Raw genomic sequence first — 142097 nt, forward strand, 5'->3', positions numbered from 1 at the left:
GATTTCTTAACCAATTCACTTTTTCCACTGTCTGCTTCTGCTGTTAAAGCAACAAATGAGAAATGGACCACTATGCTAGATACTGACATCCCATTGTGCTTGTGTGGAACAACTGGAAGATGAGTAGTGTAGTTAATGTCATCACTAATGCTGGCAGATCTGTGTGGCGTCATCGGCTGCCAGATTTCTAAAGCAGTTGTGAAATTTCTGAGGAAAACAAAGCTTCAGCAGATCAGCCTAATTATGTGGATCACCATGCAAGGGAAATAAAAAGCATTCAATGTTTCTGTGTACAAAGTACTGTATATCGATTTGAACTGGTAAAACATGGGGTTCTGTCACAGACATGTTACCAAACTGCCAATGTCTCTATGGGCATTGTTGTAATCAAGGTGGTAGACTGGTGTTATCTGTAATTTCAGTGAAGAGCTATGAGCCAGACAATAGCAGATAAAATCAGTCACAAACTTGGTGAGCCAAGACTTTAATAAAACCTTTTATTGTGTTTCTTAAAGTCTGGTTGCCAGACAAAACTTACAAAAGTTATCATTCAGTTCTACCACACATTTATAGATTTCTGTGTAATTCTGAGTTTACACAGATAATCCTGTCACCTCTTCTCAAGTAAAGCAAACGACATCTGGGTCAGAGTAACAGGAGTCAACATAAATATCTGACTTGGTAAAGAGGCAAAGAAATTCAATTATATACAGCAGCTTAAGTCACAAAAATTACAATACATACATTGACCAGACAAAACCAACTGTTTGCCACTTCAGTTTTCCAAGTCAGTCAGAAGTCCAGTTGTGATGTAGAGATATTTACAGATACTGTATGTGTTCAACGCACAATATTTGAGTTCCTAACACAAAAAAGAGTAAAGGAAGTCATGAAGCTTCAAATGCAAAAAATTGTTTCCATTCCTTAACTGTTCAACTTGAGCTGGAACTGATGACATTTGTGCACTGAGGTTCACAGAAGGAGCCAAAGCGCCCGTAGATGTCTTTGGCTCGAACAGCAAAATGATAAGTGGAGCCAGACTGGAACTGGGTCAGCGTACAGGCCATAGGCAGAGGAAGGGCCTTCACCTCCCCAATCTTCTTCCAGTGCTGCTGCGCTGCATTGCTGTTCGAGTTGTCTTGATGGAAGGCATAGAGGTGATAACTGTCTACAGCTGCACAGGTCCGATCAGTTTCTGCCACACACCAGGACAGCACTATACCAGTCTGACTTGGCACCAGCTTCAGCTGAGGTTGCTGAGGAGGTGTGGTCCGCTCAGCCTCTGGGGGTAAACGTGGCGGTGCGGGTGCTGCAGGGAGAGGGGGCAGTGCCATGCTGGAGCCCCGAGCTGGTGTAGTAGTGGTTACAGTGCGCGATTTCATCGGGGAGTCCTATAAAAGAGAAAACTGTTGTCATAAGTTGGTCCCCTTGCAAAAGGGGATAAATGTGATTATGACCACTATTTCTTGAATAATTCAAAAAACAGCCACTTATCATTCAGAGAGAAAGTGGGTCTGGAAAGGTTATGGTGAAAGTTTTTCATAAACAGAGATAAATGCTCAACTAGTTTGAGCTTTTGGAGTCAAAAATCTGTATGGTGGGCAAAGACAACTATACTACTGGTAGCCTTTCAGCATGAGATCCAAATATTTCAAATTTGACATCATATGCAAAAAATGATTAACCAAGACTTAACAGAGAAGATACAGAATTCGAAAACCACATTTGGCTTTTGCAAAATATGAAAAATGTATTTCTAATTCATTACCAGTGGGGGGCGGTGGTGGACTGTCAACTGAGGATTGCTGGAAGAGTTCTGATTGCTTAGTGGGGACGACCTTGCTCCTGCATCTGAGGACAGAGCAGACATGAGAATTAGATGTGCAATTTACATGCAAAACACAGAAACTAACTATGTTTTTTTAATTTTGCATTTTTTATCATAACAGTACCCAATAGCCGAGAAATGTAAACATTTCAAAATGTAAATGTAATGCGAAACGTAAAGCACTTGTTTATGTGTTTGTCACAATATGACATGCATGCACAAAATCAACCTTGAATGGACTCAATATAATATGGTGAACTTACTGTTGGGAATGCTGACGACTGGGTGAGGACGCTGGGTCGGTGAGGGAGCTGCAATGGTGGCATTTTTCACTCCTGTCACTGGAGAGTATACAGTGCAACAAATTTAGACTAAAGGCTCCTTTCAATACAGTATGTTTTCGGGTAAAGAAAACAAATGTTGAGTTAAAAATCTGCTTTACTGTATGAGAAAAACAGGTACGCTTCAGCCTTACCTTGCACATCATCATCGTCCTCAGTGAGATCGATGACGGAGCCTTTCGGTCGTGCCGCGGTTAACTTGGATGGAGCGGCTCCTGTTGCTTGGTTGTCTGAGATAAGAGGAAAAAAAAGTTGATTGAGAGAAATTCAAGAAAGGAAAAATGCAGCAATAAAACAACAAACACACTGATGGGGCAGAAAGGCACTGGCGTTTAAACAATAATAATACTTATTTTAAGTGAAAGCCAAAGGTTGTCGTGTCTTTATTTCCCCTTCTGACATTTGTGGGACTGGCCAAATGACGGACAACTGAATTTTTACAAGCTGCTGATTGCAACAGATATGAAATTTTAAACACCCCTAAACACAACAGCCTTTTTAATCAAAGCAAACCCCCACCTGTCTTTGATGTCAGAGAGGTCCCTTGTGGGGGTCCTGGAGCAGTGGAACCTGTTGCTGCTGGCCCAGACGTTGCAGGTGAGGAGGCTGACGACATAGCTCCGGCTACAGAGACAGACTGAGCTGGCGTCCTGGCCGTGGTCACGGATACCCCGGCATTGGGCGTAGTTATCCCCCCAGCACCCCCCTGGTACACGGCTCGGGCAAGAGAGATCTGGGCAGAAGACATCTGGCCAGTGGTGGCCTGGAGCGCTGGCACCGTGGCAGCAGTTGGTGCAGAAGCTGGTGCTGTGGTAGTGGCAGGAGCAGGCTTGAGTATAAAAGTGGCGGTGGAAGCAGTGGTTTTGGCCTTGTTGAGTGAGTTGGCTGCAGACAAAGAGGAGACAGGGATGTTGACCAGCGTTCCTGCCTGGCCATTAGTCACTGATAAAGGCAGCTGGATGAGGAGCGGCTGGCCTGTAGCCACCATGCTGCTCCCAGGGGCCGTCTTCAGCAGTAGGGTGCCTGTGGGACTCTGAGTGGTAATGCCAGTGGCCAAGGTGGAGGCAGCATTAGAGCTGGAGGTGATCAACTGGAGGATGGGGGCCTGTGGAACCATGGCTGTGGAGGTGGATGTCGGGGCTGGAGCTGGGACAGGGGCTGGCAGAGCTGATTGGGCTGGATTTGCTGAGGAAAATAGGAAAAATGGCTTTTTTCAGAATGTGACAAGAAGTGTCACTGCTAAATGGTGCAAATCCATTGTTTTTTGCGAGAAATGGTCATGGCAGTTAAAAACTATCCCAACATGCAATGGGCAAAAGATAGGTAAACACCTATTGCAGCTCACATGCAGACAAATTCAATCATACGCTCACACATGCCTACAGGAAACTTAAGGAATACTGCTGGCAATACTTCCATTATTGTCAAAGAATCCCAGACCAAAATCTTTCAATTTACTGATTTCCTCAGCCTGTCCGTGGCACTCAGCCCCAAGCCCATTTGTCCCTACCGAAAATGTAATTTTCTAAAAAAATGTCACAAATATACACTTTTATTTTTAAAAAATGGGTTAACAATTTCCTTTGACAGCTGGGCACTGTAGTCTTTAATAAATGTAACTCACACCGGCGTAAACAGTAATGGGGACTATTTTCAGCCACAGATTCGGTATGCGCATGAGTATTTCTGCCAGCAGGAAAGCGTACGTTGGATTTGCTCAAAATAAACTACAGTGCCCATGTTAATGGGTAATAAAAGCACACGTCCCTCCATGTTTGGCTACACAGGCAACACTTTAGTTGGTTCAAATCACAGTTCGTTTTGGTATTTTAAAACATTTTGTTTTTGCTGTGGTAAGAAACTACAGCATCCAGACAAAATCACACGAACACATGGAGAACACATGCAAATCCAAATACATATCCATTTGGAACAATCCAAATGGTAATAAACAGGCCTTAAAATCAAAACCCACAACTTTGTTGTTGGGGGCTTGACACTACTAAATAGTGTGCCACTGGTTATTCTTTCAAAAAGAAAGACCGACAACATACAGCATAAAAGGAAATCCTTCTACTCACTAGCTGTGTTGGAGGAAGAAATTGTTGTTGGAGTCTGCTTTACCTCCAAGGAAGTCCGGACCGGCCTGTTTAGAAAGATTGCTTATGCTTAGAGTTGTTCACGCTTTGAGCTGCTTATGTCCATGACAGGAAGACGACCGAATGTGTTAAGATTCTGACATTTCAATTTATTCCATTTCATACAGTCATCTTTGAACAAATTGTGGCAAGACTCCACCTCATAATTTAAGTACATGTCTGAGTTTTCATCAAAGCATTTATCAATATGCAAGTATATTTCCAACGTTTTCAAGTGTGGTGCCAATTCCACAACTTTCTGTGTACAAGTCATTAGGGACTCACTTCCCTTTCAATATGAAATTAATTTTTTATTAACGCTGACAAGAATCTAGGTGCATTGAGTGATATTTAGACAAAATGTTTTGATAATTTCAATGACACATAATGACAATTGTCCCAGTATGCTTCTGTTCCTGTAACATAAGACTCTCAAAATGACACAGCAGTTCTTTCATCATATTCTCGAAAAAATTCTGGTCTTCTCTTCACTCGTAGTATTTCATTGATAACATCACGAATTTCTCTCCAGCTGTCACAGGATAGTAGAGGGAATCGACGCTCAATGTACATCCTCATTGTCCTCCTTAAGTTCGTGGGCAGCGCCTCCTTGCCCAATAATCCAACATAGTTGACCTTTGCAACCCAGTCACAGTAGACGTCATATGGGACTAAGTAGCGGAATATGTATGATGCGTAGCGGTCAGGCCTGGGATTCCCTGAGCTTCTTTTGCAGTTGTGGTACAGCACTTTCTCCAAGTGGGAAGTGATTGAGCGGAGTTTAATGTCTGCTCTGCACTTTCCCTCACTGTATTCTGCCAGCTTTTTTGCCATGGCAATGTGACGTGACATATCTTTGTCCTCTTCCTCCTCCATTTCCTCTTCTTCCTTCTTCTTGACAGACTGTGCTGGAGTCTTACCAACAGAGGTCGCCACTCCCTCACTGGGCACCTCAGGCTGTGGCTCTACTGTCTGCCGACGGAGCACGCTGTTGGGAGGAGAGGTGCAGTTTTAACTACACTCTGCACTGCCTGAAGAAACGCTCAGGCTTCACATTGTAGAACGTCACAAGACTCAGGACCTGGACCCACGCGGGGTTACTTTGCAGGTGCAAAACACAGACTGTGTGTTTGTTTATTCCAAACCAGTCTTAAGAAATATTTGGAGTGAAGTTAAAAGTTTAAAAAAGCTGATCCTGAAAAACCGAACAAGGGACATGGAATCTTGGTTTCCAAAAAGGTATGGATTTGGAGGATGTAAGGATTCTTTATTCTATCCTTTAGTTTTAAATTCAGCCTCTAGTGATTACAGATAGCAACCTGGGACAATGTCAACTATTCACGCTGCGAACGGCTCAGTGTGTAGTACTGGCTTCAGTCCGGTATTGTCACGTTCATACAAAGGCCAAATTATATTCACACAATACCAAAGAGCACACACTGGTGAATTCAAAGATAACATGTTTAAATACATTTATGCTGTAAATTTTGAAAAACTTTGAAAAACTCTGAAAATATTTTTGTCACATGATGAAATCTGGCAAATATGTGAACTTGCAGTGAAGTGATCAAAATCACTTCCAACAACCCTGAAAACCTCATTGCTAAATTTATAAATTAAAACATTTAGTATGGTTGACAGGGATCTAGATGAGAAACTGTTCTAGGCATGGGCACACTTACCGTTGAGCTTGAGGGTTGTTTGCAACAGTTGCCGTCTTGGCGGCAGAAGCGGCAGTAGCAGCAGCAAGTGCCTGCGGAAATCAGACAGTATGCTGTCAGAGTATTTTCAGAAAATATAACTTGCATACCAGGCAGAAAGATTTTTAGCAAGAAACAAACAAAAAAAAGCCTTACCTCCTGTTTCCTTTTGTTCTCTGATGCCTGATTGGCCTCTCCAAACTTTTTTGCTAATCGGGCTATTTTGGCCTAAAAAATAGTAGAGGGAAGTGGACTTTAGATATGATCCTTGCTAACTGTAAGGAGTGAATTTTAGCAGCTCCTTAACTACATATTACTTATCAGTAAAAGAGCATCTTAAAATGGTGAATGTGTTCCCATTATAGAAAAATGTACTTAAGATTACAATGATACTATCTACTTACTTGGAGTGTGTTAATAGCAGTTTTGTGTTTGGTGGCACAGTCGATCTTGTCTACTCTGTCCTTGAGTTCTTGGAAATGTTTGTCAAAAATTGTCAGCTCCAAAACCCTCAACCGTTCATCCACTAGCTGTTGCACAATCTGAGAAAGAATATCAGGTAAAGGAGGGGAAAAAAAAGCAAAATTATGTTATAACTTTTTCAATATCCATTGTCACCAAAACAAAATTCAGTTAGTTTAGACTTTGGGAAAAACTTGTGAAGTACAGCGGGATAGTTGCATACAAACCTTTTCAAGTTTATGGTGACTGCCAGCTTTTGCAGTAATTTTAAGTTCTAGTTGTGCCTCCAACTCCTCACGCTCCACCTTAGGCCTCTTCCCCTCTCTTTTCATGTTTTGCCCATCCTTTTCAGAACCCTCTGATAAAGTACGTTTCAGTCCCGAGGTCGAGCCCTTCTCATCTTGCACTACTTGGGAAACAAAGACAGAGACCTGCTTACTACCCATTCGTTGCCCTACAAGCTGAACTCAAAACTCAGACACTACTAACAGCTTGGATGGACTTCTTTCTTGACTACAAGTTTTCAGTCAGTGTATCACTATATTTCTGCACATTTCACCTTTTGACCTTTACCTTTATCACAGAAATCCAGTTAGCATAACAACATGTCATGTCCATTAATGCGAGGCTAATTTATGTTTTGAACTGGACAGGTAAACATGATTATTATTATAATTATGGCAGCAATGGTGCAATGGAAAATTGTGAAGTAGTAAGGGGTGGTCCATCCAAAATCATTGTGAGTAGTCTCCGAATGTAAACTCAAATGCATCAATTCACAGTAAAAATAATACACTTTGTTTTAAATCTGAATATTTGTTGATGATTTTCTGGAGATCAGGGTCCATTTTCTGGCTTCCATCTGCAAGCAAGTTGAATTAAATGGAATTTACCTTACTTTCTTGCACTTTGTAATACATTGCCGTTTAATATAACATGAAAGTGTTCTTATTATCCTTACCATATGATTTATTAAACTTACACACTTGCAAACTATGAGCTTCCTTTGTAGCATCTTGAAGTGGAACTTGATTTTACACGTCAAAGTCTATTTACAAGTCACAAGGAGTAAGACACAACCTGAAAACAGCTGCACCCTGAAGGAGTTTTGTCAAATCTGCCAAAAATTGGAGTGTTCCTGGAGCTTGACCCATATTAGGGTCAAAAGGATATCTCGATCCACCCATTAAATGCATATCTCGTAATCGCCCAACTTGTAATACTAAATTGTCTGAGTACTATTCTGAGTTGTATCTTATTAACATGTAATACAGCCTATAACTGCCAAGCAGTCTTTCTGTAATAACCCTGGACCCTACACTTTCCATAGCCTTCTTTTTCAGGTCCACATTAGCTAACTAAAGAACAAAAACATCCAGTTCTGTGTGTATCAAATACTGAATGACATATCTAATATTACTGCTTTTGGTTAATTTTTCTTTTGGATTTCTGCTGATCTTTACCAACACAGAACAGTTATCTTGAAGCTATGTGACACAATGTACACTCTCTCATACCTGTATTCGATGGTGGAGTGGATGATGGCCGAGATGGTTTTGTGGTTTTTCCAACATCAGTTTTTTCCTTTTTGGTTGCTACTTTCACCGAGTCCACCTCCATCTTTTCCTCACTGATGGTTCCTTTCTTCAGATCTTCTTTGTCATCTTTCTCTTCTTTTATGTCCTCCTCTTTGATATCCTCTTCTTGTTTTAGATCCGCACCAGAGGAAGAAGCTGGGTGAGACGAGGAAGGACAAGAAGGAGAGGAATCGGAAGTTATAGATTTAGGTGAAGAAGGCTTTTCATCTTTTATTTTGGCTGTGGAAGCCTCAGGGTCCTTGGCCTTTGTAGTGTCACTATCTGTATCCATTGGTTCTGTGCAGTCAGATACTGGAGGTGCCACAGGCGAACATGGAACCAAACCTTTAACAGGCTCCTTCGCTGAATCCACAGCTGGGTCCTCTGTTGTAGTCTGTTCCTCCTGAGGAAGAGCATTAATGGACAATTATTTGAAACTTTTTTTGACTATCACAGTCAGGATAACTCCCTTATAAACCCAGGTCACTGATATTACTTTGTAGAATAAATAAGTATTTAAAGAAAAACTCTGGACAGTTTCCTAAAAAGTTTGAAGCATTTACCTCTTTCTTTTCCAGCTCTGGAATCACTTCAGTGTCTTTTTCCTGGTTTTCCTTAGATTCTGTTGATGCTGGTGTAACAGACTCATTTGATAAGGACGACGAAGAACCTTTCCTCTCCTCCTCCTCCTCCTCCATCTTTTTCAGTTCAAAGTTTAGAGAGTGAAATGGTGATGTGGGAGAAGTAGGAGTTTCTTCCTTTGGTTTTGGACTTTGTGAAGAGGCAGGGGAAGGTGACAGATTTAGTGACAAGAAAGGAGCAGGAGAGGCAGGTGATGTAGCGTGGGGGGAGTTTGAGTCCGAGATGTTGTTTTGCTCTTTGTCCGCCACTTTTTGTCCATCCTCTTTGTGTGTGCCATTCATTAGAGGTGGTGGAGATGGATTGGATAAACTTGGAGCTGCTGTCAACAAAGTGCTGTGAAGACTCTCCAGTTGCTGTCGATCACTGATCTTCATGGTTTTCCTGGCTCGGAAAATCTTCTTCTTCTCCTCTGTCACAACAACTTCCATTGCTGCCTGTGGAATGACAAGGAGAGATTAGATGCTATCAAAGGGCATGATGAGTCTGGGAAAGATCTAAAACACCACGGTGAGAGCTGCAAGAGTAAACAGCACAGTCTCTTCCGCTTATGAACCTTTCCTGGACTTTACGCACTGCATATTAAAGAAATGGCTGCAGAGTTTCAGAAGAAACACAAGAGGTCACTGTAGAGCCCTGTGGATTTCTTGTTTCTTCTTTTCTAGAAGGTTCTTCTTTCTCAGAGGTCTGCATACCAAACTGGTCGGTTCCCCGACAGTCCCTTTCTTTGCCACAAATCTGACTCAGTATCCAAGCCAAATCAGACAGATCCTTACTGCCGAACTACATACTGCTGTATCTGTCCTAAAGTGACAACAGTCAAGGTGCAGCTCAGTGTGCCAGAAACCCTTTTTCATGTCAGTCAGAAAAATGCTCTGACAAATTCCCCTTGCCTTTAATTTTTTGACTAACTTATGGATTTCATGTTTACCTAAGCCCCCGATCCAGAGAACAGAAATGACACTGAAGTTAACAACAGCAGCAACCTAACCTTCCTCCCATCCCCCCACCTTCCTATTGGTTCAATCCTCAGCAAATCAGACTGGACGAATTGAGGCTGTGTTGGCAGCAGTAAAGAGGTTATGCAAAACATGAAGGATTTTTCCGTACATAGTTCTGATTGTTGCACAAATTGTAGTGTTGAGGCTAGTTGTCATATTTTATATGTATTCAATTCATGTATATTTCTTTTATTCATGTATATTAATGCATCAGTGGATGTGATAGTTTAAACTTTTTTTAAGTGAGTCAAACAAAATTACAAGCTGTGTGCTGCAGGGGACTGTGTTTGGCTGCAGTAAAACTCTCATTTCACATTCAGTAGCAAACAGGAAATGTGCTATGATATTAAGTAATATATGGTGCATATACTAATTAAAACATCTATGAATAACTCACCTTCAAGCTGAAAGGTCCTTGGTCATGGACTTACTACAGAATTCTTCGACAACCTAAGGGAAAATGAGATGTATTTTTTTTAGTAAATTGTATATTACTGCTTCAAACTAGGACAGCAGGATCAACTATATATAAATTCCACAGACAATGCAAAACAACGTGTTACCCTAAATTTAGCTCTTCTGAATTAAGCAATCCATCTCTATCCCTTGTGCTGTATCTGAGCCCTTAGTTTCGAAGGGGTCACTTCAAATTTCATCAAACTGAAACTACAATTATGTCGATGACATTTAAGTATATCCATACCTATTACGTATGTATATTCTTTATTAAGAAATGATATTACTACATCAAAATACACATTATTCACCCTTCTGGACACAAAAGGCTAAACCATACTGGAGTAGAGCCCTTAGACATTTTTAAAAAGTGTCAGATCTGAATTTTCAAATGTGACACTTTTCTTTGCCAACAATGCTTTACACAAAGACTTTTTTTCTCCTTTCATTTAATATTTCTTCAATGTAAAATGATGGGAGGTTTTTGGTACAGTTTTAGCAGTACTAATTAACATTCTGTTCATTTTCGTAAAGATCCTGATAATGCTTTTAATCAAGATATTTGAACGTAATATTTCAGACATAATAATTTGATGCCGTTGATGGCCATTCTTATTCAGCATTAGTATTGAGATGAAGCCTTGTTTAAAACTAAAATCAATTATTAAATTATGACAAAAAATTATCGCGTAACTAATCAGCTATTTGCTGGCTAGACGGCTGTCTAAGAGAACCCAACTAGACGTGACATGTTAAACAAAGCACACACAAAAGTGAAGAAGAAAGAACCACCTAAAATTCAGAACAGGGAAATGGCTTGCCAGAACAATGGACAGAGAGAGGCGTCAAACTGCAAGAAAGAGGCTTTCATACCCTTACCCATATTTCAGTCAATGTAAGCTCAACAAGGTGCAGCCACAGGGGATTGTTTTTTAGCTGTTAACATGTTGACTGTATTTCTTAATCAGTCTGTCTGTTAATAATGCTACAACAAAAAGCAGACACATTCAAATGGTAGATACTGTTTGTAGTTACCACTGTCTGTTGTTTCAGCACAGAAACAGAAAACATAAAGCCAGCTATAATTCAGGTAATCTTTCAAATCTTATCTGGTAAAAGCAATAAACTGCTTCAGATTAACACGGGAAAGTTGGTTAGCTTTACGGTTACTGCATTGCTGACCTGTAAGACTGCAGCTGATAGTCATCTAAAAAGGCATCGATCTCCAACAATGTTTAATTTGGCCATGTGTATTTTGCAACTAAGCAGGCTGTCACATGTGCGTGGAAAAAATGCAACATTCAGTTAGAAGACCTGGACTGAGTGTGTACTTTACACTGTAAAGCTGAGCAGCACACTGAGATGCTGGCGCATACGCACAACACTCTAAGCCATTCCTACTCTGCTTTCATATCAGCAAGCATGCTCCTTGCAATGACCATCAAGTCCTTATTGTAAAAATAAGTGAGATGGTATTTTAGCATAATTGCATAAAAATGTAACCTGAAAAAAGCATCATGCAAAAAGTCAACATAAACAAATAGAGCGGTGTAAATAGCAAGCACAATCGATGGTACACTTCACATTCCAATGTTATTGCACACTGCGCAGAGCACAATATCCCCCCTCCCCCATCCTACGGCCTCATTTACTGCGCCTGGATTCAGTGGAGAAACTCAAAATGGCCGTCAGCTCTGCTGTTTGCTGCCAGCCTGAGCTCTCTGTAGCTAGCTGAGCAGGATTCTCTATCAGATTTATCAGGTTGCAGCATCACCCTGTTATAAGAGTTTTCTGTTGACCCTAAGGCTTCACCAAGCTGTTAAAGTAAACAAAATGTAGGATATATAAACTTCATTATGTGAAACTAAAGTTTTAAATAGGCCAAGTTAAACATTCTTCTAATAACATAATCAAAATTTTTCTTTTCCATCTGTCTAACCCATCAACTTCTATAATACAAGCTACAGCTAATCCACAACCATTTTTATTGTGCTGGTTGACGGTTTTAAAATATAGACAGTTATGTTTTAACTGTTTCACGTTTTATATATTATATGTACATTAATTATGAAACCACTATAGTAAGAATAAGAAGTCACTCGGAATATTCTTTTTCTTCTGGCTTATATCAAGTTAACTCAGTTAATCAGTCCATATTTAGAAATAGGGCTTTCTGCAGCTAAGTCGGTGAGCCCTCTGCTAAACCTGACTTGGAGAAATGCAGAAATCAATCATTAGATGTGTTAGACGAACATGCACAGGCTGGTTGTGGCATTTAATACACACCTCAAGATAGGTCATCAAAAGCTGCATAGTTTGTTTTTTTTAAAGAGAAAAAAATGACTTAATTCACTACAACAGCAAAGATACTACATGTGCTTAAAGTCTCACAAAAGCCTCATAAACACATAGGAATATTAATTTCCAAATTGTATTCCTCACACAGCGAAATTATGTCTCTTAGATGAAAATACAGGGGTCTAAATTTACACCCCATTATGTTGTTTCATTGCACGTACTGCTGACTCAAAACACTGAGTAGACATTCCATTATATGTCTTTCTCTATTCACCTTCTGTCAAATTAAGCCTTTGCAGGATTTAACTGGAGTAAACAATCCAACATGCTCCGACTTCAATGCACAGAATAGAGGACTTACATAACTTCCAGCATGTTTTCATAATTTATCGTAAAATTTGCTTAACTAGATTCTGTTCAATGATTTCTCAGTCAAGCTTTGATAGCTAGCCTACCATACGTAAGAAGGAATTCTTTCACATGTGCCTTTATGCTAAGATGAAGGCATCAAAAACAGGAGGCAAGGAGCGATGTCAATCTTCTCTCTCTGGGTTTTTGACAACTTCTTTTCTCTCATGTTGCAAAATAGCTGCTTGTTGTTGTTTTAGTACTTTGCCTCTGTAACCCAGTTTCAACACCAAGTGACTAGCCATTGACTTGCTAGTCAGAAGTGGCACATAGTGGCAGTAACTCTGCCAAACTAGACATACAAGTCCCTCTAACTTGAAATAGCTAGAGCAAGGTGACTATGGAGTCAGTCCTGCAGCAGGAGGCCTCAAGTTTAAGCCTCTGCGATTCCAAGTGATTAACAAAAACTTGGCCATCCAATCTCACAGTTAAGAGGAACATCAAAACTTTCTTTTTCAGATAAAAATATCACTTTATTGGTTCAGATGTGGGAGATGAAACCATATTTCAGCAGTATGACATCTTGCTCATCAAATCTTGCTCGGTTCGATTCAAGTCTGTTTTGGAGATAGCGGGAAAGCTGATCACTATCCCAAATCACAAGCCATTTTTGGACGGGATACAGTACATAGACACCCATGTAAAATTTTTGCCAAAAGCTGTTGGCCTCCCAAGAACAGCATCCAAACTGTGATACGTTTTTGATGAAGTACCAGTTATTGCAGAGTATGTCCCTGGCTGACAAGTTAGACTGGTACTGCTACAAATGAAACCATTTTTCATGGAATGGGTCTCTGACATTTGGATACCAATTCATTTCCTAACCTTTGTTTATTATGACCCACTGTGCCCTGATGACACCATCATTGCTCCATTCAAACACTGCAACCTTTTCCTTGACAGACAGAACTGTGGATGTGAGTGTACCACAGTGTGGCACAAACGAATAAACAGCAGCCAGCTAGATAAATGAACGTATTCGCACTGACCATGTGCGTCAGCAACCGGCACAAGTAGGGCCATTTTTGGCTAAAATAAAATCAAGCAAAATTTATGGGTCCATAATAACATGTTGTTGTTGTTTGAAAACTGCAAATATTTTTTTAATTTGTCCCTGTTGGGAATGATGAGAGGCTGCCCACATTCCACTCAAAGCTTTCCGCCAGAACAACACACTCTCTGGATATTATATACACACAACACCTTATGACGCGACATACGACCCCATTAAAAAAAATTGTGGTAGCAAGTGAGACTCTATCCGAATGAGTGCGATCTTGTGGGTTTGATATGCAGCCAGACCTTTCTGCATAAAGACAGAAAGACACAAATAAAAAAATAATGGCATCCTTCATGACTGCTAGCCAGAGAGATGCTTTACACCTGTGGGGTAATGTGAGATTCACATAAAGAGCAAATATTGCACAACTACAAATAGGTTGACACTGCTGTTAATACATACATGTACAGTCCCCGGTGTGTATGAAGACAAACCATGCACGACTCAAGTTAATAAACTTAAATTACAGGGCCCAATGTGAGCGTCACCAGGAACAAACAATGTTAAAAAAGCATGTATACTCCTGGCATCGCGCATTGTTGCAGGTGACAGAATGTCTCTGCTGACATTTTTGATCAGCTAGTTATTGAGAATTTCTATCAAACTCCCCAACATTTATAGAATATCTGAAACAAATGTTATCTATTAAAAAGAACAAATACAGATAAATCAAAAAATAAGCCAAAATTCTGCCCTCTTCAACTTGCATAGCGCCCTCTACAAGTATCAAAAGCTAACCTTGAGGAGAGTGTGGAGCTGCATTTAGAAAAACTGAGATAGATTTAAGTGACAGAGATAATGTTAAACATGCCCAAAAAAAAGAAATGTTGACCTTTAGCAGGATGTGTGGGATTGAGGCCTTCCATGTATTTGTTGATTGTGGGAGCAGGGACCTGCTGAAAGGCCAGCAGGAGAACATAAAAGAAAGGAGGAGGGGCTCAGTTAGGATTAGTCCATCTTGTTCTTTGCAGAGGTATGTTTTATAAAGGGTGCCTGGCCTACCTGAACCTATTATGGGTGAAAATTAAACCATTTAAAAGAAAAGGTCAGTTCCTGACACAGCAGTTTGCTGTAATGCATAATGTGAAAAACAAAAAATGAATTTTTTTTTTTAATTTGTGATTCTATCTATCAAGTACATAACATATTTGCAGGTACGACAAATACATAGAAATCAATGCTTGTGTCTACAACATTTTCAAGTACAGCGTGGTGATTATCAATACCAACCCTAGCTAGCAGCGCACAGACAGAGGGGAAATACACTGCACAGGCTGTTGCCTGGCAACCCCCATCCCCCAACTCTAGCACAAACTAGTCCACAGTATGGAAATCTACAGCCAACACGGACTAAACCATTCTGAGAAAGGGCATAGGGGGCTGTCCTTTCTATATAACACCATTGGCAAAGAAAGTTCTGATTAAAAAAGGGTCAAGGACAAGACTGTAAGACACAGAAATAGTATAGGAGTGCAGTACTTGACCTTTATTGTGGCTCTGTATGTGGTGAGATGTTCACCACCCACTCAGTTAAAACTGTTGAGCTGTGCTTCACTTATTATTTAACTTATTATTCCCATGTAATTGTTTTAAGATGGCTTCTGGTGCTGCAATTGGTTGTTTTCAGCATAGTCAAAAAAAGATATAAGTAGAAAGCCAGAAATAGCTCTAAATAAACCTTTTCAGTGGAAATTATATTGCCTCCTCTGGCCTCCCTACTGAATCTTTGACACACTTGATCTGAACTGCATACATATGACATGGTCACCCAAGGTACTATGTGCAATAAACTGAGCTCAATGGCGCTGACCTGAGTACCTAGTTAGCCTGATTCTACTATTATCTGTCTAATGACTTGACCAGTGTGGACTGCAGAGGACCATATGCAGGCTGTAATATGATCTCTCATATTTAGACCATGCTACAGGCCAACTGAACAGGGTGTTCGGTAAACTACAGAATTAAAAAAAAACTAATAAATAGGCTAAATAACCTTAGTTAATTCTTTGACTAACGGAAACTCTGTTATTAGACCTGGATGAAATACATCTGACAGTTAGTAACATTTATAAACTTAAGGGGTATATCTCTATATGACACATAGAAAAAACAGCCATCTACTCAAAAAAGATGAGAGCGTGTTCCTTACAAACATGAAATCCTTAAAACGCTGAAGCAGAAATTCATGCTGTTTGGCTATAAACCGTTAAGTCCCCATATATTTTAAGCACTGTGGAAATGCTAATAAGCATCCCACTCTGGCCATGGTGGCAGTTAATTATCAATGGTAGGGTAAGCCACTGTATCTTAGCAGTTTTTCGTCAAGAACTGAGGAAATGTACCACAGCACAAAAAAACCTCCTTTATCCAAGGACAGTCATCCCGCCACGCAACCTAGCTTCTCCATGAATGTCTCCAGTGTGTTACCACTTTCAAACAGAACAGATTAACACAATATTTGTAGAACTTCTATTTTTGATTTTCTACTGCAGTGCAAGAATTAAATTGTGTCTGAAAATCAAATCAACTGGGCCAAACAAAGAGTTTGTCATATTGTTTCAAGCAACTCCATTTCCGACTCCTGCAGAGCTGGTTTGGAATGGAAGAAAACTGGATGACAGAAAAAGAAACTCAACGTTGAACAAAATAATGATGGAAAACAACTTTTTAACTGATGAAAAGTTCACCTTTGACATGAGGACCTGAGAAAGTTAGGCCAGTAGATTTTAGATAAATAATTTGTTGAGCTTATCAATGGACCTCATGGCTAGAAAGCCAGAGAAGGTCAAAGGTAAAGGGGAGTGAGCCTGGTTCAGACTGTCCCATCCAACTAAAACGCAGGATTTTTTTTTAAAGCGACTATGCCTTCGTAAAGGTCTATCTGTGGTAACTATGACAAACCAAATAATAGAAAACTCTGAATATATGTTTTATCAATCACTAACCAATAAAACACATGCAAAACAAATGAAGCCAGTTTAAAAAGACAAAGAAAGACAACATGCAATTTAGTTAGGGCCTAGCTAGCAGCGCACAGCCAGCGCTAAATTGCACATCCACAATACACTGAACCTAGAAGCAGCTGCACCCACCCTCCCCTGTCTCCCTCTCTCTTTCTCTCTCTCTCACACACACACACACACACACACACACACACACACACACACACACACACACACACACACACACAGAAACACATACGCTGTCTCTCTCTTTCACTCTCTGGAACAGCCTCTCCTACTCAAACATGGACTGAACCATTCTGGTGAGGGGAGGGTGTGGGGGTGGGGCGTTTAAAACAAAAGAGATCAAGGACAAAGTATTGAAGTAATACAACAGTCAAATACAATTACAGATTTCCTAAAAGAGTACAAGGAGTTTTATTTTCTTGAGTTTTCACACAAAAAGTGAAATGCTACCGCTAAGGTTTTTTTTTAGCTGAGACGATTTGATGTTATTCCTTCAAGTAATTCGCAATAAGCCAAATAAGCACTTTTCTCAGAAACTTGAAAATAAGTACTTTTCATGAGTAACTACAATAATTACATTGGAGAATGAAAAAATTATCTCAACAAAAACTGTATCAAGTATTTTTGTCAAGTACTGTTTGCATTTACAAGCAAGAAATAACGCTTTGTAGCCACACACTCCCAATGCTAGCTGCGCACAGCAAGAAATTAGACCGCAGCCTGACACATTAAGCAGCCTCTATCCGCCCAGCTTCTCCCACAGCAGGGAGGGCTGCTGTTAAACAGACTGAACCATTCCAACACTGGGGTTGTTCTTTACTCAAGAGGAACAAAGAACACCCACTTACAAACTGAAAAATATAATTATTCAATATTACTTTCTTTACTTAATTTTGCACATATGGATTTTCCACAAAATAGTTATATAAATAATTTCCTGATTGACTAATTGAGACTCAAAACAGACAGAGAAATAGTACAAGTGGTAGTATTAGAAGAAATAGTAGACAGGGAATGTAATTTGTGATGACATGTAACTTTCATTTACAAATTTAACCTTTCTTCATCAAAAGCCATGTTGTGAGAGTAAATAAACCTTGCAGTGCGTACTCTGCCCATCCCCCCTTTCTGCTACTGCAGAAACACAAAATGGCCACCAGCGCTGCGAGCAGCATGCTGAGCACAGGCATGAGCAGATCCTATAACAAACTCCGCCCACTTAAAAAAAAAAAAAAAAAGTACAGTGTATCTGCAGAAATCTCCATACTTGTACAAGGATCTGAGGGAAAACTGAACAAAAACTTCCTTCTACACCAGCACATTTGATTTAATGATTTCAAATAATGTTACCTCTGTATGTCATAGTGATCACCTATAAATCCTGGTTTAGAGTCTCACTGTTGTTGCAGGAGCCCACATATCTTGTGTTCACTGTTCAGCAACACTCTGAACTATGACTGAAGAGTTAAAAAAAAAAAAAATTACTTCTTTTTTTTTTCATCTCACAGGAGTTCAGTGCTATACTGCTAAATTTTCAATGAACCTAAGTCTAAATAACTGGGTAAAAAAAATAATGCCTACAGGCTACCTTAACTTCTTCAACCAATATGCCCAACAGTAAACCTGACACTTCGCTGTCAGACAGAGAGGAGGCTGTTGGTCTTTATTGCTTATTAACCAACCCTAAAAAGAAATGAACAGTTATCTAATGTTAGACATTTCTACGGAGGCTAAATACTGAGTAGAAAAAAGGTGTCAGCCAGTGAGAGCAGAGCCTGCATTCCAACATTACTGCGCACAGTGCGCAGTCTTTCCACCCCCACCCTCACTGCCTGCATCTGGATTCACTGAAACTCAAAATGGCCACCTGGTCTGCTGTGCGCAGCCACACTGAGCCTTTAGAGCCTGCTATATCTAGTACATCTTATCATGTTACAGCAGCACCACAACATTGGAAATAACTCCTATGTGCATAAAACTCACAAAGAGATTTTAATTCTGTCAATGGATACACCAGAATATTTAGCTGAATGAAACAAAAGCAAACTTCGCACGATTCTCCTAAAGCAGGTAGCTTACTTCTGTAGCTGTTACACAAATCAGAGCCTCACTCTATTTTAATTGTTTGCAAAGGGCTGAAGCATTCGTCATCACGTTAACTTTGCTCTGTCCGCTGCTAAAGGCTGTTTGTATTTCCTATTTTGAACATAGAATCCCTAATAGTGATACTGACTTATTTGACTTAATTGTACAGGCTGTTTTTGAGAAACATATTACGGTCAGTCTAGTCTCAGTCTAGTCTCTTATTTCAAGCAGTGAGTTTGTGATCAAAGTGATCAGGATAGGTCTCTATGCTGGGCAATGTAAAGCCCCTTTATGTAAGCACCCTCCTAGATTTAATGACATTGGGCCTTTCTTCCATCCTTTTTTTCTTTGCATTTCTCCCTGGGGACTCCACTTTCTAATCAGTGTCACTTTCTAATCACTGTCCAAGGACATCCATGTCTGATGGACTGGAAACTCTCAGTTTCTCATGACCCTGAACAGGGTAAGAGGTATAGAAAGTATTTTAATGGATGCACTCAAATGTGAAATCCCACAAGCAGCGAGACTCCTTGAAAACTGTTAAATAAATATATAAAGAGACAGACAGATAGCGTGAGGTTATTGTATCTTAATGATATCACGACTCTCAGGACTGTGGATATAAGGGACTAAAAATTGTTAAAAGGAGAAATTTGTTCAAGTAGATGTAATCTTTCAATATTTCCAAGAGAAAAATGGTCTTATAGAAGATTTTAACAGTGATACCTTCTATTAGCAAGTGTCATCATTTGTGCGACAATGCAAGCTGATTTGCCTGTACAGTAGCTCAATCATTCAACATCAAACAATTAATAGACACACGCAAATAAACTGAACTGCCTGGCAAGGTAAATATGAATCATACAATTGAATATCATGGTGAAGTGGAATTGATCTTATGTTCACATTGGACCTCATATAATGGCCTCCAGAAAAATTAACACTTCGACAACACACCATACATCTACCACCTACTGCAGTCTTTTTTCATGCTTTCCCATATAATCAGACAGTTTTATGCTTGCAGCTATTTCTCAAGTAAGAAACTAGATGGAGCCAAGACTGAGTAAGAATAAGTACTTAACAATAAGTAAGACTGACTAAGCAGCAGCTGATTATTGATCTTTCCTGTGACATTCCTTCATGTATGTCTATTTGTGTCCCATTTTCCATCCACTCAGGTGCGTGTTTTCCCTTTACATGTTAGACTAGCTAAATTTTAAACTGTTCAGCAATGGTATAAAAGCATTGCTTCTTAGCCTACCAATGCCCACGCGCTGTACGCGTGATTTGTTTTTTTTTCCTTTTCTTTAAACTATGTGGAGACTAGCAAAGGCTGGGTAGAAGGAAAAAGGGGAAGAAAAATAGGGAGGGGGTGGGGGCAGGCAAAACCAGGAGTTTCCATGTGAATCAAGCACATGGTGATTATTCTTTAGTCATGCGCTGCTGAGGGAGGCTCATGTCATGGCTTTTCGAAAAAAAACCCCAAAAAAACAAAAAAAAAAGCAAGTTAATATTGACCAGCACACTACAGACAAAACAAAAAACACCATGTGAAAAATGAAGTTTACCCAGGTTCCCTGAAAACATACCAATTAAACACCTTTGGTTAATTTCAGAACTGAAATATCTGCATGCATTTGCTGTTTTGTTAGATAAACCTCTGACAACCTAAAGAACATCTCTGGAGTAACTACAGTCATATCGAATGTGCTATAGCTAGCACCACACAGTCAGATCTAAGTCCACAGCCTGACACAGAGCGCCAACACCCCTCCCCCATACCAGCAGTCTGCTCCAGTCTGGAGTTTGACAGCCAAGCACGGATTAAACCATTGCAACAGAAGGGTGTTCTCACCAACAAGGGAGGGAGCTAGAGAGGTGAATGACAAATTCAAAGCTCTGGAAACAATTCGAGCTCTGTAGCTAGAGGTTCAAAACTAAATTAGCCTGTGATGAACAGAAAAACATTTTCAGTGGATTCTAGTTCTCCTAAATTGGCATATATTCTACCCCTGGCCCTGAAAGAGCAGCTCATTGTCCCTGAGCTATTCAATCAAATTTTATTTGGTTCTGTAGCAATAACTCATCTATTATTTTGTCTAAATGTGGCACATTTCTCAGAAGTTTGTTACATGAAATTCAAGGCAAAGAATTATGATATTTTTATGAAAGGGTAAATCCAATGCTATAAGCTGCTTTTTCCCCCCTCTCTGCCTAAAACAAACATTTGAACATGAGTAGAAAATACCCATGAGCAAAATAGATTGTTTTCTGTGACAAACAGTCATAACAAACAACTAACATATCCTGAATTTAATGATTTAGTCAACAAGCTAGCCTACCCTACACTTTCCCCACCCCCACTCCTTTCCCTTTGATGGATTGTTTGCAGTGAAGGCTACAGCACAAAATGGCTGCTGCTGCTATTCGCAGTTAGTGCAGAAAGAATCCCTTTTAACATGAACACGGCTGCCTTTGCCTGCTTATGACTGTCTCTTGTTACTCTATTTTGTTAAAAATATGTGACATCTGTTGCTTTTCTACCTGCTGTTTTGTTCTCTTGTCTTTGATTTCTTTTAATCTGCAAGGGATAACGCATTTTTGTAATTCAGGAATATTTATTTGCAACACTTGGTGAATGTTAATTTAGATCAATGTCTCGTGAGTATTACCGAGCTACCATTTTCTACATGACAATAATAATAATAATAACAAACCTCATCACCATCTTAGACACCAGAGACATACAAACATTTGGAATTGGTATAACCATATTTCTCAGAGTTTAAAATTTATCTTTAAGAGAGTTTCTCAGAGCAGAGACTTGTGTTGGCCATTAGTTTTATGAGATAAAAAAAAAAAAATTCATGTTGGTTTAAATGATGTCCTATATAGTCGCCCTGATGTGCATATGCATGTCAACAATGTGTGTCGCTCAATCACATTTAAGGCGTCAGTATGCTTTAAACTAAGAGTTTTTCAGATTTGCCTCTGAAACTCCCTTTCCCGGAACTCCCTTTCCCCAAACCTTTTTAACGTCAGAATTCGAGGGTAGGCAATTTTTCTAACTTTCCAAAACCGAGAATTTGAAAAACGTGCCCACTTCACGCAGCAATTGGCAAGGTGTGTGTAGGAGAGAAAACATGGAGAATTTGAACTTCTCTCTCAAGCACTCCACTGGACCACCAGGGATGCCACTTTTTATTTGAAATTTGAACTTTCAAACATAGGAAATAATTAAATATTTGAACTTTAATGACCTGTTCAAACTCAAGGTTTACAGTATATAAATGCAACAAACTGTTTGTATTAGTTTGCATTGTGGTTCAAGCAGATGGCACACTTACAGTTTGAACTTGTTACTGCCCTATGGACGAGCACTTGTGCTGTTACTGGTGCTCTTGCAGGTAACCGTAGCATAACAAGTAAGCTAACTTGCTTGCTAACATTAGTTGCATGGATAAAGGAAAATCGATGATCTTAGCTAGAGTATGTTCCTGTGCAAGATGGTTTTATCATGTGGTTAAAGAGCTGCAAAGTGAAAGTGGTCCACTTGTTCTAAGAGTCATTTTCTATCAGTGTAAATTCACATTTGAGCTTCTCCTACCACTGCTATGCTGACGACCCCCCGATATTCTTCTCATTACATCCATCAAATATCACAGCAGTAGCCCACTCCCATAGACAACATCAGACTTCGCTCTTCTTTAATAGTGGTGTTGCCAGGTGCAGATGCAGGTGCTTGTCAGCTCATGCCTAGACTCCCTCCTTATGGAAGTCCCTGCATCTGACACCTGGCCTACCAAGTGGAGCTTGTCCAGAATGCTGCCGCCCATCTCATTTTCATCTTCCCCAAGTTTCCCCACAACACTTTCCTTTTCTGTTTACTATGATGGATCCCTGTTTCTAGCGCGCATCCAGATCAACACTCTTGGGCTAGCCCTCAGGGCAGCGAAGGGCACTACTCCTTACTACCGGCATGTGATGGTCAAACTTCCACTCCAGCACAACCATGACATGCCTCAGCCTTCCTACCGGCATGTGATGGTCAAACTTCCACTCCAGCACAACCATGACATGCCTCAGCCTTTTGGTGACTAGCCACACTGTCACTCTGAGGACAGGTTGGCCTTGCTCTTTTTCCTATCGAGTTTGAATGCACTTTTTGTAAGTCAGTTTGACCAAAAGCATCTGCCAGACACCATCATTGTATGATATTTGTATCAAAATCCGCACCCACGGTTTTTTTATTGAACTCAGCACACATGCACATCAACTTGTCAACTCTCCTTCAGCTTTATATGCAGAACAAGATTTGTATCAACACAGTTGCTCATCTTTTGTACTTATTCATCTGGGAATCTCAAGCCAAATCAAGCCTCATAAGTACCGCATACATGAGACATCATGCACGCCAGTCTAGACAGCTGCTTTGATGGACAACCGACGGACACCTTTAAGTCACAAAGTACACACAAAACACTGCTAACAATTTTGTATTATTATTTCTATTATTATAATTATTATTATTATTCCATCATTGATGACCGTCATTTTCATAGGATACTGTCCTCATTAGCAGTCTTATTTTTTGCTTTGCGTGTGTCTTTCTACTGGTCAAAAAAAGGTAGAGTGACCAAAACCTGGCCAGCGAACTAGTGTCTTTGTCTCTGTAGTTCTACCTACTGTAGCCATATGTTGCAATGCTAACATAAGTTAGTGGCCCTACTGAGGTGAGACCAGTTTGTTGGTGCTGAGTTGTAACTAAGCAAGAGACAGCAAGCATATTACATGACTAACAACAGGAAATCCTTCTGTTTCTCTACGCTTCAGCTTTGTCGATGGCTTCAATTCAGGCGTAACTCAGGTTTTAATCCAGCTTTGTGGGAGTACGCTGTTCCCAATACACCACCAGCAAAGAAAAATGAGACTGACAATGCGTTTGTTCAACTAATTGCTGCATCTCTAGTCGTAACCATCATCCAACATTGCAACTTGCTTACACACAGGTATAGATTACATGAAGGAACAGTTGCTGGGGAACTACCATGCCCAGTTGCCTAGCATTTGACTCTTTGGCAGAACAACGAGCCAAAAAGTTGGGTGCTGGCTCCAGGCTCCAGGAATCAACAACAGTGCCAACCACCCAAAGAGAGACATGTTTCAGACAGCTCAACCTTGCAGAAAACTCCAAATAAGACAACCTTATAAGAGACATGTCCAAGCTTGACCAAATTGCTGCCAGCTCTGACTTTAGGTGTGCTAGCAACTCTGTTTTAATGTTTAATGTTAAATACAGCGGAGACAAATTTTTGCAACAATCCCTTCTATCTAATCATGGTCTTACAATACTTGGTATTGTCAACAGTGCTGTTATAGCATGTTACTCCAGATCGCACATTTCTGATGTTGTAACTGTTTGGGGTTTTTTTCCAATTTTTGTAACTTTCTGAAGCTGACATTCACACCCACTTCATGCCGCGATTTGCCATTGTGAGGAGAATTCACAGGATGCTCAAGCTCTCTCCCTTTTATGAGTAAAACTAGGTGCAACACCATGAATGCCTTTGAAGAGAAACTGTCTGGAAGTAAATGCACTTATCCACATCTGAACAATACATCGTCAAGACTACAAAGACCTCCAAAAGCCATGGTGGAAAGAGATCAGGACAGCAGTGTGATGCAGCTGGAAGAGCCTCTAATTTTTTTTTTTGCCTTGCCTTCAAGGGTGGCCATTTGGAACAAGTATAAACACTTTTCTCTTCATGTGTGGTTTGTTTCAAGCATGCCTAACCCTTAAGACCATCGTCACAAACATGGATTGACATAACCATAGAGATATACACACTAAAAGGTGTGTTCAGACAGAAAGCAAAGCAAATTTTAGATAAGGCACAATGGCATACAAAAAAAATGGAAAGATGCCAGCGGGCATGAAAAGATGTCGCACAAGGTGCTGCCAGCTGAAGTGAAGATGGCACAGGCATACAGAATAGAGCTTTCACTTTTTCGAAAAATCACATTTGAGCGAATTCTAACTGTCACATAATTAGTTTCGAACTAATTCAAACACAATCCATTTGTTTTTCCAGTGTGGATTCATACAACTGTGGCACATATCCTTGCGTATAAATCTTGCTAACTTATCAGTGCTTACTGTCTTACCAGTGATGGCCTTTTTATGGGATCTAGCAAGAGTCCTTAGGGTGAGTGTTGCGAAAAGTAGGCAGTCAGAAGAGGTTGTACAGTTGGCATTGCGCCACTTGTTTCTGGTGCTTCCACTACCCCACTTGTGTTGCATCAGTAAGTGAATCCTCAGATGTGTTATAATTGTAGAGTAAGGCAGTGCTTTTCACAAAGTCAGCAAACAGCTTTATCTTTGTTTTGTCACTTACGTTGAAAAACCCAACATACTTCCACACCCTGCTTTTCAGATGCTTCAGTGTTGTGATTATCCAGTTGGCACTGCTTTGCTCCCTAATATCCTCTTCCGTTTTTATTTATTAGCTTAATTTACTGATAAATCAACAGGACACGCAATCAGTCACGCTCAAGTTCATTTTAAGAGCACCCTCTGCTGGACAACAAGGTAAACTAATTCAAACGGTGTGATGCACTTGTAGACTATAAATTTTGAATCCGAACTGGTCATTAGAGTTTCTGGTGAGTTCTGAGATCAGTCAGAGGATGAGCTGCAACAGAAACGCACACAAACGCTCACTCTTGTGTGTGTATACGTTGCAAACTAACTTACAGCTAACATCTGTACAGCCGGTATGTGGTTGGGACAAATAAACACAGACTGTACAAACATTCCAGTTGTCAAATTCACGCAAATAATGCAAGGCAAAAATTTGTTTTTTGTGTTCTATCATACTTTTACACTACTACAGGCTATTCAGGTAAGGTTGTGTTTTACTGAGGCCGTGGCACTTGATTCGTAGCAGCATCCTATTAATAGTGGGAACAGTTTAGCCTTGCTGAAATTGCTATGTATCAACATTAGCTAGGTATGTCCTGATTAAGTTATTTTAGGCACGATCCCGACAATCCTTTGATATTGGGTATCTGCTTTTCAATCCGATACTTAATTGCACAAAGACTCCTCCAAAAGTCTGAGACCACTTTCCCTCAAACTTTTGGACCTTTTTGGACCTCTGACTAAGTACAGACACTGGCTGCTCGTCATCAAGTTATTTACAGAATTAAGTTAATTAGCGATAGCTGATATGACCGGTCGGCAGCTGCATTTTTGTACACTGCACTTTGCTAAGAAGAAAGAGAGAAGAGAGATAACTGTTTTGTTAGCATTGTATTATTTGCAAATCTGTGTATTTTGCCAGCCTTGGATTCTAAACTCAGAGTCGCTCCCATTAGTGTACTTATATAATTTATCACATTCACACACTTTAATTTCCACTCACATGTGTAGACTATCAAAGTGATTGCTTTTTGTGATTCAAACATTGGTGTCTGTTACATACATTTTCATCACGGCTTTATAAAGACATGACACAATATTTCCTGACAAAGCCACCACCTGCATCTGGTGTACAACACTGAGTTGAAAATAAATTATATGAAGGAAATGAAGGAAGAAAGGTGTAGTTAATGAGTGTGAGCCCTTCTCTTCTCACTTTGAATCTATTAATAAATTGTATCATTAATTTTCATCATCTATTACATAGAGAAATCTCCTGCGTATTATGTAAAGACCAACAGCATACATAGCACACACGCATGGAATGACAAAATGCTAAGTTAGGACTCTTGTTAAATTCCTGCTAGCTTAAATGCTGTATGCATTTTGCTGCATATTCATTAATTCGTCCATGTAGTTTGCATCAGTAAAAACTGAAAATAGAGGGGACAAAGATGGTCTGATTATTGCTGTGGTTTTACAAGGATGTCTTTTTTCTTGTACCTTTTCTTCTTTTTCCTTACACTGCAAGAGAAAAAAAGTCCTTTTTAAAGACTGATCCGACATGAGAAGAATCCCAACAACAACTTAAAATTGGCTCATTCGCTGAGATTTGTGGTTCATGAAACAGATTTTATTTCCTTTGTGCAAAAAGTAGATGATAACTTAGTTATAATTAATAGTGTTTTTAGTAAGGCGAACAAAAAGACACTGAATTTCTCTCTGTGCATGTTTTACCTGCTGCGGCCTTTCCATTAATCAAACGGCAATTTAGGCTTGTCATGTTTAGAAGTGTTTCAGAAATGTTACTAGATTCAACTTAGAAAGATTGCTACCATGAGTTGAGCACTTATTCTGACATGCAGGCGACATGTTAAATTGCAATCGCATTTTCAACATAAGAAGGTGCATGTTGGAGAGAGGCTAACTAGTGATAAATAGCGCAACATTGTGCAGAGGAGACTGCTTAAGCACTAAAAATTCAGGCAGTGGGCTCTCATGACTAAATGAATGGAGCTAATACACTGAAACATACTGCGCAAAGCCTTGGGAGTGGTAGGAGACATACTGTATGTGTATGTATACACAAGCCTGAACGTATTTGTAAGATTTCTGCTCTCGTCCTAACCTCTCTAAAACCATAAACAATGAAAAATCACTGAAATTGTCTTTTAAAGTGACTTATGAGTATAACATTTTTTGAGAAATTTTGAACAGGTTTAAAAGACAATTTTACACTTTATTTCGAACATAACTGAATTGTCAATGCGTTGCATGTATACTTGTTATAAGCATTAGTGTAGTCCATAAAAATCTCAAATTAGTATAAAATGAGAGTAATAGGGCCCTCTCAAAATAGACACACAAATATGTAGGCTTTACTAATTTATTATGGCCTATGTGTGAAATAAAAAACACTCATTTAAAATAAGTCAGTCTTTCTCATTGTCAAGATATGGGAAGATATAAATGATGAATAACAAACACTGGGCATTTTGAGAGTGAAGCGAGATCATATTTCTTATCACTCTCAATTTCAGCTTGAAGCAAAGAAACCGGCTGGAACTGGCTGGAACCGGTTTTTATGGACTTGGAATGGCTAGAAAAACTTAGAAACAAAAGAGAAATTTTAGGAATTGATTTTGTTATAATCAAAATAAAAAATAGAGGATCGGAACCAACTATCACTCCAAAACCGATTTACATCTTGAATGTTTGTAAAAATGGCATTAAAACATGGCCGAACGTTTAAATTAGGATCAGAAATACACAAACTGCAGATTGTTTTTTTTTTTACATCACAGAAAAACTAATCAATACTGCAAGTAAATTTAGTTCTAATCTATATAGTAAAAAAAACAAGGATTGTGTTAACATTTTAATCAATAGTTACATGCTGATGGAGGCATGTTTTTATGTTGCATATTAGACACACTTTGGAATTCACAAATAAATAATATTACAGAATGAGCCTTAATCCCAACAGTATTCGAAAAGTACATATGCAGTTTGTTACATGTGTTGGAAACAGTGAAAAGCTGTATAAGCCTACAACATGACATTTTCACAGATTCCACTATGCGGTATATACTCTAGCTCTCTAATGAAATGGATGGTTTCTCATCCATCAAGTGTAATCATAAAAGTTAGAATTACAGAACATCTGGCAAGAAAACCATCTGCTCCCTAACATCTACCAATGAGCTAATGTGACAAAGACGCAACTCAGATGAAATGAAAGGTATTATACTTCCCTTTTTACTAACGCTTAATGTACATTTCAGAGTCACATGAATCTCATTTATGTGGTTGAATTAAACCAAGGATATGTATAACTGATCATACACACACAAAATACTTGGGGTTTCCATGGTCCTATGGTGGGTCAAGGGCCAACAGCTGCACAGCACTGACTTACATTTGGCAACAAACATGTATAAACCAGGTTTGAGAAAGGTGCTGCTGCCAAGCACAAAGACTCCTCTTTTTCTCCACATGTAAGACATGTAGAGGTCTCACATTTAAACTATAGCCAGACAGAACCTAATTTTTTCCTACATTCTCATTTAGTATCTATTTGAGGGCAGCTAGCTCTGCAAATTGTTGCAGCAGCTGTACGATCAATAGGAAATTCTCATCAATTGTACTGGATAAGAGGTTAAACAAATTTAAGAAAAATAACTACTCCTAACATCTACACGAAAGCTTTTGAAAAATGTAGGTGGAGCCTTTCAGGGCTGCTTCCTCTTCAGCAGAAAAAACAGACTGTGTAATGAATTACAAGTGCACCATGTGAGCACTGCCACTGGGTGAAGTGGGGGAGGTGAAACTAGAAACAGGTCTGTACCATGTTCCAAAAGGTAAAAGCAAACCTGAAACACCTCACTTTGTATGGACTAAATCAAGTACAATTTTTTTTAAACATCATGAATATGATGAAACAGTTCAGTTACTGCTGACTGCCAAATTCCCCAAACTGTGGCTGACTTATTCCTCTCAGGGTCAAACAGCAAATACTAACTTGGTCACTTATCTGTACATCACTTTACCTAAATCAAAAAAGTCCACTTTTTTTTCCCTCTTTTAGAGACCCACAAGACAGGGTCAAGAGAAAAACTACTCAACTCTTGTATTACCATTGACATTAAGCCACACCCACATTCTAGGACAGTGTGGTGCATGGAAAATTACTGGGCTGTACCATATTAGACCAAAAGGGGGGTTTAACTGCACAATGTAGTGAATGCAGCAGTTTCCTCTTCATTACAGACCATTTTTGTATTCTTTGCTATTTAGGCTTCAATTTAGTTTTGATTTTCATTCTGGGGATACTTACTAATGATCTGCATTAAATCATAGAAGTATGTAAAAGAAGCCAAAAAGTCTTTATTAAATCTCTACAGAGGGCGATAATTAAAGTGATAAGGATAATTTATTATTTTTATTATCTCAGGGTGGACTAGTACTTCATCAAAATCTGTCTTTCCTTTTGCCCCTCCCCCAAACTGTCACCTCTGCAGTATGCTGTATGTGCCTGCTGCTTGTTTTAGCACGACATGGTCGCTTCATCGACTTGGTAGGGTTGGACCTCTGAGACTTTAGTGAGGTTCAATCCAAGACAAAGATGTATATTTCCAGTTGCTACATGGGGAAGTCACTGAAACACATTACAAAGTATCTGACTACTTGTATCAGACTACAGCCAACATGACTTGTGTGAGGGTGTCTCATACCTGAATAATCCAAGAACTGGGTCAGTTTTTTCTTTTTGTTGATATGGCTTGTGTATGTATTTTTTGTAAACGCGTTCTTCAACCAAGATAGCACATAACAGTGTCATGTTTTAAGAGCAGCTATTTGTATACGAGAGTACGAGAATTTTTTTTTACATAAAAAAACAAAGGACACATTACCTGTGTAATAAGAAAAAATAACTTAATGTATTATTTAATGTAGTATAAATTTAAAATTCATTCATTCATTCAAACCAGTGATTTTATAAAAGCAATTTTCATGCTTGTGAAACTCGCGAGACTACTTTCACAAAAGACACAATTTCAGGGCGATGTCAGTTGTGATTTTAGCTCTTTGTAAAAATCTTTTTACTGTTAAAGTAAAAAGAAAAAAATTCTATTACTTAAACATTATTAAAATATTATTCATTAAGCTATCATTGCGAGTGCTAGCTAACGTTATTTTCTACGCCCGCTGAAATCTCAACTTGTAAGGCTAAATGTAAAATGTGCCATCCACATACCAAAAAAGGAAAAAAAAAATTGATGTAATTCGTGACAAAATGTTTATATGTATAAGACCAAGCCCTAAGAAGCATATTATCTATTTTAGTTAAATAAAATAGCAAGTGAAAGCTACTTGGCTAGCATGCTAACTGCAATACCTCGAGTCACCGACTCTTCGCGTCGCCAAGCGATGTTCCCGCGATTTTCAGTCTCGGTCTGTCGCCGACTGTCTCCTCCACCTCCTTCCGCTGTCGTGCTCTCCTGTTCAGTACAACCGTTGCAGTCAGGATGTGGTATTAGTGGAGCATCAAGCCCGCCGGTTTAAACATTCATCAGGAAAACTAGTGCGCTGTGCCCCAACAACAACTGTGTAGTTGTGCGTTCGCGGACTCAAGCGACTGCTCTCCCGTTTCGCTCGCAGATAGACTCCTCCTCTTTTCGTGCACAAAAAAAAAATCCACCATAACCGTACGTCAGCCGTCGGTGTCGGCGGGGGTTGGTCGACAGACGGCAATTTGCGCGTTGACCAACCGTCGCGACCTGAACGGTGGTTTCCTTCAGTTTTTTTTTTTTTTTTTTTTTTCAGTCTCTCCACTTGCGGCGGTGCTGAAGTCGGTAGCTAAAGCCGGAGAGGTAGGTATGCACAGCTTCAGAACGTGTTAGATCGGTTTTGTATGGAGGACCTGGCAGGACGAACACAAGTATGTTTTAGAGCAGCAACAGCAACAGCAGCAGCAGCAGCTCTGCCTGGAGCAACCAAACTGCAGTGTGGTTGAAACAACCTCACAGAGCCGACGTTAGGAAGTAGGGACAACAAGGAGCCAGAACATTAGCATGGAGAGGGAGGGGGGGTGTGATCTGTCCACGACAGACAGAAACCCGGTCTGAGGGGGGAGGGATTATACGCTGGAGGAGGAGTCAGTGGTACAACAGTCTGAAAAATGGTCTGCAAACTTAGCTACAGACTCTGGTGTCATTGAAGCTTTGTAGCTTAGGCATCATACTAATGTTGGTGTGTTTGAATTGTCCTGTCTGTGTTCAAGTACCCAACATTTGAGTGACCTTTTGAGTGGTTTGCGATTTGGTTACAGATGATTTTTAAGATGCCACTCTTGGTACAAGAAACGGTCCAACCAAGGATTAAAGGGAGAATACTAACCCATTGTCTTAGCCTGGGATAAAACATAATTAAAATAGTAATAAATAAGTAAGTAATAAGTAAGTAAGTAAGAATTTAAAAAAAAACTTTTATTTAATGCATTCTCAAAAGACAAGATCCTGTTATTGTCACCTTCCTAAAAATCTAATCCATTACATTAATGAACAACATTTCATCTGTAGTTTTTAGCTGTCTTCTGACATTATACAACATTAAACAGGTCAGCCATTTTGTTGACTTGTGTGTATGAAACTTGTAGTTTCCCAGCAGGCCAGTAGAGGGCAGACTACGGTGATTCTCTGATCATAAGCGTTAATATGTTTGTTCCTTTCAACTAGGAATAGCCTAAACCTTTGCACCTACTGTAGTCTGTGTCATCGTGGATAGTCCTTTGCAAGTTATATGTTCATACACCAAAATCCATGTGATCAGGAGTGAGAGTTGGTAGGGTAGCTGCGCTCTCCCTTGCCCTGTGCTTTTCTCTCTTTCTCTCATACACTCTCGCACACATCAGGCAAGGTCTGCAGTGCTAGTCTAACAGAAAAAAGCTTGAGTATCTTTTGTCACATACACGTGCGAACAAATTCAGCTAGGATACTGTACTCTAGTGCCTCTATGGAATCAATAGCATGTATATTTTTCAATATGGCAGGGCTCTTGCAGACCACAGGCAGCACACAAAGCAAGATTAATACATGAAGTAGCCTGAAGATCAATAATACAACCAGAACTGCTTTAAAACCCTGTGTGTGTTTGGTGATTCACTTTTCAGAATCATCTGTAGATGGTGAAAAACAAACAAGTACACACAGTCGTCGCAGCGGTTGAAGAATTCGTACATAGGTTTTTGCACAAAAAAATCCCATACTAATCGGAATACTTTGATATTTATTGCTTAATACTTTCGAAAAATTTTAGCTATATTTTTGCAGGAATTCCGCGGTGTCAGATGAACTATGTAAACGCCTCGTTTTCGTTGGTTCCTTTTTTTTATTGCATTTTTTCTTTTCTTGTATAGTACAAAGAAGAGATGAACAGGAAAAACGGGTTAGACATTCAAAAACTCCATTGCTGCCATATTATTATTACGATCCGATTTTTTGGATTTAATCACATGCTGATTAAAGGCTTTTAGATGGTTAACAAACCTTTTTACATTTAAACTTTAACTTTGTAAGGTTTCACTGGGAAAACAAATGGTCTCTTAAGCCGCTTCTTTTTACAATGCTCACAACTCATCTTACTTTCATAGAGTGCTCAACCTTTGTGTCTCTATCTCTTTTCTTATGACAGGTTTAAATTTTTTACATTGGCTTACAGAAGCTGAAGAAAGAAACAATGGTCATAACATTTTCAGTCAACATGGGATTATCGCACATATGTTGCTGCTCTATAGACAATTGTGTTACAAAAAAGGAGCACCATTTAAAAAAAAAAAAGATCTCCAAATTGAAGGATGTCATGTGGGGACAACCCACAGAACCTGTCACTGTATTTCTGGAGCAAAGACAACACAATCTTGCAAGGTCCTGCATGTTGGAGGCAAATTACGCTTATACACTCCAACACAACTCGTGAAAGAATTTTATTGAGAGGAAATTACCAGTTAGCATTCTGTATTCCATATGCAAACAATATGCTTAAATAATATTCTGATACTATTGCAATTGGAGTTGAGAATATGTCTGACCAAAAAGCTGGTACTGGCGGTGTTTAAAATTTTGCTTGTGGAAGGAGAAAGAAAACGCGGAAGTGATTTATAAGGAGAAATCGCACTAAAAAATCAGGCATGCTGAAGAGCCAGCAGACAGCTGACAGACAGCGTGCCTTTAACCTCAATTCAACATCCTGAATTAGCCTAAAGGCCCATTACAAAGGCGGACTAATAGCAACGGAGGTAGTCACACCACAAAACCACACAACCACAAACACAACCACAGACACTCAACATCAGCCCAGTGGCGCTGGATGTTGCCATGGTGTGTCAGGGCCCGTCAGTAAAAGCAAGAAGACCCCAGTAAACCCCACCAGAAAAAAAAGTAGCAAGTTTATGAGAAAAAAAATCGAAGAGTTCCCTACCAGGGTAGCTGAGGGCGCAACAGTGCAAAATAACAAAATGGACAATAATGTGGACAATGACAATGACAATGATGGAATGATAGTGACAGCCAGGGCCAGCACACAATTCTTTTGCATAGCCATAAAATAGCTGTTGAAAAGTGAGACAGCACAGTTGTATTACAACAAACAAAAATACTAGTGACATTAGCTCTGCCCGTCAACATGCTCACCAACTGTAAGTAGGGTGCTTATGCTGGACAGATATAAGAGACTCCCTGATTGAAGTCAGTTAGTCTTCTTTAAATGTCGCAGTTTCATTTACAGTTTTGTCTTTGAGCAAATTGCCGTCGACTGAGCTTTTAAAAAATAGCATGTCAATAAAGAGCATAAAGTTGTACAATCTGTGAATTTAAGTACAATGTCAATTTTAGAATTTCTTTACATTAAGTTAAAAATGTAGCACTTCTCTACATTAAAGCAAACTAGCGTCAAGACTCAAAAGCAAAGCCTCCAGGTAGACTGCTAAAATGTACAACAATCTTCGCAGTAACTGCAGCTAGAAGATTGTTCCAGGATTTATTTGTCAAACTGTAACATTTTAATATATTACACATATGCTCGTGCCTAATCATGTAGATTGTGTGTCAAACGTTTTTTCAAATTTTGATTTGATGCTCTATGAATGAAGAATAGACTTCAATAAAGAACTTAACAACAGCTGAAATGCTTATAGATAACAATGCCCAGATGTACTTGGTTTAGTCACATCCAGAGGCAATGGTGGGCATTTTATACTGTTTCCTGTATGATTCTGACTTCCTGTGGCACAATCATGACACTGAAAATAACCTACGGAAATTTTTTTTAGAAATGGTTGCTGATTATATGACTGCTTCTTAAAACTGGGCTGTTTTGATGAGATCTGTGTTATTTTTTAGTAAGATGCTATCTAGCACCTTCTTGATAGCAGAACTCATTTGCAGAACTACCTGTGCTTCTGTGAAATAAAGATTCAAACATAATACAACAACATTCAGATGAGTTTTAGATGTAATATCCTTGTAAGTACTGGGACTAAAAATGAAAAGTTTGTCGTGGAGGCCTGGGGTGGACATTACAGGAAAGGCAATGACAATCCCAAGTTTTAAAATAACAAAATGTGTGTCCTCGTGGATCATGAAAATGATCAGTTACTTTTATGGCAGTTTGCATGTTATAGTGTGATATTGTGAGTATAAAGGTGAAATATGAGCCTGAATGTGGCAAAAGTGTTAAAAATGGAAATGATTCATCCTCTGGGGTGCATGAATATTTTCAGTACATTTCGTGTCAGTCTGCTCATTTGCAATTCAAATACCACTGACTCAGTATCATATAATTTCTGTTTTGGTGTGTATAGGAGATGCCAAAACAGCCTGTTCACATTTGACATCTTTCATGCTGACACATAATGTTCCTGTTCTTCCTGATCTTCAAAGCCAACACACACTTTGTCAATCTGATCTTTAGGAGGCTTTGCTATATGATAACAACAAAAATAACAATATCTATATGTGCAAGCAACAGTGTCCCTGTTCGTGCTGCATGAGGATGGAGATAAGTAAACCTAGATTCAAAGGAAATGTCAGGAAGGGACCGTTACCAATACACAGCAAGCTGAATGGTTCAAAGTCATAGATTAGCTTTTTATAAAGTAAATGCATATTTAATTGATGAATTTCCTTTGTGTCATTCTGACCTGTGCTTGATTGGGGGTACTAGAGAAAAAATGTCATGCAGTAATCAAAATAGAATGATTTAATCCTCTGGGGAGCATGAATGTGTTTGAGTTGGTGCATACTGGTAGTGCTACACTTAGGGCCAGGGGTTCATTGAATGCCTGATTCTTGTTCTAGAGGCCAAACATATCTGGAAATAATTTCATGTAATTCTGGCCATTTGTTTTTAGAAATAAAACGTTGGTCCATCGGAAATTTGGATTTGATGGTGATACTAGATGCAAGAGTAACAGGTTGTCAAGAGTCATCATCTGGAACTGTTAACCTGTTAATCTTGCAGTTGCTGAGGTATCTCTGAACCAAACTTATCAGGATCACCATCCTCAGACTACAGTGCCAATGGAAAAAAAAAAGACTTACCTTAAAATTAAAATTAGGGGAATTAAAACTACCTTTTTTTTGTATTGGATTAAACCTGAGCGACAGAATCTAAGAGAAAGAAACATAGATTATAGGTTTTACCTGCCAAAATGTAAAGTTGCCTGTTATAGCGCCACCATCTAACCACTAAGGTTAAGTTTGAACTTTGTCCATCAAATTTATTTGCTGTAGCACTTTCTGGGGAACAGATCGTTATAACCGTGTACACAGTTTTCATTCTCTTTTTATTGTTTGGACTTTTTCAACATATGTGGCAAATTGAGGTTTCCCAGAAGGAGAATGTAGTGAGTAGATGAAGCCTTCCCTAACGCCAAAGAAAGTAAGTATTCTGTTAGCCTCATACATGTAAACAACAGTCAGTTTGATATCTGAAACATGCAGTTGAGGAAAACTTGTCATCGTCCGGGAAGCCCATCATATTCTTGGGAATTTATCAGTATCCTCTCACCCACCAGGGGGCCTCACTCTTGGGGAAACAGCAGGAGACTCTACAAACATAAAATAAGCACTAAACAAAGGCCAGCCTGAACTTATTGATTTTTTATCCACATGTTTAACGTGTCAGCAGTGTCCAAAGATCTTAAAGCTGAATTTAGAGATTTCTGATTTCTGCTGGAGTGCCTTAATATTCTATATAGTTTCGTCTTTTTTTATGGTTAGCATGTTTACTAGCCTCTGCCTTAATTTATAATCTGACATACCCTGCAAAAGGAATTATATGGACATTTAACTGAAGTCATATGTGCCAACATGTGTTGAATACAATATTTACTTGCATTTTACTTCTGGTTTTACCTCCAGAGAAAAATATCAAGGTCCTTTATGCTTTTTTTCTCCAGGTACTTGAAGACGTCTGTTCTCTGTCATTTCATGCTGCACACATAGTTTAATATCAGCTTTTGTGTGCTTACATGCTTGGAGCAACTATTTACAGTTATATCGAGAATCGTTGAGAGTTGAGAAGATGCAATCAGGTGGACCTGCAAACCCAAACAATCATCTTTGGTGTTGATTCTCAGTGGGATCATTGGTATTAGCAAAACCATTTCACGTTTTACTTCACAGTGTGTAGAGAATGTAAAAGATTAGCAGAGTTTAAATTACAAAAGTTTCCATAGGTGCCCAGAGATCTTCGACAGGCCTTTAGTGTTAAATGAGGTTTTAAGTCCAACGGGAGTGAGTGGGCATCAGGCCTCAGAAGTCTGGTGTCAAACCTCAGGTATCAGACCTCGGGTATCAGCCATTAGTCCTCAAGCCAATAGGTGTCAGGAATCAGACAAAATGTTATCAAACAAAATGATAAGAGTCAACAGTCTACATGAGAAAATGGCCTCAGGCATTACAGAATGAACCAACTACAGGTAGCTCCAATCCCTCAAGGGAACTTGTCTTCCATTGAAAAGATAATATTTCCAGTTTGGGCATCGGCCTTTCAAAATAAATATAGAAAATTAACAAACTCCAATAACGTGTCAACTAACAACCAAGACTGTAACGTCTGCAAAGTTTGAGGAGATTCTCTTCATGGTACCGACGATCTGGGCATCTTTCCCTCCAACAATGCCAAAAGGCTCACATTTTAATGTTTTGTAAAACAAGTTAACAGTTACAAGCCAACAATTTTCCAGGTAGTTCTTGTAGGTGTAAACATTTTTCAACATCTTTCAACAGCATAAAGAAAAGGTTAAAAGAATGATGTTTTGTCTGATGTCTGAGAACTGATGTTGAGGTCTGATGTCCAAAAACGTGTGGACTGTATGAAAGACCCAAACTGAAAAGACACTGTCATTACAAGCAGTGAAGGATCTTGTGATAGGCCTACATAATAGTTGATACTGCTAGCATCCGAGCACAGTACAGTACCAGGTGTGCACTGAATATCAATCATATAGTGCAGTGATACTCCTGGTCCTGGTGATCCACTGCTACCTACAGCTCATTAGCTGGATCAGTTAAAAGGAACTGAACAGAACAGTGGATAGAGCAGTGGGAGATGTGAAACTGTGTGGTGCTGTGTTTGCCCAGGACCAAAAGTGAGTAGCGCTGGTATTAAATGTAAACATACTACATAAAGTTGCTTTCAACAGCTGCTCTGGATTTAATATAACTTTGCTTGATTCATCACCTGAAGAGCCAGCTATAAGGAGACCAGGACACTTGCTTATTATAATAAGTGACTATGGGTCACAGAGATTCAGGTTTGTTTTCACCTCTTCATACACTGATGCTTACATAAAAACAGGACAGTGGCATACCCTGTTCTGCGTTGTGCGTCCCCCTGCGCCATGGGTTTCTGTGATGATGCTAGAGTGTCGGTCATGCCATACTGCACAAACAAGCGGTACAAGATAAAGTTATAATGATTTGTATTAAAAGTTTTTGTTTATTTCATCCTTGCTGTAAACTGACAAAGCACAATAACTATTGAGTGTATTTTAGAGAATATGATATACACTAATACAACAGTCCTGCAATAAGTCCTACCTTCATGAAGTTTGTAATGAAGTTTGTCAGTTTTTGTTGTAACTCTTTTAGGTGTTGATTCAACTGTATGATCATTTTGAATGAAGTAATTTATGGTTATGTTGGAATTGTTTTATACTGTCAGGTGTTTCTATTATTTTGTCCACTTCATTTATACCACTGAGGGAGGGCAAAATAACCTCTCTTTATAATGCAGTACTGTTCAACAGTGCCACAAACTATATCCTCCAAAATGATCATACAGTTGAAACTTATTTGGAAACAAATGCATCGGACCCAAAATGGAACCTTGTGGCACACCACAAGACAGAGAAAACGTTGGTGGCACAAAGGTAATAAGAGATACAAGACAAAACTCCTCTCAAACAGATTAAAAACTCAATGGAGGACCTTTCCAAAAATACTCCCTCACGGCCCATCTTTCTTTTTCAGAATGCAGTGGTGAACTGCATTTAAAGTTGTGTTAAGGTCAAGGAATAGTCACCTGCATTGCCTACAAAAACATGCATAATTTATTGCAGACACTACAAAGGGTTGTTTAAGGGGAGTGCACCCCATTAAAACCAGAATGGGACTTAACAGGGATGTTTCTGCATCCAGGGGGCTGAGAGCTGCATACCCACAGGTGGTCAAGAACCAAACTCAAGCAGTTTACGATGGATATCAAAAGTCATTTTCTGTACCATACCTGGCCTTTTCTTGACTGACATTACCACTGATCATTACAAATAGCCTTGCAGGTGGCAAGAAAGGAGTCATATTCCTTTAAACAAATTAGCAACCCCACTGTTTGTTCAGTGTTGTGGTTTTATATATTGATTACTTAGCATGCAATCACAGAGATGAGTGATTTTCCCCTAAAATGTACTCATATTATCATTATTCGTGATATACCTGCAGGAATTAATCTATGCAATAGTTCCAAAACTGAGATAATGCTAGCAAATATATCACAAATATTGATTTGAGCATTTTGCGTGTATGATATAAATATTTATAATATACATCATGTAAATCAATCATTATTGAGACATTCATGAAAAAAGCTCATTCAAAAAACATGAAAATGTGCTTTTATTAAATAAGGAATAAATTACAATAATAAGACAATGTATAAATAACCCAATGTAACACTAGAAATTATTTCAAAATGTGAGACAGTAACTTTGATAGAAGTGGTTATTGAAAAAATTTCCATTGTGAAGTTTTACTGATTCAGAGGGATGAGTGAGATGTGGATAGTGGGCCGTCAGTTTAGTTACAGGAGTTAGGACAGCAGCGCTTTGCCTCATGATATTGGAATTTAATGTACACATCACACACTCAGAAATAGTTGATAAGTTGATGTAAATTTGCAGTGATGTCTGAACAGTTTGGCTGTAAGCAAACAGGCAATATGGATACAAGCATGCACACATAAACACTTTCAAATTTCTGCTTGAAAACCATTGACTGCACTAAAATCACAGACAACTATTATCATTTGTTGCAGAAATCACATTTCATATCAAAATCGCACAATCACTTGTGTGATTGTAAAAAATGACGATTTAACTTAAAACAAAAATACTGATAGATACTGAAAGATTTAATAACTTGTATTTTTGGCATTTTTGTGATCTGCTGCAGTATAAATGTTGAGTTCATGAAGAAAACTTGGTAAACACATTTACAACTAAATAAATTTATTGATAGTGAATAACTACGTCTACGCATTGAGTGCATACCATTGGGTTAAAGTTTAAAGCTTCGTGTAAACCTGATCTGGAGTGATATATTAGTTTTCACTGACAGCAGTGGAGGACCAGAACTCTGTAAACTTCACCAGATGGGACTGGATTTGATAGATATAAAAAAACGTACCTAAAAATCTCAACCGTCGCAATGTCAGCACGGGATACAAAATTGGTCCAAGTGCCTATTTCTAGTTCTTTTGAGTCACTGCTTTTATGTGGCAGAGTGCTACCACCAAGTGGTGAACCAAAGGAATTTCATGTTAAACTTGCTTTAACACAAAACCATGCAAAATACTGTCCTCGTCTCCGAGTCAGAGCTCCGCTATGGCCAAAAATATGTCGCATGGCAAATGACATCAAACTAAAAATAATAATAATTTTCAGTTATCTGTTCAGACTTGTCGTTATCACACTTGCTGCAAAGGCATACTGATTACACCAGTGGATTGGATTTCTTTTGGGTCAGACAATAATCTTTTCATGAATGGCAAGTGGATACAATGAAGAGAAAAATGCATTAAATCAACCAAGCCGACCAGATTTAAAAAAAAAAAAAAAAAAAAAAAAAGGGCAAAGGCTAGTGGTTTTCAATGACAGATTTACACTATATATGACTTACTCCTTTTGAGTGAACTTGTATGTGAAATTAATTTTTTTTTTATGGCATTATTGGCCATGCTACTCTTTTATTTCTATAAAGATACATCAAATACATTTTAAATCAAACACTGCAGGTTTTTAGATTAACATTAAAATGGGTGCTCATTGTCAATTTAAGTGGCAGAATGGGTCACAAAGTACATCTGACTCCAGAAATAAAAAAAAAAATAAGAACATAGTCATCCAATGCAGGTGAGCACAGCACAAATTTGCTGGAAAACTCTCCTTTCCTCTGCACGGTCCCAAACTTTTCAGGTTGTGTTTTGCTCCATTAATGTAAATTATGGAATGAAAAAATCCAGAGTACGCACAGTCAGGCACCCCATGGACTCTGTAAACATGCACAAACTTAAACAGAGCGATGAAACTTTGACGAGAGAGATTTCATTTGTTTTCTTCATGAGGGTGGGTATAGAAGGAGATAGCAGTGCTCGTAGTGTTTGTTAAGCCCTCCTGACAATAAAGCCACGGGGGTTCTTTCTTTAAATGAACAGCTGCTGATGAGAATTTTTAAAAAGCAATCTGTACAGAGTCAACTGCAGAGCTGGCTCATGCATCACTACTACACAGGAATTATAATTTTTATATTAAGAGCAAATCATTTCATTTGTCCGAATTCAGACATCAGTTGCTACACAACACTAAAACTTAAAAATAAGCCTCTTATACACATAATAACACGTTACTTTCTAAGGTCATACTACCCGGACAATGATAAATGACAAGGCATTGGCAGTAGATAAAATTTTAATTTTATAAGGGCACTAAGTCTCCTGTCCTTTCATCCAGATATTCAAAGGGATGACTCTGAAATGGAACTAGAGGGGTTTGATATGTGTATGTGTCAGGATGACGTGGGGAAGGAAGTGGATTAAACGATGGGTGGAGTTTGGAATCAGAAAAAAATGACAATTAAATGACACCAACTTTTACAGATAGAATGTATTCCAGGCATGCAGCGATGCTGTGGTGACTGATTATAATATTCTGTAGATTAATCTATCAGCTTCATTCGACTGTTTTCACTCTCACTCTGTCTAAACTCCTCCCCTGAATGATTGACTACAGGTTACTTTCTTGGGTGTCGTTGGAGGATATGGGGTGCAGACCTCCATTCTCGTTCAGTCTCTTGGCACGGTAAGTTTCATAGTGAATGTTATGAGTGACCTCCTTCAAATCCTGCAGGTGAGACCTGAGAAAGAGGGATACAGACGGAAACATAGAGGGGGCACATTACTGGTTATGTATTCCTCTACTTGAAACAGGGAGGTATTAGTGTTATTGTGTTTTTGAAATACAGTTTAGTGAGTTTTATGTTTTAGTTTAATACAGTGCTAAAATCCTGCCCTCTGCAAAAGAATAACTGGACCCAGGAAGTAATCTGGAGCAACGGGATTTGAAAGAGTAAAACTGGTAAAATATAACTTCATACAAGCAAATAATTATACATCCGTAATTTCAAAATTATGTGTCAATTACAAATAAATATGTTTAAGTGCTGAAATAATGGGATGATTAAATAATCGAATTAAATAAAATCAACTGGCTTCTATTTTGGTTTTAAAAATGTCACTTTGGCCTCTGAGAAATTGTCAAAATAAATCACAAATCGCCCAGAATAAAAGAAACAAACTGACTTGATTATTTGACATTGAAAATACCCCTGATTTACATAATTATTACAATACTATAATGCAGAGAATGTTTCCCCATATGTAAAATCCCATTGTGTCTAACTGCTCCTTAATTCCAGCTTATTGCATTGCTTTGCGATTTCTACACTCTTCAATATACTATTTAAAACACCATTTTACCTGATCAAGAAATCTCTCAGCTGAGCAAACTCACAATGGTTGGGATTTTCCACTGCAACAAAAAAAAAAGAAAAAAAGTATCAGATGGCATATCATTTATTTCAAGTCCTTTACATAAGACTATCAATAACACCTCTGTGGCATAGGGACTTTAAATGTTACTTATAAAGGAACGCCATATCACCCACCTTCTACGATTCCCCATGCTGTCTTCCTTCCCAGAACTCGTTTGCCATTCGCTTGATATTCTTTGTCGCTGCCCACCACAGCAAAGGGCATTGCCTCCTATGGACAGACATTTCAACACGCTTCAGTGTACTGAAGAGGGCCGCGCAACGTTTATGAGAAGGAACAAATACGCAACAGTTCCCAGTGCCCTGACATTCTAGTCAGAGGAAGCAGTGCATGAGGGTGAGAGAGAGCTGGTCAAGCTGTGTGGACAGAAGAGCTGGGAGAGAGTCATTCTCTTGAAGAGGAGGAAAAATCATGGGACAAATGCGTGTTAAAGAAAGAACAGAACCACTAACTCTGATTTTGTCATTGTCGCTCTTGTCCTCCATGTCCTCATCAAACTCTTTCTGTGGGTAAAACTCGATCCCGCTCATCTCCAGCTCCTTTCTTACCTACAGCACAACACAAAGCCAGGAAACAAACAAACAAACAAATAAACAAACAAAAAACTCTTCATGTGACAAATCTTCATCTGGGCCCTGTCCTTAAATCACAGGTATGCTCGACACACTGAAAAGGTTCTGGGATTTATAGCCGAAACTGGATTTTTTAGGCAGACTACCGATACCTGAGAGTTAAATAACCCAACAAACTGATATCTGATATTTTTTTGTTTTTGTTTTTTAAACCTGCATTAATTGATTGTGTTTGGCCACTTAGGGGCAGTGGAAACAAGCTGTAAACACAACACTGACATTATCCCCTTGTTAAGTTGATATGATGAACTTCTTTGCAAACAGTGGCTTATTTACACAGCCAGCACATATAGGGCAACATTAGCATTCTTTTGGATCCATGTTTCAGACCATCTGACAAATAATGTTCGCTCTTGTTTGATATCTGTTTTAGTCTTGACCGGTTCTTTTTTTTTGCTGAACGAATGCTGGATGTAGAAACAATGTTGAAGAAAGCAGTGAGGCTGAACCAAAACTGTTAACTTATGGGATGCAAAACCAAAACAATTAGTTAAAAGATGCTAAAACGCTCTGTAAAGTTCAGGGGAACTCTGGAGATAGGTGATAATTCTCTGCAGCTACTCATTTCACATTACATGTAGTCATTTGATTCACTGTAGATATAAAAATGTTGATTCAAATATTGATTACAGCAGCTTTTAAGATTAAGATATGTACTGAGTTGAAAGTTGAAAAACCTGACAGTGCTCTCTGGTGGACAAACAGTGTAATGGAGACACTTAACAATAACAACAATAACAATAACACTTAACAATTTATCTGCAATAAGCCGATTTATCATCCCCCTTGGTGGGATGATCTGGGCTCTTGGGTGAAACTCACCCGCTGTTTGAATTCTTGTCTCTCCTCAATGGTCATCGTGTCTGCTTTGGCAATGACAGGAATAATGTTGACCGAGTGGCTCAAGCGCTTCATGAACTCGATGTCTAGCTGCCGAAGACTGAGAGCGAAAGAACAGAGAAGACAAAGAAGGAAAGTTAGCTGGTAGGTAGATTTAGGGGCCGGCATTCTCCCAGAAAGCTTGTATGCAGGGTAACAAATAGAAGAGGTAGGCAGAGGGATTTTATTTGTCATGTTTCATACGTCTCATTACCTTTCTCCGGTCTTCGAGCAATTACAAAAGATTTATAGTGTGAATGCTTTTGAAAAGTGGGCTTATCACTGGAAAAAGGTTGTGTCCCAGTTCTAGTTTGCCTGCACACAAAACATCCTGTCGGTCTCAATTACCCCTGGCTAAGAGGGATGAGATACACTGGCTGTAATAGACAAAAGACTGCATCCGTTTATCCATTTCAGGGCGATTTCACAGTTGTCAGCTGGAGCTAATTGTGAGGTGTTCAGAGAAGAGACAGAGGTGTGTGTTGTCTGCAATATTAAGTAACACAATTGATAAGGGCTTTATTAATGTGAAATGAAATGTTTTTGGATAAAGGACACGAACACTCTGTGTGTGTGTGTGTGTGTGTGTGTGTGTGTGTGTGTGTGTGTGTGTGTGTGTGTGTGTGTGTGTGTGTGTGTGTATGAATGCTGTTCTCTCTAAGCTGGGGTGCCTTTGCCAACAGATTACTGAAAACACATCCCTTTTAAGATCAGATACTCTGACTGATTATTCTACTAATCTCTAGTTCTGATAACATTTAACTCACGAGTGCCCAGTTGGGGAGATGAAATAGAGACAGCAGTGCACCCTGGTGTCAGGGATGCGCTTCTTTCTGGTGATGTTGACCTCCTCCTTGAGGAACTTCTCATACTGCTCATTGATGTACTTGGAAATGGGCTCCCAGCTGTAGATACGAGAGAAGATGTCAGCTTTAGAGAAAAAGATCACTTGAGACAGAAAAGAGAGGGAGAAGTAGAATAGCAGTTTTCTCAAGAAGGACCATTTTCAGTGTAGTTTTGGGGAACTAAATGCATTGATGCAGTCCTGAACTAAATATACAGTTTTGTAAGGTGACAAGAGAAAAGTACGTCTTGGTAAAATAAGGCAGTAATGATGACAATTATGAGGATTTAATGATCCAGGAGTTGGAAAACCCACCAGTTGTCGTTGTTGATTTGGTCTCCAAAGCCTGGAGTGTCAACAACTGTCAGCTTCATCTTCACACCACCCTCCTCAATGACTGTAAAAAAGATATGCAACTGATTTGTATTTTATGCATTTTCGATATCTGAATATTCAACATATTGAACAAATGTTTAGGTTTGGAATAATCAGAGAAGTGGCGTTCAAGATATAAACACAGCAAATATAATATAAACGATCTGGCCAGGATTTTTTTGATGCCGCACTTCTGCTGTGTGTCTCTGGCAGCATCTCTAACTGGCAAGGGCACAAGTATGTCAGGTCACTGTCAACTGCAGGCAATGTGTTCAGGATCATGTTGAACTGCGGAAACCAAACACTGAGCCCAGTCCAAGGGTTTGACACATCACCACTGTTGCCCTGGTGCTGATAAATCGGCAAGGTCGTATGTTAATGCCAGTTCAGTCACTTCACAAGTCCCAGATGCCATGATGAGCACAGTGTGTGCTACATACTGAAGAGTCACCAACTGATTTCATCAATGCCGTGCATAGCTGCTTCCCAAAGTGTCTGATTTAATATTAACACGGGGGATGGGACGTCGCAGTCAGAAATTTTAAAATGTGATACACACTGGCTTTAAATTGGAGTACTTTGCTATGAACTCTAGCTAATTTATGACTGTTTTCAAACAGATACCATGGATGACCTATGCTGCTCAGTTCTGTTCTATTCCAGCACAAAGCTTGTGATGAATGAAACAACTTTGATTTCTCGCCCCACAAAACTGTCAACAAACCACAGATTGAGCTACGATTTCCTCTTTGTGTCAGTTGTCAGCAGGGGTCATTGGTTGTAACCATGGAAACAGAGCTCTTAGTTCTGAGATTGTCTGGTGCTATGGTAGCAAACTTTTTAGGCTTCAAATTTCGTAAAAATTCACCATTATGCAATTGTCTAACTAGGCTAGACAAACAAAGAGAGCCTAAATCTATAGACCAGTCTTGTTTGTCATTTCCTGTTTCCTGTGCTTGCTATTTTCTTTTAAATTTCTTACCTCATGCGTCCATTGGTTCTTTTACTTCTTGCCTTTGTGATTTTTTCCTGCCACTTTTTTGTGTCACCTGCTGCCCATTAGTTAATTAGGCCTTGTTCAGCCTGCCAGACCGAACCTGTTTTTTGGCATATCAAGAGTGACGTTACGTAGTTATTGACGCCTACGTCATTACCACAAAACCCATGCAGATAGACTGGTGATGTCTGGACACACAAATCCGATCGGATCACTTGCAAAAAAACAGTGAAGACAGTTTGTCCTAAAAATTTTTGAGAAACATGGCTATAGTTCCCAAAAGGTATTTGAGAAACAAATCTGATTTGCCTGCAGTCTGAACAAGCCTCAGTTCTTGTGTGTATATATATCCTCGTCTTCCCCACTTTCAGTTGCCAGATCATTATGTTTTGTTGCAGCGTGCTTCATTCCTTGGTTCATTGGCTCTGATTGCTTTCCCAGTGTTTTGACCTGTTGCCAGTTATTTGGAAACTTGGATTCCCGCCTGTGTTTCCTGGATTTGTTTGCCTATTTGGACTTGATTCTCTGGTTTTGGCCCTTACCTGCCTCATCACCCCATAAACCGTTGTTTCTCTTTGTTTAAAAAAATCCCTGAGCTACATTAACATTAACTGGTGTCTCCATTTGGGTCTTTTCCCCTGTGTTCCTAGCATCAGCTATGACAAGTCTCTAATTCCTTTGTGAAACTTGTCCCTGATATTAGCAGAAAGGAGATAAGAGACTTGCAAAGACAGACTGGCTGGATTAGTTAAATCTGCAGTCTGAGAAAGTAGAAGAAAATCTGCAAGATGATAGAGGTTGCGTGAGACAGAAGAGACATTTCAAAAGCTCAGTGAAAATGAAAAGAAGTTTTGAGACACCTACAGTATATGTGTGAAGAAATACTGTTTGCGCTGGAGACCAGTAAATCTGAACAAGCCTCGTTTTAGAGAAAAACTCCTTCTTTCCATTATGAAAATCCCCACATTACTCCCGGGAGCATTTCATTTGCGTCAAGTAAAAGCTGTCAATGATCCAGTGCAAATCCGTTGGTCCAAAAACAATCTGTACTGACCGATGACTAAATACCATTTTTGTCATAAAGTAGTCAGAGTTTTAGTCATAAAGGGGTTGCAGAAATAAGGTCATACTATTTATTACAGAATGTCAACGTTCATTATTTAACTCAACAGTGTAGGATACTCTTGAGCAGAACACGAGAGATAAATGTTTGTGAGGTATTATGCATTCCAGGATACCCCAAAAGATGCCCCCCCTTTAGACTCTCCCATAGTTGTAAATTAGATGAGAGTCCATTTGGCCACTCTCAAACCTTACATTCAAAGAAAGCCATGGTTGAAGGCACACAGGCACCGCTAGCAACAGGGGGCAGCCCCCTGCTGTGCCCCTTGGTTGACCTTTACAACCTTCTCTCAGCCTCCACAGAGAAGAATGGATTATCCTTTAAAATAGGCTTTTCAAGAAAAGAGAACCCGACTTCACTTTTGGACCAACAGACCCGAGGATGGTACTACCACACTAGAGTGTGGGTCTGTCACGTAACCACAGCTACTCAACAACACTTCCCACGGACATGTCAAAGACCCCTCTTTCTTATTGTCTCTCCAGTCTGCTCCAAAAATGCTATAATATCGCTACTTTACTACCTTTGTTATAGTTTGAATATGTACATTTGTATTCTTACTTTTATTAGAAATTGACTATCATTTATAGGTAAACTCTGCAAGTTGTATGTCTGTTAAAGTAATGTATTAGTTTTTCCATTACCATTAGAGATAAACATGTGATGTAGTAGTAATGTACTTATTTAGTTACAACATACTGTTATTTAGGAACTTGTCTTGAAAGTAAGACAATTAGGCATGTTACATCTGGCCTCTACTGGACAGTGTCCCCCGGGGGGACGTCGTTTCTATATTAATGTACTCATTCCCTGTAGTGTCAATGTATGGGCAGTTAGTGTTTTGTTTTGTTAGTTTGTGTTGTTCTTTGTTAGTAGTGTGCAGTAATAAATGTCCTACATATAAAGTCATTTGTTTTCTGTAACTTACTTCCAGTCACTTTACATATCCAATTCTTTGTTGCTTCTTCTACCTAAGTTAAAGTTAATTCCTTCACATTTAATTTGTGCATTATAGACACTCTTCTTTGATCACCAAGAGAAACAGTTTATTAGTTACATTACGCTGACTCTGGGATTATATCGCTAGTTGAATAATTAAAGTGTAATAATTGTAATTAATGCCATATTTCCCCAAATTTAGCTAATTTTCCCTACAACAACATGCTAAATGCAGCTACATCACAGCTGATGCAGAAATGTTACTGCAAGAAATCATTAATTATCATTATTAAAGATAAATATGACACATGACCACTGACATGATATATTTAGGCACATGAGGCATTATATATTAGCTGATAAAAATTAAAAATCTTGACATCTCTTGGCAAACCTGCAGCCTCCTTGATGAAGTTTACAATCAGCTTTGGTTATTATCTGTAGCAGGTGTCACGGCAACAGCCAGGCCTTAAAGGACATGTTCCCAATTTTCAATTCTGTCTCAAAACAGTAGTCAGGTGCCCATTTGGTTGTGCTTGCTGTAATCATTCCTCCTGTTCTTACGGGGCATTAAGAGATTCCCTAATGTGATATCAGTTTAAGTGAAGTTTTCACTCTGTGTGAAAAATGTTTCCAAAGTTCATATGAGGCTTCATCAGTCAGAGTTAGTAAAATTAGGTGGACTTTACCTTAACTTCCCCTAATATTTTATATTATTACAACTGAGTTTTACTATATTGTCATTCATTATCTGTTTATACAGCAGCCTCTACTTATGGGCACCCACAGGAGTTTATTGTTTGTTTATATGTTATGTGTTTTTATATGCTGCTTATAAAAGCTAAATCGGGGGACTTAAAGCTACAGTATGTACATTTTTTCTGATTTTTTTTTTTTGTTGAAATATGCTCCAGACCACATCTTAATGCGGAGAGGTGCTGTCAAAGGCTTCTGTGACCCGGGCTCACTGAACAGCCTGGCAGCAGTGTAGAGATAATCCCCTCTAAAGTTTTTGAGCGAGCCTCGCCTCTCTAACCAATCAGAGAAGGCCAAAGTCAAGGCTTGGAGCTCACGGGTGTAAACCAATACATGAACACGCTTCTGGTTCTACTACTCCTCAGGCCCCGAGGCTTCAAGCTAGTATTAGCTGCTGGAAGACGTCCCTATGGCTGACTCGAAGACGAGCAAGCTCCTTTATTTCTGCATTAGTTGACACACAGACATGAGGTAAAGGCCTGGACAGACTGACTATTAACCTGATCATTGTTTTAAGCCAAACTTGAAAAACTGTGAACCTATCCTTTAATATCCTGCATCATTTTTCCTGTTGTCAACATGTCAGTTACTAGTTCTCCCTGTCACTTGAGAACCTGATATTCCCCCCCTTGTGTTGCAGTAGTCTCTAGTGTCTCCCACCACCTAGCACCACCCGACCCCCACATCCACCTGCACAACTGTTACCCAGCTCCTGATCAGCCCCCAGCACATGTATACACATACGTGCCCCTTAGCCTCAGTTCCCTGTCGGATTGTCTATTCTGCATTCTGCCTTAGGGGGGCAGCTATCTTGTTACCTGTTGCTGCCAGCATGTTATGACCTCTTACTGACTGATTTTTTAACATTCTGCCTCTCTGCCTTTTTTATTTGGTTGCCTGTCTGGACAGATCATCTTTTCGCAAATTCTGTTTTGTACCATGGACACAGTGAACTTTGCCTGGAAATAAAGAATGTTTGAACTTACAGTGGAACATTGACACCATGTAACAAAAGAAGTCCCAGACCCAGATCATCACCTTAAATCTGGTTAGCTGATCAGACATTTGCCAGTGATCTGTATACTCAATTCAAACCTAATACATTTATTATTTTTTGGATATTTTGCAAACAGACAGGGTTTGTAACATAGCCTTGTTTCTCAATAAATATAATTATTTCAGAACAAGGCAGTCAGTAGGAGAATGGATTCTCAGTAAAAGTCTTCAGAAAACCCATCTGAGGACACCATAAGGTATGATTAGTAAGACAACACATGAAAACACCCGACCAATAAATAACAAAAATTGGCTTTGACAGTAGGTAAACAGTCTCAGTAAAAAATGATCAGTGCATCTCATACAAAGTACCTGCAGGAGATGCAGGAGTTGGCAATGTGCATTTGTAACTCAGCTGAAAATAAATGGCAAGCTTTCTTGGCAGTTACACGGGTGCACTGATATACTGTAAGTAGGCTATGTGGGACTTTTAAGAACATGGTCAAAGATCGTTAATTTTCTCTGTCAAATTAAATGCTTCTATAAATGTCTGGCTCTAAGGACAGAACAGAACCTCTCTCTCTCTCTATACTCACCATGAGACACTGATTTGATCTCCAAAGTTTTGGGGATCTTCTCATCGCGAGCCCATCCTGCACTCCTCCTGCTCACCTGGGACTTGAATAAGGTGTTCACAAGAGTCGACTTTCCTAAACCGCTGTTACCTGTGACGAGAGGGAGGGGAAACAACTGTGAGTGAAAATGATAGAGACAAAAAGTGTCCAGGTGTGAAGAAAGAACTTAAACTAATTTTTCTTTTCACCAAGAAAAAAAAACCAAGAGACAAATCCCACTGTAGCTTACCGACTACCATGATGTTGAAGTCAAAGCCAGTCTTCATGGTTTTCTTCCTCATCTGCTCAATGATGGTGTCAATACCAATGTACCCCAGCAGAGTAGATCCCCCGCTGGAGCTGTGGGAGCCGGCGTGACCATGTCCTCCACTGTGTGCTGCAGCGTGACCCCCGCCGTGCCCTGCAATGTGTCCTACACCGTGACCAACAACATGACTGGTTCCGTGGCCCGGGCCGTGACTCCCGATTGGGACTGGAATGCTACTCGGAGGAAGAGCAGAGATGCCGCCACCTCCTCCGATGCCCGGCCCCTGGGGCGGGTAGGGGCTGGAAGGGGAAGGGGCCCCCACATTTGCAGGCTTGGCAGGGACAGCTGGTTTGGGTCTCACTTCTGGAGGAACTACGTCTGACATGTCTACAGAGGAGGATAATAAGACATTTTTTCATCAACATATAATACTGCTACATGGTTAAGAGGTAGTAGGCCAGTAGAGCGACTGAGGCCTCTCCTCCCTTTACTTGTTCTACCCTGAGGAATTGGGTTGTTGCAGTAGGCTTAAAAAGCTGGTTCACCCAAATAAAACAGATATTTTCTCATGTGTTTCGCTTGTTTCTAAAAACAGATGTTTCTGTTCCGATGTACTGTATTTAATGTGGATCTGACCTTAATAATCTAATTGGGTATCAGCCAGATCCAAATTAAATACAGTACATCAGTACATCAAGTAAAGTCAAATCATCAAATAAGGTCATTATAAAATTCAGGATTTCAGCTGTCACTTTAATTTACTGATGGTGAGCCACAACATAATGGTGCATAATAGGGATAGTTTTTAGACGATATCTTTATATGTCAGGTATCAGGTTGCTAATCAGAAGTCGGACAGGCCAGGACGACATATCAGCTGAAATTAGCTCATATATTGGTATCGTCATTTAAGAAACACAGTCACCATCACATTGTTTTTCTGACAGAGAGCACTTGCAAGTTTAGTTTTGCCTAGAACATATCTTGGTGACAATTTTATAACTTTTTATAACTGCAACATCGTCTGACAAAATCACCATACACAAAAGTTTTAGACAACGGCTTTGCTATGATTTGGCTATATTTGCGTGTAAAATGAACAATCAGAGAAAGACTTAGAAACTCATTCACGTTTATGTAGCTGCTGTGCAGTAAATTGAATGAGACGCATAGAGAGATGTGTCCGCAGAGGGAAAGCCTGACCTCGCACTTGCGGGGCAATACTGGCAACTCCCTTCTACAGAAAGTAGCTATGGTTTGTCCAAAAAGTTGCTAGAGTTGCTAGACTTTAGTGTAGAAAATTCACTAAAGGGATGTGAAAAATCAGTAAATCTAGCAACAAAGGCTCTAAATTGGCAACAGTGCCTGTAACCTTCCCCTTGATGATGCAATAGAAACTGAACGCGCCAATTCACTTTAAAGGGGCAACGACCAATGATGTAACTTCAGCACTTGATCACACGGCATTTGGCTGACCAATAGTGTAACTTTATCACTCAGTCAGTCAGTCAGTCAGGAACATTCGCATTTGTAGGGCTGGCCCCGCTGTTGCGGTCCAGCCAAAAAAGTCAGATTGGTAGATCCCTAAATGTAACTTTTTAATATTCTGAGTACTAGAGCTTCGACGATTAGTCTATCAACAGAAGATTTACTAGCCGCTATTCTGATAATCAGTTAATCATTTTGAAGAAACTTGGGCAAAAAATCCAACACTATCCGTGTGGCTTTGACACCACTACAGGTAAGCAAGAAAGCCTGTTTTTATGAGCCAGCCTTTCAAGTGAAGCAAACAGTACAATCATGTGGTAACAGTAACAGATACAAGGTTGAGCCAAGATGTTGATAACCTCAGCCATCCGGGGTGTACACACGGAACAGCCTGCTGCCATGCTTTAACTCAGTGAAGCCACAGTCATAGATACAGATCATACAGGTCACTGAGGCAGTGGCTGTCACTTTGATTCACAACACTCAGTAGTCATGCAGCTCTGCTCCCCTCTCTGCCTGCCCTCTCGCTCCACACTGCCCTCACACCAGGGACGGGGCCAGAGGGGTGGCCAGCGGTGGCAATGGCCCCACTCCCGAAACCTGATTGTCTACCCTGGTGCCCCCCTACCAGAGTCAGTAGTTGGCTTGTTAGTATTATGGATGGAGAAGGGATGCCGGGTTAAGACCCAGGACCCCTGGACTAGAGCCCCTGTGTGAACTGACTTAACAATTTTTGTTGGAAAGTGGCCACAGAAAGATGCGAAACAACTAGAGCCTGACCGATATATCGGTCAGCTGATTTTATCATAGATATGTCAGTAGTGGAGTATATATTGCCCGATATGCGCCTATATTACAAATATTTACAAAACCTAATGCAGAAAAAGATGCTTGGGATAATTTGGAAATGGTGAAAATAAATAAACAGATTAATCTCACACAAAGAGAAAAGATGCTTTATACCAAATTTTGCAGTAGCTAATTTCCTTTTGTAGTCCCTGAGCAGGTGAACGGAAACAATAAAATACAGAGCAAAACCTATAATCTCCACTACAAATGGACCAACAACCCACCAACCTATATATATATATCGGGCAGTATTCTTCATATATATATTTATATGAAGAATATTGGCGAATATATCAATATTGGAGATTTTTTAGACAATTTTGTGTAAAAATGATCTGTACATGTCCATTAGAAATTTTGAGTTATAAATCACAATCGCTATTAGCTGATATTATTTCATATTAGAATATCTAGAGTTACTAATTTGGCATTCATTTATTACACTGAATAAGCAATGTAACTATTAATAATGTACAGTTTATTACTGCCAAGAACCATGGCTTTAAATTTGAGGGTTAACACTAGAGCTGCAATGGTTAGTCAATTAGCAACTGTTTTGATAATCAAATAATCGGAAACGTAATTTTTCTAGCCAAAATGTCAAAAATTTGATGTCTCCGATGTGAGAAATTGTTGTGTTTTTCAGTCTCACCAGATATTCAACTGAAAATTTTGGGATTGGACTGTTGGTTGGACAAAACAAGACATTTCATTATGAAACCTTGTGACCTAGGACATTATGATAGGCATTTCCCAACATGTTCTGTTTTATAGACCAAATGATTGATCGATGAATTGAGAAAGTAATCGGCAGGTTAATCTCTCATGAGAACAACCGTTAGTTGCAGCCCTAATTAACACATTTATGCTCCAATGATGCACCTGTCCACTAAATCTGTGCACCAGTCTGGCCCCCCTTATTCAAAAGTTTCTGAACCCGCCCCTGCTTCACACGTACAGTGTATCCACAGATTTGCAGCTTTATTTCAGCAGTCATTTTGAGCTACATACTGCGGTCACATCCCACCTGAGGACCGAAACATACACGAACCGCTGGTGCTCTGGCGACATGCAAGCCGCGACCCGTTTCCCTGCTGATAGACGCTCGTGGGAGTCAAACGCAGCTTCCATCTGTTTTAATACAAAAAACGAGGTTGGCTCCATCACAGCCCGCCGACCCCATTGTCTCCCTCTCTCTCTCTAGCCATGCTGGATAACAGCAGCTAGCGGCAGCCCCCCCCCCCCTCCGTTAGCTGCTAGCCACGGTGGGCTCGGCAGCGCGGACGTAGCGTCACACTTACCGAGTCCGTTTCAACCGACCCGCAGATCTGCTCCTTGTGGTCTGACTGATCTAATCTCGCTCCGGGTCCAGCAACAAACGGTGTGTATCCAGCACAGAGATAGCGAGAGGAGGAGCGGTCATGTGATGAGTCTGGGTACCTCTCCTCTCCTTCCCTCCGGCCGTGAGCGCCCCCTCCTTCTCCGTTACCGTGGCGACAAGAGGAGAGGGAGTGGGGAGATGCAGCGCGCACGCGCAGTATAACATGTCCCTCAAAGGGACATTTTTTGGTACAGTGTCTCCTGCCAGTGATACAGACTACTTACAGGGAATATTCTGGATTTTAACATTATTAGGAAAAAGAAGTCCAGTTCGATCTGGATACAGTGTTCGCTATTCAAAGTTCTCCCGTATGGGTGGAAGCCGTACTGAGATATTTTACCGAAGCAGTGATGGAAGAAGTATCCTGATCCTTGACTTTTTTTTTAATCTTAAGTCAAAGTATCAATACAACACTATAAAAATACTCCATTGCAAATAAAAGTCCCTGCCTTCAAAATCCTACTAGTCAGGATTATCAGCTAAATTGACTTAACGTATCAAAAGAGAAAGAACTCCTTCGCACAAGCCTGGCCCCTCTGAGTTATATGATATTTATGTTATTTTTTACATCGTTTTTTTACACCACCTCTGGTGTAATATTTGAAAATGTATGGTATTTTAGAAGCTTATCTTGTTCTTTTTTCTCAATGTAAAAATCTGAATCTGAAAAGTAACTAGTAACTACAGCTGTCAGACAAATGTAGTCGAGTAAAAGTACAATATTTGTAAAGTAGCATACCATAAGTAAAATTGTAAAGTAGCATAACATGAAAATACTCAAGTAAAGGAAATGTAACTTAGAATTCTACTTAAGAACAGTGCTTGAGTAAATGCACTTAAATACATTTGAGCAGTGGTGAAATGTAATATAATTTAAAATCACCACAACAATGGTTCCCAACCCGGGGTTCAGGACCCGCCTAGAGGATCAACTTAAGGGGTCACAAGGTTATGAACAAAGAATATATATCATATTTCTGCTACACAACATTTGTTTTTTCTGTCTTTTTCTAAATCTTCTTCTTTTAAAAAAAAAAAATATTATTGTGGAAAACCGCTAAGCTCACATATGAACAGATCCATCTCCATGACAGGTGAGCAAACTGAAGAAAACTGTGTGACACAGTTGAAAGCTCCAGACAAAAATGGGCATACAGTGTGCAACCTGTGGCAAAGGGATCACTAGTAAATACTGATTCACTTAAAAGGTTCACAAGCCATAAAGTCTGGGAACCCCTGCATCATGATATCCTAAAGGACCTTATAATACGTCTGTGGGTCTCAGTAGAGAGATGTAGACACCTTACATATACTTACTGTTGTTTTTTTTTTTTTTATCTCTGTCTTGTGATATTACTACAGGATTTAATGGGGTAGCCTAACTTTAAAAAGCAATAATTTACACAGTATTTGCAAGTGTTGCTGTGATATTGTATGAGAGAACTATTCCTGAAAGTGAATCACTCACTCACTCACTTTATCTCTGAGTTGCTCTTCTTTCGCCCCTCGTTTGCTTGCCTTTCTGCATGCTTTTCGCTGTGTTTGCTTGCTCCTGTGGAAAGTTGTTTTGGCATGTCCTCTTCTGCTAGTCACTTTGATAGAGTCTGCTAACCAACGCTGTCACGTTGCTCTTCAGCGCGTCTGTTACTCCGCTGATAAGCAGCGGCGTCTTAAATCCCTCTGCTATCCTCTTTGAGCACCCCCTCATCTGCATTCCTGCCCCTTAGATAGAAAATTATTTAACTCCTACTCTAAACAGATTAAAAAAGAAAACAAGAGATGAAAGAGTCCCTGTCACGTGTGCTCTGATGAATTTGTTGACTTTGCAGAGTCAAAGTCTTCCAAATGGTTTGGATACTCACCCACATACACTGAACCTGGGTAATACATGGTGACGTAATAGGGGTCCTCTGGTTCCTCCAGGATAAATGCTCTGTTTGCCAGAGGGTAATCCACTTGGTTTGGTGGAAGGGAAGCTGTTGTTGATGCCGTTGTCTCTTCTGGTCTCTGGTACGCTCTGTGCTGTGGCTGGGATGGCAGGTCAAAGACCCCCCTTGAACTGATGCCAGAGTCGTTTGTGTTGAATGGACAGCGAGCCAGAGACGGAGGCCGGCTTACAACGCTTTTCTCTGAGGGATATTCTGGTAGCTTTGTGGGCCCACGGTGGTGGTCAGTTGGTGCAAAAATATCAGTTTGATTCAGCCCTGTGTCTCTGAGTTTCACAACTTTGTGGTTTTTATTTAGTGCGGGAGATTGCGGATGATCTAACGGATGTTTCTGTGATGGTATGTCAGGTTTGGAAGAGCGTCCCGTTTGTGATGTGGTGCGCTCTGTAGAGGCCCTTCGGGAGGCCTCCTGTGTCTGAGGCGCCACCAGACATGTTTTAAACTGATTCAATCTGTTTGAATGTTGAGAAGCTTCTGTTTTCTGGCCGATGTCTCTTGACTGGCAGCTGTAATCCTTTGAAAAACAGGCAGACTGACATACTGTGCTCTGTACATCCATCTGGGCAGTTTGGCTCCGAGCTTTAGACCAGAAACTGTGTTTCTGAGGGGACTTGATGTGTCGGGACATTCCAGTTTGTTGAGAGAGTGCAGGCAAAGAGTTTCCTGTATATGTCTGTGCATCGTTTTCTTCCTTAGGTCTCCTGAGTTTAGAGCCTAAGAGAAATGTTGTATCAACTTTTGTTTCATCGCGCAAGTCAAATCTTCTTCTCCCTGTCTCGATATTGGGTGAAACAGTTGACTGACTTAAGAGAGGCTCCGTGGAAAATGACATGTGAGGAGTTATAGGTGAAGCTGTACTTCTTTCAGAACACATTTGTTCATATGATTTCTTAGTGGAGGCTAAATCTGCAGTTTGGGTGTAATATCTGTTCTGAGGGTAGTCTGTACATTTCCTCTGAGTAGCCAGTCCATCCAACCCTGACTGAGATTCTCTGTGAACAACACTAGCAGACTCTATCCCCTCAGACTCTGAAAGAAATGTTTGTGTACCTGTCACTCCGCTTGGCAGACATTTCTGTAGCTGTTTGATGTTTGATTTTGGTTTAGGGATTGCAGAAAAGTCTAAATTCCTCGGCGGAAGCTTTGGTTTATCTTTTGGAAAATTTTCTTTTTTACTTAAACCAACTTTGCCGTGCAATAAGCAGGAATTCTGAGACGTGGCTGCTTCTTTCTGGGACTCAGAGTGAGTCTGATGTCGAGACTCTCTGCTTGTCCTGGGACAAGATCTTCTCGAGTCAGGGTGAGTAAAGTCCAGTAAAGCTTCTTGGTCGAGAATGCCATGCTTTGCCTCATTTGAGAAAACTTTAGCGTTCGAGATGGTAATAGATCTAGCATGTCTTTCTCTAGCAACAGGAGAAGGCTGCTTTCCTCTCTGGCCATCCAAACTCATCCCTCGGCACAGGGACGTGGGAGATGGACTCAGTCTGGTTGTTGGGACAGTCAGAGTTGGCGATACACTTGGCTTCGGCTGAGGCTGGTGCAGTAATGGAGAAAGATCACTCGACTGTGAGGCAGGGAGACGGAGAGAATCACTTGGCTTTGGCTTCAGAGTGGAGGGGGTGTGAGAGGAATTTGGCTTTGGAGCAGGAAAAATTGAGATGCTGCGCTTTGCAGAGAGAGTTGGAGAGCTGTATGTTTTGGGTTTGGTCCTTGGGAGGGTTGAAGCTCTTTCTCCATGGATTCTCTGCGAATGCTGACACGATTTACTCCAAGATGGCTGACTGGATGTCTTGGCGGAACAAATTGGAACAAAAGATCTGGAGCCAAAGGAGGGAAGAACATTTTTTAACTGCAAAATGAATTTGGTACAATATTTACAATATTAAATAGCACACAAAACTGAGCTCAATTTACCTGTCAGTGGCTTTCTGTTTTGTGTTGTGTTTTTCATAGATGAGTCCCTTCTCATCAAATGATGGGATTTGAATTGCCTTCTTTTTGACAACAGGAGAAGAGAGCGAGAGAGGCGGTGACAGAGAGAATGATGGATGTTCGCTCGTCTGTCGGGAGGAGGCAGATACTTGATGCATCAAAGGTGCCAGATGGTCAAAAATGCTCATTCTGCTTTAGATATGCTGTGAAGAAGAAGATGAAAATAAGGACTAATTAAATTGATGCTAGGGGAAAATAAAGGACAATCAGGGTCTTAGATATACAGTATACCAAACTGTTGTCTCTATAACAAGTGTCACAGTCTGACTTTTCCTCCACAGTGGTGGATGACACATTCAGATCCTTTACTTAAGTAAAAATGGCAATAACACACTAAATATACTCCATTACAAGTAATAAAAAAAACCTGTATTCAAAATCTCACTTGAGAGAAGGTACATAATTATCTGCAAAATGTGCCTAAAGTATTAAAAGTACTCATTATGCAGAAAAATGGCCTCTGTGACCATTTTATTTTTATATTATATTTAATTTTTATATTTAATTATTATATATAATAATATTAGATTGTTAATACTGATGAGTTAATGAATAAGTATCATTTTACTGTTGCAGCTGGTCACGGTGAAGTTCATTTAAATCTACATCATGTACTGCCGGGTAGTCTAATTTGTAAAAGTGCATCATATTTTAAAAGTTTTTTTTATGTAAAATGTTCATCTGCAAAATAACTATAGCGGAGAAATAAATTCAGTGGAGTATAAAGTAGTATAAGTATCTCAAAACTGTACTGAAGTACAGCATTTGAGTAAATGTATAGTTTTTTTCGAACAATGGAAACTGAAACAATATGACTGGTATGCACTACAACCATAACTTTCACTCCATTCCACCGAATAACAAACATCGACAAAGAAAAATACAAGTTCTTAAAATGACAAATGAGGAAAAAGACCCAAACCTGCTGCTTGATGCTCTGTCCCTGTTGTTGACACGCTGAGCGAGTGAATAAGTCAAAGAGTGCGAGACGGGGAACAGAGCAGTAGGAAGTAGTGGGCACAGACGAGCCATTCTCTCCATTCCTCGACACTGAGGCTTCACTGTTTCGCTCCCACTCTGGTCCCTTCATTTTGTACGGTTCATCGCACACTGTCTGGGAAGTCTGAATGTGTTCTGCCTGATTGCAGTGCAGATCAGAGGTGGAAAAAGTATTCAGACCATTTACTTACAGTACAACAAATGTAGAAATGAAGAAATAGTCCATTACAAGCTAAGAGTCCTGCATTCAAAAGTATGTGAATGCAGGACTTTTTTGTATTGTATTTTATAAGCTTCTCATGTAAAAAAAAAGTACCTCCAGCTGTCAGATAAATGTAGTAGCAGTAAAAAGTACAATATTTCCCTCTGGAATGCAGAGAAGTAGAAGTAAAAAGCAGTGTAAAATGGAAGTACCTTGAAATTGAACTTAAGCACTTGGTGAAACCTCCACCCATGGTGCAGATAGACTCCACAAATCTTAAACTTCACTTTTCTCAGGTATTATTAACTTCATTAAAACATACATAGTAAACCCAAAGAACTGAGGGTTAAACAGTTTTATTTTTGTATGAACAAAGGAAGCATATGATCATCAACAGAGGGTTGTTACACACCCACAGATTCCTCACCATGCTGTCAAGTACAAACGATGAAAACAAAAAACACACACTTAGAGCATTACCAAACACTGGTGTTCTGTAATCTTGGTCCATCTAAGGGGGATAATCTTGGCACCTTGAATAAATCAGTCGCATTTATTCAGTACATATTATTTTAATAAAGTCACTACTACACCATTTTGGCACAGTGGCACTAACAATCCACATGCTTCTCAGCAGCTGCCATGCCGACATCACCAGCGAGATGATTAAAAACCCTCCCCGCTGGCAACAAATTCATTGCACTTATGTCGTTCACTTCACTAATTAAATGCACAATAAAAGTAAACTCCATGACATATGTAAAGTGATTGTCGAATTACAAAACGTATGTAAAAGTTGGCACAGGTATAAGATGGCATGAGATTTACATCGGGTTTCAAACACATTTGTAAAGGGCAACAGGTCCTCCAATCACCTCACAATCTCTTACTGCGTGTAGTCTTCTCCTCCTTGTGCATTTGGATTCATTTTTAAAAATCTTTAAATCCCCGCTGCTTCAGTTTTCCCTGATGTCTACAGCAAAAATCTACAGAGATCAGAGAAAAGTTGGAATGATACGACAGGGCTCGCACTATCTTTCCTCTCATCCGTTCTCTCTCTCCATCTTTAAGGTGTTGGCTCCCCATCCCTCCGGTGTCCTGGCAGCACCGCTGTCCAGATGGCCTGCTGCCTCGCCCTCTCGATCATATCAGGGCATTGCTATCATCATCTCTGCAGTTTACACTGGCCACCAGCGGGTGATGCCGGACTGTCTTGTTGCTCCACTTGTGGGCATCCTGCAGCCCGGGCTCTAGGAAGTACAAGCAGGCTCCGAAACCTGCCAGCACCAAAACCGACACCAGCAGGTAGAGGGGGACGAACCAGTCCAAGAACAGCCACGACATAACTGCTGTGAGAGCAAAGCAATGGGGAAGGGTGGAGGGGGGGAAAAGGACAGAAAAATGGATGGATGAGGACACGGGGAGGAAAAAGACTTGAAGGAGGAAGGGAAAGAAAGGGGGGCGAGGGGAGAGATTTTGGAGAAGGGTGGATGAACAGAGTTGCACTTATTTAAAAGTAATCCCTGCAAACACTCCCTCTCTGCTGGGTGAGGTATCGTGCATGACAAACTGCAGCATCTCAGTGTCCCATTATTTACAGTCATCCCTGAGAAAGCCTTCCTGCCCCCCCCCCCTTACGAACACAAATGTAGGACAAAGCACACGAGTGAAGACACCGCACAACACACAGTGTCTGTCAGCACTTCTACCAGACTGAGATCCATGATTTTCAACTTGCAAAACAAACACAGATGTTGCCGTCTAAAAACGGCGCACGGTAGTAAAGAAACGCGTCGTGCTTACCTGCAGACGCCTGCTGAATCAGTCGGTCTCTGTGCGTTTGATGGTATGTGATGCACGGCAGCTGCGAGTCAAAACAGCCGTTCGATTATTTCCAGCGCTGCAGCTCCCGCTGTTGCATGTGAGACGGCAAAAAAAATCACAGGTGCTCTCTGAGAGGCACGAGAGACAGAAGCTGCATGCGGCTTCATCCTCCAGCTCCTGGCTCTGACGTTCAAAGGAGGGGTGGGGGTTGCCATGACAACACCCCTGCTGAGGGCTGAGAGGATGGAGGGAGTGGGAGGGAAAACTTATATAACTATAATCATTTTTTGGGTGGAGGGAGAGGTGGGAGTGGGGGGGGGGCAAGCCCTTCAGATGTCTCTGGATGCTTGCCGTCTTCCTGCCCGCTGCGTAAAATCAATTCCACTCCATTTAACACCAAGGCCATCACACAGTTTATGTGACATTGAAAGAGAGAGGGGGCCATTTTTGTGTGAGTGGCTCCTCTCGTGTCTGCTCTTACTGACAACAGCTGCAATGTTTTATGGATTCACTCCCATTAGTTTTTTTTGGGGGGGGGTTGGAGGTCTTGCTGCTTCCAAGACAAAAACTGAATACAGAGACGATGGCCTACATAATGAAAAGTTGTTGTCCTTTTTAATGACTGCTATTTTTATCTAATACTGCACAGGCAGCGGATTCGTGAAAAGCCGCCGAGCTTAACAGATTAGCTTCAAATAAAGAGCTGCGATGTCTCAAAACAGAAATGATGACATGTGACGTCCTGGCTGTGTAAGTTACATAAAGAAATCCCTTTTTCTTTGAGAACAGTGCAGGACTTGATCCAGTTTAGAGCTTTTACAATTGGCCTGTCCTAAAAACTGAAGCTAATTCTCATCAGATCTGGGTTTCTCTGTTGTTTGGTTTGATTTAGATTATGACAACACTGTAAAATATGTATAAAATGGACATATTATCGGACTTTGTCAGGAACGGCACAATAGAGTCTTGTCTTTTTGTTTCTATTATCTTATATTACTGATATTGGTTTTTATTAATTTTATTACAGTATATCAGCTTATTCATTTTTATTAGATTTGATATTTGATTTTATAATTTGTTGATTTTGATTTGCTGCCTAGAATGAAGCACTTTGTCACTTGGACAGATTAACATGATTATTTTTATTATTATTAAAATCCTGGACTTATTCCCACTTTTGCCCCTGGTTTTTCCACAGTCCACCAACCCTTATCGAGATGGAGGCAGGCACTCAAAGTCTGACTAAAACTAGAAAAAAAAAGTATCATATAAACAAAAAGTTCATTATTTTTCTCAGGAAGCAGAAAAAGCAAATGATTGTGAAACGACGACTACTAAACATAATTAAACAATGCAACAAAAAAAACCTGTGCTTTTGTAGCTTGCATCTGTTTGTAGAAACACTGTGAATTTCTGGTGTAAAATTAAATGAGCAGCTTTTTCACTTCAGTGAGAATGTGCTCAGTGGAGGTTTACGCATTAAGCGATGATTATTCCAACTCACTGCAGGAACTTTGTAGCGGTGTTCAAATAGTAACGTGTCTGGAGGGGGGGAAATTGCAGAATATTATGGTAAACGGTGCTCTGAGACGAGGCGAGAACAGTGTCCTGAGACTTAAAGTGTGACATTTCACAACAAAAGTGTGTTGCTGTGAGTGTGCATGTGTTTGCGTGCGCGTGAGTGCGTGCGTGTGTGTGCGTACTGGTTATCGCTTGCTTGTCTGTCCACTTCGCCGGCAGCTGCTGTGACGACACTCTGGTCTGCAGGAAGTCAGAGTCACGGGGAGGGACGACCTCAGGATCGTTCAGATGGACGTGATGATCGCCCGGCACTGTCGCCGCCGTGTGCTGAGCGAGAGAGAAAGAGGAGTGAACGTGGGCATCAACACACAAAAGTTGACTCATTTTATTCTCATATCTCAAGTTTCTCTGTTATGTTCTGCTATTCAGTGTTTTGTTTTTTTTCATTAACAACAAAATAATCTTTGGCAAAAGTTACATTAGTAAAACCTTTTCCCTCGTGGTTTGCCTTTATTACTCTGCTGCTTCATTTCTGGTACCACATTAATTCTGTAATTATTGTACATTTTGCACACCGTGTTTTTTACTTTGTATATATTACAGCGACTTCTTACTATCACCGCCCCGTCTGTTCAGCGTTCATCCTGCACATTTGTTTATTTTTATATATATCTATATAGCACTTTTCATGGATAGATGCCAAACTCTATTTCTTGTTTTAGCCTCAGTACACTGGTGCAGGATGAGTCAGGTTTGTCACATATGTCGACACAATGGATGCAGTGGTGCAGTGCGAATGGTGACCTCATGCCACGTGGATGAGTTCCGTCTGTATGCTTAACCCTCAGCTGGTACTCTACACCATGCTTAAATGATCATGATAAACTTTCCCCCACCATATAGTCAAACTCACATTTCTAGTCATGGCAGCCTTGAAGAAGTGCAGGGATACGTTTCTGATGGTTTGATCCTGAAAATGTTGCACCATAGCCTTTGTCTGTTCTAGAAAAAGAGATTTTTAGTATGGCGTCCTTTGATATTAAAAGGCACATTAAATTATTAGTTATAAGTTATAACTTTACAATGCAAATATCCATTTCAGCAAAGCGATCAGTGTCTTACAGAATAACGAGGACAGAGGCTCGAATCCTCGACTGCATCTCCAGACTCTGCTCCAAACTGATCCGCGCTCTATGTTTTTCTGGAATCATAAAACGAAACACACATGTATCGGTACAAGCTGAGTGCTAAAAGTCTTTTGGAGAAAACAGTGATGTGGTGGAGGGTTCGGGAGGTTAAAAGGGACTTACAAAATGAACTTGCAGGTCTCTGGAGAACACAAATCCTGCTGAAGAGAAACAGGTTCAGCAGATGAGAGGAAGCAAAGTGAGAGGAGAAGGGGAGATAAAGGCGTACCTCCTTCAACTCGAACTAGACCTCGCTCTAACAGGATGTGCACAGACTGTTCAGACAGAGTCGGGTTTGCAGACGACAGCCTGAAAGAAATAAAACAGCTGAGCACACAGACAAAGCTACTGGAAGTCTAACGGTCCTTTTCAAATGACCGACAACTGAAACAGCTTGATACCTCTCAACTGCCTTCTCATAAGTGTAAACTCTTTTCTTTTCTTCTGTGTTTTTTTCAAACTGAAGCAGCTCGTCCATCCCCCGCCTCATCACCTTGGATATTTCTTTCTGCATGAGAAGAGAAAGAAAAGACGAGGTGAGAACATCAAAACCAGTCATTTTTATCCATCATTTTCATGGGCACTGTTCAAATTAGACCATCTCTCCTTTAAAGGCTTGTCATGTCCCCTTAGTGATAATAAAAACTTTTAAAGTACCGAATCCGTTGGTAAGGATCGGTAAGCGTCAGGCAGTACGAGAGCATCCACCGTCTCAGGATACAGTGCACTGGAAAACGCAATATCGACCATATACTGTGACACCATGAAAGAAAATACAGCAAGAATATTTTATATACCATCATCAAATATCATCTTCAAAATGCAAAAAAAACAACATAAACAAAAGCAGCAAATCTGCACATTTCAGAAGCTGGAGCCTGACAATGTTTGCCACTTTTGCTTTATACTGTAAATGACTTGGATGATTAATCAATTTTCAAAAACAACTGCTGATTTATTTTCTGTTGAACAATCGTTTTAATCACTGATTGTTCCAGCACTGTTTGACTCATCAGTCTACAAACAACACAGTATAATTAAATAATTAAACCCCGGTGGCAAATTTAATCAGCTGAACCTGATCAGGTCCCTTAACAAGGTTTTATGGTAGCAGATGTGAAAAGCACAGCGCAGTTTAAGTATGAGTGATGTTTTATTTATATTTGGCTTGGTCTGCAGAGTGTGTGACTCACCCATACTGTGGCCTATGAGCGAGAATTCAGTCCACTGCAGACCTTTGGGAGTTATTTGAAAAAAAAAAAGGCCGCATCCAATTAAATCCAGTTGTCCTTAGTGCTGTGCTGTGCTTTACAATAGCACTGGTTAAACTGCCACAGAGATGCACCACAGCCCTGGAGAAATCCAAACTATCGCTGCAGTGACATGTGAGTGAAACTAACGGCTAAAAATATCCTGCAACGTCTTGCACTCACGCACCATCAACGATTCTGCGTCCATCTGCTACACAGGCAGGAAAGCGAGTAGAAAAACTCCAGGAGGACGATGCGCTGACCGGCCGCGTCCTGCCAGGTCCACCGCTTCCACGTACCTGCACTCTGAGAGGGAGGACAGAGAGAGAGCATAAGAGAAACACACTGGAGAGGGGGTGACCCCAACAGCCTTCAGTCCTGTCCTTCACCTCCTGTCATTATTAATTAGAGTTAGAATTGCCCATTGCCCAAACTTTTGTATACTGAAAGTTTCATTACTGTCCTCTGGCCTGTCATACTTTACCTTTGGGCAGCAGGGGAATGAGGGTGTTGAATGTACCACAGTTGTCTGCCCAGCCGTGCAGGCACAGCACAGGGGGACCATTGTCAGGACCCCAGACTTTACCGCTGATCTCTCCCCATGGGACTGGAACAGAGAGCTCTGAAACTGGACACACAATAAATTTACAACAGGATTTCATAAGGCGCGGACGACATCCTTGACTCCTGAAAGTGGTAAAGTTTTGGGTTATTAAGAAATAGTGCCAGCTTGTTTCACTGTAGATGACATTTCAGTGTCTGATGATCCTCACTTTATGTCCATGCAACAAATGGAACATGCAGAAACCTCTGATCTTTGAAACTTAAAGGCAGCACATAGTGACCAATGATTTTATTGGATGGTCAGTCCAATAAATCCCTCAGTAAGGCCTGTCAGGCAGCCTTCAACCAGGACAACACATCTGGCAGAGAATGAATTTTTCCACAAGGCTTACTGGCAAGAACACGCGCTTTTCAGGTCGAAGTTTAAGACAGTTAAAAGTGAAGAACAATACTTCCATACTCTAGATTTACCTTGGGTTTTCAGTCTTCATGGCCTGATTAAGGAAACATTACTAAATACATTCACAGCAGCTATACTACCATGTCTGCTTGGTCCCCAGTATGTCCGAAAGATGGACACTTGCTATTTGTATCGTTCCCAGTTTTGCTTTTTCCATGTACAAGATATTTTTGCCGTGGTGAAGCTTTGGGTAAACATCTGGAAAGCGTTTCTAGAAGTAAGAGTTTATTTATTTTCAAATATTAACCAACATAAAGACAATGTGCCTTTGCTGTCAGGGCTCTTTTGCTTTAGAAAGACCTCACTGTGAAGGTTATTTATGAAACAAAAACTAACTCTTTTATAAAAGTCCTTTTAACTGATTCTTTTATCATTTCACTGTACGAGCATTGCTTCCTTCATCCGATGAAGCTTTCATGTCGACTCTTTGTGTTGTGATTCTTTTATTTTTCTATTTTCAGTTGTTTCTTTTACCTGATTGTCTTATTGCCTTTTGTTTTGTAAAGCACTGTAACATTGTTCTGAAAATGTAATTATTTATTATTATTATTATTATTATTATTCTAATTATTAGGTCATCCTTATTCATTCTCCCACTGTCATAGCGGAAACGCATGGTCACTGTAGTGCACAGCGGTAAAGCACAGCCAATCCCGTCGTGTTTCTGTGCTGAGCAGGCCCCATTTCCACCCTCCACATCACTTCCTCTTCTGACCTGACTCCAACAGATTTTTGCAGAGCTTCCGAGCTGTTGCCGTAAATTATGACAACATACGATTCTCATTCTGCCGTTCAGTCGAGTGGCGTGAACCACGGCCAGTTTTGCCTCGCAGTGCCTCTGTCACTCAAAGCATCGACAGAGCACATGAATTCACCAAAAAGCTTTTGTCCACCACAAGACATGAAGAAAATAGTTCATAGCCAGGTTGACTGTTGTAATACATTTAAAGCACAGACGTTAATGTGAGCACTACAGTAAAAAAAAAAAAAAACTAAACAAAACAAAAACTGTACAATTGAGAATGTCAATGACAAATTTAGTTAGTGTGTCAGTGAAATTAAAAGCTAAGCTTTGGGGACAATTTTGTCATACTGAGAACCTGGATTTTAACATTAGCTACTTTGACAAACTATCTTATCAAATATTAAGGAGGGATTAGGTGTGTCAAATGCATGTGAGAGATGGATAAAGTTCAATGGCCTGCTGTAATATGTCCACAGAACAGTATATAATCTACAGTCGGTGATGTGATAAACTCCAGGGCCAGACTGAACGGTACTTCAAATAAAAAAATAAAAAAACCTGGACTTTGATTGTACAAGTTGAACATTAATTGATGGTTGCGGGACGTTTCCCAGATAGAAAATCTGAAGAGATGGAGCTGTAGTTGTTCATGTCAATCATTTACACTATCGTGCAACGGAACACACAAAGCTTTTTTCACACCGACAGATTAGAAATTGAATTGATCAGGGCACAGAGTTCAAACTCGACATTTTGGGAAATATGCTTTATTTGCTTTTTTGTCAGGAGTTAGACGAGGAGATTATACGGTAAATATAAAGCTACAGCCGGGGGCGGGTTAGCTTAGCGTAGCATAGAGACCGGAAGCAGGGAGAGACAGCTAGCCCGGCTCTGTCCAAAACTGTGCACGGCCTAGAGATTTTCTGGCATATAACCCCTCTTATAACCACAACTTGTCAGTTTTACACTTAGGTTTTTGTACAGATTAAACTAATAGGATAGGACATGCTAATCGGTGGGCTTTAGAGGTGCTGGTAGGCAGATTGTGTTACTTTTATACAGAGATCTTTTACTGTCTTCGACTGGCATGAGCACGGAAATTAAGGGCAGAATTGCCCTAGTTGACGCTCCTCCTCGGTGAATTCATAAATGAGCCACAGGCTTCATGTATTCTTTATTTGTTGCTTTTTCTATTTAAGCGTGCATGGTTGCCGGCCAGAGAACTCAATTTTACTGAACTGGTAAGAGCGTGTGCTGAGTTCCCCTGTTTTCATGTCCCGTTTTCTAAAGGCTCCCATAAAATGCAAAATTTCCAACAGTGTTTCATAGCTGAGGTGGGCCACCTGAGACAAGACCACCTCCACTAACATCATCAAAAATGAATACTCTTTAATGATTTTTAAAAAAAAATCATCCTTCAGGCAAAATGGGCAGAGGTCCTCCTTCACACAGAAAGCCATATAATTTTAATGAGTGTGAATATTGTTTAGACCATCATCTACTAACTAAACTGATCATGAGACGGGATCCATCAGGATCTGAGTGGCTTACCACCTCTGCCGAACAATTTTCCCTGGGGGATATGATGAAGCTGTCACTTAAACTTCCATGAAAATGGTTAATTCTTAGAAAACAGTGATTCAGCAGTGGTGAGTTAATGATGCACTAGTGGGTGTAACTAAGAAGTGGGATTAACAAATTAAAAAAAGAAAAATTAAATCACACTTTAAAAAAAAAAAAAAAAAAAAACCCAATATTTTTGGCAGTTTTGCCCATTACCCTGATTTGACTTGTCAATAAAGTTGGAAAAAAAACCCAAAGCGAAATCAATACAACTACAACCATAAACAAAACAAACAAACAAAAACCCACAACAAGGCACGTCACTCAACGCGTTATTTTTTTTACCCACCCAAGGTGGATGGAGACTGAAGAGCTGCCCCTGCCCTGCCTCTGATTGGCTAGTACTCGTTGCCTTCATCAGTTAGGTTGGTTAGGTTTAGGCATGAAGAGTGATGATTGGTTAGGGTAGGAAAATCAAGGTAGGCCAATCCGACGCAGGGTAGGGGCAGCTCTTCGGGTACCTCAGGTGGGAAAAAAAATAATGCTCCCTCGCAATCTCATGTCCTGTCCCGCCATCTTCTTCAACAGGAAGTCCGACACATTAAGGAAGCAATGATGGCACTTGGCGGGAGCTCTGATACAGTTGTAAATGTAAAGACTCCCACAGGTTGATCTCAGAGACAAACGTAACACATGACTTAACCGTGACAGTGTGTTAGGAAATGTTTGTAGTTTATAAGTTGTGCTTCAGGCTGGTCGACGATGACAACACGTGAGTTCGCAGGAAATCGGACACAAACGGAGCGACGATCTCGGGATTATTGAGATGGATGCAATGATCGCCCGGTACTGTCACCACCCTGTGCTGAAAGAAAGAGAAACACGGGGACGTAGTCAACAAACCACCTCAAACATACCTTTTTTATTATATTGATAGTTGCGAACTCACATTTCGGTCCCGCAAACATTGGAGAAGTGTTGAAGCAAACACCTTTTGGGCTGGTTCAGAAAATATTTTATTGTAGCCTTCTTCTGCTCTGGAACAGAAAGAGATTTTGAACATTTTTAGTTCGTTACCCTGTCGTGACATGAGCTGCTATATGTCAGCATACAAACGTTACGTTTAATACAGATGTCAGTGTCTTACTGAACAGCTAGAACAGAGGCTTGAATCCTCGACTGCATCTCCAGACTCTGCTCCAAACTGACCCGCACTATGTCTTTCTGAAAATGTAAAATGAAACACACACACACACACACACACACACACACACACACACACACACACACACACACACACACACACACACACACACACACACACACACACACACACACACACACACACACACACACACACACACACACACACACGTTTTCTGATGGGGCCAAATGCTAAACCTCTGATGTAATGAATGAGAGAAGTGGTGGTGAAAGTGGTGGAGGGTTCGGGAGGTTAAAAGGGACTTACAAAATTAACTCGCAGGTCTCTGGAGAACACAAATCCTGCTGAAGAGAAACAGGTTCAGCAGATGAGAGGAAGCAAAGTGAGATTATTCCCCACTGAGAGGAGAAGGGGAGATAAAGGCGTACCTCCTTCAACTCGAACTAGACCTCGCTCTAACAGGATGTGCACAGACTGTTCAGACAGAGTCGGGTTTGCAGCCGACAGCCTGAAAGAAATAAAACAGCTGAGCACACAGACAAAGCTACTGGAAGTCTAATGGTCCTTTTCAAATGACCGACAACTGAAACAGCTTGATACCTCTCAACTGCCTTCTCATAAGTGTAAACTCTTTTCTTTTCTTCTGTGTTTTTTTCAAACTGAAGCAGCTCGTCCATCCCCCGCCTCATCACCTTGGATATTTCTTTCTGCGAGAAAAGGACAAACAATGAGATGAGAAAGTCAAAAATTACCGACACAAGAAGAAAGTGGAGCAGAGCTCTTTTTTAGAAAATGAGATCTCTGAATAAACAAGAGCGGAAAATGAAGACGACTGAGGCATAATACCACATATATGATCTGAAGTTCTTTCCTCGAAAGCCTTGGTCTGTATTTAAAAGTCCTTGCTAATACATTATAATTAGCACAGTAACTAATTTACAATAAACTATATGATTTATGTACATTTAACCGGGGCTGTAGACACTGAGGTCTGTATTATATGTATTCTCTCTGGAAGGACTTTACATCATGCAATCTAAAAATTAAATTAGTGGGCATTATTATCATTTTACATTCAGTATATGTACTTTTACCACTTACAGCAAACAAAATAAATCAACAAATAAAGGATTCATTATTTCCCAACCAGGTATTTTCCTTCCTTAAAACGACACGTACACCTTCCTCTTGGGGACATAAAATCTACGGAGGATGAATAACAGCTGAATAAATAAAATATGACATTTTTGAAGATTGTCCAGTCAGATGAGTCTAATGGATGCAGCGGGGTGCGTTGGGAGTACTCTGACTCGTGACTTCAGTATTTTCTAAAATCCTGGCTACTGTCTGGCATTGAACCACGCAAACCACTGAATCTGTGCAGTGAGTTTCAGAGACTCGGGTGTAAAAACTGCTAAGGTACCGAATCCGTTGGCAAGAATCCGTAGGCGTCCAGCAGTACGAGAGCATCCACCATCTCAGGATACAGTGCACTGACCTGTGGAAAACACATAACCAATCACATGGTGATACCACATGAGAAAACACAGCAGCACAGTCGCTGTACACTGTGTGAAAACAGGAAAGAGGTGAAACACACATCAGCCTGAAGAGACACTGTCACTTACCATCCCAGCAATGTCAGCACCTGTAAATATGAAGAGGCTCCGCGTGATTTACAGTGTAAATTGTTTTGCAACACAGCAAAAAAAAAAAACAACAAAGACTGAGGTGAAACCTTCTCCGATGTTGCACTCACCCATACTGTGGCCTATGATTGAGAACTTCTTCAGTTGCAGAGCTGTGGGAGTTAATTTCACAGATCATCAACCCCGCCGGGTTCATCGTCTCTTCACAGAACACTGGGATCATTTTTAGTTGGGCATAAACAGGAACATGAAGTCCCTGAAGAGGTCTAACCCCATGTTAAAGCCTACACTGACGTTTGGCTAAGAGATATTCTCCAACTTCACGTACTCACACACCGTCAGCGACTCTGTGGACGTCCAACACGTGTGCGGGAAGCGAGTAGAAAACTCCAGGAGGACTGTGCGACGACCGGCCGTGACCTGCCAGGTCCACCGCCACGTACCTGCACTCTGGGAGGAAGGACACGGCACAGATGTGGAAAATGCCCAAGCGACACCTCCAACAGACACCAGGATGCTGTTGCATGTGAACACCTTGTCCTGCTTTCTGAGCAATTCTGTGTTGGTACAGAGCTTAGAGGTTGATGTAGCGAGAAATCACGACACACCTGCAGGCAGGACAATCAGAGACCTGGATACTGAATCAGCTAAACATGGATATGAGTAACCAGGTTTTTCATGTTCCTTGTAAACTCCTTATCGCGAATATGATCAAAAACAGGATAAGACTCAAAACCAGGATACTCATGTTCATGTTAACGTAGTCCCACTAAGCAAATATCGAAATGGATGCTTTATCTGCTCCAGATAAAATATCCATTTTTCTTTAACTGGGCAGCCTCTTGTTACATTTTGGGCTACTTTTTGTGCCATCAGGGCAGTTTCCACCCGGGAAAGGTTTGGTTATCTTCGAGAGGAGCCGCGACTAAGCTAAAAAATTCACAGATCAGCCACAACTTTAAAACCATTTACCTGTTTTAATGTTGTGGCTCCGCCAGGGAGGTAATGTTTTCGCCCGAGCCTGTTTGTTTAATTATTTGTCAGGCAGGATTAAGCAAGTAGTACTGAACCGATTTGCACTGAAGTTGGTGGAGGGAGGGGTCATGGGTCAGGGAAGAACCCATTACGTTTTGATGCATTTTGATCTCCAGGACTTTTTTAAAATTATTTATCTATTTTATTTATTTATTTATTTTTTAAATCACTTCCCTTAACATTGTGAGATGAGGCACTTACTGCACTTTTCGTCAATATTTGACCTTGGCTGAGGTGTGAGCTCTACTGACGGCCATTTTAGTTGGGGAATTCAGTTTTCGATGAGCAGCTCAATGCTAAATAAGATAGCCACTATACAACCTATCTGCTAATGTGTTGTTAATGCGCCAGTCTACTGTTGAATTACTGAGCTAACAGTACACTTTTTACTTTTACTTTGTGGGCCTTGTATGCGTGTTTATTAGATTAAGTAATTTGACAGTTAATCTATACCAGTGTGAATCCACTTCCTCTGTTACGATACTAACTTGTTTGTATGATACCTCTGGTGTAACTCTTGACTATGGAATCTCATTGTTTTCTGATATGATATCACAATCATTTGTTGGCCAGTTTCTGTTTTCACAGTTTCCCAGTTGCTTCAAGTAAAAACGTCAAACTCCTCGCTGCATAGCTGTGCATCTACACGCCAGCAGTTAACTGAAATTAACTTGACAGCTAATGATTATTTATACTACAGCTGATTATTTTCATTATTGCTTGATCTGTCAGTTATTTTTATGATTGATCAATTGATCGTTTGGTCTATAAAACATCTGAAAATAGTGAAAACTACCCGGCAGAATTTCCCAGCGCCTAAACCGATGTCCTCAAGTAACTTTAGACTGCCAGGTCAGCAGTCTAAAACCCAAAGATGTTAAATTTACAATGACATAAAACACCATGTAAGACAGATAAGAGCAAATGTTTCATGTTTTTCACTTTAAAAAAAAAAAAGACTGAAGATTAACTGATCAGTTGCTGAGGCTTACTTCTCTTCCTCTGTCTCATCCTTCCGATTACCTAATCGATTGGGAATCTCATCATTTCAGCCATCGAAATAATCAGCTGGAAGTATAGCAACTGACCATTGTCTACACTTAATTACCACCAAATTACATAGCTCTTTCCAGGAAATGGCCTAGAAAATGATCAGGAATTTATGGATCCATTAAAAAAAAGGCATTACACAAATTTGTTTGGAGTAGGTCAGGTTACCCTCTGGCCTGCCATACTTTACCTTTGGGCAGCAGGGGAATGAGGGTGTTGAATGTGCCACAGTTGTCTGCCCAGCCGTGCAGGCACAGCACAGGGTGACCGTGGTCAGGGCCCCAGACTTTACCTCTGATCTCCCCCCACGGGACCGGCACAGAGAGCTCGGAAGCTGGGGACACAGCACAACACGGGACACCCCAGGAGTCAGCCTGCAGCTCGGACGCCAGGATCGGGACATAAAGTTCACTGTGACATTATTCATAGTCAGTAACAGGCACTCGGAGGCTGGGGTGGCCTCACAGATACTACTCATTACTTGTTTGATAGACAAAAAGCAAACAGCACAACGTAACTACAGCTGCCGAGCTGCATAGCCTGCAGGCTGCCCACCATGAACTTAATGCAGACAAAACCGTACCGACAGGTACAGAGGGGACCCGAGAAAAAAGTCTGCGGCTCAAGGACCGGACAGGCAGGAGAGAACGGACATTAACCGCTGGAAAGGGATGTTTACTGCTGCGTGTCCGGCCCGTATAAGATACCATCTGGGTAAGGACGCTTTATGTCCCATGACCAGAGTTTATCGGGGATCTTAACTCCTTCCACACCGTCTTTTCCACACCTCTCACCGTCTCCAGCCACCGCAGCCGCTGCTGCGTGGAGTCCGACGCTCCGGGAGGTCTGCCTCAGCGCCCGCATCCTCGACACGTCCCGGCCGCTCCCGGGCAGCGGGAACTTTATACAACTGCCGGCTGCGGTCATGGGACACCGCACCGGGCGGACCTTGGCGAGCGCTTCCCTCCCTCGGGGGGGGGGGGTCTTGCGGGCAGCCGCCTCTGCCATGGGGGACAGTGGGCAGAACTCCGTCCCACCTGTGGCCGCTAGACGGACACATTCTACGGGTCTCGCTTGCATTTTGCTACCCTCTGCTCCACAATGCACCTACGGTGTGGTTTAGAAAAATACAAACGTCCCACGGAGAAAGTTCACCTTCCGAAACTACCAGTCAACTCTCAGTGGCGGCGAGTAACTAAGGACTAGGACCTCTTCTTGTACTTTGAGTTTTTCCATTGACTGCTGCTTTGCACTTCTTCTCCACTACATTTGAACATTGCTTTGTTTAACTCTACTGCATTTATCCTTTTGCAAAAATCTCTATCTTACAAAGACTTTTTTTTTTTTCTATTATTGAGAAATAACAAGTCCCTCATTCCTTCTTCTTTTAAGATTCTCACACTCATTTCTAAAAAAGTTGATTTCTGAAGGAAATGAATTGAAATAATCTGACTTATCTGGCAATTTTTTGCCCCACTTATTTTAAGAAAACTGGACTTTTAAGATTCAACAACTACCCAATAATTACTTTGATGTTTTTGCAGTGCAAATATGATGGTCATGTGTAGCAGTTGAAACCAGCTCTAGTCTCCATTAAAATACTGACAACATGTTAATGGATAATAATCCAATAATGACCATGCTTTTGCACTCTTACTCAAGTAAAACTTTTAAGGACTATAATGGGGTATGTTCCTTCTGTGGTACTGGCCCGGTATTTTTACAAAAGTAAAGGGTCTGAATACGTCTCCCGCCACCGCTGCCCTTTTCATCTTCCCATTTTCTTTTAAATCCGGAGCTTTCACTATTCTCCGATGGCTGAGAATAATTCTGAGAGCTGTAATCACAACAAACCATAGTAATTCGAGACGGACGTTTTGAGGTGTTTGGTATTTGAGATCTGTCTCCTGGTAAACATAAAGCAGGAGTCAAGGGAAATGTTGGACTGGTTGAATTTCCTAAATCTTGACCCAAAATTTTGTGAGCGAGCTACATTTTCCATACACAATCTTGAAAAGTTCCCTCTTCTATTCTGCAATCACAGCAATAACTCATCGGTTCTGGAGTCTTAGTGGAGTATGATAATATCTAATACTTTATTTCATAGCAACTTCCCCATGGCTTCTTTAACATATTTACCGCATTCTGCCAAAATGTTCAGACAAATTAGATTCTGCTCAAATCTCTTTCTTTCACATTAGATTAATGATCACACAGAAAAGTGTTGAATTTGTGAAATTGTGAAGCTGGGTGGCATTGCACCCAGTTGTTACGCAATTTCTAATTTAAACCTGCTAAAACTACACATTTCTTCAAACGCCTCTGACCCTTAAGACCAATTTGCTCAGTTAGATCAACATATGGAAGAAAAAAAATAACGTCTCTCAAGATTATGTGATTATAAAAACTGTTGAAACGATCTTCAAACGATCTTTGTCTCTCAAGATGAGAGACAAACGTCTCTGCCGTTGGTTGTGCAAGCTCCTCAGCCGTTGAAGGACAGTGGACCACATAGATTCAACCTTGGTGTGACAGTGGGGTGAAAAAGGTGCTGGAGACTGAGGTTTTAACAAGGTTTTGGCCTGTTTGTAACGGCTTATGGGAGCTGTGGTTATCGTTGTATCTTAGTTAGGAAAAGACTTGTACTCCAACTTTACCTGCAGGCACAGTCGCATGTACCCGAATCCCCCAGCATCGTGTTTGAGCTCCTATAAAGACTGAGGACACAAACTGTCAAAAGGCTTGTGGGACACAGGTTAGTTGAGAAGCAGGGCAGTGGGTTGTAGTACGCACTTCCAAAGATTCAGCTTGTTAAAAATTGTCCATCTGGTGGGTTAAAGTAAACACTAAGTTAGATAAAGAGAAGAATAATGTTGCTGGATGGATACCTGCAGTGAGTATGACCCAGAACACTGAGTACTTTAAGTGACCTATGTAATTATGTTACTGTGACTCTCTCAGTTCTCATCTTATTTACCTAAAAATGCACCTCGATATCTGTGACTGGAAAATATTTGAGCAAAATAGCAAAAATATGGATTTTGTTAGCATTTTGAAATTTTACAGAAAAAAGGAAGATTCGGAAATAGCCATGAATACTGTGGGTAAATATTTACACCTGATAGCCTGTACAAAGACTCTAGTACCGAGTCGAATAATATAGGCCTATTTTGAGTTTTAGTGCTGCATATTTATAACACTCTTAACAGGGTGATTTCAGTGTTTCTCATATTTTGGTATGTTTGAAAAGGGTATCGAAAAACGCAGCTATTCTTTAGAAAATTAGCTTTTCATGTGGCGGAACAGTAAAAATGAAAATGAAAAAAATCTTGTGGCACCCTTTTTGTTATTAAGGCCTCCTGGGTTGATAGGAAACAATAACCCAGGGCAACAACCGCAACAATTGAACCTTGGCCTCAACATGTTGCACAGAAATAGTAAATGTGCAAACAACCAGCGTGAATTTGTCCCTGAGTGACAGTCCAGCATCTGTCTGAAGGTGAGCCATTTTGTAAAATATTCAGAGGAAAAAAAACAGCACTGAGGCTTACTATGAAACCAGCAATGGACCAGGCCAGATCAGAATGGCTTAATGTGTGGTTTGAGATAAAGGAAAATACAAATCACACACTTCTTCTGTCATATACAGCACCAAACCTGAACCCTATCTGCTTCAAATACCACAAAATTCTTACAATGACTGCACAAGGATCACTACGAGCGGTAAAGTTTGAGAGATGAGATGTATTTTATATATCTACGATTCTGCAACGTGACAACATTGTTTTACCTTTCATAAAACTTTTTCTTTGCTCCAATGAATTGTTTTTAAGATATCTTTTTTGAATGTGTGTCCGCTGCCATTCAACGGCTGTCAAACAACTGCATTCATCTGCATCTCTAAATGGTTGTTGGATAGAAATCACAAAATGCAAAGGAATTTTGTATCCATTGTGACATTTACAGAAAAACGAAGATTCAGAAATAGTCATGAAGTTTATGGATAAATAGTTACACCTGACAGCCTGTACAAAGACTTTAAAATGTGAAGACACATGTAAAATTATGACACAGAAAAAGTATTCATATAGCAGATGATGATGATGGCCATTCGTAATGCTCATAGCAAAATGGTCAAAGAATCAAGAATAGAAGCCATCAGTAACCTGCTCGGTTTAAAGGCTGAATTACTGAAAGCACGAGGTAAAACGAGACATTGTGTTCCCAGAACTTGTTGTATCCAGATTCGTCCTCTGCTTTCGCTGGGGCACTCAAGTGCACACACCCTTCCTTCCCGCTGCTCACTAACCTTTGAGATTAAACACGAGGACAAACAATTGAGTGAAAAAAAAAAAAAAAACCATACATCTGCTGAAATATTCACATCAGGCAGCAGACTTCTAGGACATCTGACCTGGACAGTGCATTTCAAACATTTTCTCCGAGACAGCAGGTACAAGGGGATGAGACTGCTGCCTGCTAATGTGCCAGCAGTCTGTTGTTCAGCTGGAAGACAAACAAAGGGTTGGGCCGCCTTTCTTCATTCTAGTCATTTCTTCCATGTGAAGCACTTTGACATTTCTTCAAACATATTTTCTGTCTGATTATTTTGTTTTTGAATCGCATTCAAATAAAACTGCATGCAGGTGACTCCAATACCGCCTCAGTGTGTGAACTGTGTGTAAATAAACTTGCCTTTTCTTACAGTCGATCCTAGTCTTCAGAGGATGAATCCAAGTAGCTTTAGTCACTGCTTATCCAGGACCACTGACAGGTGAGAGTTTCCGCCTGTCCCCCACTTTATTTATGTTTTAATGTTTATGAAACATTATTGCCAGAGCTACGACATCTAACACAACTGAACAATTTCCCTTCATCCTAAACTCTACTCTGAGATTAAAGCTAAATGCTCTTGACCCTGGGAACAGTAACTTGACAAAAAAAAAAGAAAATCTTAAATCTCTGGCACTGGATGCAAATGGCCTTCTACATTTGGCTGTCCATCGACTCCCGGTGGGTGACTTTTGCCCCAGTTAAAGCTGTGACTGTTCACAGACAGCTGATGTTGTCCGTTTATCCAGTGTCTCGACCAGGAGTTACTGATCAAAGATCTCCCCCTCATATATGACCACCTCTTAAAACATGAATGTTCACTCTTTAGTTGTCTTACTTTGTATGATAACCAGCCAGACTCCATCCCCTGATCAACAGAGAGCTGCCACTGAAAGCTCTGAACAAAAACACCGTAACTGGACCTTTAGTTTAGGTTACTGTGTCAAAACATTATATACTGTTGTTAGGATCAAGCTAAAAGCACGGATAAGAACATACTGTACAGCCATGACTGACAACGTAGAGCTGACTAGTCTTCACCTGGACTTTGGATCGAGGGTAAACCCCTCAGGTTTAGGCAGCGACATAGCCTCTCCTCTGGTGCCACCCTCAGGCAACTTTTTACGGTGTTTGCCCCACTAGTGGTACAGACCCAGGGATTAAAGGGTTGTCTACGTTTCCTTTTTTTTTTTTCAACAATTGTGTTTTCTGATTCGTAAGGAACATTGAAGCCTCATGAGACTGCTAGCATGACTTTAGGTTTTTAGTCTGTTTACCTTTAAGCTCGCGTCTCTTAACATGCCATCACCGGCCACACATTTTCACGTGTTACTTTTCTCTTACGTTCAAACTGTAAATGATAATGAGCGGTTCCTGAGCAATGGTGTGTCACAGGAATGTCATTTCACCGTTTAAATACACACAACGTTGCATGAAAGCCTGGTGTTGACCTCTGTCAGTACGAAGGAGAACATCTGACTAACGCAGACTTGATACGAAGAACTGACTGAACCTGGTTATGAATGAAACTACTGACTTGATCAGTAAGCAAAAAATACAAACTTCCCCAAAACACATTCAGGCTGCATTTCGTCTTTCTGTGTTTCTTCATCTCACTCAACACCCCTCCTTCACTATTGTATAGCCCACCCAGAGTTTAAAATAAAAGAAAAAAAAAAGAAAAAAAGAAAAAAAGCACCTTGGTGTTTTTAAATAATGAAGGAGTCCAACAAAGGTAGCATGTGGCAGCTATCTGATGCTAAGACAGTTGGGCGACTGGTTAAAGCACCAAGCTGAGGGTAAAGAGTACAGTATAAATAACACAATTTACAACTCTCCATAATACATTAAGAAAAAGTTGTTAATTCATGTTAAACGGCTGTGACAGAGTGTGCTGGCAAAATTGTTGCTTTTCTGCGTGTGCTAGTACTTAGAGGTCAGCACTTTGGTCTGCAGGAAGTCCGACACGAGTGGGCCGACGACTTCAGGACGGTTCAGATGGATGTGATGATCGCCTGGTACTGTCACCACTGTGTGCTGAAAGAAAGACAGACAGACAGACAATAAGATGAGCGTTAGACATCAAATTAAGGTTCAGCCTTTATACCTGCCTGAAATATCACTCCATTTTCATTTGATATGATGAACTTGTTAATGCATCCAGCAGCTATGGAGCAACGTTATGATTTATTTGGAGTCATGTTTCTGGCCACTTGGGGAAAATAAGTCCTATATTCACTCTGAGTTGACCAAGTATGTAGGTCAGTGTTGACGTTCACAGCTATAAAAATTTCCACTGCCTCTGAGACGTTGAGCTTGTACCAAGTTGCTACTTTTGCATCTCTGCCGCTGTCGGTCCGTCTACTAGACACTATCACACACACAGGTTTAATGGCTAAAAGTAAACACGAAGATGCAAGTACACCTACTTTAATATTAAAAAAAAAAAATACACTCACATTTCTGTCCCTATAGGCCTGGAGAAGTGCTGATGTAAATTTCTTTTGATCTTGTTCAGCAAATATTTTCTCAAAGCCGCCTTCTGCTCTGTAAAGACAAAGATTGTATTTATATTTAGTCAGGCACAATGTTGTATCGTACTCAATTTAGTACATGGAATATGAAAATGTGAGGAGGGGGAATATCTTACAGAACAACTAGGACGGAGGCTTGAATCCTCGACTGCATCTCCAGACTCTGCTCCAAACTGATGCGCACTATGTTTTTCTGAAATCATAAAATAAAAACATCACTGTACCTGCATTTTCTGGGCTTCATATGGCACCTTAGGGAGAGATAAAAAGGTAAAGTGATGAACCGGTGCAGTTCAGGAGTAACCTACCAGATTAATACGAAAGTCTCGAGAGAACACAACTCCTGCAAGAGAAAAACGCATTATATTTCCAACATAAAACTATTCAGAGAACAAACTCTTTTTCTAACAGGAGCACCCATAACATACATCGAAACAGAGGAGGGAGGAAGATAAAGGCGTACCTCCTTCAACTTGAACTAGACCTCGCTCTAACAAGATGCGCACAGACTGTTCAGACAGAGTCGGGTTTCCAGCCGACAGCCTGAAAGAAATAAAACACTTTTTTATACAACAGTTGTAAAAACAAAAACAAAAAGTTCATGGCTGAGTGGATTTTCAGCAGGCTTTTTAAAAACACCATAAATAGGAAGGTGCAACACCTTTCAACTGCCTTCTCATAAGTGTAAACTCTTGTCTTCCTCTCTTCTGTGTTTTTTTCAAGCTGAAGCAGCTCATCCATCCCCCGCCTCATCACCTTGGATATTTCTTTCTGCGGGAAAACAAACATAAGTGATAAGTGGTGAGGGAAGACACTGAAAACTAAAGACAAGAGTGGATTGTACAGCACAACTCTTTGTGAAATATAATGGAGAGGAGTAAACGCAATCATATAATAAGACAACACTGTCAAGTATTTCTTAAATGTCATACCTTTCAAAATGTCAAGTGAAGTTTAAATCCTTTTGGTGTAAATCAGGGTCTCAATTTCAAATTAGCTGGGGGCCACTAGAGAGGTTGTTCTCTTCTAGGGGGCGTTGCTGGAACATTCTGTGTTTTTTTCAGCAGCCAACTTAAACTATGTGCACCCTGAAGCTGAGCAACTCATCTATCCATCTCCTCTACCTTGCACCTACTGCTCCGTGTGGTTAGTCGAGAAGTTCATTTAACATGGTATTCCTGGGGAACAGCAGCTTTGTTGCAGTCACATTAAACTTCATGAAAAAAATGATAGATTAAAAAAAAAAAAAAAAAGTATGTGGCCACCTCTCTTGAAACTGTCGGCCTTCCAGGTGAAACTTTCCTTTAAGTTTGGAAAGAGACATTTTGGTGTCAGGTGCACCAGGGGAAATCAGAGTACTGTTGGTTACAGCTAAAGGATTGTTGACAAGTTGTGCAGGTAGTGAATGTTAAATGAGAAACAAGCTCACTTTTGTGCTCATGATAACGTCAAAGATAGAAAGACTGGGCGAAAATGAAAATGGGGAAAAAAATTGTTCAAATAATCGCGGGCCAGATTTAACAATAAATTACAAACATGTGGGAGACCTTAATGAGATGATCTAGCCGGCTCATAGTCTGAGAACACTGGTGTAAAGTCAAAGCACATTCTTTACCCTTAACTAAAATACAGATTACAGCCCTGTAGTGACTGCTCTGGTGGGTGAAAACCGTTAAAGTACCGGATCTGTAGGTAAAAATCCGTAGGAGTCCAGAAGTACGACAGCATCCACCATCTCTGGATACAGAGCACTGAACTGTGGAAAACAAAAGACGGAGGAAGAGCCGATGCAATAACACAAACAGTTTCTGTATATTATTTGAAAACTGTTTATAAACTGTCACTTACAAGTCCAGCAACGTTACCACCTGTAATAAAAGAAGAAGAAGAAAGTGGATACATAAATATAACATACCTCAAACATATTAATTGCTCTAACTCCACCGTATTGCTGCACTCACCCATACTGTGGCCTATGATGGAGAATTTGCTCCACTGCAGAGCTGTGGGAGTTAATTTCACAGATCATCAACCAGGTTCAGTATCTCATCACAGAACCCTGAGACTGTTTTTAAGTGGAAAGACAACATCACTGCTGTGGTGCAACTGCCATACGGATGCAGAGTAATGTATTTTTTAGGTTGTTTTTTTTCTACATTAATGTATGTCGCAATTGCAAACTGATGCAAAATTTCATAAAATCTTTGATTAGACCAAAAAAAAAAAAAAAAAAAGGCATGCAGTCATCCTCAGATGATGGGAGTTTTGTTTTGTTGTTATGGGCATAGCTTAGTTTCCTTCACCATCTTTGTCATCTGCTAAAAACACAAGATGTTGAAGATGTGGTTGAAAGGTCCAGAAAGAGCTCATAAGTGTTTTGTTGTGTGTTTGTTTTTTTGTCCAGCTACTCCAAGGTCAAAAGTGAACTTTCACTCTTGATTAAATTAATATTCAATAAACTGAGTTCAGTTGTTACACATCAGGCCAAACACATTTGTAAAAGAGAAACTTCAATAACTAAATAACTTTTAGTTTAAAAATACATTTTGCTCATTTTGCATCATTTGGACAAAGAAGGTCTGTAAAATATGTGTACATACAACATTACTGTTTAGGTTTTCATTAAATAAAAAGTATCAGCGCCTTTCCCTTTGAGGAAAGGTTCATTTTTAATGTCTGTTTGATTTGCCAAAACCTTTGCATACAACTGTATCTACATCCCTGGAGGGATGTAACCTGTTGCCTGAACAGTGATGTTTGATTTGAATGAGTGGCTGAACATGCCGCTTCTTAGACTCACACACCGTCAACGACTCTGCGTACATCCATCACATACAAAGGGAAAGAGTAGAAAACTCCAGGAGGTCGATGTGATGATCGACCGTGACCTGCCAGGTCCACCGCCACGTACCTGCACTCTGAGAGGAAGGACAGGGAGAAGGATTGATTGTCACTTTCTTTCTTTAAAGGAAACAATTACCTATATTTTTAACTAAAAAACTCAAAACTTTCTAAAGTAAGTCCTTAGAAACTATCTTTAGCTAAAAGACAGTGTGTCATACCACAGAGCCAAAAAAATGTCTTGTCAATGTCTTGGTTAAGGGCAGTGCTGGTAATATCATCATCAAACTAGAATTACCGCCTCGCGGTCGTATTTGCAGTTTAAGTCCATGTCTGTTTAGATTCGTATAATATAAGTCCTGAAGAATTTGAAAGAATGAAGTGCATTTTGTCATAATTAGCTTATGAATTTTTGAGTTTGGGCCAAAAACGTGTTCGGTGAGGTCACAGTGACCTTGACCTCTGACCACCAAATTTTAAAACAGTTCATCCTTGAGCCCAAGTAAATATTTGTGCAAAATTTGAAGAAATTCCCTCAAGGTGTTTCTGAAGTATCGCATTCACGAAAACGGGACGAACGGACAGCTCGAAAACAAAAAGCTTTGGGCCACGGCTGTCGCCAGCACAGACTTTACTTTCTGAGAGAAAGGAGGCTTGTGGCAAAACTCTGGGTTATACTGTAAGTATGAAGAGTTAAAACTAGGGCGATGAGAGCGGTGTTAATTTTTACATGAAGTTTACTGCAACAACACTACTTACCTTTGGGCAGCAGGGGAATGAGGGTGTTGAATGTGCCACAGTTGTCTGCCCAGCCGTGAACGCACAGCACAGGACGACCATGGTCAGGGCCCCAGACTTTACCTCTGATCTCCCCCCACGGGACCGGAACAGAGAGCTCTGAAACTGGGGACACAGCACACTCTGACTCAGTAATACTCACAAAAGGCTGGAGGCAACATTAGAACGGTGACTGGCATTAGTACTTACTCTCTGCCAGACTTCAAATATTAGTGGGGCTGCAGCCAGCTAATGGCTGTTTTCATAAATGACTGCTCTGTTGATAAATTGATCAAATAACTGATCGTCATGCTCCTAAAATGGCAGAAAATAGTTAAAAATCCCCATCAAAAGTTCCCGGAGTCCTCAAATTGCTTGTTTGGTTCACCCAAAACCCCAAATTGTTCAATTTACATTGATATAAGACAGAGAAATGAAGCTGATCTTCACATTTGAGATGCTGGAACCAAGAGAAACCAAAAATAACAAGATTAATGATTAATTTTCTGCAGAACACAAGAAACACAAATGCAGATTCTTGCCATTTAATCAGCCTGACTATTTTGCAAGTGCCACCTTCATAGAAAAAACACAAGACGTGAAAAAAATCACACGTCAAATCCCCTTTACCTGCGCTAATAATTTATTTAAAGCTATATAACAATCCAGTTTCTCATTATCTTAATAAGAAATATATGGAAAAAACAAACATATACACTGTGTAAACATAAGGACTTTGTCCACGTTTAATTGTCAGTAACTCCCCACCAGACAGGCTGCTGTTCACTTACATTCACTGTGTGTCCTGTTGTTGTTGTTGTGTTCATTAAAGAGACAGGGTACAACATAGCAAGGCCTCAGTCTTATAAAAACCAGGAGCAACATCTGCAATTCTCCAGACTGATAAGTGACAACGATTCATGTCCCTTCTTCCTGCTCTGTGAAACAGCTGTCACACACACACACAAGCTGTCTGTCTCTCTCTCACTCACACACACACACACACACACACAAGCTGTCTCTCACTCACACACACGAGCTGTCTCTCACTCACACACGAGCTGTCTCTCTCTCTCTCATACACACGAGCTGTCTCTCTCTCTCTCTCACAAACACAAACAAACAAACAAACAAACAAACAAACAAACACACACACACACACACACACACACAAGCTGTCTCTCACACACACACACAAGCTGTCTCTCTCTCACTCACACACACAAGCTGTCTCTCTCACACACACACAAGCTGTCTCTCTCACTCACACACACACACACGAGCTGTCTCTCTCTCTCACTCACACAAGCTGTCTCTCTCTCTCACTAACAAACAAACAAACAAACACACACACACACACACACACACACACACGCGCACACGTTCAGACACTTACCTGCCTGTATCATTGTGCTGGTTGTCAGGTGTCTGACGCCTTTCAAAGCCTGCATCATGATGGAGAACACGGCCGGTGTATTTAAAACCTATAAACTATTCTTTTTAAAGTATTTTGGCAGCAAAAAAAAAAAAAAAGAAAATAAACTACGAATTACGACCTTTCCAGCGTTTTGAAAAACTCACTCGTTTTCCGGTTGTTTTAAAACCACGAGATGCGAGCTGAAGATGCTATTGGATAGACGGCCAAGAGGAGCTGCAGTCTGGACCAATCACCGCTCAGAGGAGGGACTAACCTTTCGCCTAATGACGGCAAGCGAAAACCAGCAGAGGGCAGCGTGGTCAGTGAAGTTTTCACAACTGTCACTGACACAGACACTGGAAAATACTGCTCCGCTTCAGTGAAGCAGCGACACTGTACACTACACTGTAAAAATACTCCATTACGAGTAAAAGTCCTGCATTTTAATTCTACTGAAGTAAAACTACAAAATTATTATCCGGAAAATGTACTTGTGGTTGTGCAGTAAAATGTCCCTTGTGATTGTTATATTATTATATATGACATTATTATAACAAAGTGTAAGTTGCATTTAATTGCTGTGGCTGGTCAAGTTGGAGCTACTTTTTTTTTTTTGGATTGGCATCCACAAAACCTCTCGAAACTCACTTATAATCCCTCGCCATCTTAACCTTATGTTTTTTGTTTTGTAAAATCAATTTTGTGTTGTAAACGCTATCATGCTTTGTTCATGCTTTTAATGTGAAGCGCTGTGTAACTTTTGTTTTGAAAAGTGCTGCGTAGATAAAGCTTTACGTACTGACAGACACAAACGAATGCAGATGTACAACATGGGAATGTCCATACACCAGCGGTACAACACATTTAGGTGCTACATAATCCCGTCCCTCCAGCAACGAGCCCACCTCCGGGCTCATCAGCTGTCCCCTACATATGCAAGGGAGTCTATTCATGTCCCTCCATGAAGGACTGAAAGAGTCCGATAAGACACATGATTATTATAGGAAAGATCACAGCTGGTTTATTCGAAACATTTAAGATGGTGGCGTTTTACATAACACTGACTTCCTGTGTGTGTGTGTGTGTGTGTGTGTGTTTGTTTGTGTGTGTGCGCACATGCATTTTTGTGTGATTGCCATCAGAGGACTCAAGGACTCTCTGAAAATATTTTAAAAGCGATTTTATATGAGGGGAGATGCAGCGAAACCTGAAAAGAATGTTCAAGATAATTGTTGATTTTAGAGAGTCCTTGAGTCCATTAAAAAATATACTGGACATCCTATCTTTTTATTTAACTGTGTTTAATGACAATAATGTATTGTGGGATTTGATTGTTGGGCTACAACATCACCAGTACATTGTCGGTTCTGTGCCAATGTACTGCACACCTTGCGTTTTGTCCCCCTCTTTTTTTGTCATCATCACATAACTGTGCAGACTTTTATTATTGTTTGATAAGTTTTAATTGTCTTATTGCTCGTTTTTTTATGTGCACAGCAGGTAATACTGATACTGAGTGGATTATCCTGACGAAATAAAGTAAATTCAGTTTAACCGGGTTGTATTGATACCTGTTCGGTTTCATTAAGTTTGTGAGCTGTAATCCCATGTGTTTTGTTCTCTACGGGCGGTGCTATCCTGCACCTGGCCTACACGTTACTTCATCTACAGACAACCACCTTTTTGTAAGTATAAAAACAACAGAGGTAACCTGGAGGAATTATATAGACTTAATCTTCCCGTTGGCGGCTTCTCTTTCTTCGAAGCACAGTGACTCAGTATCCACCACACAGCAGGCCGGTGAGGGCCGATGCTCATTACGGTGCTGAGTGTGGTCATTCTAGTATGTGTTGCTTTATCTAAGGCAATGATCAGGAACCACACTGAGCAGATAACATCACGCAATAAACAATAAGAATGAACGATATATTTATTAATTCATGTCTTTCTTTTATGGTCCTTTTATTATACCCAGCTAAAAATGACGATTAACTGATTTACTCATGTAAATATGGTACATACTTCATGTTCTTCTTTCACGCACAGTTGTTAGTTTATTAGGTAAAACTAAAAACTAAACCTAATACTAACCTACTCTGACTATATTAGAAACACCTCTCTGTTGCTTTTTAACACAAACCAGTTTAACACCAAAATCAACAGCCTCCAAACTGACCAGAAGGTTGACACCTCCTGTAGCTCTTTGAAACCTTTTCAACAATCTAAGTTTATAACCCCTCCAACCCAAAAAAAAGAAAAAAAAAAAAAGACAAACAAACCCATGGGATCATTTCAGTTTGTCGGTCTGAATATCTTTTTGGTAAATGTGATCTTCTTTATTCAAATGAGCTGGGCATATACAGGACTCAGAGAGGTGAAACACAAAAAAGCTGCCCCGAATGAGACATAGTCACACCAGAGACGATGTCTGCGTGGAATCAAACGTTTCCAGATTAAGGGTTAGAGGTGTTGGGAACATTTTCAGAGACGTGTGGTGAAAGAGGTGGTCAGATGGGAGGGCTGGAATAATTTGGTGATAGGACAGAGGGAGGAAGTATAAAAGGTCAGCTTTCGGCAAGGGGGAAGTCAGGCCAAGAAGAATTGGTATAATCACACAGGATATTTTACTACTTTGCAGGTAGGTACTGTCTGTTTTTTGTTTTTTTTTCAGTTTCATAATATAATATTAGAATATTTCCATTTATTGATAAAATGTGTTGATTTGGGAAATATTGAAAGAGAATAACGTTGATTTTATGTAAAGTAGAATAATGGGTTGCTTAAATAAGAATTTGGTATTGATTTGGTTTTCAGGGGTTCAGAATAAGAAGAAATACTTCAACCTGTTTTGGTTATATACCGTACATTCAGGGCACAGAGAAATGCCCTGGCGAGGAATGGTTAATTTTTTTTCCCAATTTGAAATGAAAAGAAATTAAACAATGTCAAAATATCAGCATCGCTGAATTAAAACAAACTATCCACTGCTACTAAAAAAAAATTATATTCGCAGAAATAAAAATGCAGATAATTGTGCTTGCAGAGAGAAATGTCTATTTTAAAGAAAATATGTTCTTGACATGCTCTTTATTACCTTGTGACATTTTAAGAGCATCAAAGCCAACAATGAGTCTGATTTAACCTCACATAAATTATGCAGGGCCACATTAAAGATTCAGTGAGGGCAGACGAGGTAATGTATCTGCCTCTTGCTGGTAATGAGTTGCCCATAAATGCAGTTGTTTTTGTCTGCTGGCCATCAATCAAACAGGAGAAATGCAATGTCAGAACAATAGGATAACACTGTTTGTGCAAGTCCCATAAACTTCAAGTGATTAGGAGACTTAGTCTCTGATTGTTCCTTATCTCCTTCTGATTTTCTTACAGAATCTGGTTTTTACTCCTCAAATCATTGAACCCTTTTCTTCATCTCCTCAGATCATGGCTGAGTTCGAAGTGGTTTTGAAGCACTGGGGTCCAGTGGAGGCGGACTATGCCAGTCACGGGAACCTGGTTCTGACCCGGTCAGTGGCTCTGATAAAATAAGATTACTCTTTCCTGCTGGTCGGGGGTTCACAGGGTTGTGTAATATCCTCTCATTTTCTTGCCCTCACAGTTTATTCACAGAGCACCCGGACACCCAGAAGCTGTTCCCCAAGTTTGCTGGCATCGCTCAGGGTGACATGGCTGGTAACGCAGCTATTTCTGCCCATGGTGCCACTGTGCTAAAGAAACTTGGTGAGCTGCTGAAGGCCAAGGGCAATCACGCTACCACCCTCAAAGCTCTGGCTACCACCCATGCCACCAAGCATAAGATCCCAATTAAGAACTTCGAGGTGAGGTTGATTTACATGAGGGAATATTTTAACATAGGTGGCCTGCCTTAGTTTGATCTCACCTCATATGTCGCTTTTTTAACCAGAAGTTGCATCTGTTGAATCTTTGCTCTGTGTTTATTTCAAAGCTGATTGCCGAGGTCATCGGTAAAGTCATGGAGGAGAAAGCAGGACTCGATTCAGTCGGGCGGGAGGCCCTCAGGGATGTAATGGCCCGTGTCATTGCTGACATTGATGCCACCTACAAAGAGCTGGGCTTCACTGGCTGAGGATTAATGTCACACAGGTCATGCCGGGGTCACGACAGACAAGAAATTTTCTACATGCAAGTGCTGTTTTGAAAATAAAAAGCTTTAATCCACATGAATACATTAAGAAATCTAATGCGGCATCGCCATAAATTACATCCCCAAATGTTGTGATAGTGTTGAGGATCATAAAGAGCATAAGAAGCTAAACAAATGTATCTTTTATTGCAGGTTTACTGTACTAGATTGTGTTAGATTGCATCTGTAATAAAGATGGTTTTTATTTCGGTTAAAATAGATTTATCTTGGACGTAAATGTACAGTAAACTTACACTTACCACGTATTACCAATAAAACTCTCTGTTGCTCAACTCTGCTCATTAATTTTTTCGTCCCAGGTTTTATTTGAACTCAGTTTCTATTTCTGTTTCATTACTCACCTCCTGTGTCCTCTGTGCTCAGGGGTTGCAGCTAAACTATAATATAATAAAATAAATCAGCTAAACTAATTGCTGGCGCATGCTTTATAAATAATGAAGTATGACAGAGACGACGTCTTTGATAAGATACTGTATGAGGTCTGAAACCCAATCCAGCACGCTGTTAGAGTCAGGCAAGACTAAAATGCTTCACATCCAGTGCATGGACACACACAGACACGCATGCATTTCAAAAAAATCCACTTGAACGCCTCACCCCACAGCAATGTCACCGACGGCCCGCACACACAGTATTATCTTTGAGACTCTCTTATTTTTGGTCACCTGATCCATGTGGATGTGATGGTGTCACAGCAGCCATATTAGGGACTTCCTGTAAACTCTCAACCCTCCACTTTTCAAAAATGAATCCCGCTTCTCTTCCCTCACCCTGAAATTGCTCCAGTGTCAACGTTATGTCTCATCTCTGAGCCTTCAACTTTGCCGCACGGGTCACGCATCATTCCCAAATTAAACCTCAACTCTACTTGTGATATTATAATCCTATATGAAGCCTGTGACCTTTCATCATAGGCTACACGAGTCAAAGAGAGAATTTACCTTTACATATTCCATTTGACTGAATTTTAGAGGCCTGAAGAGGGGAAAAGATCCAATGTCTCACAAGTAAAAACCAGATATTTGATAGCCCCCCTCACCGGGGGCTGCAAACCTCAGGTCGGTAATTCAGAGGCGTAGAATCCGGCTAAGGGGGAGGAGAGTTGAAACATAATCTTGGAAACTTCTGAATATCATTTTCATTGTTGATTAACAAACTGAAACTTATTTTCTTGATTAATCAATTAAACGTTTTGTGGATACAATGTATACCCGCTGCAACTTCCTAAAGCCTGAGGTGACGTCCTCAAATTTTTTTGTCTGACAAACTGTCAGAGAAAATCCATTTAATATATAAAAGAGAAAAAATGTGCAAATACACACACGTGAGAAACTGGAACCAGAATATGTCAGACATTTTTAGCCATGGTAGTGGCAGGGCTCTAAGGATGGAAATGTCTGTTGGTTGGTCCCTGGCTTTGGTCCACACTGAAATATCATTATCACAAACATAAGATGGCTTGCTATGATATTTGGTACAGATATTCATGGCTCCCAGAGGATGAATCCTAATGACTTTGGTGATCCTCTGATTTTTCCTGTAGAGCTATCATCATGTTAAAGTTTCCACTTATTTAGTGAAATATCTCAACATCTACTCACTGGATTGGCGGATTTTTAAACAGGCATTCATGTGGACATCCACAACTCAAATTCCCGCCTAGCACCACAACGAAGCTGCAAAACTAATGGCATTCCTTTGTGTCTGGAGCTAATTAATGAACGTTAGCATGCTGATGTGAGCAAGTGCAGTTTAGTCTGGTTGCTTGATAACTGACTTGTGCCTGTTCATTTTTTGTCAACCAACTGACCAGTTAATTAAATGTCTCAACTCTTGATGCAATTTTTGCAGATGTAACGATATATCAAATAGGGCAGAGGACTATGCATTACGGTTGACACTTGAGCAGGTACTTGATACAGCAGGTGAGGACGAGGATGACGATGATGATGATGATGATGATGATGATGCAGATATCACTGTCGTACTCAGAGCTCTAACCCTCTCTGAGACTCGCCGTAGCCTCCGAGGTGATTATAAAAGGTAGTGGAGCTGCATAAACCACAACACAAAATGTTTCAATGGCACATTAGAGGTCACTCAAAGATGCATTTTTTTTCTCTAAACAATAAAGCACTGATTAGGTTTCAGTAGGTGGAGAGAAGTACTCGTTTGTTTTGGGTGACTGGTCAAGTGCTACAGTGAAAGAGCCAAGAGAGCTAAAGATACTGGTGTTGTCATTGACATTCCCCAGTCCCACTGACTCCTTGTTGTCCTTCCAGGTTCTGCCTTGATGCCAAAACAGTGTTTGGTTAACTTGTGTGATGGATAACTGCCATGATGATAACTTGATAACCTAACTATTAATAGTGTTTGTGTTCGTGTGTGTGTTAGGGTGCGCATGCAGACGTGACAACAGGCACAGTGCCTCTGGTCACACGCCGGGGGGATACAACTCACCCTCCCCCACTCCTCCCTGACCAACTGCAGGCAGAACCGAGGTCAAACTCTCACCAGCTCTCGTTATTTTTTTCTGAAAAACAGGACGTTGTTTTTTCTTTTAAGGGATTGGAAATCAGAAGGGATGTTGCCATCTGTGTCGTTTTTCAAAAATCAAGTGAGAGTTTGATATTTGTCACTTTTCCTATCATAAAACCCCAAATTCTCAACTGGTACTAGTTGAGAGCAATGCCTAGCAATGTGGTTTGTCATCATTAGCTGTGTTTTAACACAGTTATTTTCACTGTTTATATTTTCAGGGTTCATAAATTCAGATTAAAACAATAAACTCAGTTCAGATCATAAAATTTAAGTCAAATCTAAGAATACAGTTTTTCAAATTGGCCTGTTCAAATTAAAGATGTAAAATCAGATCTGAACATCCTGGATCTTAGGAGCCGAACTGATCTTAATGAATTTGAGCAGTTAGATTCTGAATAGTGGATCCATGAATTTTTTCTCAAGCAAAAAGCTTTTAAAAACTGCTAAGCTTGAAAGTGACCACTGGAATTATTAAGAGAGGAATTAAGATGACATAAATTCAGACAGATGGTTATAAAGTAAAATATGTAGTGCTATAAATAAAAATTCAGTGGAGATTAAATTTCACAATTAGGTATCCAGTAGGTTACAAGATTCAAATCATCAGCGGCAAATACTTTAAAAATGCCTGGCAGGATTCAATTCAGTCACCCAAAGCGCATATAAAGTGCAAATATGAATTCCAAAATTGAGTTTTCCAAGTTTCAACAGTTAAGATAAATGTTCAGTCGTGTATTTATTGATCATAGATGTGTATTATTTTTTTGTATTGACACTCAGGTTTGATGTTAAAAGCATCACATAGACGTTTCAAATGTCTGTCAACCATGAAAACAAACCATACTGCATACATTTCTATATACACAGACATGTATATTATAATTATTTACACCATTCGAAACAGAAATAGTCCGTGGCAGCATCATATGGTGATATTTGATGATATATAATTTAAAGACCCTGCGCAGCCACACGTGTTTTCGATCTGACTGATGAGACCGCTGCTCAGGCTGAAGGTGGGAACAGCTATGCCGGAAATGACGTCATCTCATCAGACTCCACTTGTTAATACGAATGATAAAGTTATAACTTGCCCGGCCCTTGCAAGGGAAACAAAGCAATCAGGAGACCTGTGACCTGTCAGTCAAGGTCACACTGTGCATGCCTACACAGTCCTGAGAAGAGGTCTAATCAGCCAAAATTACTAAAAATCACCATGAATGTACAGAGTCTTTAACTTAGGAATTGTAAAAAAATAAATAAATTGACATTTATTGTTGCTATATTCTAATCCATTAGATGACTTTCAAAAGATTATTTTCAGAGGTCATTGAACCGATTAGTTTTCTGCTTCACGTCAAACAACAACGATAATTGTAAATAACTGAACAGAGAGCACAGTTATTGTTATCATTTGCTTTTTGCATTGTCATAGAAGGAAAAGCACAGGTGTTGCTAATGACATTAACAATGGCTCTGTTCTATTCTAATGTCCCAGTAAGATATGCCAGTGTGACATTGAGCCAGCACACACAACACTTGGACCCAGAGACTGAAGGAGCTATTATAAATTTATTATCTATACCCATTTTCCAGAAGTGACATGTCGAAACATCTTATGTCTTCTTTACATATTTAGCACAAAAATAAACAAAATAAATAAATAGTGCTACTGCAAGGACAAGACAGAAACTGCAGCAGCTATAAGCCAAAGCACTGACATGTAATGCCAAATGAATAAAAGGAAATACCACGCTGATGTGTTCGCAATGTGTTAAAAGTTGCAACAAACTGCTACAAATAAGTATTTACATGATAAAGTCAGGGAAGGTCAAAGAAACCAGTCACAGGAACTAATCAAAGCTCGGCTGGTCGATGTCTGGGGGCACAGTGCATCGAGTCAGGTTGGACAGATAGAGAGCAGTAGCCATGGGAACAACACCGGCCGCCACCTTCAGGATGGTCAGCAGCCTCTCTGTAGCACTGGTCACACCATCTGGTGTCTGGAAGGGAGAAACGTTACACAAGGCTGATTTTAAAGAAACAGAAAAACACACTGTAGAGAAATTTGGAGTTAATTTGTCAACAACAGCACAGATTGCCCTGACTGCAGAATCACTGAGCTACATTTTCCATATACATAAGTGGCTAAAATTTAATGCAGTATTAAGAAATTTTTAAGTAACACACAGAATGCAATTTATGACCTAGTTCGCTATCATACTGGCCGAAGCATGAAAGTATGATGGAAAACCAGTAGGGATGATATGGCCTAGAATTATTTATTATTGCATCGCATTTTTGTTTAGTACTTCCCAGCAGTATATAACAAGACTTTCTCATGATATAATTAATGAAATGAAACTAAACCTGGACCCGGAAAAGTGGCAGAAATTGGATGGACGGATTAACCAATTAAAAATGATTAATTCATTCAAGTTCATTGAAGTGTTTTTGCTAAAATCGACACTATGAGACGTCGAGCTTCCTAGCTACTGTAGCTAGCAGTAGTGACCGTGTTTGTTACAAGTCTGATGGTTCTGACTGAGACTCTACAAAGAAGCACTCCATTTGCAAAATCCACTATTAAAAACAATCCCACTTTCAGTTTAGAGATGGTAATGTCTCAAGACAGCCTACAATCAGATGCAAAAACATTTCATAGCCAACAATACTGTCTATGGCAAGCAAGAGAACATTTCTACGTTATGTAAATTTAACTTAAGACTTTTTAATACTTTCTAAGACACCCCCTTTGTAAAGGAGACTAAATTCAGTACTTGTTAAGACTTTTCAAGATTCCCTGTCCCCACTGGGGCCCTTAATAGCAAAAATCTAGGGCTTGCGCTCAAGCCACATTTCACTGCTGCACATGTATTTGTCTCTGAAATGACGCCTTAAATTAAAAAAAAGGTGCTATATGCAAGGTTTTGCTATCGTTACATAACCCACGTTAGCATTAGCAGCCGTTTACTTACCAGTCTAGAAGAAACATTGCGAGTTCAGCATCAAACTTCATTCCCTTAACTCGCTACTTCTTCATCCTCTCATGCTGAACTGAGGGCAGACTGGGGGCTACAGTGACTCAATATCGCAAAAAGGTGTTATTAGACGGGATGGAGCCGGGGCTAGCTGGTTATCCTGCTAACTTCATTAGAAAAAAAAGAAGTGACAGAAAACAGAAGTTAAAAAAGATTTAACATCTGTGTTGCTTTCCACTGCTGGGGACAGCTCTTAGCAAGTAAAGGTACGAAGTTTGATGCTGAACGCGAAATGTTTTTTTTCTAGACTGGTAAGTAAGCAGTTCTTAACGCTAACGTTGGTTACGTAGCAATATAGCACCTTTAAACCTTTAACCCTCGATGTTTTTGACAAAAGCTTAAACAAACCTGATCCTCTGCAAACAGCAGGGGGCAGTGGAGTGAAGCAGCCAGCTTTCTGACAGCGTCCACGCGCTCTGTGGGGACTGAAGCGTTACGAGCTACAAAAGGCAGAAACATAGGAGGACAGCCGGTCAGAGAGAGGCTCTCGGAAAAGGCTTAACTAAGACTTGGCCATTTTCCATCAATATAAGAAAGAATAAGTATATAAACTCTGAAAAATGATCCATCTTAGACAATTTTCGTTTTGTCATCCTTCAGGACTGAAAATAAATACTTAAAGGATTTAAAGCATTTCCATACCATTAGTGACCATGAAGCAAATTTTTCCAAGGAAATATCCAGGGTCCAAATATTTCAGGGAAGCTTCTGCTGACTGGAAACTATCACAAAACAAAATAATACATGTCACAGAATCAACTATTGTATCATATTATGCTCTAAGAATTTATTCATACCTGGAGAGCACAGTAATCATTACTGATAAAACATACAATATGTAGACCAAACCATTCTACAGCAATCAGTGGCCCTATTCTACATTATGATGAAATCAGTCTTCCAGTTTAATACCAGTGTAAACATCAGTGGATGGGTTTAAAAGTCTCTGTTGGCAGCAAGATAAAAAGAGAAGAAAACACATGTTGAAGTGAAGACTTGTCAGAGTAATTAAGAATTACTGGATAATTCTAGTTTAAAAAAAAGCATCGGATGCGATGCAGTTGAGTTTCTCTAATAATTAAAATCACAGGTAGGCTAACGTTTACACTAATATGTACAGTTTAAGAGAAAGAAAAATTACTTCAGGTGCAAAGGACAACACACAAGTAGAATTCACACAGGCAAACTGAAACTATGATACAGAGTATATATTTCACCTATTTTATCCGTGTGCTCAGGCGGTTAGGAAAAGAACACAGGTGAAGAGATTAAAATATGAATACGTAAGAACTTGAGAGTTACCTGAGCTCTGAGGTCAGGTTGATGATGAACACCACCAGGTCTATTCTTGGACGACTCTCCTCATTCTCCACGGGCAGAGGGAGACTCTTTGCTAGTCTCCTGATCGGTACAATAAACGTGCTTGTTGTCAGGCTGGACATGGCCACTGATATGTAGCAAACCGAGTTGGTAGTGCTATGTTCACACCAAAGGGGATGAATGATAGCGCTGGGAAAGACTCCCGTGTTTACAACTTGCAACAATCGTGTCATCAGACAACCCAAGATGGTTGTATGAGGGTTCAAATACTGTGCACTGACAACCCTCGTTTTTTTCCAAAGTATGCAACATATCCTTGCTGATTATACAGTAAATCTAAACTAACGAAAGCATGTACAGAGACAGTTTGTTCACCAACCAAAAATTTTACTAAATAAAAATGGTACAGTTTGCACTGGTTAAAAATAAATTATATAAAACACAATCACAGATGGTGTTTCCAGTGTGCTGGACAGTTGACTTCAGCAGTTTAACATGACGGTGCGATACTCACACATTCACAGTGACAGCCGTTTCCTCCACCAGAGCGTCCGCTAGACTCTGCTGAAACTGCTCCTCACTTTCCACCAGCTGGAGATAAAATGACGGTCAGAGTGAGCACAAAACCTGATGATAACACTTTACACTACACACTGCCGTAAAAATAAAATGAAGTACAAAAGTATGCTTTCTGATGCATTTTAAAAACATGGCTCAACACTTTATATTATTCAAATACAGGGCTTAGGTACAATTCAATAGTGTTTACATTGTGAGCAACTTACTACCACTCCACTGTATTTCAGAGAGAAATTATTGTCATCTTCATCTGACAGCATACGCCTTGAATAAATATAATGTATTGCTACTACAGAATAGTCACTTGGATCAGGTACAACATAAAAATGTTGTCCATACCTTAATGCATCGATAATTTAGCTCTCTGAAACAAGACACTTTTGAAATGATTTTTTATTTTTTTTATTTTTCCCATCTTCCATTGCTGAGTAAAATTTTTAATTTAGTACTTTTGCCCACCTGTTACATTGTGCTATTGGAATCCCCCACAGTTTTGAAAATAATATGCTGTTTATTCCCACTATACTCTTGTGTCTGGGAGTGCATTTCTTCCTGCGCTCCACCGCATGTCACGTACATGTACGGGGTCAACACAGATTTATATATTTTTGAAACATCTCTCGAATACAAGAGAGATGAGCTCTCCAGGTTGGTAACCACCATCCTGGAGGGGTTGGTGGTGGAAACATCTCTCGATTACAAGTCGGGGTCCCTTCTTCTTGTATTCGACCCCTCCAGGTTGGTAACCACCACACCGGGAAAAAATGGGACTGTTTTCGTTATGCTTCTGTTTTCATGTTCAACTACAGTGTTTCAAACTTGGGTAGATCGTTTTGTCACGCAGTATATACATTAGAAAATACATTAGGAAGGACAGCGAGTATTACAAATGTGCTTTGTTTCGATAAAAGTGGGGTTTTCTGTCGGGTAGAAAGTAAAGTAACTATATCCAGAACAGTTAACTCCTAACAGTACATGTTAAGGGCTGCTCATTTTGTTAGGTTTAGCAAAGCTTTTTTTTTTTTTTTTTTTTTAATCCACTCGGCAGAACGAACAACCCTAATTTTACGCCTCGGTGTAATGGTGTCAGTCCAAACTGAAGACTGAGCTAACTTATCGGACTTTCAAACACATTGACTTATTTATTTATTCACGGCGGTCAGGCTCCGCAGCGGTTCACAGTTAAAGCTGATTAAAATAAAAAATAAAAACCACACACACTCACCAAAATGTTGGCGGTGTTCAAACCCGGCAGCTTACTGAAGGGTTTCAGCAACGACATCGTGATTAAAACAAACAAAAAAACACTTAAAACAGTCTCAGTTTCGTGAATTCAATAGACAGCTCCATCGCGGAACCTCCGCTCAGTCCATCTTCCCTCGCGCCTCTTTTACGAACGTGCGTCCGACGTCGTGACGTGTTCCCTTCACAGCCGGTTGTCTTCCGCCACCTACGGGCAGCCAGGTGTGCTGCACCTCAAAGCCTTATCTACTGCACGCACAGACGGTACTTCCTGCGTAAAATGCTGTTATCAACCAAGTACAAGTGCTCAAAGTACTGCAATTAGGTACTGCAATTAGGTACTTGAGTCTTTTCTTTTCATGCAAATTTCTACTCCTACTCCACTACCTTTCAGAGGGGAATATTGTCCTTTTTACTCTACTGCACTTATCTGACAGCTTCAGTTACTAGTTACTCTACAAATGAAGACTCTTGCTCAGAAAACAAGATGTTTTGTTATAAATTAAACTACCCGATATCTGAAACGATCAGTCTATTGACAGAGAATTAACTGGAAACTACTCTGATAACCGTTTAAGTCATCTTTCATGCAAGATGCCTTTCTTCTCAAGAGTATTAATAATTGTATTCATTTTAAATTTTGAGGTTTGGACTGTCGGTTGGCCAAAACAAGGTGAAGGTGTCAGTGTATATATAAAACACACACACACGATGCAGGACTTTTACATGATAGGCTACTTTTACAGTGTGATATTGGTACTTTTAAGTGAAGTCTCTGAATGCCAGCTCCTGCACTGGTTATCAGTAACACAAGACTTAAAGGCAGGTGGTTTTCCCGTTGACATTGAAAAAAGGTGTCTCAGCAGCAGGTAAGAACTCAAGACTATTCCGTAGGGCAGGTAGGTGCACAAAGCATCCTGAGGCATGATCCTAATATAAAATCAATTTTCTGGCCTTATTGGGATGATACTTTTTCATAACAGCTAGCAAGTAAGCCATTTTTTTAAGAATGACTACAAAAATGATTTTAGTTCTAGTGATAAATGTCAGGATGAATGAGCTACAAACAAAAAAAAAATCAATAAAACCTTTAAAAAATATCTTTTTGTTGAAAACTGCATTTTTGGGGGGGAAATTTTAGGTATGTTGTTTGTAAAACTTTTTTTATGTATGTATGGACACTCAACTCTTCCACAACATCTCCCTTAATGAACCTCACAGTGTTCAGTTTATGGTGACAATGTAAGAAATGTGCAAAATCAATTATGTGTTTATTACTGAGGTCATAGTTAACGGTGGTACTGGACCGGTATCATGTTGAGAGGTGCTTTTATTTTTTTTGTCCTCTCTATTTAAATAGATGAGGGGGCAGAATATTAACTCCTCTGAATATAATCAAGTCCAGTACAACACTATCACTAACTATGACCTTGATAGTAAAATATATAAATTAACCTCTATGACCTGAAAAAACCTGAAAATTACAGGAATCATTACATTAAACTTTATGGCACAACAGTTGTATTGGATTGTATTAGTGTACCAAGTAAAATGGAAACTGAGTGTATATTTACATGTATGTGTATTGTACATCAATAAAGCTGAATGGGGGGGGGTGCTGGTCCTCTATTTTGTTATCACAAATAATGTATAATGCTTATCTTGACCTAACTATACGCATAAACAGAAGGCAAAGCTAAAGAGAAATCTGTAAAACACTTTGTGTTTGAATGGAAGCAGAAAGTTTTATTCACTCTATGGTGGCACAGCAAAGTAAATCCCTCCCCATACATCCAGGTTTTATCACAGCAAGCAGGACACAGGTCCCTGGGCCTTAAACTGTCAGTATGTAAATATGCACATCATCTATATGCTCTCACATGTCAGGAACTGAGTGGAAATATTTGGAGGACTTCTTTCTGGGGAACAAGTGAGTTTATTTTCAAAGTATGACCCCATCACTGTATCTTGAATTAAAATCAGGCTCAAGGATGTGTATCGGATTCCCCAAATGTGATTGTTATGGCTTGAAGGCAGCAAATAAACACAAACATCAGAAGTGCCTTCAGTTATTCACAGCTCATTTCAAACATCACTGCGAGGGTTATGCCACATCAATGAGTCCAACCCGTTTAAATAAATCCACATCTACTGAAAGTGATAGATTCCTAATGGAACAGGAAAAAACAGTAATAACATGAAAGGTCCAACTAATGATAAAAAAATAACAGCACTTCATGTGAGTAAAATAAAAACAGACTAAGTCATCTCTGATCACTGTCAACTGTACATAAGATTGACAAGATGGCATAAAAATATGACTCTAATGCTTCCAGGTCACTCTAGCCTCACAATTCAGAGTTTTATAAAAGTTGGTTTGAAGGTCTCCCTGACTGCCACCATCGAAGCTGTTCCCTCATCCCCTTGTTAAGTTTCCACCGATCACCGCTGCTCTAATGTACATATCCCACTTTTAACATGAACACACATACAAAGCCGACCCACTCACTCACACGCACGCACGCACGCACACATGCACGCACACACACACACACCTGCACCAACACGCTGTCATCTCTCCATGCTCCTTTAACTAAACAATGTATCCAAATCAAAGACTTTGGAGGCATCCCCTCCTGTTCATATCTCCCCGGACTCTCGCTCCTCGGAGCTGGAGCGTCGGTCCCGCTCGTACGACAGGGATCTTTCTCGTTCCCTGCCCCTGGCCGTGTCCGGGGAGGTGGACCTCTCCCTGTCTTCCCAGTCTCTGTAGTCCGCCCTGTCGTCACGCAATCCCTCTCCCGCACCCTCTCTCCATCTCTCCTGGGACAACGAGCGCTCTCTGTCACGGGTGTGCGACGATCTGTCTCTGGAGGATCTGAGGAAAAATGATCAGCCACAGATAATAATAATAATAATAATAATAATAATAATAATATTATTATATTATATTATATTATATTATATTATATTATATTATATTATATTATATTATATTATATTATATATATATATATATATATATATATATATTTTTTTTTTTTTTTTTTTTTTTTAAACATGGAAAAGATGTATTTTCAGTTTGACATTTGTTTTTGAGTTGTAGTCGACATGGTTGTCAATGTCGGGGATAAAGTCAGACTAGTAGGGATTGTAACCATTGAAAGATCAAGGTGCCTAAATTGGAAACATTACAACAGTTTATGATAATGTCGCTTGCATTTCCATTGTCAACTATATTGTATAACATTCAAAGCTATTGGTTTATGTTTAAGTGTTGGAGGGTAGTTGGTGGCTACTGTGTTAGAGCTACAGTAGTAATATCAATATTTAATTATCACATTCATTTATAAATTCATTTAGAGCTGAACTATAGATATTTTCATTACCGATTAATCTGTTATTTGTGTAATTCATAATTGTTTTAAACTAATAAATGGCAGAGAACTGAGAAAAATGACCATCACAATTCCTAAAGGTGCCTTTAGACTGTGAGCCAACCATAATGGTGTAAGTTTACAGTGTGTCCCACTGTGCAGGATGGTGTCATACTGTATCATATCAGTTTGAGGCCTGTAACATTGTGCAATGAATGCTGGTGAACCGTCGTTCTGCGATCTAAATAGAAAAGAAGCGCATGACAGCAGAAACACGTCATCAGCTCACGTCATCCACCTGCGCGTCATTTACATAGTTGTTTATTAATATTCTGGTGATGGACTAAATGATTAATTGACTAATTGTTTCAGCACTAAATGCATTTAAAAGCCTCTCAATAGAGTCCTGATTGTAGTTCAATTCCATTTTCTTTTGCATATCAGGTGAATATCTCAAAATTTGGACAATTTTAAATTCAAATATTAATATCAAATGAGACTGCTGAGAGTGAGGATGTTGTATCCAACCGACTTCACCACTTTCTGTTGACATTGCCTGCATTCACGTGGTTCATGTGTGCTGAATTTGAAGTAACAGCTGATGTTTGATTATTGGTTACATAATGTGAACTGTATGTGGCTGAGTGACTGAGTTAAATGAGTCAATCAGTGTCCATTTCCTAATGATGCTGTATGTAGGTTTCAGTGATGGGTAAAAGCCTCACCTCTTCCTTTTACGCCTGTGAGAGTGGGAGCGTGAGCGATGTCTGTCCTTGTGTCGATGTTTCCTCTCTCTCTCTCGATCCCGATCACCACCTTCCTCTCTGGAACGAGAGGAGTGGTGGCGTCTTGAACGATGGGAGGATGAACTGCCTCCATCCCTAGATAAATAATTGCAAACAATTTTTTAGGTTTCAGTGAAGAAAAAAAAAAAAGAAGGTAATCTACATGCTTCCTGAGTGTAAACAGTATCCACAGCCATTAAATACATGGCTTTTGCTTTGTGGCACAGCACATCTGCACTTTTCCCCTGAAAGTAACAGTTTTATTTCAGCAAAGTATAATAATTTTTTCATGATGTTTGTGGTGGTGGAAGTCTTAATTTCATGCAAGGTGGCCTAACTCTACTGAAAACCCACGGCAGGAAACCCTGAATTATATTTCTTTCAGGTCCACCACTATGGTTCCTAACTGAAACCCTGATAACTCTGTTGCCACACAATAATCAATTTTGATTCAACAGAGGGAGGCCATTATTTTGAATGTGGCTCTGAACAGCAGCCTCATCACATTTCTCAATTTACTTCAACAGCTTCTACTCAGTCTCCTCAACCTGCGCACTTACAACTCATGTATACTTTATCACCACAAATATTTGGAAAATATCTTTTTCCCCCAATATATGAACACTGCTGTATCACAACTGGTTTAGTTATAACCACATAATGGCACACAACTAGCAAAAACCACTACGTCAAGCTTGTGTGGAATTTGGACAAATATTTAATATCTAATAAGTTTTAATTTCACTTGATATACAGCTACAGTGGTATGTTGCACCACGAGTCTGTATATTCTGTGAAATTATAAGTCCTTCATATGTCTCTGACCAAGACTAACTTATCAAAGCAGATGTACCTGTAACGGTCTCCACTTCTAGATCTTGACCTAAGACAGAAACGGATATCATTAAGTTTCAGGTTCCCGATGGCACATAACTTTGTGTGTGTACACAGTGGAAGAAAGAAAAGTAGTTTCTAACCTCCTACGCTCCCTCTCCCTCTCTCGTTCTCTTTCCCATTCACGCTCTCTTTCCCGCTCTCGCTCTCGCTCCCGCTCCATCTCCCACTGTCGCTCTCTTTCGTCTTCTCTCTCGCGTTCCTCCCGTCTTCTCATTCGCATTCTCTCTTGTTTCTCTATAACTGCTTTCTGGTTAAAAAACAAAGCACAGCGCAGCTGAAAAATACTTGCAACTGAACATACTACATACATAACTGCAAATATCTACTAAGCAGATGGATGCACTTGTCATGGGTGTTACTGATCAATAATCATGCAATTTGGAGCAGTCTGTGTTAGCTCAAGCGCATCCCTTACCCTTAGCTTTTCAAGCTTCTCACGGATTTGAATGAAGCCAAGGTGCAGTTTGCCCCCAAAGTGGTCAGCCAGACGACGGTCATTGTCATGGAGACCCAAGTAGGCCGAGCACACCTCGCACACCCTTAGTTTTTGTTGTTGAAAGCTGGATGCTGGCATTGAGTTTCTGTACACATCCTGCAGGAATAAAGGTTATAGCACAAACGAGCAGGAGTTAATGACAACAAAAATTTAAAGTTGTACTTGATGCAAGACTCTGTTGTGATGCATAATAGACTTGAGTATAGGCAATGGGTAGAGGATAGCTTCTTAACCTTACTTGTTTTATCAAACTCAATGCACTCTTTGATAACTCAAACTACACAAGTTACAGATCATGATTTAATAAATAGTTTTCCCTCCCTGATTCTGTCATTTTCCAATTATATGAAGAAAGGGATGTTTGTGTTTGACTCATCAGGGAGGTACTGTAAAGTTAACTGAGAACCAACTTCAAAAAATTCTTTGTCATTAGTAAACCAATTATTAAACTTTCACTGAGAAGAATGGAATACCTCTGTTCTGGCTGGTGACACATAAGTAAAACTATTTTAGTTATTCTAACACAATAAACTTGTCACAACAAAGCAGTTATTAAGTTTCTTACCTCTGCTTCTTTCTTTAAGGCCCGGGTCTTCTCCACCTTTTCCAGCAGCTGCTGGGCTTCATCTACGTTCCCCTCACCCCCGAGCTGCTCTGCCCGGGCCAGAAGCTTCCCGATCTCTTCATTCAGCTCGTGGACACGTTCAGCCTTTTCATGGCAGGAGCAACAAAGACAAAATAATTAGCTCTGAGACGTAAAAAATGTTCCTTTCCACAGATTCTTGATAACCATTTGGCGTCAATTTGCAATTTTCACAGGAGATTAATTATTATCTGTTATTAAGAACACAGCACTTCACATCACTACACCTGCACCTTGTCTTCAGTTACAAATCACCAGAATTATTATTGCTTTGGGGTAGTGGTATAAATAGTAACATATCTAACTCTATTTTGTTTTACATTACATTGTATAACTTACCAGTAAGAAACATTACAATATTACCACTACAGTATATTGCTATTATTATGCTTTTACATTATTTTATACGCTATATCACAATTCCGCACATATTTCTATTAAATGCTTCATTATATTCTATTATTAGTGTAAATTACATATACTTCACATACAGTACATTATATATAAAACTCTATATTATGTACTGTATATTGTACTCACTATTCATACAACACAGACACACACGCACACAGTAAGGAGCTTTTTTCTAATGTCACCTTTCTAATTTCTTAAATTTTATTTTGCATGTACCTCATTCAAATAGTTGTTTATCTGTTTTCTTACCTCTTAGCCTGTCTCTGTGCTGTGGTAATATATGAAGTTCTCAAAAGGGCTCAATGAAGTCAGTATGTTATCTTAATCTTAATCTTATTTTAACTGTGTCAGCGGTGAGTTTTTCACCTTTGCAGCCACTTCTGCACTGATCTCATCCTGCGTCTCGGCTAGTCTTTTCTTGGCCAGCTCAGTCCTGCGGTCACAGTCTGCAATAAAAGACTGAAGGTGTTCAGCAGCCTGAAAGAAAACACATGGTAGATAAAGAACATTTACTATGTAAAACGATACTTTATTAACCACAAAAATATTATATTTTTTATATAAAATACATATAATAAAAAATATATAAATATATATTTATATATACATATATAAACACACAAACATATATACACACATACAGAGACATACACATATATACATACATATACATACATAAATATATATATAAAATAATTTATTATTATATATTATTTATTTATTTGTTTTTATAATGTGTCATATACTGAATGACCCACACATTACCGTTTATTCTGTGCTAGCTATAAAGTGCATACCAAAAAAAGTTTAGCTGTTGTGCTCATACCAATCACCCTCAGACACATATCTGGCCATCCTTTCACCCTGCTCTCAATCATTCTTAAAATTAGACATTCAACTTTTCAAGCAGTCAATCACAACTCAATGGCACCACTTAGATCAAACTCTGAAATGCTTGGAGATGAGAGTAGCACAACAAGCTGGAGTGTGTCTCACTTTTAAGTTGAAGCTTTATTCAAGTTAAGTAAATTGTATTTATATAGCTGAAATAGTCACAAGTTCATCACAGAGAGCTTTACAATCTGTACATCATACGACCCCATTGATCCTTAGACTTTTGATTTGCGCAAGAAAAACTCCACAAAAGAGACTAGTCTGATGTGACCTGCTTCATAACATTAAATCCCCTCCCACAGCCAGCTGTTGAGGCAAGAATCATCAGGACATCCTGGGGTGGTGTTAGCATGAATGTGATGGATGTCCACCCACGTCAGGGGTTTACGTCACTGAGACAGCTTTGCTTTCAGTATGATCTGCTGTTTTGGAAACACATCAAGTGACACTCACATCAAGTTCAAAAAAGTATTCCTGCTCCTTGGAGGCAATCTCGTAGTCTGCTCTGAGAGCCAGGTCATGGACTTTCATACACTCTCCCAGGTCCATTCTCTGCACGAATCAGACAGACAGACAGACATCAATGTATTATGTTTTATTGCTTCGTCATTTCACTCATCTTGCGATCTATTATGCTAATTACGCCTTAATTTTTTAATGTTCTAGAGCATTTTAAATGGTGTCACATTATGGACAGTAAATGTGACATCCTGTGAGTCACTGTGCAGTCAAAGTATTGGGACAGTAGCACAATTTTTTTGTTGGCTTTGTTCTCTGGCATATTGAATTTTAAATTAAAACCGTGCTTTTGAGATTCAACTGCAAATTCTCAGATTTAATTTGAGAGTGAACCATGTGCAAACAGTAGCTTTATCTATTCATCAGTTTGAGGAAACAGAAAGTAATTATTCAAGCTAAAAGTTACATTCAATCCTTAACAGTGAAAATGTGACTTAAGTCTAAGAGCCTAACATGTTAGTTGATATTTTGTACCATTTTTAGTGATGCTATATAAAGGCCTGTGCTGCAGCTATTTTCCCCTTTTTTAATTCGGGGTTTTTTGCCTTCAATTTGAGCTGAACACATTGAAACATTTGAATGGGAGGGGGCAGATGAAAAGTACCCTCTTGGTAGCCTTGTTTGTATATTTACAATCACTTGCCAGCAACATGATCCTGAAATCAGAAGACTCTGTATAAATAGGTGAATGCAACACTTTAACCTTTAACCTCGCTGTTTCGTTTTAAGTTCAATGTGCTGCAATAGACACAAAACCAATGAAATAACCATCCTTATACTCTCTGACTGTATGATACATGATAATGCTCTCTGTGTAAAAGCTTATATGTATAAATATGATACTCACGGTGCCTGACAGAATGTCATGAGGACATGAATCCAAAAGATGACTTTTGCAGACCCGCTCATCTGTGAATTTGATTCTCTGCCGCATGGTGTCTCCTGTAAAAAGAAAACCACAACAGCCGACACAAATGAGTGAGGACGTATAATCTCGTTTTATGTGAGCCAGTCTCCCTACTAAATTATTTTGGCACTAGAGTGAAACTTACATTGAATGAGTCATATATCTGTAACCTTACCGGTAATGCTTAAAGTTAGCTGCTTGGATAGACTCAGATAAAATGACAACATCTGGTTGGAAGAACCGGAACCACGAAGAAACCAGCGCATTGACCATGACAAAGTAAAATGCTAAAATGTTAGCAAGATAGGTTTGTTAGGAGATGTTCCCAACACCTGAACTTCTCATGAAAACTCAAAGACAACAGGTAGCTAGCCGCTTGGCTATCCTCACGTGAGCTAGCTTGGTTTGTAAAGCATGCCTCCCTGTCACTGTGTGGCAGACTGGTTAGCTCGCCCCGGCTAACGCTAGCAACAACTCAAACTCCTGTCCTGGTTTTAATAGAAGCCCATCTCAACCACAGCCAGCCGAACTCACCGTCTCTCCCCGTCCCCATGAGCTGGTCCAGCATCGCTCGCATCTGCGCCTGGGCCGACATGTTTGTCTGGGTGTTTAGCTAACTAACGCCGTGTGAGTCACTCCTCGCCAGCTGAGGTCTTCACACATGCAGCCTCCTCAAATGCAGGCCTCGTCTGCGGCTCCACCACCACCACCACCACCACTACCGTCGTGGACAACTTTTCCCACAAGGAGAAAAAGCTCGAATCCCGCCGAGGCAGCGAGCTGGCTGTGTGTCTCGCCAGTAATTCTGACTGGTTCTTACACCACTTTACCGGCGGCTAAATGTGACTTTGTTTCGGTGGACGGCTCCGGGTCGGTTGAGCAAGTCTGTTTGAAAACTGCCGGAGCCCGCTGGTCGAGTAGAGACAGCGGTGACTGAATGTAGACAGGGCGTTTGGTTAGATGGCTGAATTTATATCGTAATAAGTCGCCAATTCCGCTGTAACATAGTCACTGACTGTATTTCTAGCCTGTCAGTTAGAAGTTGGCAAGTTTATTCAACGTTCTTTCTTCCGTCTCTCCACTTCCCCTCCGTGCACGTCCCCGCGGAACGCGCTCCCGTCCCTCAGCCTCTAGGAAGTGCTGCGGTCAGCCTCGCGCGCTTGGCGGTGAAGTGACGTTACGCATCTCTGTGAGAACTACGCATAAATAAATAAATAAACAAATAAATAAATTCAAATAGAAAACCATATATATATATCGTTATAGTTATAGTATCGTGACTTATAGTAAGTGTCCTCAGCTACAGCCCTGATGAAACTAAAAGGGGTGATTATTTAAATGGAAAATGGAGACTAACATCGTTACCTATATAAGCATTTTTACTGGAGATATTGATATATGGAATAAACCATGCAGCGACAGAACGTTCAGAATTGCATTTCCTGCACTAAATCCTGAATTAGTAATCAAGTTAAAGCAGTATACTTGATTTTTACGTCATTTACGCTTAAAAGGGAAGACTATGTTGTGTAATTATTTTTAATTCAGGGAAAGTACCGCTTCATTTATTAATATTCACTGTGCTTACTTTCAGTTCTTTTGGGTAGATATCATTAGAATAAGGGTACCAATGTGCAGTTTGATGCATTTGATATGATTTGAAATGAATATTTTCTACATAATTTAGTTGTTTATAATTTCGGCCAAATTTAACGTACGCACATCTGAATGGAATGTCTCCAGTGTTTATTGTCAACACTTTAATTAAGCGTAGGCTTTCAACATTTTAAATTAATGTAATTTAATTTGAACTTTGAAATAACTTCAAATAGTGGATTTAAATATACTTAGTTGGTGATCCTGACCTAAACCTTTGCACAATGTTTTTGAGTGTTTTATGTTTTCATAACTTTTGCTTTACCTCTTTTGTAAATAAAGGAGGTTAAAAAAAATATTTGAAAAAAAAATACATAGCAGTTGGTGATGGTGTTGATCAAATGTATAATGTATGTTAACTTGCACAAATATCTATAAACGAATAGCAGTATATAGTTGATACGTAATTTTCTGTTTCGTTTTGGTTTTTTGCGTCCAGATTATTGATTACTGTTGGTGTTTTGTGTCAAACGTCAACACACGCCCATAATATAAATCTTCCTAGTCCCTCACCGCCTATCTCATGTAAAGGAAAAAATGGCGACGAGTGTACTGCGGCTCCCGCTGCGGCTTTCCACCAGAAACGCGGCGTTAATGAGCCGTAATACCGGCTTGAAATCATCAAACATATCCAGGACGACTCCGATCCGAACCGCAGTATCAACGCCTTCGGGGGCAATACTACCGAAACCGGATAAAGTGAGTTTATTTTTCTGACTCGGTTACAGACGGAAAAAAACGACAAAAATTAGGATTTACCGGGTGGGCGGGGCTTAGCTCTGAATTGACACCAGCTGCGGCCATTAAGAGGGCAGCAGACGCGCTGGGTTAGTCAAGTCAACCAATGAAGTGTGTCTTTACACGAACGATGAGGCCCTTTCAGGAAGTAGCTCCCACTTATTTATTTTTACAGTTCAACTGACATTCGTGTTATAAGTGGATATTTTTATTTAGTCAGTTGAAATAGTGTGTAATTGGAGGACTGGCTCCTGAATGACTGCTTTGTTTGACGAGTAATAACTTGACCTAAACATTACACATCTTGCTGTGGGTTGGTGCTAAGGCAAGAGAGATCGGACTGTTCGAGGAAAAAAAAGGATTTATGGTCATAGCAGAGGAACACAAGTCTATTATTTTTTACTATAATATTGTCCCCTGTGATTAAAACAGCCTCACACGCAATATAAATTAGCGACTCGTTAATTTTACATGTGCCCCCAACGTCTAGGACTAAACGGAAGATCTACATTAGCCGGTAATTTATTTTTTATTAGTTTTTTTCAGACAGCTAAAAGAAATATGTTGTTCAAAACGGTTTACGAATTGCTGGACTTGTGGCTGGAATAACTGCTATGGAGCCAGAGGGCAAAAATGAACCGCCGTGCCCCCGTTAACCCCATAGCCCTCCCAGTCTCTGTGCAGTTTTTCTGTGCTTTCTCTGCCAGAACACTACAAGGTCCAACAATTAGTTTTGGGTAGCTCGATTAAACACATTTATCAGGAATGTGCACTGCGATAATGAAGGGTCTTTTAAACTAGATTTTGACAGGGACCCTATTCAAAAGCAGAACCCACCATAAAGCCCTGGTTATGTCAGTTGATATGGTGCTCTAGTTCAAAGCAGTGTCAATTAGAAATACTTTGAAACGGTAGTAGCTATTCACAGTTTTGAACGTGAAAATGTGTGTAAATGCAGTACACAACCTTTGGAAAATGTTTTGCGTAGCCTGCTGCTGACAGATTTCAACCTCATTACAATCAGTGACCACTGGATCCAGATGTGTCACAGCTGCCTGAGACGATCCACCAGCCTTGTGAGCAGAGCATATTTTCTCTGCTCTTCTTTGGTAACTTTAAAGATTAGGCTTGTTTGTAGCTTTGAGGGAAACAGTTGCCCATGATCATAAATGTAGATCAAAATACTCTACGGCAAAAGAAAGTGGAGACTAATTTGTGATTGGTGATCTGGACAGTTTATATCAACCCCCTTGAATTAATCCTTAATTTTGATGTCACATTTCCTCCTTATGTTTTCCAGACACCATTTGGTCTTATCCGCATGACAGTAGTGGTGGTGCCTTTCCTGTATGTGGGCACTCTGATCAGCAAGAACTTTGCAGCTCTTTTGGAGGAGCATGACATCTTTGTCCCTGAGGACGACGATGACGATGACTGAGCTACCTTCAGAAAAAAAATGGTAAAGTCAGAGTGTACATTAGCCACACCTTATTTAACCTTTAAACAATGTTACTTGGACCTTTTTGTGCACAGTCTTATTTGTGTTCAAAGGGTGCAGTTTGCAGCACGTTTGCAGTGATGGCAACTGGTAACAGTTGAATGTGGATGACATTTTTTTTTTTTTTTAAATTTACATCCACAGGGTGCTTTGCAATGCTGAATAAAAAGCATACCAGCCGGCACAAGGAAGATGGGGAAGATGGGGCACTTTGACTTCCAAATACATCCCTCTACCTCCGCCCATCTCCCTCACTCTGTCCATTGCTACTTATTTTGTTTTCATTGAAATCATTTAAGAAATCTCATATCATGTGAGGCTATCAAAACTACTAGTTATGCCCTCACTCATTTGCATGTTTGTGTCTGTCAACTCAATAAACAGAGTCAATAACGTGGAAAACACTTGTTGTTGTTGTTGTTGTTTAATATTAACAGTCTTTGCATGATAGTTTTCATGTACACAATAGTTTCCACAATTCTTATTCTGTCTCTTCTAGGTCATATCCAGTCATAACAACACATTTTTACCGTAATGCAATGATGTTGTTGTTTAATTTTGCTATGTTTTATATGGGCTTGTTGTATTTGATTTTTCCAAGTAAATCTAGAATAGTTGTCCGCATTGGTCAGGTCTGTCTTGCTCCCTCCTGAAGTGCAGCGTTGGCCAGTCTCAAGTGTTCGTTGAGGGAGCCCATCTCCAGCTGGCTACGACCCTTCATGTCACTCAGCTCTACATAGGCCCCCTTATAACGCTCATAAGCGCCTTCTTTCTCCTAGAGTCAGGGTTGAGACAAATATGGTAGACACATCAAAATCAAGCAGGGAGGTCAGTTTAAATACCAGTTGTAAATGCGCAATGTGTGGGAGTGTATTATTTTTGATGATTTGTATAATGCAAGAGGTCAGATCATGAAACATACCTCGCTAAGAGACTGCACTTCATTCTGCAGACAGCTGATTTCTTTTTTAAGATACTGCACCTCATATTCTTTTGCTCTTAGCAGCATCTGAAAGACGTAAAGTGTGACCTCTTACTATTACCAGATGAATAAGATTGGGACTGCAACTAACCATTATTTTCATATTCAGTTATTTCTTTTTTTTGGATTAATCATTAGGTCTAAAAAAATAACAAACTTTATTTATAAAGCACTTTTCCAGGCAGAGTTATACCATTATACATGGGAAAAATTAAGGTAAAACAGTTCAGCACAATAAAAAATAAGTAAAACTAGGCCATTTTAAATACAGAAAACGAAGTAGAATAAAATAAGATGGGTGAAATAAACGAACAGAACATATAAAACTTACCAGAGCTAACGTAAAACAAACGGATGAAATTATTAAAAGTCTTAAAAAACAAAAAAAGGTTTTCAGACGTGATTTAAAAGACAATACTGAATCTGCAAGCGTGAGAATCAGTAATATGTCAGAAAACGGTGGGAAAAATGCTCATAATTTTCTAGAGCCCAAGAGCATCTTTTCAATTTGTTTTTGTCAGACCAGCAATCCAAAACCCAAAGCTATTCAATTTACGGTGTAATAAAACAGAGAAAAGCAACATATTCTCACATTTGATCTGGTGGAAACAGAGACTGTTTGGCATTTTCTCTTGATGAACAACTTTAATAATTTATCAATTATCAAAATAGTTGACAAATAATTTTCTGTCTATTGAGTAATCAATAAATCAGCTAATCACTGCAGGTCTAAATAAGATATTTGAATTTTCACATATTAATGAATATGAATGAATCTGTTTGGGATGCCAGGACATCCAGAGATACACTTGAGATTGATGTACTAGATTGTCATTCTGAAACGTGCTGTAATTCAGGCAGTAGGTGGCAGTATCTGCTGCACCAGAATGTGAACAATCAAAGGTGCTCAACATAAATGAGGCCACCAGAAAAAAAGAAAGGTGTGACAGTGTTGCTACAGGGATAGAAGACAAAACAGTAAAAATGTTACTATGTTTTATTAAGGTAGGTTCAAAATCCCACCACAAATAGGCCAAATGTTGCTTTTTGCTTCCCGGTGATGACACTAATGTCAACATTTGTCCTCCAAGCCCAGGGTTAAAATTTCAGGCGCACTAAATGAAACTGGGTTGGGCTGCAGAAGGAGGTTAAGATGTTTTAGTATCACCTGCTTTCACACGAGGTGAGATTGAGTACGATCTAATTTGGTCACAAACATTAAACCTATTTACTGTCAATACCTCTACTTCTGACACATTGCGCTCAGTGCTGCCAAGAGACACCATGTCCGACCTCTGCCCTGTGATGAAATAACGCATGCGGCTGATCTCCTCCGCCAGTTTGGCCTTAAGCTCCTGAAAAAAAAGAGAGTAAGAATAGAAATATTAATGTTGTAGTTTGTTATATTTCCTTGTTTATTTTAACTTATAAGAACAAAAAACAGAATCTGACATTAACAATCTATACACTTGTATGGTTTTGCATTAAAACAGAGTCATATCAGACATGTACTGTGTATAAACCTGGTTCTCTCTTCGGAGCTGCTCCAGCTCTCTCTCCTTGCGGCCGAGCTCAGTCTCTCGGCTCTTGCTGCTCTGCTCAATGCGGCTCAGCTCGAGGCACTTCTCAGAGTAGCGTTCTGACAGCACATCTAACTCACTGTGCAAGATGTCCGCCTCAGGCCTTACACACACAAATACATGTGTTATGGGGTAGAATTGCATTGCGCTAAATTATCATTCAAGGGGTCATGGTTGCGCGTAGAACATCTTAAGCCTGCAGCGAGAGCCTTTAAGATAGGGAACGCACTTAGCAGAATAACAGAGTGCCTATAATAAACTTACACGTGATCTCTGTATGAAGTATCCATACGTGCAGCTCCTCCAGAGAACCTCCTGGCCTTTTCCACCTCCATCTCCAGCTCTTCCCTGTGAGCTGCTCTCAGTGCCTCCATAGCTTTGATTAACAGTTGGCTAATTAGGTTTTAACTTAAAGCTGCTATATGTGAGTTTTTGCTATCGCTACATATCCAACGTTAGCATTGACAGCTGTTTACTTACCAGTCTAGAGGAACGTTTGTGAGTTCAGCATCAAACTTCAATCTTTTACTCTCTATTTCTTCATCCTCTCATGCTGAACTGAGGGCAGACTGGACGCTACATTGACTCAAAATGACGAGATGGGCCGGGGCTAGCTGGTTACTATGCTAACTTCAGTAGAAGAAAAGAAGTGATAGAAATCGAAGCAAAACAAGAGTTAACATTGGCGTTGCTTTCCACCTCTGGAGAAAGCTCTTGGCGAGTGAAGGAATGACGTTTAATGCTGAACTCGCGACGTTTTTTTCTAGACTGGTAAGTAAACAGCTGTTAATGCTAACATTGGCTATGTAGCGGTAGCAAAAACTTACATATAGCAACTTTAATTGTCCACATCGTGGAAAATTATCTTTGGCTTCACTACACAGCTTTAAAAACAACACAACAAGACAGTTAAATGAGGAAAGGCATCAACAACATAGCATCAATAAACAATATTATTTTCAAAAGACATACATAGAAGTACACAAATGTGGTGGCTCTTACTTCTTTAACTCCCTGAGAGTTACATATCAGGTAGTTATATCTGGGGCTCCCCTATAAGCTTTCTGCCTTTATTTACTATTCTCTTAAGTTTCACTTTGTCCTGACATTAAAGTTTACGTATATGGCTCTGTTAAAAAATTAAATACTATTAAATACATTCTTATACACCATTTCCAACGTAGAGTAAGGGTTACATGTTTTCTAACAAAAAAAAAAACTTCTCTGCATGTTTCTTATTTATTTTTTTTTACAGTCAGTATTTTCTGTGAAATTTCTGTGAAATCAGAATCCAGTGTTGGAAAGTAGCTAAGTACATTTACTCAAGTACTGTACTTAAGTACAATTTTGAGGTACTTGTACTGTACTTATGCATTTCTGTCTCAAGTTACTTTATACTTATATACCACTACATTTCAGAGGGAACCACGTTTTACTACACTACTTTAATTGGGCAGCTTTAGTTAATAGTTCCATTACTTTGCAGATGCAGAGTAATAATACAGTAAAACAGTACAGTACAAAGTATAGTCAGCGAATACATTATGCTCTATTATTAAAGATCAAGCTACTCTTTTGTATATAAAGTTGTTAAAATAATCTCTACCTTTTCCAGTTGCAACACTAAAGTGTATGTAAGTAGTGTACGCATTAATGCATCAATAATTATAATTTGTATATTTTGATACAAATAATTTTTACTAAAGTAAAATTTTGAATTCGTTACTTTTACCTGTGAGAGAATATTTCTACACTGTGATACTGCTATATTTACTTAAGTAAAAGATCTGAGTACTTCTTCCACCACTGTCACAGTCCCCAAATATTTAAAACCAGATATTTAAAACTACTAATAATTACCACAGGCGGGTTGGTGATTGTCAGAGATTGCAGTTCATTAAGAGTTTCTAACAAGTGAATAGAAGTGGTTGTAGCAGGAAAACAGTGAGATTTAGAAAGAATAATATCTGTATAGGATTGTGACGTTAAAGAATCAGGAATAAAATCTTATGATGTGACAATAATGTGAGTAATGTTGAAGTATGGAAACTGTTAAGAGTTTTTTTGTTATTGTAGGTAATTGTGATGTAAAATTCAAAAATATTATTGTTCGAAAACAATGAGGTCCACTTACTAGAAATTTTCTAGAGATTTCTGCCACATCTTGTGGCTTTCATCGGCAGATGTGGATCTTCTGCCAAGAATATTTTGTCAAACTAATACTTCCAAGGTTAATAACGAACCTTCAAGCTCAGAAATATGATAGTTTATTAAAAAAAGAGCATCTGCTAAGAAGAGACAAACGCTTAACCTACTGAATGGTGTCAGACTGTACCGCCTGAGCTTTTGTTGCTTGATACAACTTTCTGACTCACCTTTAGCAGCTGCCTGGCTCTCCTCCTGAAGCACTTTGTCTCTCTGCTCCTCCAGCTCCCTGATCTCCCTCTCGTGTTTCTCCTGCAGCTCCTGCTGTGCTTTACGATGGGCTGCCTCCATGGCTTCCAGTCTGGCCTTACAGGGGGCCCCGGGGCCACAGGGGCTGTCCACCTCCATCCCCATGGCTGCACGCTCTCTCTTGATGCTTTCCACTTGCTTTCGAAGAGAGAGGGCCTGGGAATGGATTTGCAGTGAATGTATGGGGGAGGACTGAGATTTTGATGCACATTGTAATTTCTTTGTATTGAAAACTCTTAAATGGAATGTCTTACTAGTGTTTCACATTTGTAATTATTTAATGGAGTGACTATAATTTCTTTCTTACCTCCTTTTGAAGACTTTCAGCTGTATTTGTTTGACTGGTTTGGACACAATTTAAAGATGGAAGAGCCCCCTTTGAACTTGTTAAATCAATCTGTGAACCAGTGACAGAGAGTTCAGCCTCCTCAGGGCTCAACTTATAAGTCTGGGGGCTAACTATAGACTGTGATGCCTGTGGGGTGCTTGACTGACAAGCCTGGGCTCCAATGAGAGACTGCGCACTCATGTCCCTAAATGACAGCGTCTCGAACTCTGCCCACTTCCTGTTGACCTCTGAGTCCATGGTTTGAATAACAGGCACAGTTACACTCCCTTTTTTCAGCTCCATGGAGTCCCACTTGCTGCCCATCTCACTGAAGGAGACCCCCTCCTCAAACCACTTGTTCCTCTCCTCCAATCGCTTCGCTTGCTCGCGGTCCCAGCCCTCCCCGTCTTCCCTCTGACTTGCTGGAGACAAGTCTGCGTCCGGATGCCCGTCTACAGTTTGGTGCCGGTGGTGGTCGGCCCGATGGGAGTTTGCAGCTGTGGTGGTGGAGCTGGAAGTTGTAGGTTCATAGCTGGAGTCCTCGCAGGTGACCCGAGTGGGGGGTTGGCATGACGACGGTCTACGGGACAGGGGGTTCGCTTTCTTGCTGCCAGTGTCTGATTGGCTGAGGTCGGAATGAGGGAGAGACAAGGAGAGTAGAGTTACACATCAGAAGAAAGATGATAGAGGGGGTTCACTACAGAGAGACCACCCAGTCACATCGTCTGCATTTGTTCACAGCTTGAGGAATTTTCACCTCTATGAAACAACTATTAAATGCATTAGATTCAGGTATGTAGTGTATTTTGCAGTAATATGAACAAATAACATTATAACTACTAGGGCTTCACTGTGTAGGATGTTCTCAATTTGTAAATTACTAATCATAATTAACTAATAATTGATTATTAAAGATTAAATGATGACTGTAAATATTTTCAGCCCAAGTCACAGTTCTATAAATTATTTTTATAATGTTTAAAAAACTTCAGAATAGTTACTAAATGGACCCGGAAGTGAGATTATTTTGACAACTGCTTTTTCCAAGGTTAAGAATGAACTTTGAATCTTTTTTTTTTTTTTTTACTGTAATTTATAATTTCTTTGGCTTGATTCCCCCTTTCATACATATGTAGAACTACTAAGTTAGTTTTATTACAGAACACATACTGAAGTCTGTGTATAAATTGATAGAGGCACACATATTATTTAATATGTCTTTATAGTAGTAGTAGCTTGTTGGCCAGCTATGGATTTGCCACTGCCTTTAACTCCTGCGTCTCTTTATTCTTCTTTGTTTTATTTTATGTTTACATTACTCTGAGTTCGATTTTGTGTGTGTGACTAAATTGTGATGATTTTATGTTTGCAAACGAGGCTTTGCTTCATGGTAATGTTGTTTCCAATACGTAATTTAATTACGATTATAATATACAGTTTTCTTCCAGCAGTGGTGGGAAGTAACACATAGGTACGTTTACTAAAATACTGCACTTAAATAGGAGGTTTAGGTACTTCCACTTAACCTGAGTGATCTATTTTATGCCACTTTTTATGTCTCCTCGACTACAATTCAGAGGAAAATATTGTACTTTTTACTCCACTACATTTACATGATTTTACATACAAAACACTTGATGGGCTTATAAAAATATGATGTTGTGTTACAGATTAATCTACCCAACAGTGTGTAAAATTCTTTAATTAGCTCAAACCAAATACAACAGTAAAATGCTGCTTACATATTGAGGCATCAGCAATAAAAATTGTATTACATAATAATATATGATAAAATAATATAACACTCAACCCGGGCCATTTATCTATTGAGTCATTGAGTACTTTTTCTTTTTATACTTTAGGTATATTTTTCTTATAATACTTTTGAACTTTTACTTTAGTTGTGCTTTCAATGTAGGACTTGTGCTTGTAGTCGAGTATTTTTACAGTGTTGTATTGCTACTTTTACTTCAGTAAAGGACCTGAGTACTCCCTCCACCACTGCCTCCCAGTATAAGGTCAGACTCACTGCGTGTTGTTCTGGATCGCCTGCTTTAGTAATTTCACCCAGTTCCGCCGTATTCTGGAGGTCATAGCAGAGAGAGTGAACACTGCTCTCTTTGTCTGGAGGAGATCAAAGGACAGAGCGAAGATGCACGCGCACACACACACACACACACACACACACACACACGCACACTCACGCTGTTAAACAGGAAGCAGCCAAACATGTAATTGACGTGGAAATGGGAGGAGGGGTAGGTGTCTCACTGTTCATCTGTCTTGTGATGTACTGTACAACACAACGAGCAAAACACAAGTACAGTAAATACGTACTTGTATTTGGAGTCCATAGTTCTTCTCTACGTCACAGTCCGAAACATTCACACAGGATGTAAGGTCGATCCATCCGTCCAGATCGTCTGGCTGCAGCACAAGAAGAAAGGCTCAAATTCAGTTAGGTAAAATAATGCCGCAGCCCGAACATCAAAGAAGAATGAAATTATCCCATAGAATCGTTTTAGGAAAATGGATGCTAGTGACCTACTTATGATGGCAAAACCTGAATAAAACCCTTTCATATCATGTAGATTGAAATGAATTGTTCTAGCTTAAAACAGACAGTGTTTTAAGCTAGACATTGCTAAGCTAAGACATTGTTCTGACAAATCAGGAATTACTTTTATATCACACATCAGGTCATACCTCCTCAGCGTCCGGGTCTGTGTAGTATCTCAGCAAAGTGTCACCCAGAACAAACCAGTGTTTCCTCCACTGAGCAAAACACAGCGAACATGGACAAGTAAATTATTTTGTGGCATAAGATTAAAACACATTGAAATTTTTATGTATGCGGTCTCCTTGCTGGTTATTTAAAGCATCAAGTCTGTACTGTCTGTCTGTGCACATGACATTGTGGTTACAAAAGGAATTATGATAGAAAACCACAATAACTTCATTTTGGATGAATTAAAATGAAAATGTTACAGAAAATTTTTATTTACCTTGCCATGTTCATCCAGTCTGGACATCCACCCCTTCAAGTAACAAAAGCTGCAATTAAAGGAATAAGAATAAGCTCTTTAAAAGCATTCTGTTGTGGTTTGATTGTGAAATTACAGGAAACGGAAACTGTTAGTGGCAGACGATTATGTGTTTGTGAAATAACGACATCATTGTGCAGAATGCATAGAGAGGACAGAAAAGATATTAAAGCATCAAAAGTGGGAAATACACTGCAGAATGGGAACGTAAAAAAGGAAGAGGTGTAGTTTTTGCAAACCGTGATTGTCATTGCAAAACCATGAGAAATAGGAAGAGAAAGAGGTACTGATGAAAACATTATTAGACTGACTTGAAAGCATAAGGGTGATGTTGGAGCATGTTAACACAAAATGAGAAAAAATACTCACCACGCATGCATCGTTTTATCTCCGATATATATTATGTGGGGGAGAGAAAGAAAGAGAGAGATTGAGAGGATGAAAAAAGCACGATGTGAAGTAAAAAGAAAGAGGAAGTGTCATCAGACATACATAGGTCTTCTTATTATAGATGGAAATGTGGTGTGAAAGTCTGTAAACTGCTAAAAACTTTTGCACTGCTGCACTGAAATGACAAAATTTTTGAGTATTTCGTTTTGTAGACATTGATCCCTTTGTTTTTTTTTGGCTCAGCAGTTTTAGGCATGACATTGCAGCGCTGAGACTGCAGGATACACTGGCTTGAACTATCCTCAAATCTATTAATAAAAATGATAAATCATATGAACACCCTGCCCTAAAACATAGAGTGTAAAATAATGACTTTTCACTGCAAGGTGCTTCTGTGAGAGGGATGCCTTGGGTCAAAAAGCTGAAATAAATATCAAGGAGCTACTTTAGAATGAATGTATGAATGACCCATTTTCCCCCAAACAGTCGTGTGATTGATTCAGATGCAGAAGGTCATGGGACCATGCTCACCTGTGTCTGCGGGCGTTCAGGAGGAGCTCGCTCCTTCAGCTTTGAAGATCTGTGCTTCCCCCTTTGATTATCTGAACTCTTTGATAGAATAAACAGACCGGATTAAAGACTCTGTTGTAATTCAGCGGGTATTTTGTTGTGAAAATGATTTCGCCGTACCTGTGTGTGAAGAGATGCCGCTGACTGTCTTCGAGATGATCGTCCGTGCTCCGAGTCGCGACATTTCTCCCGTCTGTCTCTCCCTCTCTCCCTGCCTCTCCCCCTCTCATCTGGCTCAAGTCTTGAACTGCAGATGGCTACTTCATCACGGTACCTTCAGACACACAAATATAGGCGCAATTTAGTAAGGCAATTACTCATGGTCAGATCAAAAGATCTTCAAAGACTGGATTCTTCTTTTTTGAACTTGATAGACTACTATTTCACTTATCTTCCAGCTGCCAAGGGAAGTTTTTAAAGACACATGTACACAAGGAATGCCGAATAAATGTACAGTCGTGAGACTTCTGTAATGGCTACACATGTAAAGATGCTATTCCGTGATACCATGCAGCACCATGTGGTACTACTAACCTGTATGTCCTGAGTCTCTGGTCCCTGCATGGGCTGGGACTCTGGTTCCTCTGCCTCAGTCCAGGAAACTCTTCTTCTGACTCCAGCTGGATCTTTGGAATATCAGCCAGCACTATGTAGTCATCCATGGTCATCCCCACCTCAGATTCAGAAAGATTTATCAACATTTGACATAATATGTGGTTTGGAGAGTTGTCTATGAAGCCAAACGATTAAGAGTCTACAGTCATTCCAGCAGTTCTGTGAGGCTGGACTTTGAGCTAAATGCTAGAGTTTAGGGTGTTGAGACTGACATCAATTATGCATTCTTTGCAGCTCTTTAATCATAAACAAGTAAATAGACAAATTAAAATTTTGACACGAGGATCGCACTAGATCAAAAGTCAGAGGATCATCAAAGTTATTACACTTTTTCCTGAGTGAGTCAAATTTCATTATAATTCATCCAGTAGTTGTGGAAACATTTTACTCTGAACCAGAAATGTCAACCTCATGGTGGCGCCAGAGGAAAAGTCAGAGGATTGCCATAGTCCCTAGGATTTATCCTCTGAAGACCGTAAATGTCTTTACAAAATTTCAAGGATATCCATCCAATCGCTGTTAGTTGTCAAGCGACAGACTGACATTGCCATCCATGCCACACCGCTAGTGCAGCTAAAAAACACTCTACAATACGCACCTCCTCAGTTTCTACTGTAGCCTTCTTGGGTTCAGGGATCAGCAAGGCCTCCATCCCTCGCCTCATGTTGCTCCTGCTTCTTTCACTGCTGACCCTATTAACCCCCTCATCACCCTTATCAGTTTCCGTGATTGCAACATGGGACATTGAACTGCCAAGCATCTGAGAGTGTGCACGTCGTCTTAATGTAGAAGAACCACACGATTGTGGGAGGCTGAGTAAGGAGTGTGCCGACCCCTGCCACGAGCCTTGAGAAGGACTCAGTCTGCTATCTCTGGAGTGGGGTTCCCTCCGTGGGGTGGGGCTGTGTGTACCGTTGTCGTTCCTGGATGGTGATACTTCCCGGCTGTTCCGAGTGCGAGTGTTGGCCGAGCTGTTGACAGTTGTTCTGGTTTGCGGAGATGATTGAGATCCTTCATATGAGTTTTGCTGAATGGCCAAGGAGCCACGGCAGGAGATAAACTCCAGATTCCTGTAGAGTTTCTCAGAGTCCAAACTGTGTTTGTTTGAAGCTTGTGATGGACTCCTCGACTCTCTGGTGCATCGCTTTTGATCATCATAATAACAATTCTGTAAATGGAAGAAGTCTGTGCGCCTATGAGAAGGGGTGGCCCTCGAGGGGGAGCCAGTCCGAGAGGCAATGGACTCCCTCCTGCGGGATGGAGTGGACCTGCCCGATGTATGCTTCGAAGGATCATGTGATGGAAGCTGAGAGGAGCCAAGAGATGAGGCATGAGACTGAGCCTGACTCCTTGAGAGGGAGCTCCCTCTTTGAGGTCCCATGGGAGATTCGGTTAATTTGTAGCGGTCTGGACTCACAGAGCTGTGACGGGTTGGAGAATTTCTCTGGGAGTCAGTTCCCCGTCTGAAGTTGGAGTGGTACGTGTACCTCTGTGGGGATTCACTTCTCCAAGTTTCCTGCACGTATGTCTCTGTGTTCCTCCTCTGGGAGGGCAAACCAAGGTTGACATTTCTGTAGGGGACGCAGGCTTTGGGCTCGAGAACGTAGTTGCTGGGGAGGGGATGCCCCCTCTCATAGTAACGATACGGCCGTTTGTTGACTTCATCCATCTGCCGCTCTCCATCACCCCTTCTGTCTGGAGAGAAATAGCCACTCTCTTGTTCCCTGACTCCTCTGGACTCTGAAAATCACACAGGCCTGGGGTCAATGCCTATATATGTAACCAGTGAGAGAGCATGAGCACATACATCATGGATGATATTTCTTTGACTGGTTTTATTTAAAAGATCACGAGGAAGCTTCGTCTTCTCTAAGGTCAAGATCAAGGTGTTCCTCTGTAGGTTTTTAGGAAAACTGTGACTCACCTGATGTCCAGCGGGACCTGTCTCTGTCCCTCCTCTCATCCATCCAGCAGCTTTCAGTGCCTCGGTGGAGAGAAGGGTCCGACCGCGTCATATCTCTTTGAGCCACGCAGTGCCTCTCTGAGCTGAGGGATCTACTCCTCTCTGGACTGTGCCACTGATTTGAAGAGCTGGAGGAGGACATTTGGATGAGGAAGTTGGTACAAACAAAGAGTTTTCAATAGTAAAATATGTAGTTTTGTGTAGTTAGCATCTAAACACAAAAATAAGGATATTTTAAACTATGCAATAATATAGTAAGAATTACTTCATTTATGTCCGTCCTCACAATAAACGTAATTAACTTAATCTACAAAATAAATCTGAGTTGAGCTGCAGAGTCAGGTGATAATTCAGTGCGGGTTTCTAACTACAAGCCACGCCTTTCACATTACATTTGGTAATTATTTATCAATTGTTAATGTAAGAACATTGATTAGTGAAGCTCTAAGTTTAATTTTTGTATACATTAATTAACTAACTTATGTCCTTGTAGACTATTGAAAGCGGCTCATTCATTGATATTGGGACAGAAGAGAGAGCGTGTTATTTCACGGTACATATGTGATCATCGCTAAGGCGGCCAGTTCTTGGTAAAAAGGGGTTTCTAAAATCAGGATACAGGATACAGTCACCTGGATTGTATGTCAGTGTCCCAGATATTAAGTTCCCACTCAGGACTCAAACTGTGGACCAGGCTCGACTCGTAGGTCCAAACACCACTGACGTCATCACTACTGGCACTTGTGGTTGCCTTAGACAGGGCACAGTTATCATCATCTGCATTCTGGTTTGTGGGGCAAAGTAACACCATTTTTAAGCATTAGGATAATTTGGTCAGATCCAAAGCTGCTGTTTTGACTCTTTAAAACAAAAGAATGATGATTCAAATTAGATAAGATTTCAGGGGATAAAAATGTCAAGTTGTTCACAGTGGCAATTGTGGAATCGTTTAATTTGACTGTTTCTGGAAATTGGGTATTTGCTTTGATAATTCAAAGATGATTTCAAAAGAGTTTATCACATTTGATCATTTTTTTGAATAATGCACCAACAGAGTTACATCTCATTCTGACCCCGACAAAAGCTGAACGCAGCAGCTACTTGATGGCTGGGGTCTTTTAACACACAAATTTTTAAAGGAACTAACAATGCAAAGAACCCCAAACTTATCCTGCAGACACTAATAAATGTCTAAACATTAAGATGCATATCACTTACTGTGACGGCTCGCTGTCCTTCAGCCAAATCTGCTGTCAAGGCTTTCAGCGGCTATCCTCCTCGCCTTCCTTCTCTCTATTCGTTCCTGCTAAGCCAGTACATCTAGACTGCACAGGACGTAACTCAAGCTAGCCTCCAGTCATGCTCATCATTATTTCATTGCTCTAGTGCTTTTGCATTACCAGAACCGCCCACTCAGCTTCTTTCTCATCTTTATCTCGATCCCCCCTTTAGTTGTACCTGTCATTTATAGAAAGACGACAAAAGTTTTACTCATTTTAGGTTTTGATCTCTTGACTGGATGTAGGTTTAAAGAGGTTAAAGTCTTTTCTTTTGTTTTCAGATCAAAACAAAGTCTAGATTATATAATTTCGCGATATCAAAATAAATTCCTTGACTTTATTCTACTGTTTGGTTTAACATAAGTTGGCCAGTGTTGTGTGTGTGTGTGGGGGGGGGTACGTGTTTGCCTGCGTCATATGGGCGTATCAGATTACAACTCATTCCCCAGGGATTGTAATGAGCTTTCATTAATTAATGATACAGAATCAAATGCCAACTTGTTGTATTGTCCTTCTCCCACCTCCACAGTAGTTTCACTTGGTGATTGTGTTGTAGGTTGACGTCATCATCTCAGTGTGCAACTTGTGGAACAGTTTTATCACAACTGTGGTATTGAATGGCAGTAAGTCATTAAAAAGCAGTTGACCCTGTTATTCATAATTTCAGTAGATTACTACCTCAATATGTAATGTGTAATGTTGATATACCTGTAATTATAAATGTTATAACAGTGTAACTAAGATCACTGGTCTCATTAACTTGGCTGCTGCTGATTGTGAGCATCAGGGCCAACATCTATCACACGGCTTAAAGTGAAAATTCGGACTTAACTGAAAGATAAAAGCAAAATCCTTCACATTTACTCCTACTCGCAAAATTTGGATTAAAATCTCTGTCGAATAGCCCTACCCTGCAATACGCACACAATACTGTTTCTGAAATTCCATATGTCTTTTCCATGGATTCTCACCTCAGCATGCTGACTTATGTACTTATAATGTATATACCTGACCCAGTCAGGACCCAGTGTTTGGAGTCCTGGAAGATCCAATAGAATAGTGCTCTGTTCTTTGATGGCAATAGTGCTGTTAACCAGATATACATTTGCCAAACCAACAAGATAGTCCTCATACTTAAAGTCTTTTCTGTTGTAAAACTGAAAATAACTGTCTGAAAACATCCATCAAAGCATAAATCTTTCCTTTGTGTCGTTTGTTGAACCTTGTTTTTGAGTGTGGCACATTATTGTCCCTTGTTGCCATTGGGGGAAAACACCCACTACAAGTATGATTTTTACCATTAGTAGAGTAGAAGTGGGTGTTTTTCACCCTCCAGCATCAGAGGGGTTGTAAAGAAGCCATTACGAGTCGCTACACCACAATGAGGTGAAGAAGACACTTTACTAGAAAACTTACTTGGAAAATGTCACAGTGTTGAGATTTCTGCATTAGGTGAAGGTTTTCAAGAAGCATTTTTGGTTTTACAAGATAAAAGACTTAAAGGATAAGGACTAAATGGATGGTTCCAACGGTCCTTCGCTAGAAATGAGAAGACGTTTTCTCCAAAATACTTCTGTCCCATTGTTTTCAAAAATTATTATGAATTTAAAGGAGCAGTGTGTATGATTTAGGGGGATCTATTGGCAGAAATGGAATATATTGTTCATGGCTATGTTTTGATTCATGTGTAATCACCTGAAACTAAGAACCGTTGTCTTTTCATTAGCTTAGAATCAGACTGTCACATCTACATAGGGAGCACAGAGACCGCCATGTTGCACCGCCATGTTTATAAAGTAGCCCAGAACAAACAAACCAAACACTGGCTTTAGAGAGGACCTTTCGCATTTTGTACGTTTTTACATTTTAACGTTACCTGAAGGCCACCCAAGTTCTCCTACATGTTGAAAACTTAATACTGACAGGTGTCAGAGAAAACAACTCAGAATGACTGAGAGCGACGTGAAAAGATGTTTTGTGCTTTAAACTGTATGAATCAAATTTTTCAAGTAAAGCTCCAGCAAACTGGTGAGAACCTTGTGTTATGACTAAAGTGGTGGCTGGATTTGCACTGACACTGCAGAAAGAAATGCTTATTTTGAGGTAGGACAGCTCACTCTCTTGCTGTGTGTTTAATGAAGAGGGTGAACTTTTGTCAGGCTCTGTGATCAATACTGTGTTGATCAGTTTCGTGTGCGCTTAGAGTTTCACTGTGGGACTCGTTGCGATTGGCAGAGGAACAGAATTAGGGCTTTGGATGGAAAACGCATCGTGTTATTAGGTTATTCTAATTATTAGGTCATCCTCCATCTTGTGACCCAGGCCTTGTAGAGGGACCCTGTGTCAAAATCTAGTTGTAAGACCCTAATTGTTTTATTTCATCTTGAGCTAATTTGTTTTAAAGTTGTGTTTTATCAAATCACTTATATTCTTTTCTGTGTCAAGTAAGTAACAAACAGAAAAGTAGTATTATTACTCCATCACAACTGTAAGGCTGCAACCAACAAGAAAAAATGATTAAAACTTGTTGCTCATTAATTTTTCTGTCAGTCAGCTAATCGGTTACTCAACCAATCGCTTCAGCTCTACAGTACTGGTTGGTTTCTTGGTGTCTGGGGAAATAATGAAACTGCCATCTGGGGCCCCCTAGGAGTTAATCCAGTCACACCTAAAAGTTGCCTACAATTCTCTTTAATGTGAGTCGCTACGTAAATTTGTTTTATCATTCACTTTTACACAAAGAGAACTTCTTTGCTTCTACGTTGTTTTTTTGGAACATTGTTATGTGTAATTCTGAAAAGTCTGTAAATACATGCCCAGATAGTTTCACAGAACTATTGAATGATTTATGTACGCACCCACTCTTTTGGACTGTCCTGCTGTGCAGCAGCAGCGGCGTTGCTGCTGAGGTGCATATGATCTGGCCGCAGGCAAGAGCTGCAGCGGGAGGGGTCAAAAGTGTCGGGCTGGAACTGACGGCAGTAATAGTCCTCAGCGGGGGGCGCCATGTCGATCCTACTGACTCTCTCCTGTCATCTGTGGCTTTTGGTTGAGTATTCTCAGCCACGTTAGCACTAAAATAGCCTTTGACTGATTGATTTTCAATCGAACTGGTGCGGTGTTATTTCCCAGGAGGCTCTTGGTGGGCTCTAGGCACAGTTCATTAGCATAATATGAATAACAACCATCATCAAAACAACAGAATTCTTATTAGTTATAATGATGCAGGCTCTAAGAGATTAAAGGTTAATTCTTTAGATTTCTATATTTGAATTGCATGTAAGAAGAAGAATAGCACTACAACTCAAAAAAATAACTATGTTCTACTTTACTATAAATAGATTTCAGTGAGTCATGCCTCTGTGTCACCAGCAATGTAATAACTCTTTAAGAGAGTTTGCGAGCACAGTTACTCAAACATCCTGTTGACTGAAACACACGCCGCTATTGATGAGATAGCTTTACACCTCTGAGCAGAAAATTCTGACAGTGTCGAGTGTAACCATTACATGGAGGGAATCCTCCAGCATAAGGCATCTCAAAGGCTCACATACTGCAGAAATATCTAATCCTGAATGACAAGATACTCTACCTTATGAATGTGATCCAGAGTCTTCATTTTCACAGAGAAGAAGTGGAAACAGTGTAGTATGTTTTATCTCCAAAGAAAAGATCCTTTACTGAAAGCTCAGTCTCTTGTGTGCTCATGGAGGCTACAGAGGCCGGGGCCTTTTAACAGAAAACAAACATTCATGGGCCCAGTATGGTGACTGTGTCCTATTAGGTATCATCATCTTTAGAAAGTGAAATGTGGCACTGACTCCTCTTGACAGATGTCTCATGGACGGTGGGCTTGCTGCACAGATGGTTACTCTGACGGTGCAGCCACAAAGAGGTGATACACGGGTTACAACATGTTGGTAAGGACTAAAAAGTGAAATAAAACGTCATCAGAATGCTAATAAAGTAAAGAATAATGAAGCAAGCAACATCTGATGATCTATGGGTTTTGCCCTTTTGTCCATACAACTCTGAGTTTCTTTACATTACAGCTCTTTATAATAACGAGGTATCAAGGGGGAAACATCAATGTAACAGCGAAGGAATACTAGAGTAATCAAATGAAAAGGAGATGCAAACCTAACAAAGACCTTATGGATTGCTTTATCTAATTTTGGGAGCTTGCACTACTACAGACTACCTCCCTTTTTTCATTTTATGCTGCACCTGTACCCTGCTGGGGTTTGATGTACGCACTGTCCATCTTTGGTAAAATTGAAGCAATAACCTGGTAATAGCAGTTAGGATATTGGTAATATTGGAAATAACAGGGCAACATTAGGGGTTAATAATGGATAAAAGCACTTCAAACAGAAAGCAAGAACATCTCAGTTAGAACATGGCAATAAAAAGGTAACTATAGGCTTGTCTGGTCGCAAGCAGTGGTCTGCCAGTAGGGCAGTTGCTACAAATGTATATTGTGCAGTCATATCCACATAAATTTACTGTGAATTCTACTGGAGATTCCAAAGTTTCGAAAGTTACCAAATGTGTCTGGCAGCATTTTGGGGAAACATGTATAAAAGGATGCGAGACTTTCAGAATATTTCCATTTCATAGAATGGATATTTCGGTATAAACATCACTTAGCTTCAATGACGAGCCGGAACGGCGACACGGAATACATGTGGTTCTTTCAGACAATGTGGAATAAAATATTTTTACACCCTTAAAGCTACTTAAGGGAAAACAAAAGGGGAAAACTATGTTAAAGTGTTAAAGGGTTAAAGTGGGGTGATACTTTGAATCAATCTCTGGAAATAGAGGGGGATAATAATGGGTATAATATTCAAACAATAAAGAGGTCATATTTGTTTTTCTTTCATTTTTAAGCGTTAACTTACTTGTGTCTTTTTGCAGCAAACTCCTACTGTATTAGCAAGTGGAGCCTGTCTCTGAAAGCTGTTAGCGACATTAGCTGAGTTAGTTCCCATCGAGTGCTGAGGCAGTTTTTTAGTGTTCGAACAAGCCACAAGAGGGGGCCTTTTTGTCTCAGCAGAGGACACATACACACAGCACAGGGATGTACACAAACTGAGCACAAACATGCACATTCAAATGTTCACACTCACTCTCTGTCTGTCTCTCCACCTGCTGCGCACATTCAGACACTGGCGCACACACACAAACACAGACTTAGCGGAAACAACCATCTGCTTGTTAATCCCACTCTGTTCATCAAACATCCACAGAGATGTTGCGTGTTATGTGTGAGATGTGCTTGTATAAGTGTACTTTAATTTGTCTTAAGATGATTGGTGAGAATTGAGTGCCAAGACCCACTTTGTGTGTGTGTGTGTGTGTGTGCATGTGTGTCAACTTAGAACATGTTCGAAGCTTGTGATGATTAATTACAGTTTTGTAGGCCTACACTCTGTCAAACAGCGCTATCACATGAACCTCTAAGACACAGGAGTGTAATTAAACATTTCTGGCAAGTAAAATGACAATTAAGGAGAGATATTTTTGTCTTCTGCTGTGTGTCACATGCATACCGTAGCTAAATTCAGCTGCTCTGGCAGCAGTTGCCATAATGAGAGGGTAGAGCCGGTAACCACGGAAATGCAGATGGAAAAGTTCAGCTCTCACAACTTAAAGCTAACATGAAGGTAAAAATTTTAATGACAGTATTAAACCCACTTCATGTTAAAACTGTGACCTTGTGTTGTGAACTTTTTATTGCCATATTGTTAGAGCTCTACTATTTTCTGTTTTTGCAGATATGTTATTTGAATTGTTAATCCCCTGCGGCCAATGCTCCTCTTCATCACACATCAGCCCAGTTTTTTTCTCAGTTTAAAGAATCTCTAATTCAAATTTTCATATTAACCATGACTAGGTGTAATATGAAAGGCATTTGACTTTTCCGTTTGCAACTTTATTCTTCTCTCGTCAATCTCATTTCCAGCTGCAGCAAGACAGCTGTTTTCCATGACAATGCTCTGACAAACCCACTGTAAACTACCTGTCCAGCAACAAATGACATACAAAGTTTGTGATTAGCTGGTGAATGTAGTGGAACATTTACCAGCTTAAGAGCCACATATTTCCCTCAGGAAAAACTGGTGGAGACCAAAACCAGAGCTAAAAGGAGAGTGAATATTGGACATTACATTCACCAGGTGGCCAGAAACATGATTCCAAATAAATGATGATATAGGTGTGTAAATCAGAAAAAGGTTGCTAACATATTCTATGTGAACTTTTTAAGGTGATAATATGTCAGGTGCTGTGTCTATAGCTTCTTCCAGCTGCCTCCAAGTGGCAAAAAAAAAAAAAATCAGTTAATACTGGTTTCAGTGAAATCAGTGATAATGTTTGTTGTAACATGAATCCTGGGGAATTTACAAAAACAGCCCAGTAAGGACAAGTATCCCTGGCCGCTGGATGAACATCAAAACTTGAAAGAATCAAACAAGTCTTAAAATATTTACATTGCAGAATGAAAGAGGTGGAAATTTGCTGTTCCTCTGGTGTTTGGGGAGGTCTGAACTCTATCCTGGTCTTCCTTAACTCACTCTTGAATCTGTTATCCAGTAAGTTTTGGGGGTAAAATTGTCTTAGAACAGAAAAAAATTAATTCTTGGTCTTTTAAGTGGCCTCATACTCCTCACATGCATTCAAAAGGACTGCCAGTGCAGTGGTTTCCAGTAGGTGCTAGTTGAAATCAGTGTGTAAAAATCTCCAATGTTATTATTAAATAATAACATTGGACTATGTTACTTTTCATGCTATGAGGGGAGGCATTTCTGTCAGGTCTTTGTTGAAGTGGCTTGTCTTTATACACCAGCTATATGCCCTTTAACAACTTGCTGCTCTTGCCATGGCAATGTTTCAGTGCAGCTACACATTGTGATTGTTTTCCTTTTACGACATGTTATTCTATAATTCAAATTAAATGGAAAATTATTGCGTGCGCGGAAATTTTTTTTCAATTATCTGGAACATCTACTTTCAAACCAAATGTTTCTCACCTATGAAGCTTTCTTTTAAAGATTTTACCTTGCGTTACAAAAGGCTGTTGTCCACCTTGAAGAGATTCATGGACACATGAGCGCACATGTTGTGTGCTCAGCTTTCAGCATTTAGGGTTTTACGTCAGAGTTACAAACATTATCACGTGTAATCGATTCTTTCTCTCCGCATCAGTCTGTCCACTGGAGTAGAACCACCATGAGAATGCTGGATAGAAAAACAACGAAACGGGGCTCTGTAACAGACTCTCTCATAATATAACCGATCATACATGATTAATTAAATCCCCATCACCTCAGTATAGAGGGCAGAAATTGACCAAGCACTCCTAAACCTGATCCTACCCCTCACCCAAGGCAAGTATTGATGGTGACCAGCACTCCTGCTCAAAACCACCTTCTGAACTCAGCAACTTTAACCGTCTTTTTCACCGTCAGATCAACACAGCGCTTGCCTTTTATAAATCTGTGTTTTATGTTTCATTTAAAGCACTGTAGCTGTTTATCGTGACAAATCCTGCTTGACAAATGGGAGAAAAGCAGCTGACAGCAGCTTGTACATTCAAGTTTTACATGGGGAAACATATAGAATATTCTTTGCATCCGTAATGAATTTGGTTTAAACATTGTTTATCAACTTATTCTATACTTTCATCCTTGTTGTTGCAGACAGTTCTTGACTGTCACCATATACGTTTACCCGATACTTATCAGCACTTAAACAGCCACCTCCCGTTTAGCATATAACAATGTAATAAATCGTTTATAACACACTGTGCTGTAGTAAGAACGGTTTTAATCTAAATAGTACGGGTAAAAGAAAGTGTCACTGCATATGTAAATTATAACACCAAAACTGTAAGTAAGTAAGTAGGCATAAGTCTAACCTTTAAATCATTGAATAAAAACACAGTGCCCAAAAGTGAAACATTTGAGTGTAGTTATCTCTGTGTCTCAGCAAGAAAGACATCAGTGTGGTACTTTCTGTTGTGAACAATAGCTGGTTATATAAGCCTGTCTAAAGAGAAATCAAAGTAATGGTTGCAAAAGTTATTTAGACAAAAAGGGCCCAAAAACTTGCAAAAATTGAGGGCACCTTCTTGGAGTTGTTTTTGTGCTCATGAAATATCAAAGAAGTCGTAGAGTCGGGACTCAGTTGAAAACCGATAAAGTGCACATGACACGTTGGTATTTCCAGCATGAAGAACAACACTGTACACAGTTCTTAGAGTAAATGTATTCATCCGCTGGGAATGATTGCCCCCACCCCCTCACCGCCTTGCCCTCCTCCCGCCACCCTCGGCCTGCTTTTCTAAAAACAAGTTGACCTGGATCGGCTCTCAAAGCAAGAAACGAGGCGGCTGCCTGCTTCTGAGAAAATTGGCTCTCGTGGCATTCGAGGGGGAGTCATCCAGCAGGGCCACAGAGACGGCCAGCACTACAGAAAATAGCTCTCTTCGCCTGCTTATCAAATTTAAAATGGACTGAGGGGAAGAGTTATTATAATGGTGCTGAGGGCCCTTGGTGGTGACTTCCGTCACTGACTTCCTCAACGAGGTCTGCTCTGGTAAAAGAATCGTGCGTGTATCTGTGCGTATGCATGTTCTGCTTTCGGATGCTTTTCTCTGTGTGATGAGGAGAAGAGATGGATGGTCCTGATGGAAACAGAAATACAGAAGTGCCTCCAGCAAAAAATGCCACTAAAATGTATTAATATCTTGCTGCCACCTAGATCAGTGCTATTTCTATACATAGATTGCGATGTTGGCAGTAAGGATGGTCTTTCCTTCACCGCGCTCAGCTTCGTGTCCCGCTGCATGACTTAACACTCTGTAATTAGAGGGTTTTCTATTAGACACGGGCTCCGACATTTATAGTGTTGCTGCAAAAGGGACCTGCTGAAACACAGGCTGCTTTTTTTTTTTTTTAATCTTCATGCCTTTACAGTCTTAATTTGTTGATATTGTACTATGATATTGATATTGTACTATGGCTAAGCGCCACCTAGTATTTGATTGTAAAACTTTGTGTACATGAATCATCAAACCGCTACCTACCTTTACTGACCAACAGAGCAGTAACAACTGTTGTCTCATTCAGACTTGTAACACAGAGGACATCTTGTTCCTTCGACCGTGAGTTACTCTCGGCCCACTCGTTCCTTCTGTCGGCCCACTTAGTTAAACCCCTCACCTCTGACCCGTGCCAACACCCTTCAGTCCTATATCGCTGTATCCCCCAACTTCCCGCCTACGCCATGCAACACCCACATGTTGTCTCATGAATCAAAAAAGAAAGGAGTTTTAAAAATAAACCTTGTCGAGAGAGAGAGTGTATGTGTATTTATGTGCGAGAGAAGAACAGAAAGAAGGGAAAAATAAGGTTTCCATGGAAACTAAAGAGTTGTGTCTAATTGGCAATAACACCTCAAAGAGGTCTGGAATAAGAAACCATACACAGCAAGCCTCACACAGCCGTATGGATATGGCTAACGCTGCGCTGCCGTGCTCAATCAACATTGCTTTTTCATTTATTAATGCTTTTTTACTTATTTACAGAGACTGATGGTGTTCAATCTATTCAGTGCAACAAGGACAAAAATGGTTTTTGCCCCAGCAGCAGCTATTTCTCTGATTCCTCCGTTTCTGGGATAAATCGTTATCAGAAACTAAAGCAGGAGAGATTATTTTGGCGCACAGGTAGCTCTCCAGATTGATTCAGCATCCCACACACACACACACACACACACACACACACACACACACACACACACACACACACACACACACACACACACACACACACACACACACACACACACACACACACACACAAGCAAAGTCAAACATCAACCAGGCTGCCGAAGGAAAATCCCTCTTTTCATGCAAACTATTTAGTCTGGCTGGACTATGGGGCTGCACTTATTCACAAGTCATCTCAGATATCCCAAAATATGATATCACTCTTCTGAATCCTGTAGGGCTGCGACTAATGATTATTTTCATTATCAGTTATGTGAGGGTAGTCTATAAAATGTTTTTTTTTAAAGTAGTAAAAAAACCCATCTCAACTTCCTAGAGCCCAAAGTGATGACCCAAAATTGCCTCCCTCCTTTGTGTAACTGTAAAAAAAAAAAAAAAAAGATTATCTATTCCATACACATACAAAGGCGACTGTAAATCAGTAACAGCGCTTTTTTATCTGATGTGATTGATTTTTTGTGTTTTTTTTGTCTGAGAGTCAGATACTAATGAGACACTTACTGGTTCCTACTGGTACTTAAAATGTAAGTACATAAGAAGAAACCGATATGTCATATTTGAGAAACTGGAGCCACCAAATATTTGGCATTTTTTGCTAGAAAAATGACAAAAACAAATAAACCAATTATCACAATAGTTGCGATAAATTTTCTTTTGATTGATTAATCGTCACAGCTCTGGATTCTCTGGGACATTGCAGGTCAACAGCGTATGTTTAATTCCCCATTTCCAGATTTACTTGGCAAATTAAGGTTCCAGTAACTGCAAAAGGACTTAAACACAACTCATTGTTATGTAGCTTGTGTTTAACCAGACATAACATATTAATGTCACTTAAACACTTCCGTTGATGTGGGATTTCATGTGAATGATGCTTGAGAATGAACGGAGAGAGGTCAGAGCGGAAACAATAGTTCACCACCGGTCAACGGCTCAGTGAAAGCGTCCCTAATGTTAAATATATATGTTTGCTTTTTATTTTAACTCTTTGTGTAAACCCCCAAGATGCATTTTAAACTGATAAACTGGCTCAAACCCTTGATGCTGTAGGCTCCTATAATGATATCCACCATGACTTGTTAAAGTGCGATTGTTGGTTTGGGTGCTGTTGCTCCAGGCTGAGGGCCTGCGGTGGTCGTGGTGGCAGGACAGAGGAGGAGGAAGAAGCAGTGAGCTGGCGGAAGTTGCAGACATTGTAGCAATTACTCTCTTACGCCTCTCCGTACGTCTTCAGGAGACCGGCAATTCACTCATTATGGTTGACAGTGCAAGTTATTTGTGTTACAAAACTGTAACATCCCCCACTTGACTCTGCAGAAAAGTTTTTTTAGTCAGTTTTGCACAATAACTATAAATTTTCATAACAAACAAGTACAATTTTGGGGAGAATATTGTAATTATAAATATGTAGAGAATAGGTCATTGTTTTGCAAGTCATGACCCAAGTTAAGATCAACAAGTCCCAGGTCGAAGCCTTAAATTTTGTGGTTTGAGTACTAAATAAGTCACTATAGACACAAATTTAAGCTGTAAAGACTGACAATTACACCTTGAGGTGAATGAGAAATCCACACCTTCGCTTAACAGTGGCACCGCTCTTGTCCATCAGATTTATTTATCCTTTTCATATTTTTTTTTCATTTTAAATTTTAACTTTTGCTTTTGAGAATTTGTATTTATTAACTTCAAATAAACCTCATAGCTGACAGGTGTCGGTGTGTTATTCCTGTGTCTTAGTTAAAATCATTTGTCATCTCTGAGCTGAATGTTTTTTACGTTGCCGTCTATTTTCTTTTTTTTTTTTTTTTGACCACAGCAGAGTCTTTATACCCAGATGTGATCATCATTATAAGTATGTAATAATAAGTATCATCTAATGTGTGGCGGCTAATTTGCACTGAAAAATACACTTTTCTCTCCTCAACACGATCGGCTCCTGAAGTGTACAGATCATCAGAAAAATCCAAAGTTTATTCGCAGCCTGGAGCTGTGAATGGTGATGTCGGTTGGTTGTTCCACCACTTTGGTCCAGATTAAAATAAGAATGATCCCCTGACTTTTCATCTGGTGCCAGCATCAGAAAAAAAGTTGCCTTTGACCAAATAATGGCAAAACTAATGTCACTTCCATCAGTTTCAGCTGTACTTTGTGTTTAGTGAATTGACAAATGTTAGCTTACATGTGTATGAAGTTTGGAGTCACTGATGTCAAAGTCGAGTTGCAAATCTTTTTGCAAAGTCAAGTCTAAAGTCACCAGATTCATGACTTGACTCTGACTCAAGTCCACACGCCTGGAATTGGACACTAATACAGGTCTGTGGGATATACACTAATTTGGCAGTTTATTAGGTACACCCAGCTAAAACCAGTGTAGTCTGACAGTCCTCCAATAACTCCTCCCTTCATGGAGGTTATAATGTTCAGTTTTTGTCACTTGCTGCCGAATTGTAGTAAGTTATACTTACAGGTGTTTGGATTATTTAGTTTACCCTCAATGATATACAGTACATGGGCTGGGCATAATCAAATATATAAAATCTAAATATAATACATATATATATTATACAAAAGGGGATAAAATATCATCAAGATTATGATAAACTCACTGCAGATTAGCACTGATACACACTACACCTATTTAAGGAATATCTTTGTAATGCAATATGAGACAAACAAAAACATCCTGTGCCAAAAAGTAAACATAAACACACCGTAAAATGCCTCAGAGACACTCCTAAGGCTCCACAGGAATTTTGTTGGATTACAATAGCCTTCCCTTGTGTTGTGTTTTTTTTTCGATGTCAGTGCAAGTATCTGTCTGAGTGGGCTAAAGTCTAAATTATACAATCCACATATCCACATCTCCACTCTGGGGAAAACAATAGCATGTATAAATAGGATCATAATCAGAGCTCTCTCTCTCTCTCTCTCTCTCTCTCTCGATCTCTCTCCCTCTCTCTCTCTTTCTCCCACACACACACACACACACACACACACACACACACACACACACACACAGTGGCAGAGATTGGGGCAGATGCAAACCACCAGGCAGGAGCGACTCTGTTCAGCTACTATGGAGCAACAAGACAAAGCTCCGACTGGAGACATGTGCAAGTTTGTGCAAGAGAAATCTGGGAGAAAATTTATGAAAAAGGTGTTTGTCTATTAGAGGGAATCAAGGAATAAAAGAAGAGAGGACGGTGCCAACTGTAAACCTACTCAAGTATCTTTTTATGAGGATGAAACCACTGTTAGTCTTCAAATGATTCAGTCTGCAGTAGCACCAAGGTGAGTGTTTATATTTCTATAGTCTTATTTTTAGTTTTGGTGACGTCTGTTGGTTCTACATGGGATATTTATCACAAACTAATAATACATACACCGCAAAAGGCTTTTTTTCAACTTGTTTGCTCTCCTGAGACAGATCTAAATCATAAAATTTCAAAACTGCATAGTAAGACACTGCCTCTTCGGTAAGCCCTGCAATAGTTGTCTGTTCCTGTTCCGTCTAACTAACGAACTAACTACTCAGAAAACACAATCAATACTTAAACAAAACGTTCATGTGGCTGAGTAAGTTGACTGTAAAAAATGCGGGGAGTGTAAACAGATAGAGGAAAAGATTTGAAAGGCCAACATCATTTTCAAGGTTAGGATAGTATTCCTCTCTCTCTCCCCCCTCTGCTCCCTGCTGTCGATTATTCCTGCAGGGTTTGGATTGATTTTCAGCACTGGACAGCTCCTGTGGCCTCAATGAAACCAACACACGTCACAGCTGCTGCTTAGTTTGCACTTGTTTGCAACTGCACCGTCATAACTTCTGTTTGCACTGTCTAAACCAATGATCGGCATTTAAGCTCTTCTCCTGCAGGGATGCATGTGCAAAGATGGAAACGTCACTCTTCTCTGTACGATATTTTTAAATTGGTATAAAACAGTTTACACACATTTGGTGGATGAGAGAACTATTTATGACCCAAATTATGTCAGTATAATACAACATGAGTGAGGTCTCTTCTCTTCTATCGAACCGATGTAAAATGCTTGTTGGAAAACACAACAAATGTTTGTAGAAGTGGAAGCAATATTAAGAATCCTTTTATTTAAGTGAAAGTAGCAATACCCAAATTTTAAACTTTTACTTCAGTTACTTTGTATCAGCAGCACTGATTTTACTTGAAGTATCAAAAGTAAAAGTACTCATAATGCACAATGGTACCATTCATATGTATCAAATATAGAATAATTATTATTATTATGATAATATTAATAATAATAATAATAAACTTTACTCATACAGTACCTTTCAAAACAAAGGTACAAAGTCATTTACATGATTGAACGAGGATTGAAACACATCAGGACTATGACAATGAAGCAAATAAAATCAGACAATTAATACAAAAACTAACTGGAATAAAATACCCCAATGTAATATAAGATTAAAACAATAATAAGTAAAATAATATATTTTTGGGGGATCGTTATTACTGTTTAATTTAATTTATTCATATATTTTTGATTATTAAATAATCTATTACAATGCATCTTATTCTATAAACTGACTATTTTGAGTGTACAATCTTATTATGAAAAGTAATTTGTGACTATAACTGACAGATAAATGTATTGAAGTAAAAGTACAAATGAGAAGAAAATAGAAAGAAAAAGTATTTCAAAGTACCTAACAATGATACTCTAGTACAGTACTTGAGTAGATATCCTTTTATAACTCCACCTCTGCATATAATTTTGTCTTGTGAAGACAAAACACATGGGCTCCAATACATTATTTATATATTACTGTTAATTTAGTTAAGTGTTATTTCTAATAGGTGGCTGGAGTTCTTCAAGTCAAAAGCCTGTTATGTACTCAAACCTCTATTTTTGCTTCTGTGTAGGACTAGGACACGGTGTGCACTCAGTGCTGTCCTCAGGGACATAGGCCCTTTTTATATGTTTGTTTTAAGGGAGCATCTTGTACATAGATACAGAAAAAGTGAGAAATCGAAGGAGAATCGCCCCCAAAAGCATGGCATGACCAAGTGTAACTCTTTCACACGTTTAACACACATTCCTTTGCCTTTTAGAGAAGGCATTTAGACTGGGAAGAGAAAAAACAAAGAGTGTAGATTGTGTTTTTTCACACTTGCGGTGTGTGTGCAAATGACATCACACGTTGTAGTAACATCCTCTGACGTCATAATCTCTAATCATCTTAATCTGTATTTTTTCTCACATTGTGTCCAACGTAGAAGAGCTCACACCTGTAAAGCCCTCACATTACTTGGTTTACAATGTTTGCTTTCTTTCATTCTTTCTTTCTTTCTTTCTTTCTTTCCTTATCCCTTCCTCCGTCCTTTCTCATATCATCAGATTACACAAAAGGGCTTAAGACAGGTCACACAGCAACTGCCATCCACCTTTCATATTGTTGTTTGGATGGGGAGATTAAGAGACATAGTAATCTGGTATTTGACGAGGGCTTCCTCCATCCTTTCCTTTGTATGGGATTATGCTGTAATATATGTCAGTTTGGCTCCTCTGACGTACTTAAATAAGAACAACATCAGACACAAGCATCGTGTCTTTGACACACTGGGTAATGATTTTTATTTGTAAAGCACAGTAGTATACTGCAGTTTATCCCTAGTAATTTATAGGCAGCTTTTACTTCTTGAGTTATGAGTTATAGATGCTTTCCTCAAGGGAGGGTCCATGGCCTCCTCTCTGCTTCTGAAGAATTTTGTTGGCATCAGTGATGTGGCTGTGGATTAGTTCGTCTCCTATCTGTCGAATGGGTCCTTCTCGGTAATGCTTGGAGACGAGTTGTCCTCTTGTGCTCCCATCTTTTGTGGGGTCCCCCAGGGGACTATTTTTGGTCCCCCTCCTGTTCACTATATACGTGCTACCCCTGGGGCAAATCATGCGTAGTCGTGACATTGATTTCCAGTACTATGTGGGTGACACCCAGTTGTATGCCCCGTTAAAGCCTGGTACCACCGATGTTAGTCATACTATGTCCTGCCTTGTTGAAATTAAAAATTGGATGTCCAAATATTTCTTGCTGTTGAATGACTCCCAATCAGAAATAATTATAATCTCTCCTCTAGACTGGGTGCCTTGTCTAACAATATTCATAAAGAGGCCTGGAACCTAGGTGTTATTTTTGACTCTGAGTTTTCTTTTGATGCTCATATGACCAACGTGTTGCGGTCTTCGTTGCCCAACTGAGACAGCTAACCAAGTTCAGGTCATTGTTTTCCTTTGCAGACTTAGAAAAGGTCATCCAAGCGAAACATATACAGACTGCAGTTAATACTAATTGCTGCTGCCAGGCTTTTGACATGTACAAAGAGAAGCGGCCGAAATTACCCCGATCCTTGCTGCCCTTCAATGGTTACCTGTGAGTTTTAGAATTGATTTTAAGATTTTGTTGCTTGTTTTTGAAGCCTTGAACGGTCAGGCTCCTGGCTATATCTGGGATTTGCTAACTCCTATGAGCCTGATCGCTGCCTGAGGATCCTCCAGGAGGGCCCCACTAACGTATCCATAATCTCGATTTGTCACTAAAGGTGACCGGGTCTTTGCTGCTCAGGCCCCTCAGCTGTGGCTCTCCCTGCCTGGAGGTGTCAAGCATGTAAACTCAGTATAATCTATCAAAACTCTTCTTAAGACTCACTTTCATTGTATGGCTTATTCTAAACAGCTGGTATTTTTTGTAACTATCTAAACTCTTTTATCTTGTTATATTTTATGTTTTTGGATCTAAGTTACTTGCATTATCTGTTTTTATTGTAAAGCAATTTGTAACTTTGTTTCTGAAAGGTGCGATAAGAATAAAGCTACTACTATTATTATTATTATTATTATTATTATTATTATTATTATTATTATTATTATTATTATTTCCTGTCCTCGGTCAGTTTATCTCCTCCTCCGCACAAGTTGTCTCACATGATAAACCATCACCACACACATACACACACACTCACACAACACAGTGAATCAGCCCCATAGAGCGAAGAGAGATGTTCCTATGGAGACGGCCAATACAGTAACTATGATCAACCATTAATTACCGTAACTCTCCACCAGGGCTCCCGTCAGTTGAGAAAAAAGACATCAGCCAGGTATATACTGACAACGGTTGGCTGGATTAGTGCAAATGTTGTGTCAGTGGCTTTATTTAAGGTTGACATGTACATATACAGTAGATATGCATCCATGTCAATTTCTTTTGTCAGATTCACACGATATATTTAGAATCGTCAGCATTTACAAACATTCATTTGCAGCCACAGAAGGAAAAAAACATGAAAATCTATCTTTACCTTCTGTATAGTTGCAGTTCTGTGGTATTCAATCATATAAAATACATGTAACAAAGTGAA

At 39.9% G+C, this 142097-nt stretch overlaps 9 protein-coding genes, 1 long non-coding RNA gene and 1 pseudogene across 30 annotated transcripts; 3 read left to right on the forward strand and 8 right to left on the reverse strand.

Annotated features, from left to right (window-relative positions):
• Positions 1-483: 483 nt before the first annotated feature.
• On the reverse strand, positions 484-31448 carry LOC120800163 (activating transcription factor 7 interacting protein). Of its 4 annotated transcripts, XM_040146042.1 has the most exons (15): positions 14741-14851; positions 10084-10136; positions 8610-9122; positions 8392-8449; positions 7987-8202; positions 6697-6878; positions 6412-6549; positions 6164-6235; positions 5990-6060; positions 4251-4315; positions 2689-3354; positions 2304-2399; positions 2092-2169; positions 1769-1851; positions 484-1391 (listed from the first exon to the last, which is right to left on the reverse strand). In XM_040146042.1, exons 3-15 carry the CDS (start codon positions 9114-9116, stop codon positions 933-935), a joined length of 2691 nt encoding a protein of 896 aa, XP_040001976.1. In that variant the 5' UTR covers positions 9117-9122; positions 10084-10136; positions 14741-14851; the 3' UTR covers positions 484-932. The 4 variants fall into 4 exon arrangements, with proteins under 4 accessions (XP_040001976.1, XP_040001974.1, XP_040001975.1 ...); XM_040146040.1 differs by lacking the exon at positions 14741-14851 and adding an exon at positions 30785-31448 and having other exon boundaries at positions 7987-8449; XM_040146041.1 differs by having other exon boundaries at positions 6697-6875; positions 7987-8449.
• A 9362-nt stretch (positions 31449-40810) lies between these two features.
• Positions 40811-56932, reverse strand: sept3 (septin 3). Of its 4 annotated transcripts, none has more exons than XM_040145890.1 (10): positions 56778-56932; positions 51180-51584; positions 50912-51040; positions 45445-45526; positions 45053-45190; positions 44229-44346; positions 43227-43322; positions 42888-42984; positions 42700-42751; positions 40811-42077 (listed from the first exon to the last, which is right to left on the reverse strand). In XM_040145890.1, exons 1-10 carry the CDS (start codon positions 56803-56805, stop codon positions 41948-41950), a joined length of 1275 nt encoding a protein of 424 aa, XP_040001824.1. In that variant the 5' UTR covers positions 56806-56932; the 3' UTR covers positions 40811-41947. The 4 variants fall into 4 exon arrangements, with proteins under 4 accessions (XP_040001824.1, XP_040001821.1, XP_040001822.1 ...); XM_040145887.1 differs by lacking the exon at positions 56778-56932 and adding an exon at positions 56392-56720; XM_040145888.1 differs by lacking the exon at positions 56778-56932 and adding an exon at positions 56384-56720.
• LOC120800085 lies at positions 56838-61303 on the forward strand. Its single transcript, XR_005708935.1, has 3 exons — positions 56838-58726; positions 58870-58956; positions 61126-61303. It is a non-coding gene; the product is annotated as an uncharacterized LOC120800085 (long non-coding RNA).
• Positions 61304-61469: 166 nt separating this feature from the next.
• Positions 61470-67813, reverse strand: LOC120800083 (annotated as a pseudogene).
• A 59-nt stretch (positions 67814-67872) lies between these two features.
• Positions 67873-77657, reverse strand: LOC120799933 (serine hydrolase-like protein). Of its 7 annotated transcripts, none has more exons than XM_040145478.1 (12): positions 76725-77657; positions 74258-74401; positions 72315-72432; positions 72093-72134; positions 71962-71981; positions 71757-71831; positions 70934-71040; positions 70762-70841; positions 70640-70677; positions 70316-70392; positions 70118-70205; positions 67873-70033 (listed from the first exon to the last, which is right to left on the reverse strand). In XM_040145478.1, the coding sequence occupies exons 1-12, from the start codon at positions 76740-76742 to the stop codon at positions 69902-69904; spliced, it is 939 nt and encodes a 312-aa protein (XP_040001412.1). In that variant the 5' UTR covers positions 76743-77657; the 3' UTR covers positions 67873-69901. The 7 variants fall into 7 exon arrangements, with proteins under 7 accessions (XP_040001412.1, XP_040001410.1, XP_040001409.1 ...); XM_040145476.1 differs by lacking the exon at positions 76725-77657 and adding an exon at positions 74862-74941 and having other exon boundaries at positions 70640-70674; positions 72319-72432; XM_040145475.1 differs by lacking the exon at positions 76725-77657 and adding an exon at positions 74862-74941 and having other exon boundaries at positions 72319-72432.
• A 54-nt stretch (positions 77658-77711) lies between these two features.
• serhl (serine hydrolase like) lies at positions 77712-86162 on the reverse strand. 7 transcript variants are annotated; one of them, XR_005708912.1, is made up of 15 exons: positions 85343-85515; positions 84534-84677; positions 83738-83851; positions 82895-82936; positions 82782-82801; positions 82615-82689; positions 81595-81704; positions 81397-81476; positions 81242-81276; positions 81050-81126; positions 80859-80946; positions 80344-80436; positions 80099-80192; positions 78482-78573; positions 78265-78376 (listed from the first exon to the last, which is right to left on the reverse strand). XR_005708912.1 is itself a non-coding variant. In XM_040145469.1 (13 exons), the coding sequence occupies exons 1-13, from the start codon at positions 86003-86005 to the stop codon at positions 78226-78228; spliced, it is 1101 nt and encodes a 366-aa protein (XP_040001403.1). In that variant the 5' UTR covers positions 86006-86162; the 3' UTR covers positions 77712-78225. The 7 variants fall into 7 exon arrangements, 3 of the variants coding, with proteins under 3 accessions (XP_040001403.1, XP_040001404.1, XP_040001406.1); XR_005708913.1 differs by having other exon boundaries at positions 80330-80436; XR_005708911.1 differs by having other exon boundaries at positions 78482-80192.
• A 2337-nt stretch (positions 86163-88499) lies between these two features.
• Positions 88500-90436, forward strand: mb (myoglobin). Its single transcript, XM_040144980.1, has 4 exons — positions 88500-88606; positions 89407-89492; positions 89585-89804; positions 89933-90436. Exons 2-4 carry the CDS (start codon positions 89410-89412, stop codon positions 90071-90073), a joined length of 444 nt encoding a protein of 147 aa, XP_040000914.1. The 5' UTR covers positions 88500-88606; positions 89407-89409; the 3' UTR covers positions 90074-90436.
• Positions 90437-94245: 3809 nt separating this feature from the next.
• Positions 94246-99102, reverse strand: pane1 (proliferation associated nuclear element). Of its 2 annotated transcripts, none has more exons than XM_040144914.1 (6): positions 98858-99102; positions 97568-97644; positions 97036-97209; positions 96376-96455; positions 96082-96173; positions 94246-94695 (listed from the first exon to the last, which is right to left on the reverse strand). In XM_040144914.1, the coding sequence occupies exons 1-6, from the start codon at positions 98912-98914 to the stop codon at positions 94546-94548; spliced, it is 630 nt and encodes a 209-aa protein (XP_040000848.1). In that variant the 5' UTR covers positions 98915-99102; the 3' UTR covers positions 94246-94545. The 2 variants fall into 2 exon arrangements, with proteins under 2 accessions (XP_040000848.1, XP_040000849.1); XM_040144915.1 differs by having other exon boundaries at positions 97036-97134; positions 98858-99100.
• A 1466-nt stretch (positions 99103-100568) lies between these two features.
• Positions 100569-108977, reverse strand: zgc:158803 (LUC7 domain-containing protein). Of its 2 annotated transcripts, XM_040146928.1 has the most exons (10): positions 108341-108977; positions 107747-107841; positions 106834-106932; positions 105853-105963; positions 104995-105138; positions 104349-104525; positions 104014-104180; positions 103890-103919; positions 102977-103132; positions 100572-101752 (listed from the first exon to the last, which is right to left on the reverse strand). In XM_040146928.1, exons 1-10 carry the CDS (start codon positions 108399-108401, stop codon positions 101515-101517), a joined length of 1278 nt encoding a protein of 425 aa, XP_040002862.1. In that variant the 5' UTR covers positions 108402-108977; the 3' UTR covers positions 100572-101514. The 2 variants fall into 2 exon arrangements, with proteins under 2 accessions (XP_040002863.1, XP_040002862.1); XM_040146929.1 differs by lacking the exon at positions 103890-103919 and having other exon boundaries at positions 100569-101752.
• A 988-nt stretch (positions 108978-109965) lies between these two features.
• Positions 109966-112092, forward strand: smdt1b (single-pass membrane protein with aspartate-rich tail 1b). The gene is made up of 3 exons (XM_040146514.1): positions 109966-110161; positions 111501-111659; positions 111843-112092. Exons 1-2 carry the CDS (start codon positions 110000-110002, stop codon positions 111636-111638), a joined length of 300 nt encoding a protein of 99 aa, XP_040002448.1. The 5' UTR covers positions 109966-109999; the 3' UTR covers positions 111639-111659; positions 111843-112092.
• Positions 112093-112130: 38 nt separating this feature from the next.
• LOC120799747 (TRIO and F-actin-binding protein-like) lies at positions 112131-120532 on the reverse strand. Its single transcript, XM_040145083.1, has 12 exons — positions 120456-120532; positions 120048-120096; positions 119749-119817; positions 119380-119469; positions 119072-119166; positions 117022-117667; positions 116636-116870; positions 114525-114636; positions 114204-114363; positions 113922-114035; positions 112621-112707; positions 112131-112473 (listed from the first exon to the last, which is right to left on the reverse strand). Exons 1-12 carry the CDS (start codon positions 120464-120466, stop codon positions 112327-112329), a joined length of 1815 nt encoding a protein of 604 aa, XP_040001017.1. The 5' UTR covers positions 120467-120532; the 3' UTR covers positions 112131-112326.
• Positions 120533-142097: the final 21565 nt, after the last annotated feature.

This window comes from Xiphias gladius, chromosome 15 (genome assembly GCF_016859285.1).
Source record: "Xiphias gladius isolate SHS-SW01 ecotype Sanya breed wild chromosome 15, ASM1685928v1, whole genome shotgun sequence".
Taxonomy (NCBI): domain Eukaryota; kingdom Metazoa; phylum Chordata; class Actinopteri; order Istiophoriformes; family Xiphiidae; genus Xiphias; species Xiphias gladius.

Bases quoted from the DNA above. Each gene is read 5' to 3' on its own strand.
- LOC120799933 (XM_040145473.1), bottom strand. From the start codon at position 74,545: ATGAGTAGTATCTGTGAGGCCACCCCAGCCTCCGAGTGCCTGTTACTG. The intron at 72,135-72,314 runs GTGAGTACGTGA...TAACTCCCACAG, and splicing joins CACAGAGTCGCTGACGGTGT to CTCTGCAACTGAAGAAGTTC. The intron at 70,842-70,933 runs GTATCAAGCTGT...TATTTCTTTCAG, and splicing joins TATGAGAAGGCAGTTGAGAG to GCTGTCGGCTGCAAACCCGA.
- serhl (XM_040145469.1), bottom strand. From the start codon at position 86,005: ATGATGCAGGCTTTGAAAGGCGTCAGACACCTGACAACCAGCACAATG. The intron at 83,852-84,533 runs GTAAGTAGTGTT...CCTTCCTCTCAG, and splicing joins CATTCCCCTGCTGCCCAAAG to AGTGCAGGTACGTGGCGGTG. The intron at 80,437-80,858 runs GTGAGTGTATTT...TCTTTCTTTCAG, and splicing joins AGGCCTATAGGGACAGAAAT to CACACAGTGGTGACAGTACC.
- pane1 (XM_040144914.1), bottom strand. From the start codon at position 98,914: ATGTCGTTGCTGAAACCCTTCAGTAAGCTGCCGGGTTTGAACACCGCC. The intron at 96,456-97,035 runs GTAACTCTCAAG...GTTTTGTGATAG, and splicing joins AACCTGACCTCAGAGCTCAG to TTTCCAGTCAGCAGAAGCTT. The intron at 94,696-96,081 runs GTTTGTTTAAGC...TCTCCCTTCCAG, and splicing joins TGCTGTTTGCAGAGGATCAG to ACACCAGATGGTGTGACCAG.
- sept3 (XM_040145890.1), bottom strand. From the start codon at position 56,805: ATGTATTACCCAGGTTCAGTGTATGTGG. The intron at 43,323-44,228 runs GTGAGTTTCACC...GTTGTGCTGTAG, and splicing joins GACAAGAATTCAAACAGCGG to GTAAGAAAGGAGCTGGAGAT. The intron at 42,985-43,226 runs GTTAGTGGTTCT...GTCTGTCCATAG, and splicing joins GCGACAATGACAAAATCAGA to GAGGCAATGCCCTTTGCTGT.
- smdt1b (XM_040146514.1), top strand. From the start codon at position 110,000: ATGGCGACGAGTGTACTGCGGCTCCCGCTGCGGCTTTCCACCAGAAAC. The intron at 110,162-111,500 runs GTGAGTTTATTT...TATGTTTTCCAG, and splicing joins TACTACCGAAACCGGATAAA to ACACCATTTGGTCTTATCCG.
- zgc:158803 (XM_040146928.1), bottom strand. From the start codon at position 108,401: ATGTCGGCCCAGGCGCAGATGCGAGCGATGCTGGACCAGCTCATGGGG. The intron at 105,964-106,833 runs GTGAGTGTCACT...GTTTTCTTTCAG, and splicing joins AATACTTTTTTGAACTTGAT to GCTGCTGAACACCTTCAGTC. The intron at 103,920-104,013 runs GTTAGAAACTAC...TTTCTGTCTTAG, and splicing joins AGGGAGAGGGAGCGTAGGAG to GTCAAGATCTAGAAGTGGAG.
- LOC120799747 (XM_040145083.1), bottom strand. The intron at 114,637-116,635 runs GTGAGTCAGAAA...TGTTAATCAAAG, and splicing joins GAGCCAGGCAGCTGCTAAAG to CTATGGAGGCACTGAGAGCA. The intron at 112,474-112,620 runs GTATGTTTCATG...CCCTGACTCTAG, and splicing joins AAGTGCAGTCTCTTAGCGAG to GAGAAAGAAGGCGCTTATGA.
- mb (XM_040144980.1), top strand. From the start codon at position 89,410: ATGGCTGAGTTCGAAGTGGTTTTGAAGCACTGGGGTCCAGTGGAGGCG. The intron at 89,493-89,584 runs GTCAGTGGCTCT...TTGCCCTCACAG, and splicing joins GGGAACCTGGTTCTGACCCG to TTTATTCACAGAGCACCCGG. The intron at 89,805-89,932 runs GTGAGGTTGATT...TTTATTTCAAAG, and splicing joins TCCCAATTAAGAACTTCGAG to CTGATTGCCGAGGTCATCGG.
- LOC120800163 (XM_040146040.1), bottom strand. From the start codon at position 9,116: ATGGAAGTTGTTGTGACAGAGGAGAAGAAGAAGATTTTCCGAGCCAGG. The intron at 6,061-6,163 runs GTAAGGCTTTTT...TGATTTCCGCAG, and splicing joins AGAACAAAAGGAAACAGGAG to GCACTTGCTGCTGCTACTGC. The intron at 1,852-2,091 runs GTAAGTTCACCA...CTCTGTCCTCAG, and splicing joins AGTCGTCAGCATTCCCAACA to ATGCAGGAGCAAGGTCGTCC.